Source organism: Mytilus californianus, unplaced genomic scaffold, assembly GCF_021869535.1.
Source record: "Mytilus californianus isolate M0D057914Y unplaced genomic scaffold, xbMytCali1.0.p SCAF_7, whole genome shotgun sequence".
Classification (NCBI taxonomy): Eukaryota; Metazoa; Mollusca; class Bivalvia; order Mytilida; family Mytilidae; genus Mytilus; species Mytilus californianus.
The window spans coordinates 80,501,026-80,645,204 of NW_026262723.1; the positions used below are offsets into that span (position 1 = coordinate 80,501,026).

Consider the following 144,179-nt stretch of genomic DNA (forward strand, 5'->3'; position numbering starts at 1 on the left):
AATATTTTATGCTTGTGGTGCTATAATTTCCAATCAAAAATTGGTATACCATTGAGTAAAATTTTATTTGACTTGTCAAATGTCCTTATGGTACAATGAATAAAATTCCAGTTAAAACTAATTTTAACTTAACCAGCACAATAAGTGTGATTAGGTTACTAAGGTAAATTTATTGGGATGAGTCTCGTATATATATATATATATCAAAGACCAGATACTTTGACCTTGACCCTATCATGGGCTATGATAGTTATTTGTGTTTGGGGCATAACTGTTCTCTTGAGAACTTGGCTGATGGTTAACAGAACTTTAAGTCAAAACTGATTTAATGTGCAAATGCATTTTGGGAAAGTGATGTCAACCATGTCAATTAGATGGAAATACTGGAAATTTAAAAGTTTATGTGATCTTTTTATTTATTAGTAAAAGGCAACAGGACATGCATACAACGTAGCAAATATAAAATTTATACATTTTAAATTTCTGTTATTTTTTAATTTTAGATAAAATCACATTTATTAACAGATTAAAACTCATATTTGAGACTGTCATCAAAGATTTGCAATATTTAATCATAAATGCATGCATTAATTTTGGACAATATATTTCTGTAGACCTATCACAAACCATGTGTGAACCTAATACAGACATGACCGAAGCAAATGCAATGATTTAAAAAAAAAACATAACTGAAAGCCAAATATCTCAAAAGGTTGTTGTCTCAATACTTAATTCCAAAGCAGCAACTAAAATGCATGCACAGGGGTATCATGGGTAATTTAGTCACACTATCCAGTCAGACAGCTCTAGTTATTAATGTAAGCATTAATTATCACAGCATCAATGAACATGGACAAAAACTAATGCATAATAAACATATGACATGAAGCTTTTTTTGCTACATTGTATTTGTCAAAATAAGCAATATACCTATTTTTATTTGTTTTTATTTCAGCCTGATTCCAATCTTTGGCTAATACTAGAAGAGGCAAGGCATACATGTACAATACATGACTCTCTCTAGCAGCTGGATTGACTATTCACCACAATAATTCCATAACAGCATTACAGCAATGAAACTCTACACTACTATGATGTTATGAAGATATTTACATGTACCGGTATATCTACAGATATGATCAACTTTGAAGATTATTTATGCCAGGTCATGTCGACTAGTCAGACAAATTTTGGTTCAGGTTTCTGACAGGAATTATTATAAACTTGCCAGCAGTTACAACACATGAATATTATTTGTTATTAAGTTTGCCCATCGATCTAGCAATTTTTAGAGACTTTCAGAACTATGATATGTCAGAATCTGTGTAACTGTTACTACAAAAGGAGATATATTATTGCACACTGTGAAGTATACCTAGTTATCAGAAACTTTTTGCATGAAGTTATATAAAGATAGTTGGAATTCATGATATTGATCATGTTGATGCATTGTGCAGAAACATGAAATATTTTAGTTTGTATTCTTGACAATCTAAGAGCAAGGTTAAATTGGAGAATTATTTATTACCATAATTACGCAGCACTATTTCGATTATGGATTCTTTTCAATTTTATTAATATTTACTGAATGCATATTTGTTACTTGTTTAAATACAAATGTATATCTAAGAAATGAAGAAAATAAAAATATTAAAAAAAGATGGACAAAATATTTGTATTATTTAAATTTGTTGCAATTTTTGTCTCGCCTTGACAGAGTCAAAAAGAGAGACATAGGCATGCTGTTTTCGCGGCATCAACAATGTATTAGTTTGTGATTTTGTGATTAGGTCTAGTTTATGGTAGGTCATTGATATTTGGTAAGCAGTTGTGTTAGCAGAGGCACATCTCATTACCATGGTGATTATTTGGCCCCACTCCTCTTAGTCATGGTCTATTGACTTTGAAACTTTGCATAGTTTACATGTATAAGTTTGTGATTAGGTCAGTTTAGGGGGAACCATACGGCCACTCTAGGTAGGTCAATGATATTTGATATGCAGTTGTATAAACTTTGTCATGTCTAATTTCCATTGAGATTATTTGGCCCCACCCCCTCAATCATGCTCTTTTGACTTGGAAACTTAAGTACTTTGAAATTTCATTTATTAGTTTTTGATTAGGTTAGTATTAGGGAAACCAATAGTGGTAGGTCAATGATAATTGGCATGCAGTTGTGGAAGCATTATTACATCTCATTTCCATAGAGAATATTTGGTCCTTACCCCTGAGTCATGCTCTATTGACTTTGAAACTTTTACTTAGTTTACATGTATTAGTTTGTGATTATGTCAGTTTAAGATGAACCAGTAATCTTAAGTCAAAGATATTTGGTATGCGAACATATTGGTATTTAAAAGTTTCATTTCCATGGAGATTATTTAACCCCACCCCCTCATTATGGTTCATTGACTTTGAAACTTTTACATAGTTTACAAGTGAATTTGTGTTAAGGTTTGTTTAAAGGGAACGACTTATGAAAAGTCAATGGTGTTTGGTAAGCAGTTGTATTAGCATTGGCACATCTCATTTCCATGGAGATTGTTCAGCCCTGTATCATCAGTCATGGTTCATTGTCTTTGAATATCACTAACATGTTAAAGTATTTCTATTTAATTTCAACATTTGCATTATCAAAATAACAAATAGATAAGACATGTCTCTGTGTTAACAGCTTATTATAGATTAGACAATTATTATAATAAAATGCTCCACTGTGCGCAGCTTGATACGACTGCAGAGGTCAAACACTGAACAGTTGGGGCAAGACTTAGTATGGACACAACATTCAAGCTTGATACAGCACTGAATTTGGATTGTGATTAAATATTTGACACAGCACAGGTTTCTGACACAGAATGAATGTGGTCTAAGAACTTAAAAATTTTAATTTTACCTATTCAAACCATATCATTATTATTTGCTTTTATATATAAATCAGAAATAACCAATTTAAAATGGAAAATTTTAAAGAAAAAAAAATCCCCCCCAAATTTTTTGAACCCCCTTATGATTTATCACCCCCAGACTCAATCCCAGCCTTCCCTTTGTGGTATGGTACCTGCAGTACAATTTCAGAGAGATCCATACACTTGAACACAAGTTATTGTCTGGAAACTAGAAAAATGCTTGTTTTTTGGCCCCAAATTCCTAAACGTTTAGGGCAATTACCGCCAAACTCAAACCCAGTTTTCCCTTCGTGATATGGAACCTTGTAGTACAATTTCATAAAGATCCATACACTTACACACAAGTTATTGTCCTGAAACTAGAAAAATGCTTGTTTTCTGCCCCTAATTCCTAAAACTTTGAAGCAATTACCCCCAAAATCAATCCCAGCCTTCTCTTTGTGGTATGGTATCTTGCAGTACAATTTCAGAGAGATCCATACACTTGAACACAAGTTATTGTCTGGAAACTAGAAAAATGCTTATTTTTGGCCCCTTATTCCTTAACGTTTTGGGCAATTACTCCCAAACTCAATTCCAGCTTTCCCTTTGTGATATGGAACCTTGTAGTACAATTTCAGAAAGATCCATACACTTACACACAAGTTATTGTCATGAAACTAGAAAAATGCTTGTTTTTTGCCCCTTTTTTGGCTCCTAATTCTTAATATTTTGAGGCAATTACCCCCAAAATCAATCCCAGCATTCCCTGTGTGATATGGAACCTTGTGGTACAATGTCAGAGAGATCCATACACTAACACACAAGTTATGTCTGGAAGTTACAAAAATGCTTATTTTTGGCCTCTTTTTTGGCCCCTAATTCCTTAACTGTTGGTACCATAACCCCCAAAATCAATCCCAACCTTCCTTTTGTGGTATTGAACCTTATGGTAAAATTTCATAGAGATCCATTCACTTAAACTAAAGTTAGAGTGCGAAAACCAATGTGTCTTGCGGTCGTATAAAAATAAGATGTGGTATGATTGCCAATGAGATCACCAAAATTCAAGTGAATGTAAGCAATTATAGGCAACCATACAGCCTTCAAAAATATATGTTGCATCATTGCTAGGCCATTATAACAACATCAGCATTTAGTGTAATATAATCTACAAGAAAATTACACCACTTCAGATAGTTTCAGGTATGATTTAATAATTGTGTATTGTGGCACCAGCTGATCCAACTCAAACTGCTAATATGGCATATTAAAACTCTAGTTCATAGTGGAATTAAACCATACACCACTGTTGACACCATTATTCTGATAAGAATATTCCTCCACAAGTTGAATTCAATCCTCAGTGTATGGAGAAGTTTACAGAAGTTAATTACTATAGATCTGGTATGATGATCATACAGCCTGCAACAATGAGCAAAACCTATACTGCATAGTAAGCTATAAACAACCCCGAAATGACAAATGTAAAACAGTAAAACTAGCAGCCTGATTTATTTACAAAATAATTATGGAAAATAAATATGATATACAGCAACAATCAACAATCACCAAATTACTGGGTCCTCACTATGGACAGGTACATACAGAATGTGGTGGGTTAAACATGTTAGCTGGCACAAAACTCTCCCCTAACATGGGACAGTGTATGTGCATAATCTCAGACATTGAATCTTTAAAAAATAAATTGAAAATAAATTTTGAAAATAGTAGGATTGGATAGCGGAAACATTACGGTACAAACATTATTTGATACTTGAGAAATAGCTGAGATAAATAATTACACCAATTCTTCCACAATATTCATCTTAACTTCTGCCATGTTTGCCTTGGTTTTTTTTTAATTAACTGCCTATAGCACCCTTGGTGCTTTGATTTTGTTATGCCAGGGACCTTATATAGCTTACTATATGATACAAGATTTTCTCATTGATGACTCTTATTAGAAGTCCATTGACCAAAAGAATAGTAGATCATGTTAATCTGATTGATAATCAGATTTCAGGTAAAAGTATATCCTGTTGTATTTTCAAGGTATAGGCCAAAACATGATTTGACCCCCATGTTCTAAATTTATGTCAGGATGATTGGGCTAAATTTAGTCCAAATTAGCACAGTTGTTGTTGAATAGTATAGGACAACGGACACCAAGTGATGGAAATGGCTCACATGAACCTTTGGTCTAATGTGATCTGAAAAAGGGTGCACTCAGCTTGCAAGTGTAATTAAGTTTGTCAATAACCTACCCAAGACTTGAGGTTTGTCAGTTACCTACCCAAGGCTTGAAGTTTGTCAATAACCTACCCAAGACTTGAAGTTTGTCAATAACCTACCCAAGACTTGAAGTTTGTCCATAACCTACTAAAGACTTGAAGTTTGTCGATAACCTACCCAAGACTTGAAGTTTGTCCATAACCTACTAAAGATTTGAAGTTTGTCAGTAACCTACCCAAGACTTGAAGTTTATCAATAGCCTACTAAAGACTTGAAGTTTGTCAATAACCTACTAAAGACTTGAAGTTTGTCAATAACCTACCCAAGACTTGAATTTTGTCAAAAGCCTACTAAAGACTTGAAGTTTGTAAATAACCTACCCAAGACTTGAAGTTTGTCAATAACCTACCCAAGACTTGAAGTTTGTCAATAACTTACCCAAGACTTGAAGTTTGTCCATAACCTACTAAAGACTTGAAGTTTGTCGATAACCTACCCAAGACTTGAAGTTTGTCCATAACCTACTAAAGATTTGAAGTTTGTCAGTAACCTACCCAAGACTTGAAGTTTATCAATAGCCTACTAAAGACTTGAAGTTTGTCAATAACCTACTAAAGACTTGAAGTTTGTCAATAACCTACCCAAGACTTGAAGTTTGTCAAAAGCCTACTAAAGACTTGAAGTTTGTAAATAACCTACCCAAGACTTGAAGTTTGTCAATAACCTACCCAAGACTTGAAGTTTGTCCATAACCTACTAAAGACTTGAAGTTTGTCGATAACCTACCCAAGACTTGAAGTTTGTCCATAACCTACTAAAGATTTGAAGTTTGTCAGTAACCTACCCAAGACTTGAAGTTTATCAATAGCCTACTAAAGACTTGAAGTTTGTCAATAACCTACTAAAGACTTGAAGTTTGTCAATAACCTACCCAAGACTTGAAGTTTGTCAAAAGCCTACTAAAGACTTGAAGTTTGTAAATAACCTACCCAAGACTTGAAGTTGGTCAATATCCTACAAAAATGTACCCAAGGTGATTCCCTCCGGTTTCCTCAACCACTATATATAACTGACCATTGATCTTATACTTGAAAGTGATATTAAATTACAAGTCAATCAATCATATTATAATGCCCAATTGCATTTAATCTGAATTATGAATCTCCAACCAGAATATTTTGATGCTTCAGTTAAATGACTCTGCATCAACCTATTTCAATGGAAGCTTTATTCTGCAATTAACCTACTGTGGATTAATTTATTTTCGTGGGTACCAATTTTCGTGGATTGAGGAAAACTAGCATTTTCGTGGATATTTAATTTCGTTGTTTTGGCAAAGTCTGCATACATTCCTTTAGAAAACTTGTAATTCGTTGAACATTTAAATTCGTGGTTCCACTGTACCCACGAAATCCACGAAAATTGGTATCCAACGAATATTAATGAATCCACAGTATCTGTACTTTAAATTAATTCACATGAAAAATCATTGACTAATATTTACAAATATGTTTATTCATGTAAAAACACATAAACATTAAATAAAATAAACCTGGATATAATAAAATATGCTATCACATTAATAGTGCTAGTCCAATAAATAAATACATATACATGCAATTCAATTCAATGTTCAAATGTAAATGGCTGGCCATTTATGGACGGATTGGTCTAGATGAAAAATTAACTATCAAATGCTGTTACAGCAGAATTCATTGAGTGTGTAGGTAAGATTAGAATCTTTGGTTAGCTTGCTTGTTAGCTGAACCGTGAAGTCATTATTAGGTTAGGTATACTACCCTCCTTTCGGAGTAGTCTAGTCCTACAGACAGTTAGTTTGGTTATCTGTCAGACTAGTCTACTCTTAAAGGAGGGTAGTTTACCTAACCTAATAATGACTTCACAGTTCAGCTAGCAAGCAAGCTAACGAAAGATATTACCTTTACCTTCACACTCAATGAATTCTGCTGTAAAGAATTCAACAAACTGAACATTTTATTTCTTAATTTTTTAACACGCATATAATAAAATAAAAGAAGAATGTGTCTGAGGACACGAATGCCCCCGCTCAAACTTTGCAATTTTCCAAGTTAAAAATGGGCATAACTCTAGAACGATAAGTTACTCACTGCCCGAATTCGAACTCTGTCTGCTAGTTTTTGTTCTTAGCATTGTGTATGAGTTTCATAAAAATTGCATGAGGCAAACATAAGTTAGAATGCGGAAATGAAAATGCAATGGACGGAAGGACGGTCAAGGGTAACACTAAATGCCCCCGTTGCCTACAACAGGGCATAAAAAGATTAGCACAGTATTAAATACAAACAATCTTAAACTTTAGAATCTAAAACATTGTTGAGAATGTACTACTTTTGAAACATCCTAAATAAGTCTCCATATTTTACTACACTATCTTCCTGTAAGTACATTATATAAAAGTAATTGATGCATTCAGTTGTCTTTCATGCTGAGCACAAAATACTGATAAAGATTGCACATTTTATAATTACATGTGGGAATTCTGAACATTTGTAAACATTTTTGATGTTAAGTATATACTGTTTCATAATAGACACCATGGAAAGAAACGATTATTTAGGTTTAGGTTTTTGTGCTCAATGAAAACATAATTTCTATATGTGGAATGCAGTTTAGGGATTGTTCTTCTTGCACAATGAACTTTTTAATATATATCTATGAAAGACATTTTATAAGGAGTTTGAACATATGTCTCCTTTGGTAGTGTCAGATGTTAATGTTCTATCATATCATGATTGCTCTCTCCGTCTTTTGTCTTCTGCCATCATTCTTTCTAATTCTCTTGATCTTTTCTTATCAATTATCTCCATTTCTCTTATCAACTACAAAAATCAAATAACAATAATGAATTAGAATTATGCCAAACCGAAACTTCTTTGTTGCATTACCCTTACATTTGTATACCATTAGGAATTTTGTAACTGGTTCAAGTGAAAAATTTCTTTTAATTGAAAATATTTGAAAAAAGTTTATGCAACACTGACAGAAAAACACATAAGTATTAACAAGAATGCACACCAGACAAGTCTCGCCTGCTACACTGATCTTGATTAAATTGAATTTTATAAATCTTTAAGATAAATGTTTTACTTAATATGTGATCCATGAAAATGAGCTTACAGTCATTTCAGAATGGAAAGTACTTTAATAGTTAAAGCTTGGGAATGATTTTTGAGTAATTTTGTCAATTTGTTTCACCCTTCATGACATTTCTGCATCCTTTTATTAGTTTGAGTCATAAACATGAAAGAATTTTTTGACAGTAATCATTTTGGTAAAGGTCGCCAATTTTTTTCATTGAACTGATCCCTCAATATTATTCATTAACAGGTTATAAAACACACTTGCACAATTTGAACTAGGTGATCATGTGATTGATATTGTACAGGTTAGCACAGGTAATAAACTAGCACAGATAATAATAAAATGCTTCGCTGGGGCGCAGCTTGATACGACCGCAGAGGTCGAACCCTGAACAGTTGGGGCAAGTATGGACACAACATTCAAGCTTGATACAGCACTGAATTTGGATTGTAATTAAATATTTGACACATCATAGGTTTCTGACACAGAATGAAAGTGGTCTAAGAACTTAAAAAATTTTAATTTACCTATTCAAATCATTATTATTTGCTTTTATATATAAATCAGAAATAACCAATTTAAAATGGAAAATTCTAAAGAAAAAAAAGGAAAAAAAAATCCCTCCCCCAAATTTTTTGAACCCCCTTATGATTCACCACCCCCAAACTCAATCCCAGGCTTCCCTTTGTGGTATGGTACCTTGCAGTACAATTTCAGAGAGATCCATACACTTGAACACAAGTTATTGTCTGGAAACTAGAAAAATGCTTGTTTTTTTGCCCCTTTTGGCCCCAAATTCCTAAACGTTTAGGGCAATTACCCCCAAACTCAAACCCAGCTTTCCCTTTGTGATATGGAACCTTGCAGTACAATTTCATAAAGATCCATACACTTACACACAAGTTATTGTCCTGAAACTAGAAAAATGCTTGTTTTTTTGCCCGTTTATGGCCCCTAATTCCTAAAATTTTCAGGGAATTACCCCAAAATTAACCCCAGCCTTCCCTTTGTGGTATGGTACCTTGCAGTACAATTTCAGAGAGATCCATACACTTGAACACAAATTATTGTCTGGAAACTAGAAAAATGCTTATTTTTGGCCCCTTTTTCCTCAGCTTTTAGGTCAATTACCCCCAAACTCAATTCCAGCTTTCCCTTTGTGATATGGAACCTTGTAGTACAATTTCATAAAGATCCATACTCTTACACACAAGTTATTGTCATGAAACTAGAAAAATGCTTCTTTTTGGCCCCTTTTTGGCCCCTAATTCCTTTAATGTTAATACCATAACCCCAAAAATCAATCCCCACCTTCCTTTTGTGGTATTGAACCTTATGGTAAAATTTCATTGAGATCCATTCACTTAAACTAAAGTTAGAGTGCGAAAACTAATGTGTCTTCGGACGACGACGGCGACGCCAACGTCATACCAATATACGACCACAAAAATTTTTTTGCGGTCGTATAAAAACTTGATTCCATTGCAGACAGCTGAAGGTCATATAGCACTGTGGTAAGTCTAATAGAACAGCAGTAAAATGTGATAGCACTAAATAACACAGCCTTTAAATTGACTGGGGAGAACACTGATTACAAACAGTTTAAAAACTATGGGTTTCAAAAAATAAAATAAAGAAGTAAGGAAATTGATGCTAGATTGTAACCTTATCAGTCGACACTTCTGAATTGAAAATAATGGAAGAATTATTTAAGCAATGCTTGCTTTGTACAGGAAAAGTATTTTACAGCAACTTTTTAAAAAGATTACAAAAATCCTGTATCAAATGATGTTAGTAGCTCATACCAGACCGTTGACAACTTTGGCTTTTCTGTGTAGGCAGATAACTGTAATCGGGCTTGTATAGTTCGCACTGGTACATTGTCCGCACCCCCTTCTCCCCACAAAATTTCAGGTAAAAAAACTTTTTGTAACTGTTAGAAAATGTCTAATGAAGCTCTGGTAATTTCAAATTGTGTGTGGTAGTTTGCCGTTTTCCATCATCAAACAGAAGTTGTAACTGCTTGTAAATGATTCTAGAACACTTCACGATTGTTAAAATAAGTCAAAATCACACAAAAAAAACAATTTAGAAACTTGTGTATGTTTAAACCAGAAGTTTGAATAGCACGTGTAAAAGAAAATTAAAACGGTGAGAGTCGAAATCCGTACTTAATAGATATCATTATAATACGACTTTGAAAGTAAAACAGATCATCCTTGTGTAAAAAAATGTTTAATATATCTATTACATTAATGTTTGAAGGGTCTTAAGCTAATACAAAACATATTCGTTAGTATGAAACACCAAAACGGAACGAATAATAACCGATTACGTTTTGTAGTTTATACATCGTAAGCTGGTTTATGGTTGACTTTTATACTTTTTTCGTTCCATTTCATTCAAGCAGACTCCAGTTTATTTTAAGCAATGCAGTGAAAAGAAACGAGAAATTTGTAATGAAGCATTTTTAAATTTATCAGTATTAATTTGATATTTAATAACTAGAGGCTCTAAAGAGCCTGTGTCGCTCACCTTGGTCTATGTGCATATTAAACAAAGGACACAGATGGATTCATGACAAAATTGTGTTTTGGTGATGGTGATGTGTTTTGGTGATGGTGATGTGTTTGTAGATCTTACTTTACTGAACATTCTTGCTCCTTACTATTATCTCTATCTATAATGAACTTGGCCCGGTAGATACAGTGGAAAATACTTTGTAAAAATTTACAAAAATTTACAAAATTTATGAAAATTGTAAAAAATTGACTATAAAGGGCAATAACTCCTTAAGGGGTCAATTGACAATTTTGGTCATGTTGCCTTATTTGTAGATCTAACTTTGCTGTACATTATTGCTGTTTACAGTTTATCTCTATCTATAATAATATTCAAGATAATAACCAAAAGCTGCAAAATTTTCTTAAAATTACCAATTCAGGGGCAGCAACCCAACAATGTGTTGCCTGATTGGTCTGAAAATTTCAGGGCAGATAGATCTTGACCTAATGAACAATTTTATACTGATCAGATTTGCTCTAAATGCTTTGGTTTCAGAGATATGAGCCAAAAACTGCATTTTACCCTATGTAATATTTTTTAGCCATGTCGGCCATCTTGGTTCACGGGCGGGGTCATAGGACACATTTTTTAAACAAGAAACCCTAATGATGATTGTGGACAAGTTTGGTTAAATTTGTCTTAGTAGTTTCAGAGGAGAAGATTTTTGTAAAAGATTACAAAAATTTATGAAAAATGGTTAAAAATTGACTATAAAGGGCAATAACTCCTTAAGGGGTCAACTGACCATTTTGGTCAAGTTGACTTATTTGTAGATCTTACTTTGCTGAACATTATTGCCGTTTACAGTTTATCTCTATCTATAATAATATTCAAGATGATAACCAAAAACGGCAAAATTTCCTTAAAATTACCAATTCAGGGGCAGCAACCCAACAACTGGTTGTCCGATTCATCTGAAAATTTCAGGGCAGATAGATCTTCACCTAATAAACAATTTTCCCCATGTCAGATTTGCTCTAAATGCTTTGGTTTCAGAGATATAAGCCAAAATCTACATTTTACCCCTATGTTCTATTTTTAGCCATGGCGGCCATCTTGGTTGGTTGGCCGGGTCACCGGACACATTTTTTTAACTAGATACCCCAATGATGATTGTGGCCAAGTTTGGTCAAATTTGGCCCAGTAGTTTCAGAGGAGAAGATTTTTGTAAAAGTTTACGGACGACGGACGCAAAGTGATGAGAAAAGCTCACTTGACCTTTCAGGTCAGGTGAGCTAAAAATAACTTAATATTAATTTGGTAAAATTATTAGTTTTGAAAATGAGAATCGAATGTTTCTCTTATTTCTTGCTTATTGTACGCTATAGTCCGCACCCCTTTCTGGCAGGTTCAATTTTGGAGAATAAAACTGCGGACTATACAAGCCTTTTAACGGTAATCCCAACATTTTTGTGTTTGACAATAAAAGTAATGCTGAATCCAGAAACATATTTTATTCACATCAAATTTATTATCAGCACATCTCAATTTGATTCTGGCTGATCTTTGACAAAGACTATTATTTACCCTAAATAAACACTCAGCATCATCAAGTTCTTTTTTATTTCATATGACAAAATAATTTGATCAGGAATCTGAAGATCCTTTGTACACTTGATGAGTTACCCATTCAATGTAAAAATTTTAATTACCTTCTATTCTTTTTGTAATATATTGTCTACATAGATTTTAAAGAACAATATCAAACTTTACCTGTGAGACTTCAGTTTCTATAACAGTTCTGTATTTTCCACCCTGTCCAAGGTCTTCCATCTCTCTAAGGAAACCTCTCCTTTCATCTATTTCTGCTTGCACTGAAACAGTTAACATAGTAATAAATGTTTGAATTTTTTATATATTAAAGTATTTTTCTCAAGCCATTCTTTTAAATATTCAGATATAGATTTTCATTGTAACAAAGGCGCAAAGATAACAAAGTGAAAAATATATCTGGATGTAGCATTTGTGCGATATGTGAAAAATTGTCTTAATTCAAATGGTTAAAGTTATGTAACTCTGAAACAACAAACTAGTAAATTGTAAAAATGGAAAGGGAAATTCCTTTTATCAATCAGAACAATAATGTAAAGTTTTGAGGAAATCAATCAGAGAATACTGGAGCTAGTGCACTATATGCGAAAAGTTGCCTCAATTCAAACGCTTAAAGTTCAGTTACTCTGAAACAACTTAGCCAAAATTTATTTTAATCGAAAGGGAGCTTTCTTCTGTCAATCCTAATGTTTTGTTAAAATTACATTAGAATTGGTTAAAGCAAATTTGAGTTATCATACGAAGTGTTGACAGACGGATGGACGATGGTATACCATAATATGTCCCATCTTCAAAAGGGCGTATAATAAAAATTGTCTCTTTTCTAATTTCAATTCCTGATTTTGGATAATAGATAATTATAGATAAAGTAAAACACCAAATATTTTCAGACACAAAAGAAATGGTGTAAATCAAGATGAAGACTTTGTCTATACAGTTACTCATGATTTTAAGAGCTAAAATGTTTTCCATTCTACAAATATGAAAATTTTGTCTGAACAGTTTCTCATTATTTTAAGACTAACTTTTTTCCATTATACAAATATGAAGATTTTGTCCAAACAGTTACACATTATTTTAAAAGCTTAAATGTTTTCCATTCTACAAATATAAAATTTTAACATACATTCATCAAACCTGTCTACAGGAGGCTCTTGTATTTGAACTTGAAGTTTCTTCTTCTTTTTGTCATGTGGGTCTATGTCTTCACCAAATGCCATGATGTTAGCTAATCTTTGTTTATTCTTCTCATTGTCTCTTCCCACTAAAACAAATACAATGTATTTACTTTATTTGATATTGCAAAGGGCATAAAACCTTACCCCAGAAACAAGGGGTGTTAACCTGGCTATTTTTTTTTACAAAGTGAAATGTCCCATTGAATAAATACAATAGCTATTGTTCTCTGTGAAATTTAAATTTCTCCTTGAAAAATCAATAATCTATTAATTAATTTGGCCTACAAAAAAATAAACTCCTAGTGATGAAAATACCAATACTGAATAATTACATGCTGTGTGTTATGTTGTAGTTATGCCTCAGTGGGTAAATTAAGTATTAAAAGTATTGTGAAACAGGAAGTGACTGCTGGCAGATCTGAAAATCGTTTACATTGTACATTGATACTGGGGTGAATTAAGTTTGAGGGTCTCACTTACCATCTCATTTTTACGTACAAAGTAGGATAAAATCCAGAATGATGCTATGGGCCAATTTCTTGGACTGTTTTGATCGGCCAATCGATTTTCTCAGCTGTGCTTTTGAAACACATATTTGCTGATGTTATTGAGTGCAAAATAGCATTCTTTATCTGGTCACATATCAATCTCATCAATGAAATTTCATGAATTTGTTTTAAAGAACATTTATTTGTAATATCAACATGTTTTGTCGTGAGAAATACATATGTACTTATCTGTAAAAAAGAATGCACACGCTGAAATGTCTCGCCTGCTTTACTGACCATTGACTTTATGTTGAAAGTCTAGATCTTAAAGATAAAGGTTTCACTACAAGTATCTCATAAACTTATCATTTTAAAGATCCATGACAATGAGGTCAAGGTCAGATAAATTCTGTCAGACAGACAATACACCTTACAATTATTCTGTACACCAAATATAGTTGACCTATTGCTTATGGTTATTGAAAAACAGACCAAAACACAAAAAATTAATATTGACCAATGAACCATAAAGATGAGGTCAAGGTAAGATAAATCCCGTCAGACAGACAATACAGCTTACCATTATTCCGTACACCAAATATAGTTGACCTATTGCTTATGGTAATTGAAAAACAGACCTAAACACAACAAGAGTGCACACGCTGAAATGTCTCGCCTTCTTTACTAATCATTGATATTATGTTGATAGTCCTAAATATAAAGCTTTATTACAACTGTCACATAAACTTAACATTAACCAAGTAAACTAAACATTGACCAATAAACCATGAAAATGAGGTCAAGGTCAGATGAACCCTGCTAGGCAGGCATGTACAGCTAACAATTCTTCCATACAACAAATATAGTTGACCTATTGCTTATAGTTTAAGAAAAACAGACCAAAACACAAAAACTTAACACTGAGCAATGAACCTTGAAAATGATGTCAAGGTAAAAAAAAAACCTGCGTGACTGACAAATAGATCATAAAATATTTCCATACACCAAATATAGTTGAACTATTGCATATAGTATTAGAAAAAAAGACCAAAACTCAAAAACTTAACTTTGACCACTGAACCATGAAAATGAGGTCAAGGTCAGATGACACCTGCCAGCTAGACATGTACACCTTACAATCATTCCATACACCAAATATAGTAGACCTATTGCATACAGTATAAGAAAAACAGACCAAAACACAAAAACTTAACTATAACCACTGAACCATGAAAATGAGGTCAAGGTCAGATGACACCTGCCAGTTGGACATGTACACCTTACAGTCCTTCCATACACCGAATATACTAGACCTATTGCTTATAGTATCTGAGATATGGACTTGACCACCAAAACTTAACCATGTTCACTGATCCATGAAATAAGGTCGAGGTCAAGTGAAAACTGTCTACCGGGCATGAGGACCTTGCAAGGTTCCCATATACCAAATATAGTTATCCTATTACTTATAATAAGAGAGAATTTAACATTACAAAAAATCTTAACTTTTTTTTCAAGTAGTCACTGAACCATGAAAATGAGGTCAAGGACATTGGACATGTGACTGACGGAAACTTCGTAACATGAGGCATCCATATACAAAGTATGAAGCATCCAGACCTTCAACCTTCTAAAATATATAGCTTTTAAGAAGTTAGCTAACGCCGCCGCCGTAGCCGCCGGATCACTATCCCTATGTAGAGCTTTCTGCGACAAAAGTCGCAGGCTCGACAAAAACTTAACATTGACCAATGAACCATGAAAATGAGGTCAAGATCAGATAAAACCTGCCAGACTGACATTCTAAACCTTACAATCATTCCATACACCAAATATAGCTGTCCTATTGCTCATAGTACTTGAAAAACCGACCAAAACACAAAAACTTAACATTGACCATTTAACCATGAAAATGAGGTCAAGGTCAGATGAAATCTGCCAGACTGACATGTATGCTTGTCAATCATTCCATACACCACATTTAGTTGACCTACTGTTTAAAGTATCAAGGACAATGGACACATGACAGACAGAAACTTTATAACATAAGGTATCTGCATACAAGGTATGTAGCATCCAGGTCTTCTATCTTCTGAAATATATAGCTTTATACAAATAGTTTATGCTGCTGCCAGATAGTAATCCCTATGTCTTGCATACTGCGACGAAACAAGACAAAAATAATGAATATCTGAGGATGCTGGGGAATTCCTGATTTAATGATGTATATATATCAGTCAAAGGTTAACTTTAAGGTTGAGAAGAATGGGTACAAATGTAACTTGATAACCCGAAAACAGTCTAAAACAAGCTCAAAACCCCGAAAAACAGGTTAACTCCTTGAAAACAGACCTTTTCAAGTCAAATAGGATAAAAAAAGACAATATTAATGCATGTCAATTTTACAATTTCAACTTCATAAATATGGTTTTTAGACTTGTATGCACATTCTTTGTATAACAATATGTTGGACATATTATACAGAGTTGTCATCAATTTGTTTGTGGTAAACACAAATTTTATGTTCAACACAGTACAAGTTTGTTATAGGCTTGTATGCAGACTTTGACAAAGCCACAAAATCAAATATCAACAAAGATGCAAGTTTTCCTCAATTCATGAAAATTGGATCCACCAAAATAAATGAATCATCAGGACTTGAATTGTATAATTTTTAAATGTATAAATTGAAATGGAGCTGCGTAATAGTATAAATCCTACCATGTTGTCATGAAACAATATAACTTACTGGAATTGTGTGCTGGTGTATAATCAGTTTTTTCATAAGCACCACTTGCTTCTATTTGATCTTTTGTTCTAACTGTTGGTTTATAGTTCCTACAATTTATATTTTACATTTCTTCAACAAATCTGAAACATAACACTAAACAGAGATTTAAAAAATGGTCATGTCTAATTATTCAAAAAATAAATGGGGAATGTGTCCATGGGACACAGATGATGCCCCCGTTTGCATATCATATAAAGTAATAAAGGGACATAACTGAGGAATGGTAAAAGTGACGCTACCCAAATTTGTACTTGATACGAGTTTTGTAGTAATAAGTATTGTGTATAAGTTTCATAACATTTGGTTGAGGCAAACTTAAGGCAGAGAATGGAAACGAAAAATTCAGCAATTTTTCCATTTGTAAAGGGGCATAACTCTTGAACAGTAAAAGTGACGCCACGAAAATTCAAACATGATCTGTATTTTGTGGTAATAAGCATTGTGTATAAGTTTCATAACATTTGGTTCAGATAAACTTAAGTTGGAGAACGGAAACGAAAAGTTCAGCAATTTTTCCATTTGTAAACGAGCATAACTCTGGAACTGTTAAAGTGACACCACCAAAATTCAAACTTGATTTGTATTATGTGGAAATAAGCATTGGGTATAAGTTTCATAACATTTGGTTGAGGCAAACTAAAGTTAGAGAACGGAAACTAAAAATTCAGCAATTTTTCCATTTATAAAGGGGCATTACTCTAGAACGGTTAAAGTGACGCCACCAAAATTCAAACTTGATCTGTGTTTTGTGGTAATAAGCATTGTGTATAAGTTTCATAACATTTGGTATAGGCAAACTAAAGTTAGAGAACTGAAACCAACTTTGGGACGTACAGACGGACAAGGGTAAAACTTATTGCCCCCTCCGCTACGGCGGGGTCATAAAAAAATACAAACTTGTTTTTCATTATTATGGAAGACATGGTCAAAACCTACAATAAAATTATCAAACAAATTTCCTGTCACATGTGTACCATACTTTTTTTTTAAATGGCAATAAGCAAAACAAAAACAACATTTCTGTTCCATACTAAATGATACTGTATTAACTATAACAATCAAACAACAATTCATACACATACATGCACACAAATACACACATTATATAATGCAAACCAATACATGAATTTTTGGGGACATTTCCCAGTATTTCAGACTTTTTTAACTTCTAATCAAAAGTGATATGAACTTAACCTTTATAGCTTGCTGTTCTGTGTGAGCCAAGGCTCCGTGTTGAAGGCCGTACTTTGACCTATAATGGTTTACTTTTACAAATTGTGACTTGGATGGAGAGTTGTCTCATTGGCACTCATACTACATCTTCTTATATCTATTAACATTAATAAGACAGCAATCTAGTTACACAAAATAACTAAACAGTCATGTAGAGGTCACCATTCAGGCTATATCATTGGATGAGTGTCCAAACCATAGATAAATTATAAAAAAATTCAAGATAGCCATTTATTGCTATTTTCTTAAATTTGCTTTGATCTTTTTGTGATAATTTTTCATATCATGCTACATCTCATTTCAAGGCTGTTGCCTTTCAATCAGATTGTAGCTGAGAAAAACCCACTCGTTTGAAGAACCATCGATAATCTATAAGTATCTGACACCACATATATGATCTACATATGTACATTCAACTGGTGTTCTTTTCCATTGCATACATGTATGAATAAATGCACACATTTATAAATTAATATATAACAAACAGAATGTCATATTTTACCTTGGATTTAGTACTTTACTTTGTTTCATCGGTTTTGCAACTTCTTTGTTCTTGTTTGTATGTGTTGGTGGGCACTGAAGAGGAAGTGTACCTCCACCTTAAATAAAAGATTGTTTTTGCTCAGTTGCCATGCTTATTTATCAAGCTAGAGTGATTGAGATGTCATTATTTTGTTTTTCATACAAGAAAAAGAAATTGGATTTTAAAAATCAATAAAATGTAAAACTAAAGTACTTGTAGATAATTGCTAAAAAAAATCAAACTAAGACCTTTTTTTGAGATGTTGACAAATAAATATAAAATAAGTCAAGATGTTGTTTGATTGTCAACGAAACAACTATCCACCTGCATCTAAATTACACAGAATTAAGCACATATTTCCTCTTTCATTTTTACTTTTTCTGAATGGTGCCATTTATTTCTTGCAATATGGATGAGTGCCCTCTTCCCCACTATTTAATAATGCAATAAAAGTAGAGGTTAAACAATATATAGGTGTAATGTCAGAGACCTTCCAAAAATTCAGTTTGCTTAACTATTACTGAAAAAATTTAAAACAATAAATTTTGTAGTTTATTTTAGAACTCTGACAGCAAGTATATTCTTCTGAAGCATTTTTGAGACTGATAACCTGAAATACAAAATGAAAATTGCAATATTCCATATAACATGTATGATAGGGTTATTGCATTAATATTGAGGAATATTGTCCTGAGAAGTATATCATATATCAAGAGCTTGAGGTAACCGGTAATATTAAATAACACAACTATTTATATTCCTTTTTTTTGATAATAACATTAAGGTCAAGTCAGATTTTTGTTAAATTTTGCATACAGCTGTGGTATGTTAAACTTGAACTGAAAATCAAAACAATTATGCATTTATCTCTTTTATCATGTTTATTTTCTGAAATATTACTAAATGAAATCTTTCAAAATGGTTGAACATTTGTATAGAAAGCACATACAATTGGCAAATGTAGTAGTTAGTGAAATACATAAAATTATATGAAGACGAGAAGAAATCTGCCAGTTTACTCAATTACACTGTGTATACTACCCTATGTACTGTGTACAACTTACTTCTTAGTGATTTTTCCAAGTTTCTTTGTTGCGTACTTGTAAGCCTTGATTCTTGCATCATTTCTGAAAAACATTAATGCAAAACTGACAAAAATTTTGTCTTTCCTTCATAATATTGTTCTGTACACTGCAGTTTTACAATTAATAGAGTATGTCTTTATGGTACCTTAATGACAAAGCAGTGGCTTATTACATGTACCTGCTATTGTTAGAGGAATAGACATAGAGAATATACCAGTCTATATCAGTGTTTTAGCTAGGATTTGAAAATTCGAACGTTGATGGAACGAAACACACCCTTTTAGTCTGTACGAAACAGTAAGACAATGGGATCAGCTCAAATATTTCAATTTCACAAGCTTCTAATGCAATTTAACAAATAATTTCTTTAAAATGTACAATTATTATTTAGGAATAACTTTTGATCAGTATTACTGTATCGTCAATGGCATTGTTTTATTATTGACTTTCTCGACTCTATCATAAGAAGAGTGAATTTTCTTTTGTTTTCGTTCACTAGATTTCCCACTGCCTAGTCGGGCAGATTTTGTATCCTTATCTGATGCAAGAAAAATAATTATACGTCGATGTGATATTTTCGCAGTTTAAGGTATAAATCATTGTACTTTTAATTAAATATTACTTATTATTAAAAAATAAATGGAGAATGTGTCTATGGGACACAGATGATGCCCCCACTTGCTTATAATGTTATAAAGGGCATAGCTAGCATGGCTAGAGAACTGTAAAAGTGATGCCACCAAATCTGAACTTGATCTGTGTTTTTGTGGCAATAAGCATTGTGTATAAGTTTCATAATATTTGGTCGAGGCATACTAAAGTTAAGAGAAAGGAAACTAATTTTGGGACGTATGTACGTACAGACAAGGGTAACACTTTATGCCCCCTTGGGGGCATAAAAACGTTACATTTACCTGAAAGAGATAGCGTTTCTTTGTTTACATTGAAAATGACTTCATAGATAAAATTCCTTTATTACAGGACCAACATTGGATATGTTTCCGTAATTTTATTAATTTTTCTACAGAAACAATGCTGGGAGATTTATTGTCAAGCCCTCAGTCATGAAGCCAATGATGGAAATAGAAAAAAAGTTTGACGATCTTAGTACATTTTTTGTACTTTTAATTTGCAAAAACGTTTAGTAATAAGTTTTATATTGAATTCAATTTAATATGATGTCAGAGGTCAAAGTCCTCAATAACAGTAGAAAAATCAATATACATTGTACATGTACATTGTACTAATGAACTCAAAATTGTTAACTTTTTTCAGTCTTCTGCATTTGCATAGAAATCCTTTCTGGTAAAGTTTGTCTCTTCCTGTATCGTTTGTCTCAGGATTTTGTGTAAAATATAAGGAAGATTATCACATGATTTCCCACTAATTTGTTGTTTTTGATTACCAAAAGAATATTGAGTTAAACAATGAAAATAAATTCAATATCATTTTACAGGTGGAAACCCAGTTGAAATTAAACAAAAGAAATGGAACTCTTTGTTAGAGAAGGTAAAATAGGCGAAGTTAGTAAATTTCTATATTCTCGTTTTTTATATAGATTAGACCGTTGGTTTTCCCGTTTGAATGGTTTTACACTAGTAATGTTTTGGGGCCCTTTATAGCTTACTGTTCGGTGTGAGCCAAGGCTCCGTGTTGAAGACCGTACTGTGACCTATAATGGTTTACTTTTATAAATTTTGACTTGGATGGAGAGTTGTCTCATTGGCACTCATACCACAACTCCTTATATCTATTGAATTGTTTACATCTGTTACTATGGGCTTTAAAAGTTTAATGAATGTGCATAATTTAGGATTTTATGCATCTTATGTATTTTTACTTAAATTATTGAATTGAGGTTTGAGATGCTTGTAAACTTTTAAATTATAGACAAATTTTCACAAAACAGTCGATTGAGGTAGGTGCAAATTCTCGTGGATCTTTTTTGTGCATAAGCATAAATTCCGACGAAAAAATTTAAAAGAAAGATAATAGATTTACCTTCTTAAAGCATCAATTTGCATCTCTGCCCCGGTGACAGTTTTTTGGAAAAAAAAACCCAAAATAGGCAATAATTTCATCGAAAAGAGAAAGTCGAGTACACCTTTTTATGTTCAGGCGTGTTTGAGTTGACTATTCTGTCTTGAAAACGTATAAAAGAAAAATATTTGATACATCATCTCACTTCAGATTGTATTATTTTTATATATTTAGGTTGTAGGTTGATACAAAAACATTAAAACTCTACAGTACTCAAAGATATATGGGTCAAATGATATACCTTTTGGCGTGTTCGAATAACATATTTTTTACTAAAAGTACTTGACAAACTTTACTGGTGGATCTTAAAAATGCTTAACTTCAAAAAAACTTCATTTTTTGTGTGTGTTAAATTGGGTAATTAGTCTTCAACCCCTGAAATTTTTTAGTCTGCCCTTCCACGAAATATTTAATTAGAATTTTTTAAATATTTTTGAACTTTCGAAAATTCCCCCTGACAACTGATCAGACAATAGCTTTTAAGTTGACCAAATACATAAAAGTACATTAAATGATGCTCATTAGCTAGTAGATACATTTGTCTTTTAAAATACAACTGGCATATAAGGATCGTAATGATAATATGTGGATAAATTTATCGGTTTTCAAGAGCTAAATTGACAGTGCGTCATCACTACAATGGCTTCCATTTTTACGATTATGAAAATTAGGTGGCGTAATGGGGAGATAATTTTGACGAAGTAGAATCCTGACTGTTTTAAAAGAGATTTATAGTGCTTATTAAACGTACAATTTTATACAAACAAAATTTCATGTATACACATGTACATTATTATATTTTTATTTAAATTGAATTTAAAATGTGAAAAAAACGTTACCTGAAGATAGCCTTTCTTTGTTTACATTGAAAATGATGTCATAACTAAACTACATAATATATTTAATAATAGGACCAACATTGGAAAAGTTTCCATATTTGTGCAGAAATCTCTTTCTTTCTTCCGGTCTCATTTGTCACGGGATTATCATTTTGAGTACATTATAGGAAGGAGCATCACATTGTTTCCCCAAAATTTGTTGTTTTTGATTACCGAAAGAATACTGCCAGTTAAACAATAATAAATTGCTTCGCTGAGCACAGCTGGATACGACCGCAGAGGTCCAACCCTGAACAGTTTGGGCAAAAATGGACACAATATTCGCGCTTGATACAGGTCTGAATTTGGATTGTAATTAAATATCTGACACAAAATAGGTTTCTGACACAGAATAACTGTAGTCAAAGAACTTAGAATTGGTAATATGATTTGAATTTATATTCAATTTATGCTTTTGTGCAATACACTATGCTGTTGCGTATTGACCCCCCCCCCCCCCCATCTTTTTTTTGCAAAAAAAAAAAAATATTTGAAGAAATTTTCTTTTTAATTTCTGAAATCTGAAATGAGATTGTCCCCCCCCCCCACCACAATTTCATATTTAAAATTGTCCATTATCCAGGAAACCCTTGTTTTTCCCCTTTTTTGCACCGAATTCCTAAATGGTTTGAGCCATAACCCCCCAAAGTCAATCCTAACCATCCCTTTGTGGAAACTTGTGGTATAATTTCAGAGAGATTCATACACTTAAACACAAGTTATTGTCTGGAAACTACAAAAATGCTTATTTGGGCCCCTTTTTTTGCCCCTAATTCCTAAACTGTTGGGACCATAATCCCCAAAATCAATCCCAATCTTTCTTTTGTGGTTATAAACCTTGTGTTTAAATTTCATAGATATCTATTTACTTATACTAAAGTTATTGTCCGGAAACCAACTGTCTTCGGACAACGACGACGACAACGTGATACCAATATACGACCACAAAAATTTTTTGAGGTTGTATAAAAAAAAAATTCCTTACATTTTAAAATGAGTCTGGAGCTTAGTCAGCATATGATTTTATAGCAAACAAAATGTGTTCTTTTGGGAAACTAATTTGATCAATCAGTCAGAATAACAAGCCGACTTGGTATCTTTGTCGTTTAACGATATAAATTATAACAATCTTATTTTAATAACTCTTTGATATGAAAAAAAGATGTTATCTGATGATAGTGTTTCTTTGTTTACATTGAAAATGACTAACAACTAAAATCCCTAACAAGAAGACCAACATCCGAAACGTTTCCTTATTTCTGTTTCTTTTTCAACAGATTCTGCAGTTAATATATGCTTGAATTAAAAAAAAAATATACCATCAAACGTCTCCTTTCACATGTAACACATGCCTCATATACACAACAGGCCACATGGATTTTGTTTTTTCCACTTGCCCACCGTGGGCAGAAGTATGTTGTCCACGCATTTGCCCACCGTGGGCTTGTTGCCCACTCCATTGCGTGGACGGCAGTGGACATTGGTAGCGGAAGTCCATGCAGTCTCATGGACGTCTGTGGGCACAATATCGGACACAATTATTAATGGCTATTAATTTTACGATTTTATATCTATGATAAAAGTTAACGCTACGATTACATTGAAGGCAAAATCATTCATACACCAATAAGTATCGTTGGAGGAAGGGCATGTCATAATAAACATAACTTAATAATTTTATACTAAAAATAGGATTCTTTTATTATAATAACAGGAAGTTGAGATACCCATGACAAAACATAGCTCGTTTGTTTATTCATTGGTCAAACATTGTAAAAAGCTTTATTTCTGTGTCATTTGGTGTCTTGTGAAGAGTTGTCTCATTGCCAATCATACCACATCTTCTTTTTTACATCTAAAGCTTCTTACTGAACCCTATAAAACATGTAATAGACATAGATTGATTCACTTCCGCCCACTTGTATTCCCGTGGACAGGGAATGGCCACGCCCATGGTAGGCCCATGGCCATGGAAATAGCAAAATCCACGTGAGCTGTAGTGTACATTGATATAGCTGATGACAGATGTACCAATTTAGCCAACATTGTGTACTTGGCTATTGTGCTGTTTTCTGCAGTTTAGATTTAAATGAATTCAAAATATTTGCCACTTGACGTTAAGCAAGCATTCCATTAATCAAATCATTTCTATAATCATGTTTTAATTTAATTTGTGATACAACTACAAGCCCCTGTGAATAAATAACAACGACTGAAAATTAGATTTCGAAAACTATGAAAATGTAGGCTACATGACCAATTTTACCCTTTAGCAAACTGTGTGTTTGTTTGCTGTACTGAACTTGCGGGGGATTCCAAAATCCCCCTCCCGCTACTCGGGTTTCTTTTTGTGGTGCCGCCATATTTCAACAAATTGGAATCTATGTGTAGAACGTCACTTCCGTGTGTAGATGATATAATTATAGAACACACTCCGGGTACGGGGAGAAAAATTATTTCTTCCCGCATACTAACCCGAATAATTCAGTCCCACCCCGTGATCGACTCTCCCACTTGCGAGACTTAATGTAGCCATCGTAGAGCAGTGGAATATAACGACTGAATTATTCGGGTTACCCGCATACCAAAAGAAATACTATGAATTTTTCCATCTATCAAACATCTTCCTTGACCACAATATACAAGGATTTTTAGCCAACTTTCTTACCTGCACTTATTAATACATTTATCTACTATTGAGAACATACAGAAAAATTAAATTTGATTTCGAATTTGAATCAGACTTATATCATTCCGTGAGGGGACCCTTTTGAGTGGTAGGGGTGAGCAACTGTGATATCGAGTACCCAACCCTTCTTACGGTATATATTTTGAATAACAAAAAATACATTCTCTATCATATTTTTACAAAATTATAGCTATCATGCTATAAACGCTAGTGTCATTGAGAGATACATAATATATTTGACAAATATCTGATGCATTTTTATAAATATTTGCCACTGGACGCTAAGCAACCAACAATCAATTAACCATACTGTAGTTTTAATCACATCTGATTTGTTTCAAATACTTATGATTCAACCAGCAACATTCAGTGTCATTCAGATGTTTCATCTTAAATTCTCGACTCACTTCATATAATAAAAGGTACCCCCCCTCCTCGACGAGTCCCATCCGTGACTGGTAGGGAACAAAAACGGTTATTGTCTAAATTTCATATTAGTGACCGGGCATTCATTAAAAATTGAAACAGGTATATACAATGGAGCCGGACCCCCCGAGTAGAGGCAAACAAACGTATTTGTAAGTTATGCCACAATGCTGTAGAGAACCAGGATGAAGGGGTCATGAAGTACATTTCCTCAGTTTTGAAATGTCCATCTTATGATGAAAAGCGTTACCATTACTTAAATACAATTAAATCCAAATATGAAAAAAATATTGATGAAAACAAATTCATCGGGTTATAATAAATGAGAATATAATATAGGTGTTTCATTGAGATCCCGCTTTAGCAGCTGCTTACAGAACTATCAAAAAAAGACACGAATAGAAAGATAATACATAAACAAATTCAATCATAATAATAATTCACAGATTCGCAAAATTTTGTAAATTTTGTAGATCATTGCACTATTTTATGATTTTATTTTCGACATTGTCATGATTGTATTAAACCTTATTTTGTTTAAAAACCATTCTGCCGAAATTTACCCAAAGGAAATAACCTTAAATAAATCAAATATTAACAGCAATAACTGTCCTTTACTAGAGTTAGACATTTCGGTGTTACGCCTGAAACTCTACTCAAAAATTTACGACAAAAGGGATGATTTTTCTTTCTATATATTCGGCTAATTTTCCATTTTTGGACGGTGATGTTCCTTTGGCATGCACTGTCTTACGGTGTTTATATATATAACAACTCGTTCGCTATGCCCGGCTCAGTAGTGACGTTTTAGATTTCAATGAACGTAATCTATGTATTACACGTAAACTATTGAGTCAAAGATTTCGTTACCACAATTTACTTAGTAAACTTTTACTAAATTATTCCATAGATTTTGTTTGAAAGTTTGGCTGTACATGTAGAAGACTTATCATAAACGGCATAGCACATCCTGATTTTTACGGTGTTGTTTACCGAGCCCGTAAATTTAGATACGCTCCGGGTTAACCAATCGGTCCTTTAAATAGACTTATTCTGTAATAGTTATCCCATGAGGACGCGGTGTGTCAGTGTAAGATCACCTCGATGGCCGGTGGCCAGAGGGTGATCTTACACTGACACACCAAGTCTGAATGGGATAACTATTTTACATCCCAGCTGTTCTAGATTAGATAAAAACCCATTTACTCTTCATAAAATCTAGTTAAGAACGCCACACAATCATTATAATATATTTTATATATTACTATATAGTATATACCCTTTATGAGCCCCGAACACAATGTTTAAATATGTTAAATCAACAGTCGTCCTGGTGTAGGGGTATGACTCGTGGATCTATATGCTGAAGGTCTCGAGTTCGATTCCCAGCATAGATACTGGATTTTTTCTACACAAATTTTGATAGTAAGTCTTTTCCGTATTAATATTTCTAAGTTTAATTGTGGATTTGACATTCCCGCCAAAATGTTACAGAACAAAGAAACTCAAGGTAGGTAGAACAAATTAAGGAGGTCATGAAGTACATTTCCTCAGTTTTGAAATGTCCATCTTATGATGAAAAGCGTTACCATTACTTAAATACAATTAAATCCAAATATGAAAAAAATATTGATGAAAACAAATTCATCGGGTTATAATAAATGAGAATATAATATAGGTGTTTCATTGAGATCCCGCTTTAGCAGCTGCTTACAGAACTATCAAAAAAAGACACGAATAGAAAGATAATACATAAACAAATTCAATCATAATAATAATTCACAGATTCGCAAAATTTTGTAAATTTTGTAGATCATTGCACTATTTTATGATTTTATTTTCGACATTGTCATGATTGTATTAAACCTTATTTTGTTTAAAAACCATTCTGCCGAAATTTACCCAAAGGAAATAACCTTAAATAAATCAAATATTAACAGCAATAACTGTCCTTTACTAGAGTTAGACATTTCGGTGTTACGCCTGAAACTCTACTCAAAAATTTACGACAAAAGGGATGATTTTTCTTTCTATATATTCGGCTAATTTTCCATTTTTGGACGGTGATGTTCCTTTGGCATGCACTGTCTTACGGTGTTTATATATATAACAACTCGTTCGCTATGCCCGGCTCAGTAGTGACGTTTTAGATTTCAATGAACGTAATCTATGTATTACACGTAAACTATTGAGTCAAAGATTTCGTTACCACAATTTACTTAGTAAACTTTTACTAAATTATTCCATAGATTTTGTTTGAAAGTTTGGCTGTACATGTAGAAGACTTATCATAAACGGCATAGCACATCCTGATTTTTACGGTGTTGTTTACCGAGCCCGTAAATTTAGATACGCTCCGGGTTAACCAATCGGTCCTTTAAATAGACTTATTCTGTAATAGTTATCCCATGAGGACGCGGTGTGTCAGTGTAAGATCACCTCGATGGCCGGTGGCCAGAGGGTGATCTTACACTGACACACCAAGTCTGAATGGGATAACTATTTTACATCCCAGCTGTTCTAGATTAGATAAAAACCCATTTACTCTTCATAAAATCTAGTTAAGAACGCCACACAATCATTATAATATATTTTATATATTACTATATAGTATATACCCTTTATGAGCCCCGAACACAATGTTTAAATATGTTAAATCAACAGTCGTCCTGGTGTAGGGGTATGACTCGTGGATCTATATGCTGAAGGTCTCGAGTTCGATTCCCAGCATAGATACTGGATTTTTTCTACACAAATTTTGATAGTAAGTCTTTTCCGTATTAATATTTCTAAGTTTAATTGTGGATTTGACATTCCCGCCAAAATGTTACAGAACAAAGAAACTCAAGGTAGGTAGAACAAATTAAGGAGCTGGGATGTAAAACAGGTTACCAATTCAACGCTGTAATTAGATCTTTGAATATTGATTTATTGGTATAAATTTTCATTTTGTTATCAGTAAATTAAAACCAAACAGTAAATATAATTGTTATATATATATATGTACACTTACTGTTCTAAAATCTGTCGATACCTCTATTTTGGCATTGCACAACGTCATGTTTTTCTCTGACTGTTAATGACGTCTTTACACTTAATCCATTGGATGTTAGATGTCTACTGATTGATATATTTGTCTTAGACACATGCTTTTTTATTAGTTGTTATTGGAAATTTACCAGCTTTCAGTTAACTGCGATTACTCTCAGATCTGTACTTTCTGTGTCTTTTGTGTTTGTGTAAGGGTTTTTATGTGCTTTGTATCGATCTGGTGAGTTAAGCCCATTTCACATTATTATGTATGTGCCTGTCCCAAGTCAGGAGTCTGTAATTCATTGGTTGTCGTTTGTTGCTGTATATCATGTTTGATTTTCGTTCGTTGTTTTATACATAAATCAGGCTGTTAGTTTTCTCGTTTAAATTGTTTTACATGTCATTTGTAATATCGGAGCCTTTTATAGATTACTATGCGGATTTTGCTCATTGTGAAGGCCGTACGATGATCCGCTATAGTTGTTAACTTCGATTTCATTTAGTCTCTGGTGAAGAGTTGTCTCATTGGCAATCATACCACCTCTTCTTATATATATATATATATATATCACTGAAGAGACATTAATTGTCGAAATCCGGATATGGTGTACAAAACCTTTGCACCTTTTGTTTGCGGTATATCATCTTTTCCGCAAGTCCATTTTTTTCTGTTTAGTGTTAAATTTAAAATTAAGATCCATTTATTACATCGGTGATCCGTTTATTTGGTAATCGCCAATGGCAGTCAGCAGGGTTTAAGAACATTTGTTGTTCGACCTGTTAGTCAAATGCGTTTTGTTAAAATATACTTTTTCACTTTTTTGGTCTTTTGGAAAATGTTGTTTGTGCTGTATTTAGACCCCTCTAACAAGAAATTTGTTTTGCATGCACACGTATAAAAATTGCGGTTTTTATCCAACGCAATCATAGGTTTGAACGTTGTTTTCAATTTAGACTTGTTTATATATATAATATATATATATATATATATATATATATATATATATATATTTGGTATTAAATTAATAATAAGATCTTTTTTGTTACATCTTGTGATCCGTTTATTTGGCAATCCAACTCAATCATAGGTTTGAACGTTGTTTTCAATTTAGACTTGTTTAACAACGTTAACTTTTAATTCATATTAACAAAAACGCATTTCTAATGCGAATTGGATAATGCGATTTAGCCAATTCGAATCAATTTGAATTAAAAAAGAAGAGTGTGTGAACGCGATAAGCGAATTCGATTCGCATTCGATTCGAATTAAATGTACGTGTGAACGAGGCATTAGATAATGCGATTTAGTTCATTCGAATCAATTCGAATTAAAAACGAAGAGTGTGTGAACGCGATTAGCGAATTCGATTCGCATTCGATTCGAATTCAATTCGAATTAAATGTATGTGTGAACGAGGCATTATTATGAGAAACACGCCGTTTAACTATGAACGTTAGTTAAATTTTGTATGGGGACATTCAAGTTTAAATTGTAATTAACTTAGAGTCTGATTGCTTTTTATCATTAACTATGACGTATTAAAGCTTTTCACTTGAACAAGGGAACTTATCATAATTGAGACATTCGACAGAAGGTTGTGGATGCGTACTCACTCGAGTCAAACCAATTACCTTAAAATTGCTAGGTAAATTTGCTGCTTCTGCGCTTAGCATGCGGCATTGAGGAGTAATTGCAAAACCTGATCAACTCAGTGTTGTGTAATAAGCTAAAATAGGATTGAATATCATGCACTCAACTTTTACCTTGGAAACTAGTATGAAAAATTAGACGGAGCTTATTACAAAATAAATTTTAATTCACATTCACAGATAGCGATCTAAATATAAATGCAAGATGTGCCACTAAATCCACCCAACAACTCGATTTCAATGTATAAATGAGCCCATGTAGTTGCAAGCCTTACAGGTGAATGGTTTCAACCTTTTAGGTCCTTTTTTGGTCATATAGCTCTCCAACTGATTCTGTTCTTATACATCCTTGACTTTTAAATATTCGGCTTTGAGCGTTCCGCATGCAATTTATAACGTGTTGTTGTCATTTTTTAGAACTGACTTGGTGGAAAGTTGTTTCATTGGCAATCATACTACATTTCTTCATTTTTATATTGGTGAAATTTTAACTGTTTGTATATTAAAAAATCAGATTGAATAATAAATACATATTCTAATTAGGTTCCTTGTGGTGTGTGGAAAAATTAACATTTGAAATTTAAAATGAATGTCTGTATGACTTTGAAAATACAGATTTTTAACGACTGAATTTTGAAAATCAAATAAACATTAAAATAAATATCAAACTATACATGAGGGTACATCGGATGCTAAGCTTCGGACATTGAAAAACAAAAATTCAATCAACATGATTTCCATTTGCAAACAATGGGAACAAAATTATGTATATATATGAATAAAATAATTAGAATAAAATGGTGTTAGTCATACTGACTTTATATATGTATATGTTTAAATTAGACATGCCGGAAATGGGATAGGATTGCACGAAGAATATCGTATATAAAATATACTATGTTTTGAAAGGTCACAATAAAAGAACGTAATACGTATTTACTTATATAGGGAAGCATAAGTTTCGGAGGTCCCTTTACATCTTAAATTAACAATGCCAATATTTTGCTCATAATTATATCATATATACATAACATTACCATTATTAAGAAATAGAAAAATCACTTGCCTTATAGTTTAAAGGGCTACACAAAGTTGTTTTATTCAGTTGGTGTATTTGAAGTAGGACCACTCAGTGGGAAATCTAGTGAACGACAACTATATATAAAGAAAATTTACTCTTCTTATGATAGAGTCGAGAAATTCAATAATAAAACAATGCCGGTGACGATACTGATCAAAATTTATTTCTAAATGATAATTGTACATTTTAAAGAAATTATTTGTTAAACTGTGTTATTAGAAATATACTTGCAAATACACGATGTAATATGTTCAGTATTTATCGAGATAATTGCTTTAGAAGCTTGTGAAACTGAAATCTAAAAAATGCTAATCTTCCTCTGAACTAGCTGCATATATATACGGATAATTAGCATGTTCGAGAGAGGTATACAGCCAGTAGAAAAATAAATTGAAGTTGGTACTCCAGGAATTTATTCGCATAGCAGCATTTTAAACCAATTTTATATCAAGCGTCAATAGCCTGCTGTACTCGTCGTTTGCTACTTAAAGAGGGAAATGGTAACATTAAATGGAAGTTTTGTTTTTATTTCAACTCATTTCTATTTTTATTATTTCCCAATACGTTTTACCGTGAATCCATAATTGATAGCGTCCTTGCTAAAACGGGACAAACATTGAGAAGATCTAGTGTTCAGTGTTTACAGGGGAGGTAATATTCTGTCACTAGATTTCCCACTACACTCAGCATAAATCTAATTACAACGATAAATTGGACAAATAGTTTACAGTATGCACAGGTCTTTACAGTTCTTAAAAAAAACTTCATACTAGAACAGAAAAAATACAACAATATTCTGTTGTAAAATCCAACCGTATTCAGTTAAAACTTTTACTTTTAATATTCTAAATAAATATACATAATTTTGCTAACTTTAACCACTAAGAAGACTATTCCAAAATGTCGTCATGATAAGCCAATACAAAATATCCCCAATAATTAATATATGATTTTGAATTCTTTGAATGCGACACGACATTTTTTACATAAAAATGCAAGTGTCTCGAAGAGGATCAGTCAGATAAAACATTATTAGTCGATGTAAGGGTCGGGGGCTCTTTTCATAAAAAAAATTACGATAAAAATTTATCGTAAGTTATACTGAAATGTTCACGACTTACACGAGTACTTTTTCTCGTAAGATTTTTTGTGACGATGTGGGATATATTATTTGAAGTACAAATCCTGAAAATACCCATATAAAATAAGATAAGAAGAATTTTATTCACGAAATTAGTACCAAAGGAGGGTATATAACAATACAAACGATATGATAAGAAAAAATCGCAGACCATAAATTATTAGTTACTTGGTGTGTTAGTGACCTAATACGATTCACTAGCACACCGTGTAATGAATTTATCTTACCGACTATCTTCACATGTAGTATTTAGACTAGTGGCCTACCAAAGTGATTAAGTGTTCAATACTTAGTATTAAGAACCTACTTCCATTTCTCTATACAAAAAACAAATGCCAACAATAACAACTTTATAGCTTTAAATGTGTTTTATGAATTTATTTCAATCGCTCATTATCAATTTCTTCGTCTGTTGAAACCTTTCAGATTTCTTTTTTTGTTTTGAAAGGGAAGTAACTCCTTACTCACCCCATATTTTTTAGGACACCCTATATCAAATATATGTAGTCACCACGTGTAGTCCTTTAACCAATCATATCCCCAGAAATCTATAGGAGGTAAGATAAATATATATATATATATATACACACAGAACAGAAATAACAATACTATAGACTTTTATCGTGAATGTTCAAAGAGGTTGTCAGACATAATTAAAATATTTCACTTCATTGATTGAAGGCTGATGTATTGAAAATAAAATCCAAAATTATTAATTATAACTGTTTTCGGATAGTAATTTCTTCCAGATTTAATCAATTTTTATATGTCTTATAGAAGTATTTGCATAGAAAGTATATCCATTAACTTATACATGCATATATATATATATATAGTGTCCTTTTTTTATTCAGAAGTGTTTCGGTTCGGATTAGAAATTACTTGTAGTGCATGAATTGATATGTAGATTTACAGATAGGTTTTAACCTTTCCAAAAACTTTCTGCACTATAGAGTTTGAATAGTTTTCAAAAATCAATTCAGCGTATAAAATATATTACATTTTAGGTGTCATTTGGTAAACTATATTAAAACTGGTATGCTTGGCATGCTATCCGTATCAATGACAAGGAAAGCTAAACTTAAAAAAAATAAATTGAAATTTGATTTATAAATCACTGCGTTCTTAAAGAAAACATCGCAATCAAATAATTCTTATGCAGATATATACAAAAAGAGCCATAGCACTGCTATTTCAAAATAACTCGACAGGGTGTTTTTTATGTAGTACCTGCAGTGATAAATATGCAAAAATCCCATTTTAGACTATCTACCCCATAAACCTTGAAATCTCATTGCTTGTCACAATTATGCCTTTTACCTGGATAGCTATTATTATTATTATTATTATTCGGGATTTCAATGTCTTTGATAGTCTCTGTTAAAAGAATTCCTAACTTTTTTAGACACGGGGTAATTTAGTGCATGGCATACTATGTTGACATCTAGAAGACTTTTCGTTTTTGTGTGTCGTTCGATAGCGGTCTGATTAATTGACGCGATATTACTATTAGTCTCAGCATTGACACTTAACCACATCTCCTTTTATTGAAAATTCTAACTTGTGGTTAATAAACGTGGAATAACCTTTGGCGGTTAGACCGAAAAACATTTACCAATCTGCAACAACTGTTTAATTACCTATCCGGAGCACATCAGTTCGCCTCATGTTTTTGGTTTGGGTCTATTTAAGAAGAGTCTATTTAAGAAGGGACATGACCGATGACATGATCGAAGTCGTCAATCGATCCCTTATTGAAATGATTATCGATAGATGATAATTTTACCCATTTTGCTTTTTTGCTATTATTCTGACAACTGTAGCTAAAAATATTAGATCTAAAAAACTTTTTCTCTGGTATTCTAAACAGAAGAATGACAGCATGTCAAGATCTACAAATGTATAATGTACAAACGTATGTTAAGTTAGCAACCGGTTCATTATTCGATATTCAATGTCCAACAGGCCACCAGTAGCCGGTTCGATATTAAAAAAAAAAGTAAAACATAATAAAAACTGGATATTCAAAACAATTCATATGATAACCATGTTTTAAAAAAAGTAGATATGAAGATTAAAAGCGATCGAAATCTTTTTCTGACGCCTATAGATAACCGTAAATTTCCGTTTTCCTGAAATATAACACGATTCTATATTTATAGTATATCAATCTTAAACGATAAAAATGAATCAAAAATATTATTGTATTACATGACCACGCCTGAATTTTAAGATGAAAACAGGGACAATTTATGCCAGTATCGTTTAGAAAATATATAATTATGGAAAACCATAATGGACATTTTTAAAGCGCTTTTATATCAAAACATATTGCCAAAGACTACCGGGGGCGCTTAAATGACAGTGAAAATTTACTGATCTTTCAAAAAGTCTTGAAAACCTTGGTTACAGTTAGGCTAGCTATGGTTATCATTATTATCAAAAGAATATCTGTGAAACATCTCAATTTTGATAACTGTGGGGGACTTAAAGTGTCGCTTTACTGTAAAAAAAATTAACGAAATTCAACGGAAAAGTGCCGCGTGTGTTTTAAAATAGACCTTTTCGATCTATCAATCGCCATGAAATGTAACACAGAGTACGTTAATATGTATAGACCAGGAAGTTTCCTCGAATTCCTCTTGATGTCATTTCTATCTGTGTGTTAGCTAATGTATAATATTATTAAGATTGAACGATCATGAAGGTCTAGCCGACAGCCTGGGCACTTTTTATCCGAGAATACTTTGAAAATCAGGTCAATCGAAAATTTCAATTTTTGACTTTCTGTAGTTTGGTCTATTTATATTTCCAATGTTACTAGAGCGTCCGTTTGTTTTTGTTTATTGAAATATCATGTTTTAAAAGTAAAAGTACATATGTGATTGCATCTTATTGATAAAAATCTATATATCTTGAAGAGAAAAATGCGATTTACATAAGGGTCTATATTCGAGGACAACGAGAATATATGATAATTTGAAGGGGTCACAAAACCTTACATACCTTTTCACTCCTTTTAATTATGACTATAATTTTTTGAAGTTATCGAATATTTAATTTTTATTAGTTTCACTAATGAATTTGAATATCGAACCAACTTCTAGCAGCCGGTTGCATATTGAATATTGAATAACGAACCGGCCGATAACTTCACATACATAATTCTATAGGCGATATGCTCAAAATTGTAAATTGTAAATGGACCTTTTCCTTTAACGGAAGAGGTTTGAAGGCTTGAACAAATTCAATTTATTATTTTTGATATACATAACCTGCACACGTCTAAAGGATGTTATTTAATAAAGATATTCCGAACTGGATCTTCGAATTTATAAGGGATGAAAAAGCCTAAATTATCATACCCCTTAATATGAGAGTACTATAATAACAGTCTCAGCTTTAATCTATAATAGAACTGTGGTTTTGGTTTGGCATGTTTTTCCTACCGGCATTCTTTCTTCAATGTGTCAAACCAATTATTCAATCAAATGTTTGATGGTGAAAATTTGCTTTTAAAGCTATCTCTGCCATATTGGTTGTAAGGCAGGATTCATCCGGAATGATTCAGAAAGTATACTATGTGCTATTCATCTGCCCTCATACTTTACGGTATGGGGTTACTCATTGTTGACGACCGTACGGTATTCTGCAGTTTCCGAAGAGAAGATTTTGAAAACGTGCAAGTTGGAAAATTTACATTGGCCCTGATTTGTAGGCGAGCTTATATGTTTATGAGACGGCAAATAATAAAGAAGCACCCAACTGGACAACACTCAAAAGATCGATGTAGGATAAAACCTTAATTCATAGTTTGGGTGGGTACGAGTGTGAACTGATTGACAGTTGTATCCTTCATAGATGTTTCGGGCTATTAAAAAAAATATATATCAACGTTCGGTCCTAAATGAGTTTTGACCTTTCATGATATTCAGATTATCGGGTGAAGTGTCTCATGCTATGTACGTCGTTTGAACCCTTCAATTTGTAACTTTCGATAACAGTGAAACATAATACAGATCAACACAGATTTTGTCTTGATCTGAGACTACTATAACACATGTGTTATAGTAGTCTCAGTCTTGATTAATGACAAAAACTGATACTAAATAATCTTTTTTCAAACTCATATAGTACGTGTTGGTACTGAAGAAAAATGTGATATTCAATGAAGGATCTAGAATTAAAGTTACAGAGATCACTCAACTTGCACTACTCATTATGTATTTTGCCATGGCAGTAGGCACAATTGCACGGACCATTCAATAATCACCAATTTACAATACCTTATAAAGCTACGTATTTATTTTGAACATACCAACTCTGTACCGAAACGCATAGTATGCAAGTAGGAATAAACCGAATCCACGCTGACCTGTAGTGTATGAAAAAAAAAGGTTCACAGTGCTATTCTTGATGAAGCGAAATTATTTCCTTTCGTGTATACCCAAAATCAATACTCACAGAAAACACCATACACTGTTTTATAAAATACAAAACCCATTATATCGCATGCTGAAATGCATCTAAAACATATTCTCGTCGCATATGCCTTTACCGTTCCTTGGGTACTTTTTAAATTAAGTTAAGAAAGGGGAGGGGGTGTCCAGGAAAAAAACTATGTGAATTAAGTTTTTTTTTAAATTCTACATTGAACTTTCGATGTGGTCCCTTGCCACATAGACAAAAAAAAAAATGCATCTTGGAGAATTCGATTAAAACATGATTGATAGAACACATTTTAGAAATTTTTATCAATAATTGTTTTTCTAATGTCACTTTTAAACAAGATATGATAAATTAACATAAAATATTTAACAATTTATCACTATCCATGTTAACAAAATAATACTTTTACAATTCCCATTTTTGACGTATTTGCATCTTTTAGATACTTGTTATTAAATATTAAACATAATAACAGGAAAGATTTGTTCATAAATCTCAACATCTTGGAAATAACCATCAAACACTGTTTTTAGCAATTACAGTACAATAGATAATGTTAAACACGAAAACAGACTGATAGTGTCATGATCCGTCCCCAGTTCTTGCCTTTCTCCTTTCTACTGTAGCATGAGATATCTTCCTCCTATCACTAACTTGTCCCAACAACGCAAAGAAATCAATAAAGGCTGTGGTAATATTTAAATGCCATCCAAACTCACTAGTACCATAGTCATGTGGGAATGTATGGTGATAATTGTGGAATCCCTCTCCTACAGCACTGAATGCCACACCCCTATTTTGTGCCGGGTTTATGTTTTTATCATAAGGACGATTTCCCCACATGTGGGCAGCACTATTGACTAACCACGTGGCGTTTAATGTCAGCACGTATCGGAGTATACTGGATATAAAGAATGCATTAATTAGAGATTCTCCCCATAAGTAATACGGTACTACTGTAGGTACTATGAAACACATTATAACAATACTCAGTCTGTAATACCTGCAAATAAAAGAGATCAATGGTAATTTATCACATTTATAAAATGACAATGCTAAAATGTGCATTTGCAAATGAAAAAAAAAATTGCAAGAAATATTCTTAAGATATATTACTAGTATACTTGGTAGATCTTGACGTTAGATTTACTTGGTGTATAAAGACTGCTAGCTTTGGACTAAAACTGTTTTTGTGTAGTTGACCAGTAACAGTGTTTTCTACAATTCAGATTCTTTTAAGTTGGATAGATTGTTTTCCATACCCAGAGTACACAACCGTAACTGTATTTATGATAATTTGCATAAATAGTGAACCAGTTTATTTTACCTACCACTGCAACACTGGAAACTAAATACACACAGATTAGTCTACACTTGTACAGTGTTTGTGTCCCAGTGCGAAGGAAATGTATCCGACTCCGTTATGTAGACCATCTGTTATACAAAAATCCATCATATTTGCCATATCTCTACAGCAGTCACCCTAATAGCCTAGTGTCAGAATGTTCTGCTACTTGGCACTTTATATTTCCGAACAGAAAACTAGATAGTTAGTCTGTTCACCGTATTTATGCCGGTAAAATGATTTTTACCTAAAATTATAGTTTTTAAAAAAAATGATCTTGAAATATAAACGTCACACTTAACATTAGGAAATCATTATATTGACCTATGAACATAAAAAATTCAAATAAAGATGTAATTTTTTTTTACAGATATAGTATCTATATTATATTTCACTTTGATATCAAAATATCTTAAAATCAAATGTACATTTTTTTTGTAATATTTAATCTGATATTTGTTTTGCCTCAAAAGTACAGAAATGTGTGCCAACATTAACATGTCAGACTTTACATTTTCAATCTTTCATTAAGGTTGGTTAAAGGCCGGGGGAGGGAAAAGGCGTGCGTGAATGATTAAACCTTTTTCTTCGAATCCAAATGAAGCACTACTGTTACAAAAATCATAAATGAAAATAACGCTTTAAAATTTTTTGCCACAAAAACGCTCATGCCCGAAATAATGAACGCCAAGGATGCATAACTATAAAGCAAACTGTGTAGTGAATGTCAAAAAAGTTCTGGAAATAAATTTTAAAAGCAACGTTGTAACTTACGACATTGTAGAATGTTCCGTTTTTGTTTTACCTATTTCGGATGTAGACGCTAAACACCTTCAATTCTGTGACTTTGTCAAAGGTGATCAAAGGTTTGAGCATTTAATTCTCAAGTGTTTTCATTTGCATACATTAATGAAATACCTATTGTTCATTATAAGTATACAGACAAACAACTAGGAACATTAAACGATATGATAAATAGGAACTATTTGAAAAAACTCCACCAGCAACTGATTAAAGCACAACAGTTGTACTAACCTTCGCTGTATCATAACTACTTTGTCAGCGTAGAGATCTGACAGATCTAACTGCTTGCCTTTCCTGGCTACATCTGGGTGTTTTCTAACTAACAGCCATCCAATATGAGAAAAGAAGAAACCTCGTCTTGCATTATGTGGGTCAGCATCTGTTTCAGAATACTTATGATGAACTCGATGGTCACGAGTCCACTCCAAAATGTCATTCTAATAAAAATGTATTTAGTTTATAAATTTATTTTAAAACCTCAATATTTGAAAGAAATCATAACTGTTAACAATATTACTTTTATCTACTTAATGGGGCAAACAAAATATGAAAAAAAAATTTCCATCAACTTCTGTACAAAACAATGAAGACCATTCACATATAAACACGAATTTCCACCGCCCGCAGGAACGCCGATATCACAAATGATAACGGATGGGTTACATTTGTCGTAAAACAAAATTCTGGACTCCGTTTTTTGTTAATAATTGATTGCTGAATGCAGTTTATAATTGGATTTTATTATATGAGTCACTATTGATTAAAAGCTCTAAGGCTTATGTTGTATTGTTATATGTATACCCGACTTTAAATAAATCTTTCATGCTTTATAAGTTTATGTTCATGCTAATGTAACAGGAACTTGGTTTACCCTTCCGGGGATCATCTCCTTTTTTGGTGGGTTCGTATTGCTCAATCCTAAAGTTTCCCTGCAAAGGTTTGTGAACGGCCGTTACAGCACTAAATGAATATGATAAAGCTAATTCTAAGCTTATCAAATAGTTGCTTGAAGCAAATACAAGAAGAATTACCATAAAATAACCAATAAACCCAGAGCGCAACTTCATAACATTTCGAAGTTACAAGTAAATGTACTTCTATGTCATCTGGTCTCATGTGGAGAGTTGTCTCATTAGCAATCATACCACATCTTCTTATTTTTATATTGCCAATTTGAAACTCTTAGTTTAGTTGCCATGGTTTTGTCTTTTCGAGTTTTGATTGTCTCTTTGGTATCTTCTGCCTCTTTGTAGTACGATGTAACTGTTTTGAACAATCCGATTTTCATACACAATTACCTGAAGTGCTGCAGAGTTCATCATTGCAAGCAAGATACGTAAAGGAGTCTTTGCCTTATAAGATCTATGTGACCATAGGCGATGTGCCCCAGCTGTTATCCCTACGGCTGAGAATATGTAGTAAAATATTGCTGAAAATTAGAGAAAAAAGAGTTACAGAAAGGTCATAAGCGACATCAGCAATTCATTTATCTATATAGTTCGCTAGACATTTAGCATGTTTAGTGTAATATTCGAGATTTCAATGCTTTTATTAGGATGTTAAAGCGTTGACACATTTTGCGCTTCAGGAAAGCATGTAGTTCTCAACTATCACAATGAATGTCTGGCGAACTAAAACTGACATTTTAAAGCTAAAACTATGTTATAACAAGTGAAAGAATGCTTTTCGTTTTTTTTGGGGGGGGGAGGGGGGGGGGGGGGGGGCAATTAAATACTCTTAAAGGCATTGCTGTATTAACTGTGTTATTGAGAGTAGGAACAGTCATTGATCAAGCAAGGGTTTGCTCAAGGGAGGATACAATTTTAGGTACAAACAAAATTGTATATAAGAACCAAAATGTTACCAACACTTTCCCCAGAGCTGCAAACATATACCGAAAACCTCTTTTGCGGGTATCCACTGATTCTTTGACCTTGCCAATCAGTAAGGTGTGGTTGCTCATGGCAAATAATATTGCTACAAAAAAGCATTTAAAAAACAACTTTTCCCAAAAGTTACTATTTTTAGTAAAATACCTTGAACTTTGACTGTAATGACTCAAGAATCGATATGAGCGTCCCCCTTCTTAATATATCTTCCATCTAATTTTGTTATATAAGCTTCATTCATATCAAGAAACTTAAGGTTAATTTAAGTTCCAATCCAAAAACCCTTTGTTTCGAACATACAGTCAAACTGACGTACAAAGGGATGATTATATGCTTGCAAATTTTTTTCAGGGAGCATAAAGTAATCAATTTTAGTTTAAAACACAAAATCAAAATGATAGAATCTTGATGGAACTAAAACGTTCTGTAATAAAAACATTTTTTTTTTCATTTATGTGAATATGTGGTATATTAAAGACCTGAATTCGTGTCAACGCCATTTGCTGTGCATTCTAGATATTTTCGCCTATGTACAAACATTCGACATAATTCCAGAAATTCTAAAATGACCATTCATGATCATGAATGTACACATTTCTTTTATTCTAGCTATTCTATAAATTAACTTTTGCTGGTATTAATTCGAAACAGATGGTTAGTTCTACAATTTCAATGATTCAAATCAGTATGATAGTCATGTAATCTCGAATATGTACTCATTTAGAATCCTTACAGTGAAATACTGTGAAACTACAAGTTGGGAAATTTCCTTCCGACTAATCACTATTGCATTCTTGGTGTTCAAAATCATACATTAGCCAAAAACAAAACTACCGTATACTATACTTACTCCATAGCCATGTTAAAGGATGAGACCAAGGTATTCTAATCAAACCATATAAAGCTGCTAGATGAATACCAAGTTGGATAAATACATTTTGCCATACTATCTTTAATGGTTGTTGCTTTTGTTGGTAGTTCTCTTCCGTTATAACTGGCGATACTTGATCCAAACCTAGACCGTCTCCATCATCTGAGCTGGGTATCACGTCTGTAATGGGATTTCTCGGAGCCATTCCTGATAAAACGACCATATTGCAAGTTCACATATAGTATTTATATGCCCGAGGTGTACATACTTTAAATATATATTATGAAGACTGGATGTTGTAGTATTATGAAGACTTGATGACGTTGTAGATGTCAATTATTTGTTCCGTCCGTTATATATTCAAGTCTTTGAAACTAATTCTTTTTTTCCAGAGATAGAGCAAACGTTTCTTCCGCAAGAGATTACCAGGTGTTAACTGGGATTTTCGGATTTAAATTTGATTCTGAAGAAAAAATTACTACTCCCAGACACCAAAGGAAAATAGCCTTATTTAATTCATGTTATCCACACGACTTTAAAGTTTTTGCATGCAAGACTCGATATTCATACAGGACGGCCTCATAAAACGTACAGGTGTGATGTAATTGGAGGAACTTGTAGTTTTAACAAAAATGAACTTTTATTCTTTAATACAGCCAATATGTAAAATCTTGAGATTTATATTCAAAATCCGTTTTAACATAAATGTCAACATAAGATTAGTTAATTTTTTTAAAAGAAACGATAGGTAGATCCAAAATGCCTTCTCGTCTTGCTTTTTTAAGAAATGGCTGGGGCCAGGGATTTTGCCCAAGAAAGTCTAAACAATAACCGTCAGATCAATCTGGGGCTAGGCTGTATGGTGACTTGTAGTTGTTCACATACTTAATAGTCCTTAATATCGTCATTGGTGGATAGTTCTCTCATTGGCAATGATACCACATCTTATTTTACAAATGAGAAAGGACAACATTTTCCTTTTTTCATTTACAATCTGAATCGGAGAGAGAAAATACATACAACTAATGCCTTTAGTTTTGTGGTAGCCAATTATTATTATTTTCAAGCTAATATCCATGTTGTTTTATTTTGAAGGCAATGGCTACTATAAAGAGTCGATAGTCGATTAAATCGGATTTCGGTAATGTTTACTGTTTTGTAGAAACTTTTTGTCGATAATTTTCGCAGTGTTAGTTCTATCTTCTTTCTATTATATAGTTTTTAAGATTATAGCAAAACACGCAAAATGGGTAAAAATCGGAATTACGCGGGAACATTTGCTTTATGCTATATTTTCATTTCCAAAACTATAAAATAAAAATTCATGATTATTGACTGGCTAGTGTTTATTGTCCAGCGACTAATATTTCAACTCAATGAAAAGCGCGACTTACATGTAATAATATGAAAGGCATTATTTGAGTGACATGTATGGGAAACAGGGGTAGTTAATCTAGGTTGTGATGGAAAAGGTAAGCAAGCCTTTTTAGACACACACCCCTTTTTGTGATCCGGTATTTTTTCTTGATGGAAACTGTAAAGAATCAAGTGTTAGGAAAGATGACCCTAGCTCAATACGTTGATGTCCTATGTACTGACGAAATATTGTGCAACAAGAATTATTACAGCAAGTATGATAGTGGGAATGATATATTATTCGATTATTAAAGCACTACTTTCGATTTATTAATCCCTAATTTCTTAAACTTAACTCAATCCCACATCTCCTTATTTTTATATCAATTGAAAAAATTACATTGTTTATGCACACATATTTGTAAGGTTAATATCTACAATGCATTCCTGTCTGCTTCAGACACGAGGGGGAGTGCGTGAGATATTATATAATTAGTAATTGAATCACATAATTCCTTATGAACCTTCCCCGGTAAGTCTGTAGTAGAAGGGAACCCCACCAAGGAATGATTGCCTCTAAGACAACTAACTGTCAAGAGTCCAAATCACGTGGACTTAAGCAACTATAGGTCACCCTATAGGGCCTCCAACGATGAATAAACCCTAACCGTATAAAAGTCCCTACTTGACAAAATGTGAAACAATTTAAACAAAAAAACTAACAGCCTAAACTTTTCTCTAAATATGTTCTTTTTAAGTATTGATTGATGTAAAGAATAAGAGTAAGAATATCTATTGTTTTAATTAAGGCCCATTGATGGACAGCATGGCATTTACTATAGACAAACATTGAAATGAAGTATAAAAAGTTCATATATACCTACCTATATTTCTCATATAAATCACAACCATTTTATTCAAGACAAGACCAGAACCATAAAACCAGTTTTAATATTCATTATGCTGTATAATTATTCATATTTTGTCTTACACCTAGACATTTGATAATAATAATTCTTTAAGTATTTGAGTACAGACAGATTTTCATTTGTAAATAACCAAATAAATTTTGACTCATTTAAGAGATCAGAAAAGTTAATTGTGACATACATTAATTGTTCATCTCTTTCAAAAATATCTCTCTTTCATCATGTTCATTGTATTCTGAAAAGCTTCATCTTTTTTGGGTTCTATGCATCAGACACGGAGATGTATGTGGAGCTTTTAAAACATCGTCAATTAGTGCGTGTTACAGCTAAACAACCAGATACACATAGATATATATATATATATATATCGATCCTATCACTTAATTCTACGTTGCAACTATTTATTTTTTCTGTAGCAATTATTTATTTTTCTGTAAATTATTCATATTTACTGGTCGTTGAAAGGTGTAAAAAATGGTTGTTCGTTCGTCTCTCGACATGCTCCAGAAATTATTTAAAAATCAAATCTCTATGTACAGACGATTTTGATGATGGAAATTACTATGGCATTGTTTGGTTAAACTATAATAAGGCCTCTTTATATGTATGTTGTTAAAATACAAGTTCAATGTACATATGCCCTCTCCCCTGGGAACCTAATTTGGAAATAAAATCTATATTGCATTGTATTAATATTCATGAAAAATCTGTGTATAGGTATTGACATATCCTGTGTTGTTTCCATAGGATACCTGTCCAGTCGTTAGCCAACATTCATATTTACTTTGTCCTTTAAAATATACCCATGTGGTAACAAGTTCTTTCTCCAGTGGGTATTTAAAAAAGGACTTTCATTCATTCATGGATCATGCGCCGCATTCATGATAATTCAACACCATGGCAATGGTAATGAAGTATATAAGATTTCATGAATCTCAGTGACGTGATTATTCGTCTCAAAACATCATTTAACAGTTATAAAATTAATATCATACTTATCATATCGCTTCTTTTTCTCCCGGCTGTTAATACACACACACATAGAGGAGGAAACTGCGCATCATTGCTAATTAACTATGTAAAGTAGGCAACATCCTTTCACTAAAAGCAATAAAGGAAAATATTTAATTATACTTACAATATGTATTGGAAAGCAAGGTGTTTAAGACTTTCCTTGCACCAGATTCAACGAATTTAATGTTTAATTCGATTATGAAGGGATGGCGTGATATATACCCACGTGTTTTGTTATTTTTAATCAGCTGATATTTTTTATGTTGTCATCCAATAGGAATGTAGCACTATTTATAGAAAGGAAAACCATATTTTAAAGGTCAATCTTGTTTACAGTTAAGTAAATGACCTTAAATTGAACTTTGTTCGATCGCCATCCAGTCACACTGCCATGCATCATTTTAATGCAACGTAATTTTATTTTGGTGAGTGTTTTACGTCAGTAATCAAGTATATACTATAATTAGCAAGACGCACGACCAGTCCATGGTCATGCATATGGTAACATATATTACATCATCTAGACTATAGTAAAGTTCAACAATGAAATCGATTATAAATTTATGGGCACCTTAATGAAAATTAATGTAAATCTGAGAGCTGGCTAAACAGATTTAGCCAAAAAAGCTAACAGGATTTTTATGCCTCCGCAACTAAAAGTTTGGGGAGGGGGGGGGGGGCATATTGATTTACCCCTGTCCGTCCGTCCGTCCCATAATGGGTCACGTGTTATGGGTATAAAGCTATTCCAGATAACTCCTCCTACATTTTGAATGCTAGGAAGTTTTCACTTTGCTGGCTGTTTGTACATATTTTGAAGGCGTGCTTGTGGTCAGGGTTTTGATTTTTATTGATATTTGCTCCTTAGAGAGATAGTTGAACTTTGTCATTTTTGGAGTATATACTTGCATAAGAGGTGCATAGCGTTTCCGGATAACTCCTACAGTTTGAATGCTAGGAAGTTTTCACTTTGCTGGCTGTTTGCACATATACTGAAGGTGTGCATGTGGTCAGGGTTTTGATTTTTATTAATATTTGCTCTTTTGTGAGATAGTTGAACTTTTTTTTGTAATTTTTGGAGTATTTACTTGCATAAGAGGTGCATAGCGTTTCCGGAGAACTCCTCCTACAGTGAACCATAGACCTATGTGCTCCCATGATCAACTTTGTGTATTTAAAAATAACACTTTGCATCTGCAGGGTCATCATTTGTGTCTCCCAGACACAATAATATCTCAAAGAAAGTACTACATTGACTTTGTTATGATACAGTTACTTCAGAGTGGAATGGGGGGGGGGGGGGGGCATCACTTTGTCTAGTTTTTCAATAAAATCATATGCAGCCTTTTGGGTCAATTTCCCTGTATCATGTAATCTCTGAGCCAATTTTGACATATTTTCAATAAAATCATATGCAGCCTTTTGGGTCAATTTCCCTGTATCATGTAATCTCTGAGCCAATTTTGACATAAAATCCCACAGGCACTTAATTGTTTCTGTCAATGGGGGGGGGGGGGGGGGGGGGATAGTAAACCCCCATTGACAGAAACAAGTGCCTGTGTAAAATCCTCATAATGCATAAATGGATATTATAAAGCAAAAGGCTGATTAAAATCCCAATACAAAGACATAAATACTTTAAAATTAAATACTCGGAAAGGTCCCATGGAACACCCTGACTACCTTTTATTGACGTTCATCATTATATGCAGTGGTAACATCAGGGCCTACTTCGATTCGTCCAACTCGGGTAAGTAGAGTCTGTCGAACAACCCCCCCAACCCCGAGTTTGACCTTTTGAACCTACCCGAGTTAAATCGACATCAACCCTGGGTTGGGGCAGGTTTAGTAGAGTTTCAAAATGGCGTCAAGCAGCTCCAGCAAAGAAAAGTATAATACAAAATAACTGACATTTGACAAAATATAGCTGAAGAAAGGGGCTGACAAGGGGAATTTATTTTTGTCTGTATTTTGGCATCAACAAATATTGTTCATGTGTAAATTAACTGTCGGTGATGTTTATAAATAGAACAGAAATTAATCTCGGCATGCTCAGAGTTGCACTTTTTTTATTACATAAAATACATTCACTTTACCATATCAATGTCACTTATGCATGTTAAGTAGGATTTCTGGGCGTACATGAACACGGGAGTGTTTGATACATCAGCGCATCACACTGAAGGGGATATGGTAATTTCTCCATCTGACTGTCTGTCCGTTCGTCGCTCAGTAACCAATTAATACACCTAGACCGTTTATCAGAAAGCTTTAAGGGAACCAACCATTCACATCTTTTGCTGGTGGTGGTGGGGGGGGGGGGGGGGGGGGGGGGGATAGTAAACCCCCATTGACAGAAACAAGTGCCTGTGTAAAATCCTCATAATGCATAAATGGATATTATAAAGCAAAAGGCTGATTAAAATCCCAATACAAAGACATAAATACTTTAAAATTAAATACTCGGAAAGGTCCCATGGAACACCCTGACTACCTTTTATTGACGTTCATCATTATATGCAGTGGTAACATCAGGGCCTACTTCGATTCGTCCAACTCGGGTAAGTAGAGTCTGTCGAACAACCCCCCCCCCCCCCCCAACCCCGAGTTTGACCTTTTGAACCTACCCGAGTTAAATCGACATCAACCCTGGGTTGGGGCAGGTTTAGTAGAGTTTCAAAATGGCGTCAAGCAGCTCCAGCAAAGAAAAGTATAATACAAAATAACTGACATTTGACAAAATATAGCTGAAGAAAGGGGCTGACAAGGGGAATTTATTTTTGTCTGTATTTTGGCATCAACAAATATTGTTCATGTGTAAATTAACTGTCGGTGATGTTTATAAATAGAACAGAAATTAATCTCGGCATGCTCAGAGTTGCACTTTTTTTATTACATAAAATACATTCACTTTACCATATCAATGTCACTTATGCATGTTAAGTAGGATTTCTGGGCGTACATGAACACGGGAGTGTTTGATACATCAGCGCATCACACTGAAGGGGATATGGTAATTTCTCCATCTGACTGTCTGTCCGTTCGTCGCTCAGTAACCAATTAATACACCTAGACCGTTTATCAGAAAGCTTTAAGGGAACCAACCATTCACATCTTTTGCTGGTGGTGGTTGGGGGGGAGGGGGGGTATGTTTTTTTTTTCGTAGAACGAATTTTTTTTTCACAATTTTTTTCAGAAACAAACTATTTTTTCCAATAGCATACAGGATCAGGACTTTTCTTTCTTAAACATAATGGTTTTTTTTATTCTTATGTTCAGTAGAAACAATTTTTTTTTTCACTTCCCTTATGAAACAAATTAATTTTTTTCAAGAAATTCTGAATCAAACTATTTTTTTTTCAGAAAAAAAATACCCCCTCCCTAACAGAAGAATGGTCTGTGCCTAATTCGTATATGGTTTGGAATTTTGGTAATAATATTGTCTTGACCGTACTATATAGTCAGATTCAGCTTTGATTTTTGTTTTTACAGAACTTATGGGACTATGATTTATTTTTCATTTCTTCATCCCTCCGACCTCCTACTAGGAACCATAATTTCTGCAAAGTTCTTAATTCTTGGCACCTCTTCCCTTGGTAACATTCCAGATATAACGGATATCAACTCTTTTATCATATCACAAATTTGAACACAAAGTTGTTCATTGCCATCGTCGAGAAAAACAAAATTATCAAGCCAAATGCCATTTTTAAAAAGTGGGGTCCCTGAACTCGTTTTCAAGTTAAATCAGTCTGAATGATAAAAATCAGTCGAGAAATGGATCTTTTCCCGATATATCACAGTTTGACGTCGCGAAAAATAATATTTTACGTTAGCGACGTCATTACCTCCCCTGTAACTGTATCGTAAACAAGTTTGACGACCCCCGCTTGTTTGAAACCTTTTTGATGTCTAATAATTAGCAATGCAGAAAGCTATATTCTCTAACCAGTCTGAACTGTCCAAGCGTCCCAACTCTATAGGTCTATCGTTATTCGCTTACTCGTCAAATGACCAAGCGAAAGAAGGGTGGGTAACTGGAACTGCAATGGATTAGTCAAAAAGCTGTTTTAAGTGCTCTTAAAGTTCAGAGAGCGTGTCACTCTCCAAGACGTCCCCTTTTTACAGGACGTTGATGCGTATTTTATACATTCCAAACAGACATACAGACTCTGTCTCACGTGTTTTTCTCTCTGGTCGAAAAGCGACTCACCAGTTACATATATTCATGTGTCTTTTGATGTCTTGACAACACAGAAAGGGTTTACAATTAATAATATACTTACTACACTTAGAAACTCAGCAATCGGCTACTAGTATTTGAATTCGATAATAAGGGGACCAAGTCCCCTATTACAGTAGAAAAATCAATAAAAAAAAAAAAAAAAAAATCGGGAAAATTTCCCGTTTTCCCGAAATTTTCATTGTACTAATGAACAGTTCAGTTCAGTTTCTTGTATATTCCTCCATTAATTGTGGAGCACTACCCATAGGGTATAATTGTAGCATCTATATACACCTTAGAACATAAGGAAACATTTAATTATGTACAGATGACTGAATTTAGGCAATAATAATTACTAAATAATTAATATTATAACTAATTCATAGGATTGTCATCATAAAAAAAAATAATATTCATAATGTGCTGAACTCAAAATCGTTAACTTTTTTTTAACTTTTTTTTTCAGACTTTTTTTATTTTCCCGCATCTGCGCAGAAATCTTTTCCGGTATCGTTTTGGCTCGGGATTTGAGTAAAATGTTATGGGGACGTACCTTACATCAGTAAGCAAATCAATAAAACTTCTAAAAATCAAAATAAAAAATCAATATACTAATAAAATCATAATCGTAAACGTTTTTCGAACTTTTTCAAACAGTTGCATTTTCCCCTGGCGGACGCTGCAATATATGTCATACGATTTCCCGAAAATTAATATTAATATGAGGCAGGCGTTACCTGTGAAAGGGGACGAAGTCTGTATGAATTATTTTTTTTTAATTCAAACATATTTTAACTTCAAAATCTGTTCAAAAAAGAAACGGAAATACCCTTACGTTTCCGATTTCGGTTCTGTTGTTCGGAATTTTAGTTGTGACGTTATTTATGTTATGACGTCATATTCAATGTAAACAAAGAAACGCTATCAGGTAACGTTTTTTCATATCAAGCCATTCAAGGAATTATTAAAAATGGAATTGGTATTGCGTTCCTTCCTATATTTTACTAGACTGATAAATATATATTTTACTCAAAGACTCATGCAAACGAGACCGGAAAAAGGAAGTAGATTTCTGCGCAAATGCGGGAAAATAAAAAAGTCTGAAAATAAAAAAGTTAACGGTTTTGAGTTCATTAGTACAATGAAAATTTCGGGAAATTTTCCCGATTTTTTTTATTTTTTATTTTTTTATTTTTTTATTGATTTTTTGTCGAGCCTGCGACTTTTGTCGCAGAAAGCTCGACATAGGGATAGCGATCCGGCGGCGGCGGCGGCGTTAGCTAACTTCTTAAAAGCTTTATTAAGGGGACGAAGTCCCCTATTACAGTAGAAAAATCAATAAAAAAAAAAAAAAAAAAAAAAAAAAAAAAAAAATCGGGAAAATTTCCCGAACTTTTCATTGTACTAATGAACTCAAAATCGTTAACTTTTTTTTGTAACTTTTTTTAATTCCCGCATTTGCGCAGAAATCTACTTCCTTCTTCCGGTCTCGTTTGTCATGAGACTTTGAGTGAAATATATATTTATCAGTCCAGTAAAATATAGGAAGGAACACAATAACAATTTCATGAAAAAACGTTACCTGATGATAGCGTTTCTTTGTTTACATTGAATATGAGGTCATAACTAAAATAACGTCACAACTAAAATCCCTAACAACAGAACCACAATCGGAAACGTTACGGTATTTCCGTTTCTTTTTTAACAGATTTAGAACTTAAAATATGTTTGAATTAAAAAAAAATAATTTATATAGACTTCGTCCCCTTTCACAGGTAATGCCTGCCTCATAATATGAGGCAGGCATTACCTGTGAAAGGGGACGAAGTCTATATAAATTATTTGTTTTTAATTCAAACATATTTTAAGTTCTAAATCTGTTAAAAAAGAAACGGAAATACCGTAACGTTTCCGATTTTGGTTCTGTTGTTAGGGATTTTATATGTGACGTTATTTTAATTATGACGTCATGTTCAATGTAAACAAAGAAACGCTATCATCAGGTAACGTTTTTTCATATCAAAGAATAATTAGAAATGAAATTGTTATTGTGTTCCTTCCTATATTTTACTGGACTGATAAATATATATTTCACTCAGTCTCATGACAAACGAGACCGGAAGAAGGAAGTAGATTTCTGCGCAAATGCGGGAATTAAAAAAAGTTACAAAAAAAAAGTTAACGATTTTGAGTTCATTAGTACAATGAAAATTTCGGGAAATTTTCCCGATTTTTTTTTTTTTATTGATTTTTCTACTGTAATAGGGGACTTCGTCCCCTTAATATGAGGCAGGCATTACCTGTGAAAGGGGACGAAGTCTATATAAATTATTTTTTTTTAATTCAAACATATTTTAAGTTCTAAATCTGTTAAAAAAGAAACGGAAATACCGTAACGTTTCCGATTTTGGTTCTGTTGTTAGGGATTTTAGTTGTGACGTTATTTTAGTTATGACGTCATATTCAATGTAAACAAAGAAACGCTATCATCAGGTAACGTTTTTTCATATCAAAGAATAATTAGAAATGAAATTGTTATTGTGTACCTTCCTATATTTTACTGGACTGATAAATATATATTTCACTCAGTCTCATGACAAACGAGACCGGAAGAAGGAAGTAGATTTCTGGGCAAATGCGGGAATAAAAAAAAGTTACAAAAAAAAAGTTAACGATTTTGAGTTCATTAGTACAATGAAAATTTCGGGAAATTTTCCCGATTTTTTTTTTTTTTTTTTTTTTTTTTGATTTTTCTACTGTTATAGGGGACTTCGTCCCCTTATTATTTTAGAAGATGGAAGACCTGGATGCTTCATACTTTGTATATGGATGCCTCATGTTACGAAGTTTCCGTCAGTCACATGTCCAATGTCCTTGACCTCATTTTCATGGTTCAGTGACTACTTGAAAAAAAAGTTCAGATTTTTTGTAATGTTAAATTCTCTCTTATTATAAGTAATAGGATAACTATATTTGGTATGTGCGTACCTTGCAAGGTCCTCATGCCCGTCAGACAGTTTTCACTTGACCTCGACCTCATTTCATGGATCAGTGAACAAGGTTAAGTTTTCGTGGTCAAGTCCATATCTCAGATACTATAAGCAATAGGTCTAGTATATTCGGTGTATGGAAGGACTGTAAAGTGTACATGTCCAACTGGCAGGTGTCATCTGACCTTAACCTCATTTTCATGGTTCAGTGGTTATAGTTAAGTTTTTGTGTTTTGGTCTGTTTTTCTTATACTGTATGCAATAGGTCTACTATATTTGGTGTATGGAATGATTGTAAGGTGTACATGTCTAGCTGGCAGGTGTCATCTGACCTTGACCTCATTTTCATGGTTCAGTGGTCAAGGTTAAGTTTTTGAGTTTTGGTCTTTCTTTCTAATACTGCATGCAATAGGTCAGCTATATTTGGTGTATGGAATGATTGTAAGGTGTACATGTCTAGCTGGCAGGTGTCATCTTACCTTGACCTCATTTTCATGGTTCAGTGGTCAAAGTTAAGTTTTTGCGTTTTGGTCTTTTTTTCTAATACTATATGCAATAGTTCAACTATATTTGGTGTATGGAAATATTTTATGATCTATGTCAGTCACGCAGGTTTTATTTGACCTTGATCTCATTTTCAAGGTTCATTGCTCAGTGTTAAGTTTTTGTGTTTTCGTCTGTTTTTCTTAAACTATAAGCAATAGGTCAACTATATTTGTTGTATGGAAGAATTGTTAGCTGTACATGCCTGCCTAGCATGGTTCATCTGACCTTGACCTCATTTTCATGGTTCATTGGTCAATGTTTAGTTTACTGGGTTAATGTTAAGTTTATGTGACAGTTGTAATAAAGCTTTATATTTAGGACTATCAACATAATATCAATGATTAGTAAAGAAGGCGAGACATTTCAGCGTGTGCACTCTTGTCTACTGTAATAAGGGGACGAAGTCCCCTATAACGGTAGAAAAATCAATAAAAAAAAAAAAAAAAAAAAAAAATCGGGAAAATTTCCCGAAATTTTCATTCTACTAATGAACTCAAAATCGTTAACTTTTTTATTTTCAGACTTTTTTATTTTCCCGCATTTGCGCAGAAATCTACTTCCTTCTTCCGGTCTCGTTTGCATGAGTCTTTGAGTAAAATATATATTTATCAGTCTAGTAAAATATAGGAAGGAACGCAATACCAATTCCATTTTTAATAATTCCTTGAATAGCTTGATATGAAAAAAACGTTACCTGATAGCGTTTCTTTGTTTACATTGAATATGACGTCATAACATAAATAACGTCACAACTAAAATCAATCGGAACTACTCGGCCTTTCTGGTTGCACGAAGAAATAACGTTATTGTATTGCATAGCGAGAATGGCCGAGTAGTTACGATTGAACTAAAATTCCGAACAACAGAACCGAAATCGGAAACGTAAGGATATTTCCGTTTCTTTTTTGAACAGATTTTGAAGTTAAAATATGTTTGAATTAAAAAAAAATAATTCATACAGACTTCGTCCCCTTTCACAGGTAACGCCTGCCTCATATTAGGGGACTTCGTCCCCTTATTATAACTAATTCATAGGATTGTCATCATAAAATTTTAAAAATAATATTCATAATGTGCTGAACTCAAAATCGTTAACTTTTTTTTAACTTTTTTTTTCAGACTTTTTTTATTTTCCCGCATCTGCGCAGAAATCTTTTCCGGTATCGTTTTGGCTCGGGATTTGAGTAAAATGTTATGGGGACGTACCTTACATCAGTAAGCAAATCAATAAAACTTCTAAAAATCAAAATAAAAAATCAATATACTAATAAAATCATAATCGTAAACGTTTTTCGAACTTTTTCAAACAGTTGCATTTTCCCCTGGCGGACGCTGCAATATATGTCATACGATTTCCCGAAAATTAATATGTATGATTACCGGAAAGAGTATGGACGACAACACAATAACAATAACATTTATATTCTTATAATTTCCTTTTTATAATTCATGGTTGACTTTGCTTTAATGTTGTTGTTTTTTCGTTATACTTTTAACAAAAAGACATGCAGATTCAAAGTTGTATGAAGTCATATAATGGTGATCGCTATGATTGAGGATCACTGTGACACGTTGGTTTTGGTACATATCTGTACCTTATCAACTCGATGCTTCATAGCAACACGTCTTTTCGTTTACATTTAAATAGCAGAGTTATCAGTCTTTTTAACCATTTTTTAAACAGTTGGAAAGCAGGTCACTGTTTGACCCCAAGTCTATCAGCAACAATAGAGTCACGTGACCGTGAAAATTCAGTAAAACTACGGATGAGACAAACCTCACTTTTACTCACTAAAATACCACTGTCATAGTAAAAACTTATTGATCAAAATAATCTTGAATATACATAGTTTTAACTCGTCAAAACTTACACATCAACTCAAAGTCCTTTATTCTTTATTTTATCTTCAAACTTGAAGTTTGTGTGAAAATTGTCAAGGCTCCTGATCGAAAAATCTAAATATTTTCGAGGAAACTAAAAATGATGGGCTGAATTTAAATTTAATAAAGCATCTCATTAAGACAAACACTCGATATGAGTATCTAGTCAATACAGTTTTGGATACGCAAACGTCAAGTTATGTTCAACACGAAGCGGTGGTTTTTTTGCCGATTTGTGCAAGTGGTTATCTCCCCTTGATATCACCAGTCAAAAATAAAAACCCACCAAAATGAATAAAAAGGAGTTTATTTTACAAAAAATCAAGAAGAAAATAAAAGAAAGTCGATTAACAACTATGTTATTATAATATTAAGAAGAGATACTTCTCTACTTTTCAGAGAAGGATTACAGGTAAAAATTAAAAGACAAAAAATTGGTAAAAATTAGATCCAGAAACCTAGCTGAATTGATATAAATATTAGCCCTGGCTGATGAAATTTACTTTCAGTTTGTTATTTTTATAATGGGATATGGGATCACTCCTAATGTAACTACTTCTAACAATGTTTAATTCAATAAAACATACTGTATACAATTTAAATAATCTTTCTGAAAAAAAATAATACTGACCATTTATATTTTATATTTTAATAAAGTGGGACCAAGAGTCACAATTTAGTTTCTTCAAAGTAAAAAAGCCTTTTAACTCAAGCCTATGTTTCTAAGTTGAAGAGTACAGTACTGCCTAGAAAATATCATACAGAAAAAGGATAAGTTTACCAAAAAAATGACAAAAAAATTCTGTAAAAAAATAATGCTTAAAATTATAAGTGAAAGTGACATAATTTTGAATTTTAAAATCATTATTATGTAAAATTCAACTATTAGATTAGCTAGCACAGTAGCCCTTGTCCAATTTCTCAGGGTATTTTATAGTCCAAAATAGATTATGAAAGTAAACATTTTGAAAAAAAAATTGGGGTTTCTTCTCTTCAGGTTGCTGTATCTGCTGCTTTACATATTTATAAACAAAGTATTGTATATTTTATAATTGGATATTAATCTCAGAAATGAAAGTTGGTATGACAATTCTTGTGCATTTTACTTTAATAATGATCAATGCTGATTAAATTTGACAAGATTTTGCCATTAGAATAAATTCAATTTTGTAAGCACACATCTCTATGAATTAATTTCTTGTTTGACTTGAAAAGCTAGTGTTTGCTCTTATTAATGTAGCTTACTTAGTAAAGAGATAATTGATAAGCAAGGTTTTTAACTTATAAAATATAAATATACTATTAACTGACCTTCATTTCCTTTTTTCATATGTTTTTTCCTCCACTGGCTCCAGAAATTGTCTTTGCAATGCATTTTCTATTGCTATTTTTGTGCGTTTGTTTATCCATAGGCCATCATTAATTTGTCATATTTGCTTCCAGTATAAATGAAATTTTCTTAGACCTATAGTTTCAAACGCCATAAAGAAGGACTTTGTTTGTTGTTTCACTTGTCCAATGTGTAAATTTTCACTATGCACATGACCCTGACACATATTTTGTAAACGTTATATATGACGTATGTTGAAAAAGAAAACAATGTCACCGTCAATTTGTGTAGGGGATCAAAAAGGGGTTTAATTACTTTAAAATGGAGATATCGTATGGAATTGTGAAAAACAACAATTTTTAATCACAATTTCAGTCATATCTATAATAAAATCAGTATTTTAGAGTACTTTGGAAACAGGTACATGAGAGAAGTTGAACTCTACTGTTTTGAAGTAGAAACGCAGCCAAAACCAGGTACAAAATGACATGACTGGTGGTCACCAAAATTGATGTATAATAGTAAAAAATGATGGCTTCATAATTGTGTAGAAATTTGAAATAGGTTACCCGGTTTCATTTAAGATTTTGAACGTTCTATTCAGTATTTGGATACGCAAACGTCAAGTTATATAAATTCGATGTTTTGGCGAACAAAAAAGATGGCTGATCATTTTTAGAACGGACAGGATAAAGTAATAGCAAATAAAAGTTATTTTCGACAATATTTCAATGTCGTATTGAAACTATATTGTTCACAAAATCTACAAACTTTAAAACTCAATTGTAATAAAAGCATGACAAGTTGAAAAAAATAGTTAAACGTCGATTTTTTAGCCGATTTATTTCGCGGACTTTTTGACGTCACCGACGACTGTAGCGCCACCTAATTAATTTCCCCTGCTATTGTTGCTGATAGAGCTTGACGACAACGGACTTTTCCAAGGACTTGCTTTCTAACTGTAAATATACATTCTTTTAATTCAGATTTTGATATGATAAAAAAAAAAAACGTTACCTGACAATAGCGTTTCTTTGTTTACATTGCAAATGACGTCACAACATAATGTCTTAACAATAGAACCAACATCGGAAACGTTGCGGTATTTCCGTTTCTTTTTCAACAGATTCTGAAGTTAGGTTATATATAAATACCTTTTTATAAAAAAAAAATACAAAACAACTTTCAAGGAATAAAAAATAAGCATTGTATGACATAAAAAAAATTAAACGCAGACAATTAACCAAAAAAATACATCTTTTAGTTTTAAATCATACCTTTTAATAAATAATTTCAAAAATGATTTCGCAGAACAACTCTTCTTTATCATATATTTCAATAATTTTATTAGTGACAAACTTACTGCCAAAAGAAAAAGAAGTGACACCGAAACGAAGCTGAATTTTTAATAATGACAATTGACATATATTTTTCTTATTCAAAATTATAAAATCATTCTACATAGAATGTGTCATTTACAACCGCATATCTTCATAATGATGTACCTAGATCTACATGTTACACTGAGGTATTGAGCAAAATTGACACAATTTTTGTTTTTTATATACAATAACATGCATGATGGCTTACCATCACAAAAGAGTAAAAAAAAGGAAAATGATACAATGAGAAGAAAAAAGAGAACACCAGATCTATTAGCAAGAAGTGAGAAATTTGTACATAACGCGATGCAGTAAACATGGTGAAGAAACAATGAAATATGATTATTTCTAGCAAAATTTACCTTGTCACACAAATTTAGACCAATGTTTTTATGTTATCACCTTCTACATTCACAGTAGCCACTTGCAAACCCATTAATCAAAGGTCATGCATCCCAATGAGATATGATGTATATTGAATTTTACAACCTTCAATCAGAGTTTAAAGTCTGAAGCAAGAAAATAAGACACTTTCATGACCACTGTTAGAGTGTTTCTACTCTATGTATATAGAAGCTGAAACTGTAACACTTTTATGACTCAAGCCCATTTCTATACTGTTTTATGGTGTGATGTTTTTCAGATGTTTATAAAAATTAGGAGATGTGGTGTAATTGCAAATGAGACAACTTTATGTATATGCCTGTCCCAAGTCAGGAGCCTGTAATTCAGTGGCTGTCGTTTGTTGCTGTGTTACATGATATGTGTTTTTCGTTCATTTTTTGTACATCAATTAGGCCATTAGTTTTCTCCTTTAAATTGTTTTACATTTGTAATTTTGGGGCCTTTTATAGCTGACTGTGCAGTATGGACTTTGCTCATTTTTGAAGGCCGTACGATGACATATAGCTGTTAATTTCTGTGTCATTTGATTTCTTATGGAGAGTTGTTGGATTGGCAATCATACGACATCTTATTTTAAATTTTTATCGACCAAAGATCAAATGAAGTGGATATAAACAATTATAGGCAACCGTATAGCCTTCTAAAAAGAGAAAAACCCATACAGTCATACAGTATACTTGGCTATAAAAGGCCTTGAAATTACAAATGTAAAACAATTCAAACGAGAAAACTAAAGGCCTCGACATGTTTGTTTGTTTGTGTTTTTTTTTTAGCAGTCGTCAGTTAATTTTACTTTTTTTCTGTACGTTTTAAGAAGACAACAGTTATAAGCTATTTGAGACATTGAATAGTTGCCATTCGAAAGCATAGAACTGTTCAAGTTTTTACTAGCTTCAATAGTGTTATTGTCCATTGTATTGGTGTGTCTGACATGTCTCCAAGGCATCCATATTTAATAGTATCGTATATCACCTTCCACATTTTCCATATAAATTGAGATTACTAGTGGCACTTCCTGTATACAAGGTGCTATGATGTGCCGCTGGAATGGTCGGGAAAATATCAGAAAAATATGATAAGGTCAATAAAGTTCCCGTAACTTCTTCGTCTGTCACCGTTCTTGGTGTTCCTGCTGTGTTTTAATCAACCAAGTTTTCATATTTGACATTTTGGTATTCCACTCCTACATTACACACCACATGAAACCCAAACAATATGGGAAAAGGTTACATTTTCACATACGCAATATATGAAAAGGTATCCATTTTTTAAATCAAAATCATATGAATTGAAGGTGAGGTAACTCTGAAATTTTCTGAAGGAATTTAAATTAAATTTTGCTATTTTATATTTTAGCCCGAAAAATTGTACAGTGACCCTATCTTTTCTTATAATATTATCAAAGCATTTTCCAAAAGTTGTCTTCTCGTATTTATTTTACAATTCTATCATTCAGTTTGGTATGAAATTTGAAAAAAATAGGCAGGACAGGATTTTTGAGTAAAAAAAAAGGCAGGATGAGATTATTTGCAAAAAAAAAAAGGCAGGATGATAATTTATGTAAAAAAAAAAGTCAGGATAAACTAAAAAAAAAAAAAGGCAGGACCGAATAGAGTGAAAAATAAAAAGACAGGACCGAATAGAGGGGAAAATAAATAGGCAGGACAAAATTTTTCATCCTAGCCCCCCCATAAAAATCAAATGGTAACTCCCTTAACATCGATCGAAAACTTAAAATATTATAAAAATTTGCCAAGGCTTATTTGTGACACGCTCTTCTATTAACGATCGGACTCAAAGGGTTGCCTTGAGTAAAGAAATATGGTTATCACAGGAGTTCTCCGGCCCGTACTAAATCGCTTGCTAAAGTGTGACATCCATTCTTTTGTGTGAGATGCATAAATACGCAGCCACGCTTGCTAGAGTGAGACGTCCGTTTGGAGGTGTTTATAGGGTGCATGATAAATACACAGTCACGGCTGGCTAGAGTGAGACGTCCGTTTGTTGTCTTTGGTGGTGTATATAGGGTGCATGATAAATACACAGCCACGCTTGCTGAGTGAGACGTCCGTTTGGTGGTGTATGTAGGGTGCATGATAAATACACAGCCACGTCCGGTCAGAAGGGGGACGATACATCAGAAGCTCTGTGTAAGATGATGGGCACGCTCTCAGACCTCGTCTTTTTTTGCGCAATTGTGTATGTACAATTGCAATTTTGTATCTGAAAGGAACTTCTAATTTTTGACAGACACCATTTACCTTTCAACAATCTTCTTTTTAGATAAAATCGGCGTGGCATTAATATAATAGAAAAGAAAGGATGGCATGTTTTTTCCAGGCTTGATATTTTTCTGTTTAAGACATCCGCTTCATATCTGTTCTGTTCATGCCAAACTCTGTGATCGTTTGCTTACTTCTTTAAGTTAGCTTAAAATTTTTTGGAAACTTTGATTCTCTTTCTACTAAGCTTATTAAAATCAGATATTTCACTTTGGTTCATTAGATTTGCTTGTCATTGCAGGAAAAACATAAATGGTCATGTTCACATGCAAATAAAACAATATAAAAATAAGATGATGTGGTATGATTGCCAATGACGTAGAAGCTTACACATATAGGTCACCGTACGACCTTCAACAATGAGCAAAACACATACCGCAAAGTAAGCTATAAAAGGCCCCGAAATGACAAATGTAAAACAAGACTTTTTCCAATATAGAACTTGATAGTCCTGTCATTTGATACATACCACACATTCTATAGCAAGTGCCCATCCCCCCTAAGCGAGAGAGATCACAAAGTGAACAGAGATCTTATAATCAAAATATGTGATCATATATTTTAGACTGGTTCGGATCCTATGTGAGGTCTTACAATGATAATCAAGAAACTTTTCCAATACTAATTTTTGCATATTATTAGTTAATACAATAGTGACCTTTAGACATAAAATGGATCTTCCTCTCAATTTGACCATATATCTTAGTAAGGTTGCTAACCGATATACAGTATTAAATCATGATCCAGTAAACAAAGCGTTATGGACTGACGGACGGGTCAAAATTATTCATAGCTTTCAATATTGGTTGTTTTTGTAGTCTTTCGGAATACCGGAAGTGCCTACTGTCTTTTCGGAATACATCTGTTCTTTTCAAGGGCCGCCTGCGTAATAGGTAATTAATTGATCTAATGAATATGAATTAGCGTGTAAAAGTTGCTATAGAGATAAGTGTTAATCGAGGCTGATTGATATCCTACATCAGTAGTTAAGAGCAATTCTCTGTAACCACCAACCATTTCATATAGCAGGTCGGCACGCATAGTCACTTTCCTGAAACTTACAAGACCATATAATTAGGTGAAAAAGTAAGAAAAATGCCTCCCAAAGTATTGCTAGGGCACGGTTGCCAAGGCAACCAAGTCAATGAGTTTTCCCGTACATTTTGGGGAATTTAGCATTCAAAAAACAACTACAAACTTTGCAGGCATTTTGAAGCAAAACCAGATTTTATTTAATGATATTTGTTAATATTTTTCAGAAACATGATACTAAACAAACATAACAGCAATGCCATATATAAAAAATATTTTGACTGAATATTGTTACAACCGCGGGAGCAGAGGTAATTTTTCATTGTGTTTCTGAGGCAAATTATACACATTTAGTATGAGCAAATTATACAGTTTTGCATCCACCTCCATTTGAGTTGGGGTTATAACTATAACAATCAATCTCTCTAGTCAATAATTTACCGTTAAGTTATTTGGAATTCCGGGTGCTAGGATGGTTGCTATGGAAACCAAAATGTGTCATTTTTAACCGGATTTTCGAAGGAAATATTGGTTATTAAAATGGTGATGTACGGCGGGCGGCTGCCAAACAGTGTCAAATTTAAATATGTTGTTTCCTGGGATTTAATGAAGGTCTAGTTTAATTTTAAAGATATTAGTTTATCTCCTTTGTGAGTTATCGCCATTTTTAATATCCAACAGTGGAATTTTTAAATATTTTACTCTTGTTATCTTTTTTATGACTTAGCATAATGTCTTATCTCACAATAAAAATTGGAGTGACAGATTTATTTGAAAATTATCTATTTCCTAAGTGGTAATGATTATAAGCTATATTATTAGACATTTTGAAGTTAATTACATTATTAATTATTAATTAGATCTGGGTTATATCTTAGCATATAATATCATTGGAGTGACAGATTTATTTGAAAATTTTCTGTTTTCTGATAAGATCTATAGGATTGTATATATAAAGTTTGAAATTTACTAGTAGGACTGTATAAATGAAATTTGAAATTTACTGTTCATTATTAGACATTTTGTAGATAATTAAGTCTGCCTAAACCATATATATTCTTACCCCCACCCTCTTTCAATTTGAGAATGTGCTTTTATATTGTAAACGGTTGAGATCCCCACCCCTAAACCATATATATTCTTGTATGGGACAATAAAACAAATCAAATGAAATATTTGGGGAGTCCCCGGGTTCACCCCACCCCCCTACTTTTTGAAAACTTGTAAACAGACAAGATCCCAACCCTGAAACCATATATATTCTTGTATGTGACAACAAAACAAATCAAATGATATAAAAGGCGATTCCCCTGGGGTCACCCCCACCCCCTCCTGTTTGAGAACTTGTAAACGGTCGAGATCCCAACCCCTGACAATAAAACAAATCAAATGAAATATTTGGGGAGTCCCCGGGTTCACCCCCCACCCCCTACTTTTTGAAAACTTGTAAACAGTCAGTTCCCAACCCTGAAACCATATATATTCTTGTATGTGACAACAAAACAAATCAAATGAATTAAAAGGCGAGTCCCCTGGGGTCACCCCCACCCCCTCCTGTTTGAGAACTTGTAAACGGTCGAGATCCCAACCCCTAAACCATATATATTCTTGTACGGGACAATAACACAAATCAAATGAAATATAGGGGAAGTCCATGGGGGTCACCCCCACCCCCCTTATTTTTGAAAACTTGTAAACGGTCTAGATCCACACCCCTAAACCATATATATTCTTGTATGGGACAATAAAACAAATCAAATGAAATATTTGGGGAGTCCCCGGGTTCACCCCAACCCCCTACTTTTTGAAAACTTGTAAACAGACAAGATCCCAACCCTGAAACCATATATATTCTTGTATGTGACAACAAAACAAATCAAATGATATAAAAGGCGATTCCCCTGGGGTCACCCCCACCCCCTCCTGTTTGAGAACTTGTAAACGGTCGAGATCCCAACCCCTGACAATAAAACAAATCAAATGAAATATTTGGGGAGTCCCCGGGTTCACCCCCCACCCCCTACTTTTTGAAAACTTGTAAACAGTCAAGATCCCAACCCTGAAACCATATATATTCTTGTATGTGACAACAAAACAAATCAAATGAATTAAAAGGCGAGTCCCCTGGGGTCACCCCCACCCCCTCCTGTTTGAGAACTTGTAAACGGTCGAGATCCCAACCCCTAAACCATATATATTCTTGTACAGGACAATAACACAAATCAAATGAAATATAGGGGAAGTCCATGGGGGTCACCCCCACCCCCCTTATTTTTGAAAACTTGTAAACGGTCAAGATCCACACCCTGAAACTATGTATATTCTTGTATGGGACAATAAAACAAATCAAATAAAAAATAAAAGGCGAGTCCCCTGGGGTCACCCCACCCCCTCCTGTTTGAGAACTTGTAAACGGTCCAGATCCCCACCCCTAAACCATATACATGTATATTCTTGTATGCAATAAAACAAATCAAATTAAATATAGGGGAAGTCCATGGGGGTCACCCCACCTCCCTTCTTATTGATAACTTGTAAACGGTCTAGATCCCCACCCCTAAACCATATATATTCTTGAAAGGGACAATAAAACAAATCAAATGAAATTAAGGGGAAATCCCCTGGGGTAACCCCCACCCCCTTCTTTTTGAAAACTTGTAAATGGTCAAGATCCCCATGCGGAAACCATATATATTCTTGTATTGGACCATAAATCAAATAAAATGAAATATAAGGCGAGTCCCCTGGGGTCATCCCCACCGCCTCCTGTTTAAGAACTTGTAAACGGTCAAGATCCCTACCCCTAAACCATATATATTCTTGTACAGGACAAAAAAACAAATCATATGAAATATAGGGAGAGTCCCTTGGGGATCACCCACCCCCCCTTTTGAGAACTTGTCAAGGTCTCCATCCCTAAACCATATAAATTCCTGTTTGTAATTTCAAGAAGATTTGTATGACATACAGAGTCAATCCATAGGCGTCACTAATGCATATCATAAACCAATTTGTACTGGACATTGCCCAATGTCAAGCGACAATGGGAATGACGAATTATTGGAGCTTTGTTTGGGAGACTTCGTAACAGCATTCTGTTACAATTATTTCTTGTTACTGATAAGTTTTATAGATTTGAAATGACATTGTATAAATGATAAATAAAATTTTGGATTTTTTTCTTCTTTTCTTTGGTAAATTGTTTGTAGAATTTTGTGGCAAGTTTGTTTGTTATTCTGTAAAAACTAATTTTCTGAATGCTATATATTTTTTTTTGATGAAGTAAACTCCTTTAAAAACTAAGCTTATATTGTCTATTAATAAACATATATTTAGATTTCTGATTTTGGGCCCAGTTTTCAAGTTGGTCCAAATTGAGGTCCAAAATTAAACTGTGTTTGATTTCAACATAAATTGAATATATATAGGGTTCTTTAAAATGCTTAATCTAAACCTGTATTTCTTTTCATTATTAATAAGATAATACCACATTGAGGTCCAAAGGGTCCTAAATTACACTTTTGATTAATTTCATCAAAAATTGAATTCTTTGGTTCTTTGATATGCTGATTCTAGCAATGTTTTAGTGTTAAATCATATCTAATTTTAGAGAGCTTAGTCATCACTGGTTGTTGTTATTATATTATTGATTATAATTTGAAAAATTGCACCATATCTTATTTTAGAGAACTATTTATCCAGTTTGAGTTATTTCCCTTTGCAGGGAAAATATTATGGATAAAATTAACCTGTGTTTCATTTCAACATAAATTAAATATATATAGGGTTCTTTCAAATGCTGAATTTAAACCTGTATTTAAATATTAGATTTTTGGGCCCAGTTTTCAAGTTGGTCCAAATCAGGGTCCAAAATTAAACTTTGTTTGATTCAACAAAAAAATTATTTATGGGGTTCTTTGAAATACTGAATCTAACCATGTATTGAGAGATTTTGGATTGTGGGCTCCTTTATCAAATTGGTCCACATTGAGGTCCAAAGGGTCTTAAATTAAACTTTTGTCTGATTTCATCAAAAATTGAATTCTTGGGGTTCTTTGATATGCTGATTCTAATATGTACTTAGATTTTTGATATTGGACCATAATAGGTATTTAAATGTCCAATTTCAAGTATTTCAGTTCTTAAACCACATTCATTTTGTGTCACAAACCTATGCTGTGTCAAATATTCAATCACAATCCAAATTCAGAGCTGTTTTAAGCTTAAATGTAGTGTCTATACTTGCTCAACTGTTTAGGGTTCGACCTCTGCAGGAAAATCCGGTTTGCTGTCACGCTGACAGCCTCTTGTTGTTTTTTTCTTCAGAAATTCCACTATGTTATTGAGATTACCCAAAACAGCAATTACTATTGAATGTCTATGATGTGAAAACTATTGAGCATTAAATGACCTTCATGTAATAGATGACCTTGACCTTTGACCTTTCGTATATTAATTGAATTTTGTAAGAAAAGATAATAGAACATGTAGAAAGAAGCAAACAAAGTAAGAATAAAATGTTCAGGATGATTAAAGCCACTGTTTTGTTTACAGGTCAAAAGTAAGAAGTCAAGGTTTTGTCAAAAGTGCTTTGCAACCACCCTTATTTGATACAAAAGAACCTAGTTACCATATATGTTTTGATACAGGACTGTATGAATTATTACATAGACCCTACCTAAAAGGCCAGGGGTGAATGTTATCACAATTATCCTTAGCAACCATTCATTTATAGTGTAAAAGTGCCTGCAACCATTTATTTATATTGGAAAAGTGGCTAGCAACAATATATTTTCATTTTCATTGAGACAAAAATCAGAAAAAAATTGATATCAAACATGCCGTTTTGTTTAAATTAGTGATCCCTTTGAAGAATTAACGCGCATTGTATGTACCGAATTGTTGATTTACACTGACTTGATTGTACACATGCATAATTCAGAATAGTTAATTATATGGAAAATTTAATTTCAAGGATGAAAAAAAATAAGGGTTTTATTACAAATCCAAATCCCAAAATAAGATGTGGTATGGTTGCCAATGAGACAACTCTCCACAAGAGACCAAATGTTATATTAAGAAAGGTCCTTTGAATCTACAAAAACAAGGTGAAACGAACATAAATTTATTTCTTTGGTTAGGGATGGGCTTTTTAGCAAGATGTTTTGCGTGGACAAAATAATCATTTTCACCCGTTATAGGGCTGGATTACTTATTTCATTTTTTCCCCATTGTGTACACACCCATATTTCTTTTTCAAATCGTATGTGCATCTGAATGTACAGAAAATACATTTTCAGCATGTCTTGGGCAAAATTGTTGATTTTCAGTTCTAGACACCATCACATTCATTTCATTCAGCATCCTTCATCCCCATCACAAAATATAGAATGGTCTATCCCTATAGGTAATAGAACTACTTTGAATCCGCTCAAATTTCTACTTTTGTATTCTGTGGAGAATTTTAAAAACTCCTTCTTAAAACAAATACATTGTATGTTTTGCAAAATTTACTTTTTTTCATTAGATTTATCTTGGTGTTCACATTTTCTTTCTATCTATTATAGTTTTTAAGCTAATTGTAAAATCTCAAAATTTAGCTAAAAAAAATCTTTTCGGGCAATGACTGCTAAAGAAAGTTGATTCACAATTTCAGCAATGTTAACTTATTGGTAAATCTTATCGTCAAGCTTATTTAAGCTGTATATTGCCTCTCTTTACCTATTACATGTACAATTTTCAAGAACGGCAAACAAATTAATGACAGTTTCAGTTATGCCAACATATTTAAACTCTTTTCTCGTTGGTCTGTTTTTCTGAAAATATATCTCTATCTATTAAACCCAAAACGCAGAAAGGGAGAAAAATCATTATTTAAGGACAATAAATGTTAAGGAGCTGATTTCCAATTAAGTTATTTTAACTTATTTGATGATCGTATATGGCTGATCTATTTCAGCTAACATTTTCTTCAAACCTATAATACTTTTCAAGAAAATAGCCAAAAACAATCATAATGGGTAAACATTGTTATTTTTTTTCCAGATTGGCAATCTATACAATAGCCATTATAAAGTGAAGTTTCTAAAACAATAGAAGAACCCAAACTATACGATGCCACTTCAAAATGTAGTTTCTAAAACTATAGCATAACTATTTTTTTTACAATGCCACTACAAAATGTAGTTTCTAAAACTATAGCATAACTATTTTTTTACAATGCCACTACAAAATGTAGTTTCTAAAACTATAGCATAACTAATTTTAATACGCCCATTTACGGGACGTATTATGGTATACCGTTGACCGTCTGTCCGTCCGTCCGTCCGTCTGTCCGTCATCAACATGTCGGACATTAACTAAAAAAAGCTTCAACCAATATGCATGAAACTTTGGTGAATTGTTTATATCTATTGACGTGAGCTCCCTTTCGTTTTTTTATAAATTTCAGATTTACCGTTTTCGAGGTTTGGGGTTTTATTCATTAAAAAAGGGGGGCTTTTTCAGTTTTTCGACAATAACTCAAGAATGCTTTCACCAACTTGCAAGGAATATTTGTGAATTGTTCATATCTATTGACATGAGCTCCCTTTTGATTTTTATAAAGTTAAGATTTTACAATTCGGAGTTACAGGGTTTTATTTATAAAAAAAGGGGGATTTTCCAGTTTTTGGACAATAACTAAAAAATGCTTTCAGCAGTTCTCATGAAACTTTGATGAATTGTTAGCTCACCTGGCCCGAAGGGCCAAGTGAGCTTTTCTCATCACTTGGCGTCCGTCGTCCGTCGTCGTTAGCTTTTTACAAAAATCTTCTCCTCTGAAACCATTGGGCCAAATTTAAACCAACCAAGATGGCCGCCATGGCTAAAAATAGAACATAAGGGTAAAATGTAGATTTTGGCTTATATCTCTGAAACCAAAGCATTTAGAGTAAATCTGACATGGGTAAAACTGATTATCAGGTCAAGATCTATCTGCCCTGAAATTTCAGACAAATCTGACAACCTGTTGTTGGGTTGCTGCCCCTGAATTGGTAATTTTAAGGAAATTTTGCAGTTTTTGGTTATTATCTTGAATATTATTATAGATAGAGATAAACTGTAAACAGCAACAATGTTCAGCAAAGTAAGATCTACAAATAAGTTGTCATGACCAAAATTGTCAGTCAACCCCTTTAGGAGTTATTGCCCTTAATAGTCAATTTTTAACAATTTTTTATAAAATTTTGGATTCTTTTACAAAAATCTTCTCTGAAACCACTGAGACAAATTTAACCATACTTGGCCATAATCATTATTAGGGTATCTAGTTTTAAAAATTTGTCCAATGACCCCGCCTTCCAACCATCATGGCCGACTTGGTTAAAAATAGAACATAGGGGTAAAATGCAGTTTTTGGTTTATATCTCTGAAACTAAAGCATTTAGAGCAAATCTGACAGGTAGCAAAAATGTTCATCAGATTTAGATTTATCTGCCCTGAATTTTTCAGACGAATCAGACAACCCGTTGTTGGGTTGCTGCCCCTGAGTTAGTAATTTTACAAAAATTTTGCAGTTTTTTGTTATTATCTTAGATATCTTTATAATATCTAATATCTAATACTATTAATTATGATTTTTACCTTATTTTACATGATTTCCAAAGTATCAGTAAATACAGGTGAGCGACACAGCCTCTTGAGAGCCTCTAGTTTATATCTGTTGTTGTAAGCTCCCTTTAGAATTTTATAAATTTTAGATTTTACAGTTCTGAGTTACGGGGTTTTATTCATTAAAAAAGGGGGGATTTTCCAGTTTTTGGACAATAACTCAAAATGCTTTCAGCAGTTCTCATGAAACTTTGGTGAATTATTTATAGCTATTGATGTAATCCCCCTATTGATTTTCATAAATTTCAAATATGACATTGAGAAGAAATTGAAATTCATTTGTTTATAGTCTGACAACAGATTTACTAAGTATTGCACAACAGCAAGAAATCTTTAATTGAATATGAATTCAATTCATATAACCAATTTCAAGTTCTTTGACTACATTTATTCAAAAACCTATAATATGTCAAATATTTAATTATAATCCAAATTCAGACCTGTATCAAGCTTGAATATTGTGTCCATTTTTGCCCCAACTGTTCAGGGTTAGACCTCTGCGGGCGTATCCAGCTGCGCTCAGCGAAGTAGTTTATTTACAATGCCACTACAAAATGTAGTTTCTAAAACTATAGCATAACTAATTTTTTACAATGCAACTACAAAATGTAGTTTCTAAAACTATAGCATAACTAATTTTTTACAATGCAACTACAAAATGTAGTTTCTAAAACTATAGCATAACTAATTTTTTACAATGCAACTACAAAATGTAGTTTCTAAAACTATAGCATAACTAATTTTTTACAATGCAACTACAAAATGTAGTTTCTAAAACTATAGCATAACTAATTTTTTACAATGCAACTACAAAATGTAGTTTCTAAAACTATAGCATGACTCAATCTATTCTATGCCTTTACACAGTGAAATTTCTTTTTTTTGTACAGTTTATTTATTTATTTATTTTATTTATTTATTTAATGACAATTTGTTGCACCTGGAACTTACATGAATAATACAGTCTCTTGGTCCCAGGTTGTCTACTCCTTAATTTTTGTTAAATATCAAAGACTACTAACTAATTTTATTTTTTATAGAAACCATTATTTTATTAAAATGCTTATTGTATTTCGATACTATGCGAATCAAATCAAAATGTGTTCATCAAAAGAAACATTATGTTTTATGTTGTATAACAGGAGTGATTTATATTGTACAGTGTGCAAATGATTACTTGTTTTACCTAGAAATATAATCTTCATAATATAACGATAAAATATGTATATAATTTGCACTAGAAAGGACATGTATATATACTACGGGTGCGGGATTTTCTCGCTGTGTTGAAGACCCATTGGTGGCCTTGGGCTGTTTTCTGCTCTTTGGTCGGGTTGTTGTCTCTTTGACACATTCCCCGTTTCCATTCTCAATTTTACACTATTTTTTTGTGAATATCTTTTATTTATTTCAAATTACCTTGATGCATAAACCCTGGAACGTTGGGCACGATGTTCCTACAACACGACGTTATGTACACCAAAAAATGCGACGTCAAAGAGAGTTTTCTGAATTTTGACGTCGATTAATTAAATTTGTAAGTTTCATTCGGTTTTTTATATGTTGTTGGTTGATTCTGTCTCTGTTATTTTTGTGATGTCTTTTTACCATGAATTGCCTCAAGTTGTGGAAATCGATTTAACAATGTTTACCCTTAATTCACCTTAAAATGCTGTATTGTCGAAAGTAATGTAGGAAGGAAAAATTGGACGGAAGTATACAGTTTTCCATAAATAAATTAAAACAAAATTTAAGATGTACAAAACTTTCAGCACAGGCTGCTAAAATTTCATGGTGCATATAATCTGTCATTGTAAATTTTCCATATCTTGACCAATACAAATATGTCTGACACTCTGCAAGTAAATCAAAACATTTTTACCCTTGATAAATTTGAAATGAATTGTATTTTCCTTGGCACATAATTTGTCGAAATACAATCCTTCAATTACTTGAACCCCAGCTTGAAAATTATTTCCCCAGTCATCTAAAGTTGCTTGCTTAAGTTTTCTAACGTCTGGTGTACATTTTAAAATGTAGTAATCTTCTCCTCGATCGTCCGTAAAAACGGCTTATATAATCCCGAGTTGTATTAATTCAATGAAACTTTTCCGTCGCTGTTTGCGATTAGTCTTACAGTTACCTCCGTTTCATGCACAAGTTTATATTGACGAAAAGGTCCGGCTTCGCTAGTACAGGAATTAGTTTCATCACGACAGTTATGACATGAGTAGCAGGACAAGTCGTCAACTAAACATTTCGAGGACTTGTACTTGCACCTTACTGAAGGGACGACTTTAAATGATCTACTAGTATATCTATTTCGGGGTACTTCCGCAACATAACGAAAAATTCGCCTTTTAAATAAAGAGGACTGTCTTGGTGTCTCCAAAATGACTTTGCAAAAGTTGTACATATCATTGGCATTCTGAATCAAACATTTGCCTCTAGCAACAGCAAAATCAGCTTGACTTTTTATCAAACCTCCTGCGGCATCTTGTACTCCTTTGGCATGTGATGTTTCGAAATGGTTTCTTACTATGTTGAACCCAAAATCTTGTTTTGAATAGCTCAAATCCCTGAAACAGTGCCTTGATTTAACTGCGTTGCGCAACCGCCACTAAACTCGTGCATGATTTTCACATCATAGTTAATAGTAGTTAATCCGCTATTTGCCGTTTCGCCTCATGTAAAAACAGATGATCATGAACTTGATGAGGACTTATAACAAAGAACTGTTCCTCAACTAATCCATCATTAACTCCAGGATCGGACGGACACATGTAACGTCGGAAATAAGCGTTTTTCGGATTTTTCGACGCTTTCAGACGTTTGGACAAAATGACTACCGTTTTGTAATGTTTGTGGCATTTTATTCCTTTAAGACCCAAACATGTAGTTAATAAATAAAGAATCCAGGCATTTTGTACTCTTCGTGTATCTAACTTTTGTTTTGATAAATTATAAATAACTTTTTGAAATATCAGGTAAAAAAACCCGCATTAATTGCTGACAAATGAAATATCAACTTGGACAAAATGACTACCGCTTGAAAAACGACTGTGTAGAGAAGATTTTATAGAATCTACAATTTTTGAACTCACGAACAATGAGGCAAATATTTGTACTTTTGGTAGATGTATATTATTTTCTTACCTTTTTTAGACATTTTCTGCTATGTCTACTGATAAAATTCACTTTCAGTCGTTGAGTCAACGAAAAACGTCGTTGGAAATTTTTCATATACCAACTTAATATGCAGCCACCGAGTCAAATGGACAAAATAACGGATTTAACGTCACAAAGAACCGACACACGTCGTTGTTCCCGCCAAGTTTCAAGAAGATCAGAGAATAAGAAATAGAATCACTATACATCATAAGAGTTAAAACAGTTGTTAAAAATGTAACGTTGGACATCCGTTTTTTTTCACATTGCTATGTTGTTTTTATCCTCAAATATACTAGATATTACTAAGCATATGACCAATAGCTATAAGAACATAATTGAAAACATATACTGAATTTATTTTTATAGTGGTTAGTGTTTGCTAAGTTTTTTTTGTTTTTTTTGCGGAGGAAATATCGAAGATTCTGTTTTAAATCATAGGGGTTGTAGGAACAGCGTACGTAACGTATACTAGGCAGTCCAGGGCAGCTGACACAGGTGTCCCTGCTTTTATTTTACATATCCCTTTTGCCAGGGAAAACACATATACTCAGTAATGGTTATCCCATGAGGACGCGGTGTCTCCGGCCGTCGGGGTGATCTTACACTGACACACCAAGTTCGAATGGGATACCTTTTTTACATCCCAGCTTTTCTAGATTATATAAAACCATTTACGCTTCATAACATCTAGTTTTAGAACGCCACACAATCATTGTAATATACTTTATATATTACTATATAGTATATACCTTTATGAGCCCCGGACACACTGTTTAAATATGCTAAATTAACTGAGAGTTTACATCCAGTCGTCCTGGTGTAGGGGTATGAATCGTGGGTCTATACTAAAGGTCTTGAGTTCGATTCCCAGCATAGACACTGGATTTTTTCTACATACATTTTGATAGTTAGTCTTTTCCGAATAAATATTTTTAAGTTTTATTGTGGATTTGACATTCCTGCCAAAATGTTACAGAACAAAGGAAAGCATACAGAACAAAGAAACGCAAGCTAGGGTGATCCGGCTCAGATCACCCCTGGTAGAACAAAGGAGCTGGGATGTAAATATAAAAACCAGTATCTGTTTTCAATTAGATAGTGTATTAGGCCTTGTTCACACCAAACGCTGTGTACTGTAAACCTGTTTATAATTAGTTTCATGTAGTTAACACTGGTTTCACATTAAATTTGTTCTCATCTGTACATCGGTTTTAATTACCTGTACATGAAAATTGTTCACATCAGACAACATGTACACGTAATTTACATGTACATTAAATAGAATTGAATTTAAAAGTTCTCTGTTAACTTTTGTATCAGGTAGGTGTAGACTAATTCATATTTTTTTTATTTTTCTAAAAAAAAATATTTTTTTGGGGGGGTGGGGGGGAGTGGGAGATAAATTGTTAAAATAATGGGGGTGGGGGGGGGGGGGTTACGGCCGATCGGAAGAAGATCTGAGTAACCGTATTTACTATTCCCCAGTAACACATATGGTGATTATGGAAATGAATAGTATGGACTGGTACTAACTGTAAAAATAATCTTGTCCACGACATAATGAAAATGAATATTTTGTCCTACAAAATGCAGAAAAAAATGAAAAAAAGTGAAAATAATTTTCGCGCTAAATAAATGAAAAGTGCTATCAACCGGTGCAAAATGAATATTCTATCAGAAAAAAACCTCCTCCCACTGAAAATCAAATGGCCCACTAAGGCTATTAAATTTAATCATGTTTTTAACGCAGCAATTTTTGAGTTTTTGTTATAAAAATAGGAAAATAACTTAATTAATAGAATTATTATAATAATACTACTTCAATATGTGTAACTTCCTTAAATATTCACAATAAAATCCACGCTCTTGATATTTTGTTTTATGAACACTTAACCCACACAATGCCTACATTGACTATCGACTGTATATAGTCAAAACCACGTGGTCAAAACCTGTTTCAAACTATATGTTAACATTGATTTTTAGGCAGTTAAGCTGCCTTATGCTACCACCCTAGATTTGTGTTCTTCCCACTAAATGGTGTAAAAAGTGCTATTGTTATTATCTAGCTGGCTAATATGTTATTAATAACTAATTGGGCACTTTTTTCATACTTTCAATTCTGGAATAAAAAAATATGGCCAGAAAAACCTTAAATGATCGTCGAACTACCCAAAACTTTTGAAGTTGCACATAGGAAGTAGTGCTCGATAGAAATCCATACGTAGTTTATCATCCCATGTGCTTTTGGCTAAGATGTCAAAGAACAATTGTATGAAATATTTCATCGCCGAAAATCTCTAATTACAAGTCGTTTACATTTCCTAAATGGCCAAAAGCGCAGGAATATTGTTCATGTACACCAAATTTCTATGATAGAGGAAATAAAGTTATACGTAGTAGTCTACGTTGGCGGTAATTTTAACTTACACGAAACGTAAGGCAAGTATTCTGATGTTTTGAAGTAAGTTTTGTTAATAATGATGTTCTTTTCGTTTAAGAAGATTGTGATTATTTTATTCATTTCAATTAAATGTATGCACATTTAAATTCCTTTCTTTTATTACATGTATATTATCCCGTTTATCACTGACCTTGGCAGGTGTCCACTCGGACCGTCTTAGAAGACAACTAGGACCGCTTGTCAGATTTACTTAGGGTTTCATAAAATGTTAGACGAACATGTCTAGCGGAGTTATCAATCTTTCGTTTGTGCATTGGGGTCTATTTAGGGGTATTTTTAGGGGCTAAAATAAGGGAGGGGTTTACCAAAGAACCCTTTAATGGGATTTTATTTTTTTCAATTTTCAAATGACTATTACTTGAAAACAGTAAGTGATAGACACACACGCAATCTTCAGTAATGATAACAGGACAATATAACAAATCAAATGAAATATAGGGGAGTCCCTGGGGGTCAACCCCACCCCTTCTGTTAAGAACTTGTTAACGGTTGAGATCCCCACCCCTAAACCATACATAGTCTTGTATGGTACAATAAAACAAATAAAATGAAATATAGGGGGAATCCACAGGGGTCAACCCCACCCCCTCCTGTTTGAGAACTTGCTAACGGTCGAAATCCCCACACCTAAACCATGCATATTCTTGTATGGAACAATAAAACAAATCAAATTAAATATAGGGGAGACCCTGGGGGTCACACCATCCCCTCCTGTTTGATAACTTGTAAACGGTTGAGATCCCCACCCTTTACACCATATGTATTCATGTATGGGACAATAAAAAAAATAAAATAAAATATAGGGGATTAGTCCATGGGGGTCACCCCACCCCTCTTCTTTTTGAAAATTTGCAAACGGTCGAGATCCCCACCCGGAAACCATATATATTCTTGTATGGGACATTAAAACAAATCAAATGAAATAAAGGGAGAGTCCCCTGGGGATCAACCCCAACCTTTTGAGAACTTGAAAAAGGTTGAGATCCCCACCCCTAAACCATATATATAATATTCCTGTTCGTCAACTCAAGAATGTTTGAATGACATACAGGGTCAATCTCCTAGGCGTCACATATGCATATCACTTTACTTGACCAAACCAATTTGTACTTGACTCGGCCCAATTAGGCGACGAATTATATAGGAGCTTTGTTTTGGAGACTCCGTAACAGTATCCTGTTACAATTATTTTTTGTTTATTATAGAATTTAATTGATGCAAGAAATAAGTCTAGGTTGAATTTACTTAATTATTTTTTGAGTTATATCTGGACCTATAAAAATTTTCATTTAAGGCTCATCTTAAAGGAAACATATTAAAGATAAATTAGAAATAACTTTTGAAAATGGTAGGATTGGATAGCGGAAACATTAAGGTACAAACATTTTTTTAACTTGAAATAGCTGAGATAAAAAATTAAACCAATTCTTCTACAATATTAATCTTAACTTAAGCTTCTGCCACGTTTGCCTTGGTTTTTTTTTTTAATTAACTGCCTATATAGCGCCCTTGGTGCTTTGATTATCAATGGGAACGTAATTGAGTTAAGTTTAAGCATGGAAGTAATATTCAATATTACTTCCATGGTTTAAGTGTAGAGTACACTTACACCACACCGAGTTTAGCTCAATTTGAACACGGCCTTAGTGTATTCTACACACCTTGAAATCTTGTATTTTCATATAAATTTATCCTTTTTAAATACAATTATAAAGATATATATAACTGTTATTTTTTTTTCTTCTAACCATTTGACCGCCTCGGTAGTGTCGTAGTAGCTTGTTCGCCTCGAATGCGGGAGGTCGTGGGTTCGAACCCCGGCCGGGTCAAACCAAATTCTTTAAAACTGGTATTTGCTGCTTCTCCGCTTAACACGCGGAATTAAGGAGTATGAGCAAAGACTGGTCGGCTCGGAGTTAAAATAATGTGTCCGGGTAAGGTGACATGTTTTCCTGTTAACCTATGAACTAGCACGTTAAAAATTCGGTTCAGCGTGTCAGTCTAGTACAGAGCAGGGTTAGTATTCATATTACATTAATATGTTCTCGTCCTAAATATGCATATTAATTTGCCGCTGGACGTATCCTATATCGTGCAAATAAAAGACAAACAATTATGAAATCTTTTGTTATTTAAATTGTGTTACTGGTTAAATGCCTGTTAGATATTGACATCGACAGGACACGTGCTTCAAACACTTTAGAATTTTCGATGAATGATTATTTGTGAAATAAATGTATGTGCACTTATAAAGAAACACAATCTGCGGTGAGTAAAATACTATTACAAAAAAAGTAATACAATAAGGTAGTATGCAATATAAATATGTATAAAATAAAAACTGTAAAATTAACTTATATAAATAATGGCGATTGTTGGTAAATGGTGTATAAACAAAACACCAGTTCAAAGTGTGCCTTTTGTATTCAAATGATAATTTTAACTATAATACCGAGGCACAAGTTATTTCACAAAAAATGTATATATATCTAAAAAATAAGTAAAGAATAAGCGAATTCGACTATTAATAGTAATTACAATATTTGAGATAAACGGTCAAGTCCGTCTTTTCCGAATAATTTTTGATTGTGTTTGATTTAGCGATCATTTTGATAAAATCATTCGACATATCTTTCATAAAAATACGGAGGATGGATATTTCATTAAATGCTGTTTTATTGAATTTAATGTCGTTCCGACCTTTCCAAATACTAAATTTTCCTGAAAACACTATAAAATTTCAAATATTTATTTGCGTTTTATCAGGATGTTGATTATATCCAATAATCATGTTTTGGACATCAAAGTTAAGCGTTATATCTATGCACAGAGATAGCAATCTTTTTATTTCTTCAGTGATGTTTTGAATTATAACAATGATAGAATAGATGCTCTTGGGTTTCAAAACAATTGCCACATAAGTTACTTAGTCCATCAGACTTTCGCATTTGGTACTATTTAAATTCAGTATAATGTATATTGTGTAGTGATTTCCATTGGAGTTGGAAAATATTGTTTGATACCGGCAGCTTGTGAAGCTTTTTCCAAACTGATTGCCAGTCTAGTTACGTATTAAATTATTTGATCTTATATACCAGGCAGGCATTTAGGTTCACGATTGCATTTCTTTTTTAAAGAAAGCAACTGGTCATGAATATTTTGCGTTTATATGCACAACATACACACATCGTAAATCAACTGGTCAGGAATATTTTGCGTTCATATGCACAACATACATTCATCGTAAATTTGCATAAAGTGATACAAGTAAAGTAATCTTTATTTGAAGTCGGGTTTTTCGTATATACAAATTTACATAAAACATAAGCTCTTTAGAGCTCTTTAACAGACTGAGTTTTACTGTACGTATTGCTGTGTGTTTGTTTAATCTACATTGGCTAGAGGTATAGGGGAAGGGTTGAGATCTCACTAAACATGTTTAACCCCGCCGCATTTTTGCCCCATGTCCCAAGTCAGGAGCCTCTGGCCTTTGTTAGTCTTGTATGTTTTTTAATTTTGGTTCATTTATATGTTTAGGAGTTTAGTATGACGTACATTTTCACAGAACTAGTACACAGTTTTGTTTAGGGGCCAGCTGAAGTCCGCCTCCGGGTGCGGGATTTTCACGCTGTGTTGAAGACCCATTGGAGGCCTTCGGCTGTGCTTTTTTACTCTTTGGTCGGGTTGTTGTCTCTTTGACACATTCCCCATTTCCATTCTCTATTTTATTTTATGATATGTAATAATCTCGTAGTCAGGTCAAGGTCCTCGGCTTTCGCCTCGTACCTTGACCTGTCTACTTTTGCAGAAAAAACTGTTAGGCAAAAAATTGTTTGATACAGGCAGCTTGTGAAGCTTTTTTCCAAACTGATTGCCAGTCTAGTTCCGTATTAAATAATTTGATCTTATATACCAAGCAAGCATTTAGGTTCACGATTGCATTTCTTTTTTAAAGAAAGCAACTGGTCATGAATATTTTGCGTTCATATGCACAACATACACACATCTTAAATCTTTATTTGAAGTCGGGTTATTCGTATATACAAATTTACATAAAACATAAGCTCTTTAGAGCTCTTTAACAGACTGATATGTAATAATCTCGTAGTCAGGTCAAGGTCCTCGGTTTTTGACTCGTACCTTGACCTGTCTACTTTTGCAGAAAAACTATTAGGCAACGGAGCACTCTCTTTTGTGACCTTTGTATTGTATTTAACACTTAAACGAGACTTGACACTTAACAACCTAGGTACGAACCATTTAATTCTGGGGGAAGTGAGGGATTTCTTGTTAATTCCTTTTACTTTCATCTCTTAGATTTAATTTCTTATGTTAAAAACGTCGAGGATTAAGAATCAGGTTTACGAAAAATATTAAAATAATTTTCTAAATCGAGAGAGGTTGTTTTTTGTCCGAAAAGAAAAATTTCTCCCATATGCAGATAAATTGTTGATTCCTTATCAGTTCCGTAATGTATTAAACAGATAATGAATACACAATCATTGAATTCCTTTACCTAATTTCAGTGTGACAATGTCGAGTAAAGATGCACGTATAGTAGTTGTTGGTGCGGGTGCTGCTGGTCTGTCGGCTGCTCATCACCTGGTTCAGAATGGATTTAGTAATGTTATAGTATTAGAGGCTACAAACAGGTAAAGTCATTTACTAGTATCCATACTTATTATTCTCGGCTGACTAAGCGGTATGGGTTTTGCTCATTGTTGAAGCCCGTACAGTGACCTATAGTAAACTTCAATATATCATTTAGTCTCTGGTGGATAGTTTGCTCATTGGCAATCATACCACACCTTTTTATTTTTATATTGTATAGATTTATACTTTACCAGTATGGTTTTACTTTGTAGCTTGAAGGGTAGTATACTACTGGCAGCCTGGCTTAATTTCAAGACCAAAAGAAAAATGTAACATTTCCCGACCGACATTTTAGCTTAATCCCGACCAAATTCTTTTATAGCTGAATGTAGGTTAAAAAAATCATGGCCATTTTCAACAATCCAAAATATATTTTTTGTGGTATGCAGAAAAATATCCGGACTTTTATTAACTTAAATCTGATTCGATTTCGATAATGAAAGTGGTCTATTTCAGGGAACCAAGATTAATTCAACCCCAAGGCTTGACTTTGGTGTAGACATTTAGCCCTCCTTGGACTTCTCTTGACGTCTGGTAGTTAAAGCCTCACAAAAGTAGAATGTATAAATTCACAGGCACGTCCGATCAGACTAGGGATCGAAAAACCGATGTATGGTGTACGGTAACTGCCTCTATCTTTGAAAGTCAAAGAACCCTTGCAACAACTTTGAGGGGTCCCGTAGGTGGCATGTTGCAAGGCAAAGTGTCTGCTTCTATCCGTCCTATACTCTGATTTTGCAGTGGCAATGAAAAATTAACCGTCTTGCATCCTGGTTTACCTACCTATCAGAACCTAGCTATTGCATCAGTTGTTACTTTGTTCTCGTCTGGCATGTGTATGCAATATTTGCCACTATACGTTCAAGAAGCAACACATAATAAATAAATCAATCAGATTTTATTTCAAAGATTTCGATTATAGTCTATTTTTACTTATACGATGCTTTCGACTTATTCCAGGTCAAAAATTATAAAAAAACCTATTCGTAGCTGACCAGAAATGCATTATATTTTTTCTTGGACTACATTACAATAAAATTGGTTGATTGAAGGTTGGTTGGTTAATATTGCTCACTGAAATTAATTGATGCTTAGTTTGGCAAAACCCTTCCACAAACACGCAAATATATAGAGTATATACATGTATAATTATAATATCAGCAACAACTTGTTGAGACCCGAAAAATAAAAATAGATATAAACTGAAAAAAATCATTTTTTAAATGGATTAGTATATATCGGTATTTTGATGGCTTAAATAGGCAAATGCAAAAGTTATTTTTAACTAAATTATATAACTATGCCAAAACTAAGGATGTAACTATTACAGAAAAAGTAAAAAAAACTAAAGTTTTCGACCAATTCGGGATTCCAAAGTTTCCAAGCATTTTAGATATTTTGGCCTCCCAATCTGGATCTTAGATGTCTTAAATGATAAAGGCTAATATAGAAAAAATAAGTTGTTTTTACTGTGAGTGGTATCATATGTATATTATAGTCTTCATATGAACTTGCAAACTACATCAGAAACAAAATACAAATGCAAATTCTAGCTGAGAATTACTTTTTTATATGCAAATTATAAAAATTTTGACAGGCATTTTGATTGTTGTATTTTCTGCAGAATTTAACTCACGATTGCTATCTTATATCAGACACAAACAAGTCCGTTTAAATGTGCAAGTGTGCAGATTATTTCTACACAGCCTTGAATTTTTGAATGAAGGTCAGGAGCAAAGTGCATATTGTACATTTAGCTCACACGGCACCACTTATAGGACATCACATAGAATAGACACGATAACGTAACCCTGTGACCCCTTATATCGCTCACTGTTACCGTTTCATAACTAGCCTTCACACAGTCTTTAACACCGAGACGTACACTAGTAGCAAGATTTCAGTCTGAAACGGTCATTTTGGTCTGATCAAGTCTGAATCAACTGAATTTACCGCTAGGGAAAAACGTTAAGACTTTTTTAAAGACTTTCAGACGCTGTTCAGATATGTCGTGTTCAGTCCGTTCATTCATGTCAAGATAAACAAGACAGAAGGCTCTAGCTGTTAAACAAGATATGTTAAGACGGTTTTAGACGAATTCAGACCAAACATAAAAAGTAATGTTCAAAATTTTCAGATCGGGTTAAGATCCGTTTAGTGTGTCAGAATGATATTAGGAGTTACGCCCCTTCATGTGGATGATACATTTTAATTATAAAAAAATTACAATATAAATGCTAGAATGAAAAACGTATATTTTTAATAATTAAACATAAAATCATTGGTTGACGTTTTATTTCTGTTGGTCTTTTTTTAAGAGATTAGTGATTTTGTTTTGTTGAGGAAATAACTTATTCGCCTATAACTGTTTATGATTTTATTTTATTTTTTATTTTCTGATGTTAATTTATGTATTTATCTACTTATTCTTTGAAAAGAAGTAATTGCAAATTTTAAACATAACATTATCAAAAGAGTGAAAACACCTTATAAATTTCATGCGTCTGAAGCACGTTTCTGGATTTAACTTCATCGGGAACGATAAACGTAAATACAAATATGTTTTATGTCAGATAATTTATATCGTTAATTTCGTTATCTTTCGATACTTTCCTCTAAAACTTAATAATTACTTCGTGGCATTTAGTAATCATTCCCCGTGCGTGTTATTCTTTTTATATTTGGACAACCGTCTTCTTTTTTTTTTTTTTTTTATTTCGTAGTGATGCGTAGTCACCAAGGCCGCATCAGGGAACCATGTCTCCGAGTGCAGTTAATATTCTGAAAACTGCACTTAGACCGTGACGAGACAATAAAACTATAAATAACATACCATCGGAAAGAAGAAGATGTTGATGGGAGGGGGCGGGGAGGAGGTTACAGAATAGAGAATGAGTGGCAATAAATATAAAGAATAGAGAAAATGGATAAAAAAAAATAAAGAATAGAGAATAATAAGGTGCTTGAATATGAATTGATAATAATAGACAAAAAGTTTAAAGAATAGAGAAAATCGGCATAAAAAATTAAAGAATAAAGAAAAAAAGGACCCCCTCCAGATCCTCATAGAAGTTTTCGTTAAAACAATACAACCTAATTTAAGTTCAGCATCTAGTATATATCCTTGTAAATGCGTTAATCCTTTCTTTCATTTTAATAACAATTTTATTTAATATAAAATAATTATGTATTTATTTGTTTATTCAAGTTGCACTATAGCAAATAATTCTTCTTCGCCTTTTTCTTCCTATAATAGTAATAAATGTATTCGTTATTTAATATTTTCTGTCAATAAAGATTGAATTCGATGGCACGTGCCACTAATCAAAAATGATCCTTAAACTATCAAAAACTTGGCAATTACAATGGCTATTTCACAATTACATCATATGTACACCTGTCATGGTATCATAGCTCCGTTCATGTATGTGTAATTTAAGGTTCTGACACATTTTATAATACTAGTAGCTTCTTTCTGAACATTATTGACGACATTGTTAAAACTGCACGAACATATCACAAAACCGCAAATTTAGTGGTTAAAAAATAAACGATAATGACAAAAAAATAATTAAAAACTAAAAACAAAACAAAATTCTGTTGGAAGTAGCATATATTTACATGTATAAATTGTCTAGTGCTTTTATTACAGCGGTATGCTTGTTTTATACACAGACCATATTCTGATCATATTCTATGCTAAGATATTGACAAGTCAGAAGTAAATATGTTAAAAGTCGTTTTAAATCAATTCATTTCACAGCTGAGGCAAATGTTCCTTCCCATTGTTGAATGGAGGTTAAATAAATGTGAACAATAAAAAAGATGTATATTTCTTAGGCATGGAGCTAGGCATTTCTGAAGTATCTTTGATAGCATTTTTTTCCTATCAAAAATGTATGCTGGTATATATGTAACTCTAGGTGTTTACCTAAAATGTTATGTATATGTAAAAGTTTAAGATTTTTTTTTTAATATTTGCCAAAAAAAAAACATTATCCGGAAAACCATATAATGGCGTTTTGTCCTTTAATTCTGTTTTTATGATTTTCTAACCTACCTTCTAATTGATACGTTAATCCAAACAGTGCAAGTGTGTAATGCAAACATGCAAAATTCGGCTTTGGTGTATCATGTTAAAACAATACCCATAAATTATGATAATTTTCAATAATTTTAGATAAGATTATGCAAGGAAATGTGTTATTGTTTTCTATTTATCTAGCAAAATTGTATCTTTTTTTACACAAAGATGTCGATAAATAAATTTGATACCCTGCATTTATCATGCATTTCAATAGCATATTGTCAAATTGTTAAAAGATCTCCTCCTTAACAGGGAATCCGTTAGTATTGAAAGTCCCTGTCCTAAATTATTGAATTTGTCATTCTGCATTGACAATATTCAATTTATCTTGGTGTAAGTAATACGCACTCATTCGGGCTAACGCCCTTAATGTGTATCTAATACATATTATTTTCTCCCTCGTTTCACCCCTCCGATAATAAAGTTTTTTCTTAACTAGATATCGTAGAAAAACCAAACACAGTATAGGGTTGTGCGTTCGCTACAAGATCGCCTTGAATTTAACATGTTCAACATAAATATATACAATCAGCCATGCAAAAAGGCATAACATTTGTGTCAACTAATTCTGCCTCTTTAAAGGTCAAATGAAAGTTAGTCATTTCACCCTACTATGGAATGAAATGAACGAGAGAACTTTTGACGTGGTAAAGTTATAATATAACTGTTCTTTATACTTAATATACTGAGTTTGTACTGCAAGCCGAAAAATCCACTTTGCTCTCTGGATGTCTCTTGGTTTTTGTTTTTGTTTTTGGTTTGTTTGCTATATTATTGACGTAAATAAAACCAACAACTCCTTTTATTCAGATATATAATTTGAGTTCTGTAAATTTCTAGACGTACGTAAGAATGAAAGACGAAAATGCAGGTTTCATAAATGGTCATCAAAGAGCGACACAATTAAAAACAAATAAAAATATAGTTATTACAGCTACAGTCATTTTTTTTTCTCTATTAAAACATATTTGATACTTTTTGCGCTATTGTCATATATCAAAAAAAATCTAACATTTCCATAAGCTTTCTGTGATTTCCCCGATTCACCATTATGATGTCATGCTACTTGCTATATGGATTCAGAAAACAAATTTACGAAATCTATGACCACACAATTGTAACTGTTCCTATCTTTATTAACAAAATTTAGCGTAAATATTTACAACTATAAAAATTAGTAACAGTGGTGGTCTATTCTGCCCGGAAAACAATGCGGACTAAATCTGTGTACAGTGCACGTGGCGGATCCAGTCTTTTTAAATGGGGGTTCCCAACCAAGGATAAAGGGAGGGGATCCAACCGTATGTCCTTATTAACAATAGGGGGTCCAAAATCCGCCCCCCCCCATCCGCCACTGTGTGTACCACTGACATTAAATTTTACAAATATGCAAATCGATACTTGTTCTGTTAGGACATTTTACAATTTTGTATAATAGAAGTAGGTGAATTAAACAGCAGACATATTGGTTTTCTTGGTTTATATAGAGGAATTGTCTACCCCCGATCAATAATCTCATTAAATTGTACAGATGTGCATACGTATTAGTCTAATATAATCTTTCATCTTATCAAATTTGAATCTCATGATTTTTGTAAAAAGGCGGAATTAAATTTCCAAAGTGATATTCAAACTTATTATTCAAAGACAAACTGACAACGCCATGGCAAAATAAAAAAAAGTCAAAATGACAAACTGTACAGATATGCTAACTTAGAATATATAGAACATACTTTATGACTTCATAACCATAGAAAGACAACGAAAGATCATATCATAAACAAAATTGTATTGAAAGGTCAATGATGAGAAAATTTTAACATTTGTTATACCTAGTACTTCATAATCTTTTTCTGAAAAGTTTTGTCGTCCTGAATATGCATGAAATGTTTGCCCAACAATCAATTAATCTTTTGCTCGAAAAAATTAATTAAACAATATAAGCCACAATTGTATCCATCACTTGGTGTCTGTTTAGGGGCCAGCTGAAGCACGCCTCCGGGTGCGGGATTTTCTCGCTGTGTTGAAGACCAATTGGTGGCCTTCGGCTGTTTTCTGCTCTGTGGTCGGGTTGATGTCACTTTGACACATGCATTCCCCATTTCCATTCTCAATTTTGAATAGTATAAAAAGTTGTTTTATTTAAAAGAGACTTTGAATAATAACTTTAAAACACAGTTATGTTATAATTGAACGAGTTCATAAAAACTAGAAATAAAGGACTATATATATACTGGAGTAAAACCAAAAGTTTGTTCCGACACTAGACTTGTAGGCAACGGCTCAGATGTACTTATTTATACTGGATAACCTATATGTGTGGTCATAAAAAATTACAGACTAATTTCCTCTATGTAAACACAAGGAGATGTGGTATATTAAGAATTGCTTATGAATTTACAACTATCCGTAAAGTTCAAATGAGGTGGACGAAAGCCACCAGAGACAACCGTACGGCCTTCTAAAAACCATTCCGTTAAGTTGGCTAAAAACGGTCCCAACATGAAAAATATGAAATAATCAAACTCTGAGAAAACTAACGGATTTTACTCAGATCCATCCATCTTGACACCTCAAACATTCAAACACTATATAATTTTAAACCTAACTGACTCGCTATTTTATAATAAACAATAATTATGAACTTTTTAAAATAAGTTATCCATGGGGAATACTTAAAAAATCATCTTATTCACGATGTAAAAATGAATATTTAAAACTTTTCCGTTATATGTTACCTGTGAAATGGCGCCAATGTAGTTTTATTTTTTTGGCGCAAATGAAAGATTGATTTTTTTTTCAAAATTGGCGCAAATGCAATGCACCCCCTCTTTGGAATCATTTAAAAAGGTAAAATTCATGCATATCGGTACACAGGTAACACTTATCTATAAATAGCCAAATCTCCTGAAGATTTGTAAACACACACGTGATTATTTCATGTTACGTACATTTTATACGTGAAAACATAAGAAAACTTTTAGGAAAATGCCTTTTTCTTAGGTTATATTTATTTATACTCAGTAAGATTTGATTTGATTTGATTTTTGGTGTTTTAACGCCACTTTGAAGCACCGCTTTTGGGCTATTTCGTGGCGGCCAGTTTTTATTGGTGGAGGAAGCCGGAGCGCCGGGAGAAAACCACCGACCTTCGATAGGAAAACTGACAATCCTAGTCAATTAAGATTGGAGTCGAGTGCACCCGCACGAGCGGGGTTCGAACTCACAACCTCAGTGTTGACTGGCTAGTGATTACAGTAGTAACTACTTAGACCACTCGGCCACCGAGGCCCCCTACTCAGTAAGATAATCTAAAGGCAACACAAACATTTTAAAACGGAGATATCAAATAATTTCTGTTCGATTAATATTAATTTACACAAGAATTTTTATCTCAGGGGGCGGGGGCGGCGGCGGCGGCACTTCGACCTTTCTATGGCAGAGGTGAGCAGCTGAGACATCCAATACCCCACCCTTTATATATATATATATATATATATATATATATATATATATATATATGAACAAGTCTAAATTGAAAACAACGTTCAAACCTATGATTGCGTTGGATAAAAACCGCAATTTTTATACGTGTGCATGCAAAACAAATTTCTTGGTAGAGGGGTCTAAATACAGCACAAACAACATTTTCCAAAAGACCAAATGAGTGAAAAAGTATATTTTAACAAAACGCATTTGACTAGCAGGTCGAACAACTGATGTTCTTAAACCCTGCTGACTGCCATTGGCGATTGACAAATAAACGGATCACAAGATGTAACAATTAGATCTTATCATTAATTTATTACCAAACAGAAAACAATAAACTTGCGGAAAAGATGGTATACCGCAAACATGAGGTGCAAACATTTGTACACCATATCCGGATTTCGACAATTAATGTCTCTTCAGTGATGTTAGGAATCGAAACGGTATTTGGAAGGCCATATAATTTACCTCAATTTAGGATAGACTCTTGAATTTTGAAAGAGTCAAAATAGGATGAACGGATCATATAAGTCCGAAGGCAAATATAATACAAGCCCAAACGAAAAAATATAAACAAGTCTAAATTGAAAACAACGTTCAAACCCATGATTGCGTTGGATAAAAACCGCAATTTTTATACGTGTGCATGCAAAACAAATTTCTTGGTAGAGGGGTCTAAATACAGCACAAACAACATTTTCCAAAAGACCAAATGAGTGAAAAAGTATATTATAACAAAACGCATTTGACTATATATATTGAATGATAAAAGAACATACATGCAGTTACCCTAGCTATCATATATTTTTTACAATACGTATATATATACCTGCCGTGACATAGCTATCATTGTTACGTTATTTCATGGGGAGATACTAGTAAATAGATTTGACAAATATCTTAAACATTTACGAAAGTGATTTTAGAGACATATATACACAATCTCTGGTGATTTTAATTGCATCTGTAAAAATATATCGACATCTGATTAGTTTCAGATTCAATCATCAACCTTGTCTTATATTTCACCTAAATTTCTCGACCTCATGCAATTTCATGAAGCTTCAAACAGTGACCCATCCCAGCGACTCATCCATTCCACTCATTACATAATAAGTGCCCCCACACACACCCCAAGATCGTTTGGCTGAGTTGGATGTTGTCTAGATCTACCTAGCTAGCTCTTCCTAGCAAGATATAGCAGAGGTTGAAGAACAGAAGACTAAAAATATATCTAAAAGGGAATATAAGAAGAGCAAAAAACTACTCTCAGACGATGTATGCTAACATATTTTAAGCAATGTTTAATTTCTATGAATGATTTTAAAGGAGATGTGAAGTATACATAATTAATTTAGACAGCAACCCAATTAAGCAACAAACAAAACGTGACAATTTACTTCTAAAGTTCAATCTACGGTCTTCTTCAATGGACATGTCATTACAACATTTTAAAGTTTTTTATCCTCCCAAGTCTAACTATAATATATAGAATAGTTGTGAATATGTGAGCCAAAATTAGTTCCTGTGAAAAAAGTTCCAGTGGAACAAATATCACAGGAAATATATTCTGGGAGAACTTTTTTCACAGATAATTTCTATATGATTTGTTCCATCTCTATAAAATAAGTTCAACAATTTACCTGGTGAAATAAGTTCTGGGTTTGTGAAATTTGTTCCTTACCTAGTGAAATAAGTTCCAGGTTTGTGAGATTTGTTCCTTACCTGGTGAAATAAGTTCCTTGTCTGTGAAATATGTTCCACTGGTTATACAAGTTATCTTTTATACTGAGCATTGTTATCAGTGAGCTTAAAGTTATAATTCAAGTTCATTATAAAAACATGTATTATATTGATAATGTAATAACTAAAAGGTGTAAACATCCAATATGGATTCTGTGGAGTATAGCAAAATGTTTAATTACATTATGCATACAAAAATATCCAAATGACAATAATTTAATGAGGCAGATAAGCGAAGAATAAGAAAAATCCGTCAGAAATTTTTTATAGATCAATCATTTATTTATGAATATTGCAATTCAACATATGTTACTTCATATCAGAATTTGTAGATAAACTGTTATCACAGAAATATGTCTCATCCTTGTGTAATTTTGATTATGCAAATGTTGAAATTAAAATAGCAATACTTTAACATGTTTTATAAGTTATGCAAATATTCAAAGTCAATGAACCATGACTGAGGTACATGGCTAAACAATTTCCATGTAAATGAGATGTGCCAAAGCTAATACAACTGCATACCAAATACCATTGAATTATTATAAGTCGTTCCCTTTAAACAAAACTAAACACAAACATTAACTTATAAACTATGTAAAAGTTTCAAAGTCAATGAACCATGAAGAGGGGGTGAGGCTATATAATATCCATGGAAACGATATTTGCAAATGCCAATAAATTTGCATACCAAATATCGTTTACTTAACATTAGCAGTTCATCTTAAACTGATCTAATCACAAACTAATACATGTAAACTAAGCAAAAGTTTCTTAGTCGATAGACAATGACTGAGGGGGCGGGGCCAAATATTCTCCATGGTAATGAGATGTGCTAATGCTTATACAACTGAATACCAATTAACATTTGCCTACCCTAAATTGTTCCCCTTGAACTGACCTAATCACAAACTAATACATGTTAACTTAGCAAAATTCTCAAAGTCAATAGACCATGACTAAGGGAGCCAAATAATCTCCATGGAAATAAGATATGCCAATGCTTATACAACTGCATACCAAATATCATTGACCTACCACTAGTGGTTCCCCATAAACTGACCTAATCACAAACTAATACATGTAAAGTAAGCAAAAGTTTCAAAGTCAATAGACCATGACTGAGGGGACAGGGCCAAATAATCTCCATGGAAATGAGATGTGCCAATGCTAATACAACTGCATACCAAATATGATTGCCCTACCACTTGTGGTTCGCCATAAACTAGACCTAATCACAAACTAATACATTGTTGACGACGCCGCCGCCGCCGACGCCGGAAACAGCATACCTATGTCTCGCTTTTTGACTCCGTCAAGGCGAGACAAAAAATGAAATAGTGTGTTTTAAATATTTATCGCAGTTGTTAATAATAGTTGTGCATTTGTTTTTTAATCATATTATCTACGTACAATATATATGCTGACTTAATTTGAATTTCTCAAAGATTTACCTTATTTTGAACGTTGTCGTGTTGTTTAAAGACTTCAATGTTGAATATTAAACTTGTCAGGTACAACTATAGAATGTTTTGCTTGATATAAAGTTAATGCATCATGTTAATCTATAACACCCGGAACTTATTTAACATTTAGTAAAAAAATTAGTTCCGGAACAAATTTTACAGTGCTGGAACATATTTTCTTAAAATATATATTCCGGGTAAAAATTTTCTGTGATATAAATTCCGGTGGAACATATTTCCTATGAAATAAGTTCCAGCGGAACAAATGTCACGCCGGAACATTTTTTTTGTTACAAAAAATAATCTTAATAGCAAAAAATAATTCAGATATTACTTGGAACTATGAGCAGGATCAGGAACAAACTTCTAATGTTTGTTTTGAGGTTTATTGACTATTTATACTAGACATGCTAAATGAGAGAAAGAGAAAGAAAAGAAAATTATAAATTTAAAAGACGAAAATACTGTTGGCACTTTAAAAGATTATTCTTAATTGTATGTTTTCTACAAGAATTGTAAAAACAAGTATAAACATACATATACTATGATCATAAAACAAAAAGACATTTATATGTCAACATACGAACGGTCTCCCACAAAAGATTATGTCAATCCAGTATGTCAAGCTTTTATGGGTAAGTATGATAAGGGCCTTATTCGTCACCCAACATTAAATGGTATAGTAAATAAATATGAAGATATGTACAAGTAAAACAATAACAAAAGATACAGTATCAAGCTGTATGCTTGATTAAGTTTTGGTCAAATTTGTTGATTCTCTTATGTTGATGGCCTCATAGTGAACTTAAAGTAGCTTTGCAGAACTTATCACCTTCTTTATAACCAACGACGTCTATTATGATTTGAAAAAAAATGGCGGCGAAACTACTTTGTTTTCAGGCGCTTACAATAGGTCTTATATAACAAATTACCCGTCTCACGACTCTGAGTATTTTTCATCAAAAAATAAAATCAAGAAGTCCAATAAAACCAAATAATCTGAAAAAAGAAACATTTAATTGTTAAGGATACTCATTATTCAAATATAGAAAAAGAGGCGTGGGGCATTCCACATTGCAGTCCAACTACAATGAATAGACAAAATCTTCATCGACAACAAAAATAACCATACATATATGTGAAGCTTTACATTTTAAGGATCATTTTTGAAAAGATGTGAGATACCGTTAGAAATATATTAATTGTGTTCTTATATGTTTAAATTTTACTACGTTTCACTCTCTATCAGGCATGGGGCGAATTACATTGCAATGTAATGCATTATATTACAATTACTTTGACCAAACCTTGCATTATATTACAATTACAATTACATGCATTTATCAAAGTAATGCATTATATTACAATTACTTTTGCAAAGTAATGCCTTGAATTACACATTACATTTGAAAATTTTATTAGTGAATAGAAAAATTAAACATTTTGAAAAACAACTACATTTCACTAAAGATTATAGCATATGCAGTAACTGTTCCATGAATTGAATATAAGTATACATGTAAAAAGTCTATTTAATTTGACTTTTACAATTTTTATTTATTTTAACTTAATGTTGACTTTACTTTTATAAAAATATTTTTTGTTGTTTTTCTTTAAATTTTAAACGAAATATTTAATTACTGTGAATTACTTCCCTAATTATAAAATAAACATAGACCTTAATTAAAATTAACATATTCTTAATTAATCAAGAAATCTTAAATTTGGTTTAGTTAAAACTCCAACAATATGTTAAAGATGTAGTATGTGAAAAAAGTAATGACATGTAATGCCATGTAATGCATGAAATTACACAACTTTTTGCTAAAGTAATGCATTATATTACAATTACATGTAATGCACAAATTGCTGCATTACACATTACATGCAATTACTTGGAAAAATGTAATGCATTACCATGCATTACAATTACAAATTTGCATTACCCCATGCCTGCTCTCTACACTTTTCGATGCCTATTATGAACGAAAAACTTTCAGGTGGAAGCGGCCATACTTTTCTAACACAAATAAACAAGCAAACAACCAAAGAAAAAGCCAACGAACAACTCCGATATCTGTTTGAAAAAAAATAATCGATAAAAAGACATTACCCCCAATTTCCAGTTTTAATACTTTCCCCCCAAAAAAAATGGTAAATCTAAAAAAAGGTATAAGCCTTTTATAATTTTTGTTATCTACTACAATTTACATACAATTTTGAACGAATTGAACTACAAAGAGAAAACATTTTCCACTTTCATCAGCTATGAGACGGCTAGCTTTTTAGAAAAGCTATTACTTGTTCAGTTTATAAGAATTCATAATTGAAAGTGTTATTTGCATGAGTATAGATCAATTGCTTTTCTTTCACCCAAGCCATGCATATACTCAGAGGACAAAAAGGATAAAAAAACTTGAACACAAGTACAGTATAAGTAAACTTTTTGAAAATAAAATAGTTCCCTACTTTACCATCTTACTATTTTATGACGTATTAGGACCTAAATTAAATAAATTTTTTTGCAAAGTTTTAAAATATCTAGTTACCTTTAAAGAATAATGATAAGATCCGAAATAAGGTAACTTTAAACTGTGAAGGAAAACATGTATATATGATGAATCGTTCTAAACCCCAACCCTTTTACATAAGTCTTATAAAATAACCTTCTCATTATAAATTCTGATGTACGTATAGCACCTTTAACTAACAATTATAAGAAAGTTTAATTTAAGACCACTTAAATTCTAAATTCTTATTTGTAAATATATCCAGTTCTTACTTAACTTATTCTTACACTTCAGCACATTATGAATATTATTTTTAAAATTTTATGATGAAAATCCTATGAATTAGTTATAATATTAATTATTTAGTAATTATTATTGCCTAAATTCAGTCATCTGTACATAATTAAATGTTTCCTTATGTTCTAAGGTGTATATAGTTGCTACAATTATACCCTATGGGTAATGCTCCACAATTAATGGAGGAATATACAAGAAACTGAACTGAACTGAACTGATTAATCGTAGCATGGAAGTACTATATTCAATATAGTACTTCCATGGTCTTAATATCCATCCAATGCATAGTAATATTTCTTTTTCATCACTTTTTTTATTCTTAAATATAAGCGTTGTCTATTTCTATCTGACAAGCACACACAAGGACTTTTTCATTAGTATAGAAAGTCCCTGGCCAACAATAGCAACAACGTCCTTTTGATGATCAATTCATTATAAAAAAAACTACTAAACTCTCTAAACTAAACTATGTGGACAGTGGGTCATCGCACACAGGTTTGTTTAACAAGACAGCTGATTGGATAAATGTGATAGATTGTCACGCCTACATTAAACTGTTGTCCAATCAAATGCCAGCAGAAACCTGTCAATAAAAAGGTTATTGCAAGCGTGGATAAGTTAGAGATTTGATTGTGTATTCGATATTTGAACAAAAAGTTAGATAATCACTATTCGTTTAGAATTAAATTGCGAAGAAAGTGTTCGTGTAACAACCCTCCCCTTTTCCCGTTTTCGCCTTCTAATTTTTACACTTTCTTTTTTAACAGAAAAGTATTAAATATGAGCGTACTGCAAGTTTCTGAATTTTACAAGCATTCTATATAGCGACTTGTGATTTCGGGGAACGTCATATTTTCAAGATTTCACAGACCTCTGAAAAAGTTAGAACATACAAGTTTCATCTACCATTTGCAGAAAAAACAATACCAAATTATATTTGTAAATTGGAAGAGATTAAGAATTATAGTTTAATATCCGTACTAAAAATCGTCTGAAATATAACAAAACATATTTCTCTCTGCCTGAATGCAATCGAAAGCAAATTTTCATTTTATTCTTCATCTATTTGCAAAAGACGAAGAATTCTCCTTAAAACTGTAAATTATTAAACAGGCATACTAACTTTAAAGGATAAAATACAAGTTTGTACTACCATCCAAGGAAATAAGTGTTCCATAAAGTAACTAATCCTTAATTCACAACCGTCAAAACTCAGGACTCATTTTTGATATTTACCTGAGAGATCATAAAGGACATACATCTACCAAGAACTTATTATAACCAAAATGGCAAAAATGAAACAATATCTATTTTTTTTTTGGTAGACGAGTAGCAAATTGAATAAGGAAATGTTATTGAAAGAGAATTAAGATATATGATAATTTTTCCAAGCAAAGTGGCAAAAACATGCATATATAGAGTTACGTAGGTGCAAAACAAAACTATATATTAATAGTCAATTTCGACTATTTAATAAAGGATTATAGGTCGAACACGACACACGATTCTTGATTTCCAATGTACATGATTTAAAACCGTGTTTTTTCTTCTACAGATTGCATTTTGAAGAACACATGCTTGGCCATGATCGTTGAATGTTCAGCGTACAATATTACATAATATTCAGGATGATTTCAACGAAAAGCAAACGAAAAAGATTTATTTTTTTAAATCCGAGCATTCCTTAAATTCAACATTTAAAACCGTTTTGTTTTACGCAAAACATATAAAATTGAGAATGACTGATGTACTTTTTATTCTCTCTAACAATTAGGATTGGTAGTCCCGACAGCTTTCTCTCCATTAGTAAGGGAGGTCCTATTCTTAACAGTAAGCGAACACTGAAAAGTCACAGGACAAAAAGTCACAGGACAGGAAGTGACAATTGTTTAAGTATGTAAGAGAAATATCTTGAAAAATTACTTTGTATTACATATATTCTTTTTACAGTTTATGAAATTGTTCATTAGCCTTGGTAAATGAAGATTTATTAAATTTTAATCATGCAAATGATATAATATTTCTTAGCACCATGAAGCTGTTTAGGTACCAATCCACTTTGATAGTTTGTTTACTAAACAATTATTTGTTCATTTAATACATTTGTTTACAGAGTTGGTTTATATATACAATAGTTCAAGATACATACAAAATATATTTTTTTAAATAAGTAGTTTCTCTTTTTCAAAGAAAATAGTCTCAGAAACTGAATTGTGACCTTTCGTCTGTGACCTTTTGTCCACAAGCACGCATTATTTATGAGTAAAGTTGGAACAAAGGTCAATTTGGCTCTGATTCACAACAATTGTTCTCTTGTTAACATGACCTTTTTTGTCGACACGCGCTCGCCGTACCAGGCTAGAACAAACCAATGCATATCAATGTCACATGTGTCTTTTCCTCGACTGAATGTTATAACAATATTAATATTGGATACAATTGTAACGTAATGAATTGCATTTGATCCTAGTCCTAAGTTTAATTTTTGGTTGAATCAGTTGAACATCTAAGTGATCATCGATGTGTAATATTTGACACTGGACATTATTTTAGGAGCGATGCAATACAAATAATGTATTTCTATCAATCATTTACTTCAGTTAAAGACTTTTGAATGTAACAATATGGTACAAATCGATTTGATTTACTGAATTGCATATTTCTTTTTATCGAAATGAAAATATTATAAACTGCTCCCGGTTAATATAAATAAGAAGATGTGGTATGTGTGCCAAATAATCATCTCCATCCAAGTTACAAAGTATAAAACAATTATAGATTAAAAATACGGCATCAACACGGAGCTTTGGCTCACACCGAACAGCAAGCTATAAGGGTCCCCAAAATGACTAGTGTAAAACAATTCAAAATGGAAAAACAAAGGTATAATCTATAAGTACAGTCATTTCGCTATGTTATTCTATAGCTTTTTGGTCAATTTCGAAAAAGCAAGTAAGCATCTCACTGTTTTTTAAATGAGAAGTAACGCTGGTGTTATAAAAAAAATCTGATACGAAACAGAAATATAAACCGTACACAAGATTTTATCAATCGTTGTTTGATATTTTTCTATATGATTTATTCTTGTATTAGTTCTTGCTAAAAAAAACTTGATGATGAAAAAAAAATCAAGAGAGGTATCGAAATCGGTCTTTATAGGTACCTAATGGTAAATATAAACTGTCAACTAAATTCTTAAAATATTCTTTATTCTTGTTGCATTTTTTTTGAAAAAATAATGTTTTATTTTTCAATGTAATAATTTTACCCGGTAAATCCTTATATAAGATAAAACATGGAACTTTATTCATTTTACGTCCATAGATAAAACATCATAAGCGTTGCATGGGTAATTATTTAGATAGTTTATGACAACCCGTTTCGGTTGACTGCTTAGATAATCCGTTTATTGAAATGTAAATAACTTTCACCAAGCAACTGTCATCTATATAATATTTAAAAATTTAAAGTAAATTAGATACTTAGAATATATTTTTCTTGACAAATTTTATATGGATCAGAACTATTATTTTACATTAGAAACAAAAAATGTTTAAGAAAATTTCAGAACATCTTTGGGATATATTACTTATCATTATATCTTTACGGGCGGAATGAATAAATACAGGACTACTTTATGTCAGAAAGCACGACTGCAAAGTTTTAATGACTAACACATTTCCCGGTTAAGACAATTAATCTTTTCTTATATAACCAATTAAATGTTAAAAATTCTATCGGGAAAAAATGAATTGTACGTTTGCAAACGTTATTTAATGAAATAGATATACAGTATTACATTAAAAGACCACAAAAGAATATCCTCCTAGCTATGCCGATTTTATTCATAAAGTGGAGTAACCCCTGATAAACACAGATAAAGTGTCGCTCGTTTTATTTAAAATATTTAAAATCTTAACACGACTGAACACGATCTTACAGCAACTAAACAGATTTTTTACCTTTGGTCTTATTTTATCTGAACGTGATCTAATCAAGTCTTATTTGAACGCTAGAAGAATCTGTCTTGTTTATCTTGACCCGACTGATCTGACTGAACACGATATATCGGAACAGAGTCTGAAAGTCTAAACCGGTCTTAACGTTTTTCCCTAGCAGTAAATCAAGGCGATTAAGACTTGATCAGACCAAAATGACCGTTTCAGACTTAAATCTTGCTACTAGTGGTAATGTTATCAACAGAGATGAACATATATTTGACCCCATCTTATTTTTAATGTTCATTAGACAATAGAAACAACAGAGTCAACAGAATACTACTTCCTTTGTCAGAATTCTTATGACAAGTATATAAATAGACATCATCATAAAACTCATCCTTTACACCTGTCGAGTCATTTCCTCAAACTTAGACATCACTTGGGAACTTTCAGGAAATAGACATTCCTATTAGAATTATATTACTAAACCAGTGCATACATTTCTATCAGAGCCTGTATGATTGTTCAGTGCATTATAACGTTGCAGGTTCTTTATTTTATCATGATGGAAATCATTTTTGGGGGATATTCTAATATGTATAAGAGAGAAAGGATTAGACATTCATCCCCTATTTGAAATTTTCCTAAACCAGTAAACACATTTCTATCAGAAAATCATTTTTGGAGGATTTTGTAATCTGTTAGAGAGCAGACACTAGATGTTCATCCTAGACACTCCTATCTTCGACTCTCGTCCGTGCACCCACGTGCCCAACTGTCGGTAGCACATTTCTGTTGGATTTTTTCCTCAGCAACACGCCAAGCCTGTTATACTATCAACTGTCGTTGGGTACCTCATATATTTTTATTAGAATGGTTCTGCTCTTTTACAGTACCCACAGTTCAAACATGTAGTATTTTACTTTATGTTAGGTGAAATTTTATTGAACTACTGTATACTAAGATTTTAGTAATGGCTACCTTAACAACGAAGGACATCTATAATGTATAAAATATGTATCTGATTCTGCAACGTGTTTGAATTAATATGCATCGGTTATTTATTAATTTATGACTTAATACATTCAATTCTGTCACAGTTTTTCAGGCGCACAAACCATTTTGAAATATCATCGCAAGAAATAACGAATGTTAAAAAGATGTATTTCAGCGAAACGTATTTCAGCTACATGATTTCTTTTGTCTTTGTGGCGAATTGGGGAGACATTTCACTCTGTAAATTTGTATATTGTTTCACTGGTGTTTGATAATATACATGATTATATTTAACAGAATTGGAGGAAGAATTCATACAGTAGAGTTCGGAGATGGTATTATAGAACTTGGTGCGAACTGGATACATGGGACTGGCAAAGAAAATTCCATGTATACACTTGCCAAAGAGAAAGGATTGATCATGGAACCATATGTTTTCCTTGACAGGTGAGATGTAGTTCATTAACAGATCACTGTGTTGTCACTACAGCACCACTTTATTTTATAATGTTTAGCACTTTAATAACACTGAATAACACGAGCACAATATATAATATTCTGATGTTAACTCAAACTTGCTTTAACTGCATAATTAGTTAATGCATTGTGTGTATGCATAGATTATATTCTGCAGTGCTGGTACTCTACATTTAAATTTGTAATTTGCGTAGATTAGATACTGCATTTTTCGTATTTTATTCTCTTTTTATATGGGCATGTGAAAATGTGCTATATTTTCTTATCTGTCGGTTTTTTTTCTTAGATTGTCATATGCTAGGGTAGTATTAGTATTGCGCACAATAGCAGAAGTCATTCGTAATTATGTTTCAGGATTGAAGGTCATTGGTGTACTGAAGACGGGTCAATCATTCCTAAACCATTAATAGAAAAAGCTTGGGAAATATTTTGCAATATTGAGGACATGCTGAATACATTTTTACACAAAACGGATATACAAGTTAGTCAATCTGAATTTATGGGAAGTAGTTTGGAAACCGCCCTGAATGAATTTGAACTCGAGGATCAGGATTTGGTTAAGGCGGCGTTTAACTGTATGATAAATTATTTGGGATTTCATGAAGGTGATTATTTAGAGAAAGTATCATTGAATCTAATTGGATTATTTGAAAACATTCCTGGTGGAAACGTTAAGATTCCACCTGGCTTTTGTGAAATTCTGCGAACCCTTACAGCAGATATGAAAGGCATACCAGTATATTTTGAAAAGATTGTTAAGTCAATTGACTACTGCAATTCGTCCGGTAAGGTGAAAGTTTGTTGTAATAGTAATGCAGCAGACGACAAATATTTAGCAGACCACGTGATACTTACATGTTCTCTTGGTTATCTGAAAGCCCATCTTCATGACCTGTTCACACCTTCATTGCCTGTAGAAAAAATGGAATCAGTCAACAGAATGGGATTTGGAAAAGTAAACAAAATATTTCTATTTTTTGACAAACCATTCTGGAGTAAAGGCGAAGGAGGAATAAAACTTGCCTGGAAGCAGAAGCTAGATAGTTTTGATAGTGGTCAATGGTATAGGTCAATATTTGCTTTCGATGAGGTCCTTAACAATCCAGATGTATTAGTTGCATGGATACACGGAGACGCTGCAGAATATATTGAAACGTTGTCGGATTCTATCGTATTAGAAACATGTAAATATATTCTGCACAAATTCACAAAGAAAACTAATATCAGTCCAACTGGTATCAAGAGGTCATGTTGGTGTTTAAATCCTTTTACTCTTGGGTCTTACAGTTATTTTGCTGTTCATTCACAGTCATCTAACATTAAACATATAGCTGAACCTTTATATAATGATGGGAAACCAACCGTGTGCTTTGCAGGAGAAGCAACAGATGAACGGTACTTTTCAACAACACACGGCGCAAGGTCTTCAGGAATTCGTGAGGCTGAAAGAGTTATAGATTATTATATAAAATGAACCAAATAGACGTGTATAATATTGCCAATTTCTTGCAATAGTTGTATATGAACCTATAAATGAAAAGATTTAATCAAAACTGCGATAGTAATGAAACATCTTTCTTTGTTAATTCTATATGCATATGATCATACTTAGGTGTATTACAGAAAAGACAGGATATGGAGTATCAATTTATGACACAAAAGACCTTAAAACGCTTGCTTCTTTTCCGCCTAAGCAAACTTCACTTACAAGTAAGATTTAGGACTGGTTGGCTCGGAGTCAGAATGATGATACCGGGAGAGTTGACATGCTCTCCTAAGAACTGTTACTGTGTGCATGAGCTAGCACGTTGAAAATCAGACCTAGTGTTTTCATATTATATACAAATATTATCGTCCTGATTATCTAATTATATGCATGTATTTTTTACCGCTAGACGTAAAGCATCCATTCACCATTATCTCCTATATCATCTATTTCTATTCACCATTATCTCCTATTTCCATTCACCATTATCTCCTATTTCCACTCACCATTATCTCCTATTTCCATTCACCATTATCACCTTTTTCCATTCACCATTATCTCCTATTTCCATTCACCATTATCTCCTATTCCCATTTACCATTATCTCCTATTTCCATTCACCATTATCACCTATTTACTTTTCCGTTTAAATACCCTTATATAAGAGAAAATATAATGCTTTATAATTTTTTTGTTTTTTGAAATAACTTTTTGTCAGTCCATTCATTTCGTATTTATTGTAGTCACTGTAAAGGCAAATATATCATGCATATTTAGGACGAGAACTGTTTGACACATCAACAAGAAATCCAACTGTTATGTTCGTCAAAGTGTATAAACTTGGATGAAGGGAGGACAGTTTTGACTGCCACTACAACACTTTCCTTCCACGAGGCAGCGGATTTATCGTCCCTTCTTAAGAATGTGCTTTACTATCGCATGGTATAAATTCTGTCTGTTCGATTGTTTGTCCGTTCATCTGTTCACCCTTCTATCCTTTTGTTCATTTGTTCATATTCGTATGATAACACATTTGACCTTGGCGTGGGGTATTTTCAAAATTTTAACGGATTTTGAAAGGCTAGTATGTATTCTATTCAATTATTACCCGATTCGGGTGTACGGAATGGCGATATTGACGTAAAATGCACCGCTTCGAGGTGAGTTAGTTGGCAAATATTTTCCAAAATAGACTCAATAGTGCTTGATAAGGGATTTTGAGGGCGGACTGTTGTCTTTCTCGTTTGAATTGTTTCAGATATTGTTATATGCAGGCCTTTTATGTCTATACGATATATGTGTTGCTCACTGTTGGATGCCGTACGGTGACCTATACTTGCTCTCATCTACACCATTGTGACCCTGGTGGATAGTTGTCTTTTTTAAAAATTTTCCATTGAAGGACGTTAAAAAATCAAAATTAATAAAGGAGTAGGTGCATTAAAGGCCCGGTTTTGGCCCAAGGAAATAAAATGTTTTACACCTATTTCAAATTGACACATAATGTTTGGATATGCATAGAATCAAGAAATATTAATGAAAATCATAATATTTTGTATCTAATGGCATCACAATTACGTCATAATATGTAGTGTTTTCATGAAAACAATGAAAAATACAGAATTTATGCAGTTTTCCATCGTTATTTTCATTGTGGAAACAGCGTGCACATCCAAGAAACAAAATAATTTAAAGAGAAGCTTTATCATAACTATTGACATAATCTGCCCAAACATAAAGTTGTTTCTTGGATGCGCAAATACTTTGCCAATCTAAAATATACTGAAAATTTGATGAAAAACAAGGAAAATCAAGAAATTTTACTAATATCCAAATTTTGTCATTGTTTGTTGCCATGGTAACTAATTAAATGTGAAATTTGTTTTTATTTTCTGAATACCTTGTACCTTAGTCTAGTAAGGACAAATTTAAGAATATTTATGATAACTTTTAAGTTTATTTTAATTTGAAGTAATATTATGGCCAAATAAGAGCCTTATTGTCCCTACTCCTTTGTATCCGAAAGACAATATATAACGTTACTTTTAAAGTTTAAATAGAATCTAGGTTTTGATAAGAATATCCATATTATACATTATTTGGATAACCACACATAAAGTACATACATGGAGCTGTGATACCTTGGATTTAAGTAAAAGATTGAAAGACTTTTTGAAAATTGCCCTGATGTTAAATTAAGTCGGGAGGGGGGAGGGAATTGACCCCCACCTTTTTATGTGTACATGTATAAAAACTTTCTTTTGTAACACTTGGCCGGACTTTCATACCCTCGTCAGCAGTGGTTACTTCCTCCTTTTATGACAAATTCCAACAGTTGAATAACGAAGATGTAGTATATCACAATATTTTCTAGTAACTCATTGCAGGAAGAAAGACCCTTGGCTAACGCAGTGTGGAAATAGGATAGATAGTAAGATAGTGCTACAAGCCTCGGAAATATTTGAAGATATTGAGAGAGAACTGGATGAAGAAATTAATTGCAGTAAGCAGCTATCTTGTGAAGATTACTTTAAAATACGTTTTCAGCAGAAACTTAATCAAAGAAAAGAAAATGAAAACGTACAGATACAAACTGTCCTTGATTCGTTGATGAAAGGTTTTAGTTTGTTTACAGGGGACGAGGCCAGATTTATTTCTGCCAACCTCTTGCACATAAGCAAAGAAATTGATGGCGTCGATATCACTGTTCCACAAGGTTTGTCTGGCGTTTTGCAGAGTTTAGTGAATGAGCTTCCAGTTAACACAGTCAGATACAAACGATATGTGAACCGCATTCAGTGGAATAGTGGTATTCACAACAAAGAGGTCAAAATATATTGTGATTTTGATACCTCAGGTGACGAATACGTTGCTGATCATGTGATCATTACATGTCCACTTGGTCATTTGAAGCAAAACCATGAACAACTATTTGAACCACCACTGCCAAAACTTAAAATTGAAGCTATAGAAAGATTAGAATCAGGGAAAGTTGAAGCAATTTTTCTTCATTACGAAAAACCGTTTTGGAACAAGGGGAAAGGCAGTTTCTTTATTTCACAAGAAAGCATACATAGTGGATCAACGGGAATCTGCTCTGGATACGAATCAGCATACTGGATTCGGGAAATTCCAACCTGTTCAAATGTTTTGTTAATATGGATTTATGGAAACGATACTGACCAGATTAAATCCCTTACAGATACCGCTATTGCAGAAAGATGTACAAACCTTTTACGACAATACTTGGGCGACAAAGATATCCCGGAACCAACTTCAATTAAGATAACATCTTGGTGTTCAGATCCTTTAGTTCACGGAGCATATAGTTACTTATCTACCAAATCTCATGCAACGTGTGTAACGGATATTGCCGAACCACTTTTGGTTGGTGAAAAACCAGTTGTATGCTTTGCAGGGGAAGCAACTCATGACAAGTGGTTTTCATACGCACATGGAGCAAGAAGTTCAGGAATTCGTGAGGCAGAACGCATTCAGAATTTTTACTCCCAATGAAACTCATTTTCAGGGATAAGTAATCAGAATAGTAGTAAACATAACATTTGAAAATCTCACTGATCTCTTTATTAAACGTGACCCCAAATTGTGCCATGGTTATTGAAAACAATATCAGCAAAATTATTATATTTGGGATTAATACAGAAAAAAAAGAAATTTCAATGGCCGGCACTATGTTGATATCAAACCAAAAATTTAATGAAACAGTATTAGTGGGCCAAAACTGGCAATGTAACTTATATAGCAATCAATCAACTTGTAGATGCATGAAAGCAAAGTGGAACAAAACAGATTATTTTCTATGTCTCTGTGCTTTAAAATTCAACTGGCATTTGGACATATTGTATTCATTTGGCATTTATCGTCCATCGGTATTGTGTGCGCTGCATATTGTTTGATCGTTCCTATATGAAGGGTATATCCAGAAAGGCAGTTCTTGCGCACCAAGGTTTTAGATTGATTTTTGCATATTATATAACTGATTCAACCTGAACCATTCATTGTACATCTACTTTCCAACTTACTTCCATCAAAACCAATTAACGTGACCACCATCTAAAACACGTAGTATTGCTCATTTTCTCTGAATAAATAAACTTATTGTCACATATCGCCTTACAGATGAAAAGTATCCTCACTATACCATATAGACTGGTTCAGATAATGGTCATTCAAGAGATTAATTAGGGCATGTATTATTAGTTACATAGTGTGATAGTGACCTAATACGATATATATGGGGTCAGTAAATTCCATACATACTGAACTATTAGTTCGGTCAAGAAAGACAACTCGTACTCAAAAAAGGGAGGTAACTCAATGTTCTTATAAAGGGAAACGAGTTTATCAGTATTTCCGAGGAACATGTTGATTTATGCACGCCAACTTGTACATAAATAATTAAATATCGGATCACAACAGGTTTTGAATGTTTGATGATCGATATCCACGCTTTAATCCAATAGTATAATAATTTGTAACTTAATAGGAAACCGAGTTTAGAATCAAATTAGAATTATTAGGGTTTTAATATAATAATTTTAATTAGTTTTTATTATACATTTTTATATATGCGTATCTATTGAAAAAATTTCTTTCTTAATCTTTGAACATTTTTCTAAACATGCAAATTCTGTTAAGAAAAATAGAAGTATTTGATTTTATAAGACAAAATAAAAAAAAAACAGAGAAAAGAAAAAAAAAGAAATCTGCCCACCTAAAATACTGAATTTTGCCATGTCTGGTTGAATGACTATATATATTTTGATTCTTATACAGACAATGCATTACATCGGCACAGAGAAAAATTATAAACTCATATTAACTCAATTTAACTATTAACGAACTTAGTGAAATGTTTGCTTCTTTTTTCATCTTTGAACTTCAAGATGGCGAAATGCATCTAAGTTTAAAATAGAGAACGATTTAAAACAAAATTGATTTCACTTCTTCAATACATGTGGTATACATAACTTTAGCCACTAATAATAAATAAAAAGTATTATGTAATCAAATTTGGTTAAATATCTATTTCAAGTTTATGATCTTTTATATGTAAAGGTAGTAAGATAAACATAAATAAACAGAATTAACACCTTTATGTTATTGCTTCGAAAACGAGATGATGTCCTACTGATTTTATGGCCATCATACTCATACTTATATTCCTTAGTTTTAAGAAGACACATTTAACCAATTAATTGTATGGTGTGTAATAACTTTGGATATCAAAATAAAGGTAAATACAGAAAAGCGCTTTGGACGCATCAAAATCATTAAAGAAGTGATATTGTCAATGTTAGACATGAATCCCAAAGTTTTTCATTTGGAAAAGTTTTTTTTCTAATTTCATTTTACATTTTAGCAGATATAATAAGTACAAGTTGATCCGAAAGACTGTGTCGTGACTAAACAATTGCAGAGATTTTTTAAACACTCATTTTTTTTAGTTAGGCTAAATTCCTTTATAGAAGTTAAGCGGAACTTAACCTTTTTTCGCTTATACTATTTCAATATCTCAACATCTCGGGTAACTTTTCCCGTTTGTGCATCCAGATAGTACCATTGTGTCCTATAACTATTTTCTTGACACACTCAGTATGTCCACATTCTATGACAACCACTAGCTCGTAGTCTTTATTCAATACCGTTTCAATTCAACTCTTTTTCTAACCTTCAGCGCACCCATCGCACATTCTTTGAAAGATCATGTTAAGCGTTTAGTGATGCTATTGATTTATTCAGTCGGTTGTCCATTGAATTAATACAAGCTTCCCATGAAGGGTTGAGACATAAAAAAGAATGAACAATTTTAGTGTGAATGCGCCTTGAAATACAAATGAGAAATTTTTTACATTCTACTGCAAAGTTTTCGGCATCTTAAGGTGCAAAAGATTAATTTTATATCATGCGCGGATATGATTGACGGTTTTGCTTGGCGTCGAGTGACAAATAGTTCATGCATATTCGGAACGAGAACAAATCAGCAATAATTCAATAAGCATGATAAGAGGAACGACTAGGAAGAATACGATGAAGAACAGAAATTTCGAATGCAACTCGAAAATGAATTTTTTGCCATCAAACCCCTGGAAGAGTTGTTGCAAGGGTATATATATATATATATATATGCTAACGTAAAGGAGATGTGGCATCGGACGTGGCTGCGTGTTTATACATTCAGCACAATGAAGCGAATATAAATAAGAAGACGTGGTATGAGTGCCAATGAGACAACTCTATAACCAAGTCAAAATTTGTAAAATAAAAAATTATAGATCAAAGTACGGCCTTCAACATGGAGCCTTGGCTTACACCGAACAGCAAGCTATAAAGAATACCCATTTACTGCCAGATGGAAGAAGTCCATATATGTTATACTCCATTGCTTGGGATAATTTTTATACTGGATATGATAAATTAACTAGCCACACACTGGCACAAAAGTCTTGTCCATGCAAAATCATGATTTGTAGAATATTTGTCATACAATAATGGAATTTTCCAAATGTACTTTAAAGCAATAGCTTTAAACATTAGCTTGGTTAAAAAAAGGGGACATGTCGGTGAAAAGAGAACCATAATTATTTCTAATGGGATTGCATATGGTCTCAGTTGAAAATAAAACGTCAACCTAACATAATAATAAAAAAACATTTGGTCAATAAAAAAAAATCAAACATCATGTCAGTTTCACAGTTTCAACATTTTTGTCGAATTAAGAGTTTTTTTTTAAATATGATTTGTCCGTTCCTAAAGCAAGACATTTGTTTTTACTATGGCCTCTTAAAAAAAGATGGACTAATAAGTCTACTTAGACTTTAAATTAATAATGAGGAATACGTGTGTGTATCTTTTATTTGACACAGTAGATGTAAACCTCCATGCATGTTGCGAGACTTTATGATTTCGGTCGTTGTGTAATCAAGTAACAATCCATTATGCGATTTATTTTAATTAAAACTTTTCAAAATATGTTACAGTTTCGAGTATTTTTTATTTATTTTCATATTCGTTTTAATTAATCATTTTATAATTATGTTTATTTCTAAAGGAATATATGTAACGGATCTCCGTGAACTATGACAAAGTATTAAGTAAACACGGGGTATTTTCCAAATACATGTAGCTAACTTAGCCAAATCAAAAACTCGTCAAAGATAAAACTCTGAAAGATTTCAACTTGAAATGATAAGAAAAGTGTGAGAAATTAATAATATATATACACGGTCAGATTACACGCATCACTCCGTGTGGAGAACAGTCTTAATTAGCTACTTGAATCACACAAATCAATGTTGGTATCCCGGGGTGTGTAGATTTATGCAGTACATGTAGTTGAAAAAGTTAATTCGTAAATATTTTTGTTAAAAACATATTTTAAACTTTATCATAGTATTGGGAAGTTTATGTGTTTTTCAGGGAAGATATTATTGTTAGTTAGCTTATGGTTATGGAAAAATTATGGAATAATAATTACTAGTATTGAAATTTTAATAATTAAAAAAAATCATGTCATTTGTTGTGTTAAAAATATAGCTGGTGCAACCAAAGAACCTAATCCAATTGATGTTTTGTATGGTCACGATATATGGAATAACGATGAAGATTCTTCTTTTATGTCATAAATCCGAAGGATTTTAATTTCCACATGCATCCGCTACAATAACACCAGTCTAACCTAATAATAATACGTGTGTATTTTGTCAAAGATTTTCTTTGAAGCTTTTAGCAAATTTATTTTTGTCATAATAATGAAAACTATATTAAGATTGTTAATTGTTGGAAGTTCACTTTTCAACATAATGATTCCATTGTATACTTCATCCTCTCTCATGATTGAAAAGTGGAAAACACAAAAAAAAAACAAAAACATATACCTTGTGTATTGCAAGTATTGCTACTTTAATGTAGAGTAAACATGTATACATTCGCAATTATATTGTTTATCAAAGTCTTAAAGGATATAATCATACCGATTCATAAAAGTATAAGTGTTTGCCGATGACTTCGTAACCAAGCGTGTAAAATTCTCTATTCCATGACAAATTAAAGAATTTTCAATTTTCAACCATAAAAAGACGGGAGAATTACAAAAGTTAATTTTTAGGCAAAAATATCATTTTATTTCCCTGTCTTTGGAGATTATAAAAATATCGACGACAAAATAAGAAAATAACGAATACTATTTGTTATTGAAACAAATAGATGTCAGGGGTTCGCAAAACAATGCCTTCTCTGTATACATTAAACGGGCTACTTCGCTATTTATGGTAGCAAATTTTAAATCAAAAGTGACGGATGTTTAAAACATCTTATTTTCATAAAATTTACATCATTACACAGTTTAAACCTTTAACAAACTTTATTTAACGGCGCGAAGAAGATATTCAAAAGTTAATATAAAGTAAAACGGGTATAAAAACTATTTGCCCATACAAATCTATAGTAAAATTAATCGCCGTCTGTGGACAATTACTAGCGCATGCGCATTAAAGACCGAACGAATTCTTGTACATGTGGGGTGAGAGCGAAGCTCGAATCCCCATATGGAATTTACTGACCCCATATATATCGTATTAGGTTACTAGCACACTATGTAACGAATTTATCTTACCGAATATCTTAACATGTGGTATTTAGACTAGTGGCCTATCAAAGTGATCAACTTTTCAATACCGTTAGTATTAAGAACCTACTTCCATTAGTCTATACAAAAAAATGCCAACAATAACAACTTGTAAGCTTTAAATGTGTTTTATGAATTTATTTTAATCGTTCATCATCAATTTCTTCGTCTGTTGAAACCTTTCAGATTTTATCTCAACACTGTGTTGTTTTTATAAAGGGACGTAACACCACTACTAACCGTGTATTGAAATAAGCCCCGCCTACTAACCCAATATGGAGTCGCTTCTAACCTAATATGAAATAAACACGGTCTCCACGCGGTTGCTTTTAACCAATCATATTCCTAGAAATGTAAAGGAGGTAAGATAAATTGGTAATATTAAAATTACTACAGATGAACAATTTTTCATAAAACACTTTAGAAAACATTTTTAAATCTCTTAGTTTTATATGCATACTATTTGATACATAGAATCATGTTATCAATGTATTCTATTTATGTTGACAAATCAAGCCGTTTAGAAAAAGAAGTTTTGTAAAATTTACGCAATCTTTGTAAAATAATATCTTCTTTGAAGCCATACCGGGGAGTTAAATCTAAATCATAAAATGGCTTTCACTGTAGATTGACTTGCAGATTAATAATGCAATTGATTCGTTGCTCACTTTGTTGCATATTTAGTTAGCCTGGTGAGCAGTTTAAGATTCAAGAACATGTGTAAGTGAGTAAGCTTGCAAACTATTGTTTGCTACATACGGCGTCAATGCGGAAGCCTGGTTATCTAATACATGAATAAAGAGGATAGAAGAGTTTGGATGATGACGACAGCCATTTTGTTTGCCAAAAAAACTTTTATTAAAGGCGTCGAAGAACAGCCATCATCGGTTAAAAAAAGACTACAAACGACAAACAGTTGTCCAAACCACACAGTACATACAAAGCTAAATATTCCACTAAAAAAAAAACGTTGGTGAACCCAAAAGCTCCGAAAATGTAACCAGTTCCTTTTCCACTAGTGGCATCTAGCTCTTCGTAAAAATCCGATGCTAAGTCGTATTGGGAGTTAAGTCGTCAAAAAGGAAAATAGAAAAAAAGTGGCTAAAATAAATGATTATATCCTTTGTCATCTGAGTCACAAATATTCCGTAACCATCAAAACGGTGATGCAATCCGTAATTCTTTCTTGATATATAGATGACATCAACGTTATAAAATTCTAAATATGATATACTACTGCTAAAATACGCTTATTTTCGGTTGATACATTAGTCATGTAGTTTTACTAGATTAAGTTAGGGAAAATAAGAGTCGATTTCTATCCGAGTTTAGATTTACAAGTAAATGACCGGTCCTTCATGATTTTTTATTCTAATGGAAATGGATAAATATAAGAACACTGCTCTTGTTTCATTATCTAATTTTTAATTGTCTGTTGTATACGAGTTATTGTACTTACTATTACTAATTGTGCATGACGAATTCATAGATAAAATATATTTACACTATATTTTCTTTTTATCATATTTATATTGAATTCGATTTATAAAGTTTTCCTTAACACCTCCATTTTGGAAAATATTCTTGTATGGAATGATATTACGTGTGATAAAACAAACAAACAAACAAACAAACAAAAAAATACTTTATTTGCCAATCACGATGTCCAAAACGAGCAGAATAATTACAATATAATTTTTAAACAATTTTTTTTATTTTACTTTTATATTATGTTAAATTCAATTCAAAAGAATTCAATTGAATTAAACATACTATAAAAGTAAAATAAAAATAGGTTAAGCAGAGTATAACATGATTAGTTTTGATTTAATTGATTAACATATAATATCAAAGTAAATGAGATATGTAATTTGTAATAATTAAAAATATATAGTGTGACCCATTGTTTGTTACTCTGGACCCTTTACTAGACAGCACACCTCTATCTATTATCATTATTAATTAAATGTAAATAACGCAAATGCATAGTATATGATCATATATTTCTATTACTCAATACAAAGATAACCTAATTTAAAATTTTATTTCTGTTTTCATTTAAAACATCTAATTATGGACAGATACCAATAGCAGTGTATCAGATTCACGTGCCCATCATAGGGTCAAATCGAGATCAAATTTTTGGGAGTCATAATCATATACATAAATAGTTTGGGTTCATCAAAAGCAAAAACACCTATTTAAAGTTGAAGTTGAGTGAGTTACAACCTTAAAGTTTGAGCACATCTACTTGATTTTGAATTGAAATGTACCATTGAAATGATGCCCATACAGAAACACTGGCTACTGGGCTGGTTATACTTTAGGTGACTGACAGAACACAAGTGTCTGTACCAACCCAGTTATATTTATGTATCCCAGGATACCGATTTCATGCAGTGAGTTGGCGCGGTACGTCTTTTTGAAATAATTTTTGTATCGGTATACATACGTCAATGACCCAGCAACCCAACGATAATAACCACACAAATCTAAAGATAACATACAGTTGTCAACAAAGGACAGGTATCTGTACAATATGTCAAGGTAAAAACTGTCCTGAGTCTAAAATAAGAATAAATTAAACAGAAAATATCAAAGATCTGTCACCAACACCAAATTCTTCAAATAGCAAAACACATTTAGATATATAAGACAACCACTGACGAGGCCGTTTATTTTGAAACAGATGTACCTACTGTAGAATGCATGTCCTGGAGTGTAACAGTCTCTTAAACTTTGTCTGTTAAATTTTGTCTGATGTTTTAAAATACCTTTGAATTTATTTATGCTGATATTGGAAGTTTGTCGTGGTCTACACACCGAGGTACATTGTAAATATACTTCTGCAAACAATATTTTTCATTATCAACTCCCTAATCCCTATCCTAGTTTCAAAAACATGAATTTATTTTAATATTTATGTTATTAATTTGTGTCCTTATGGTATATGGCTCTGATGTGGCAGACCACTTGGTCATTTCATGTAAAAAAACAAACCCGGTTAACACCAACAAAGTAAAGGATACTTTTGCACCAGTATGTCAAATGTGTACTGAATGACGCGTTTATAAAATCAACGAAATGTTCGAGTTTGTAAAAGATATCTCAGTGAAAGATAATTGGGCAAATGTCTAAGAGACAGCAATACAACAACAAATGTCCAAGAGACAGAATTCGTTCTCCAACTAGGACCCTCGCAAATTCTAAATTCGAAGAATCCGGACAAGTAGTGAACGAAAGTGCAGATCCTCTACACTATAAACAACACATATGAATAAGATTGCAGTAAAATCAACAAACCATCACATGAAACATCATCAAGCCCTAATCGCATTAGTTAGGGTCCCAAACGAGGGCTGACTAAGATCCCCTGAAGGTACAACTAGAATTTACCAGTTTAAAGAAATACTATATAAAAATATAATGATTTTGTGCATGTACCGATTTTGTGTCATTGATGGATATCCCTTATCCTTTGTTTTCCTATTATAATTTTTATACTGTTTGTTTAATGAAATGTGTAGGGTTATTTATCTTGCATGACAAATGTTTCGGTTATCAAATGGATAGATTGTAACGTTTCCCCCCCCCCCCCCCCCCCGCACATATTTAGACTCTTGTTAACATTGATGTGACTGTTTAACATGATCCCTTTTTTAGCTCACCTGGCCCGAAGGGCCAAGTGAGCTTTTCTCATCACTTGGCGTCCGTCGTCCGTCGTCCGTCGTCCGTCGTCCGTCGTCGTCGTCGTCGTCGTCGTCCGTCGTCGTTAGCTTTTTACAAAAATCTTCTCCTCTGAAACCACTAGGCCAAATTTAACCAAACTTGGCCACAATCATTATTAGGGTATTTAGTTTAAAAAATGTGTCCGATGACCCAGCCAACCAACTAAGATGGCCGCCATGGCTAAAAATAGAACATAGGGGTAAAATGTAGATTTTCGCTTATATCTCTGAAACCAAAGCATTTAGAGTAAATCTGACATGGGATAAAACTGATTATCAGGTTAAGATCTATCTGCCCTGAAATTTTCAGACAAATCTGACAACCTGTTGTTGGGTTGCTGCCCCTGAATTGGTAATTTTAAGGAAATTTTGCAGTTTTTGGTTATTATCTTGAATATTATTATAGATAGAGATAAACTGTAAACAGCAATAATGTTCAGCAAAGTAAGATCTACAAATAAGTTGTCATGACCAAAATTGTCAGTCGACCCCTTTAGGTATAGAACCACTAATTCAGGCCCGGTCGGAAAGAACATACAAGAAAGTAGTACATATTTTAAACAAAATAGTTCCTACGCATAGCTGTATCTTTGTCAATAGTGGGAATATTTGGGTAGTTTTAGTATCAAATGAAAGCTTGGGGACTTGGGATCACTGTAGAATCCTTGTTGAAAGTTTTATTTGAATAATAAAGAAGTATATGAAATTTTAATAGGAGGGCTCATTTGGCCTGTTGTTCAGATCAGAAGTTCCTGTTTTTGTACTATCAAACTTCCGGGAACCAGTACGCTCTAATATGCAATTAAAGGTATGTTGATTTTTTCAGCACAAGTCAGCATAAGGTACAGTTTTGACATGAAATAACTGCCACTTTATTTGAACTTCAGACAAAGTAGCCATTTATGCTTGAAATTGCAGAATTTAACATAGAAAGCAATGGGGCTATGAATTAGTGGTTTTATACCTTTAGTAGTTATTGCCCTTAATAGTCAATTTTTAACAATTTTTCGTAAATTTTTGTAATCTTTTACAAAAATCTTCTTCTCTGAAACTACTGAGCGTATTTAACCATACTTGGCCATAATCATTTTTAGGGTATCTAGTTTAAAAAATTTGTCCGATGACCCCGCCTTCCAACCATCATGGCCAACTTGGTTAAAAATAGAACATAGGGCTAAAATGCAGTTTTTGGTTTATATCTCTGAAACTAAAGCATTTAGAGCAAATCTGACAGGTGGCAAAAATGTTCATCAGATTTAGATTTTTCTGCCCTGAAATTTTCAGACGAATCAGACAACCCGTTGTTGGGTTGCTGCCCCCGAGTTAGTAATTTTACAAAATTTTTGGATTTTTTTTGTTATTATCTTAGATATCATTATAATATCTAATGTCTAATACTATTTATTATGATTTTAACCTTATTTTACATGATTTCGAAAGCATCAGTAAATACAGGTGAGCGACACAGGCTCTTGAGAGCCTCTAGTTACAATATATAGAAAAGACTGAAATAGATCTGTCATATTGATACATATTTTTCGAAAGTACGATTTAATGAGTTAAGAGTCCAGATGATTTCTGTTGGATATATCTTACATTTACCAGCTATACAAATCTATTTTAAAGACATATACAGGTCTGTCCTCTTTATTTGGTACGCATATATATATGTGCAACTCGTCTAAACATCAGCCCAACAATGTTAGATCTGTAAATTTGCTTTCGCAAATTTTTTGTTCTTCCCTCGCCGGGATTGATCCGATGGATAAATCTGTTGTAGAGTTGTCACTGGTTCAGACGTACCATATATATATATACAAGTCGAAATTGAAAACAACGTTCAAACCTATGATTGCGTTGGATAAAAACCGCAATTTTTATACGTGTGCATGCAAAACAAATTTCTTGGTAGAGGGGTATAAATACAGCACAAACAACATTTTCCAAAAGACCATAAAAAGTGAAAAAAGTATATTTTAACAAAACGCATTTGACTAGCAGGTCGAACAACGGATGTTCTTAAACCCTGCTGACTGCCATTGGCGATTGCCAAATAAACTGATCACCAGATGTAACAAAATGGATCTTAACTATTAATTTAATACCAAACAGAAAACAATAAACTTGCGGAAAAGATGGTATACCTCAAACAAACGGTGCAAAAATTAGTACACCATATCCGGATTTCGACAATTAATGTTTCTTCAGTGATGTTAGGAATCGAAACGGTATTTGGAAGGCCATATAATTTACCTCAATTTAGGATAGACTTGAATTTTGAAGAGTCGAAATAGGATGAACGGATCAAATATACCCGAAGGCAAATATAATACAAGCCCAAACGAAAAAATATAAACAAGTCTAAATTGAAAACAACGTTCAAACCTATGATTGCGTTGGATAAAAACCGCAATTTTTATACGTGTGCATGCAAAACAAATTTCTTGGTAGAGAGGTCTAAATACAGCACAAACAACATTATCCAAAAGACCAACAAGTATATATGTAGAACTCGGAGGTGCGATAGGGACGCTGAAATGCGATGGTCACGCTGAAGTGCGATGGTCTGCGCCGAAGTGAGATGGTCCTTTCGTTGGTGTGCGATGGTCTATAAGACGCATGATGGCTAGTTTAAAATTTACAGATGATCAATTATTGTAAGAGCTTCTTTTTTATAAGTTAGTATATGAATACCAAACATTCAATATGTTCTCCAGTTGCAGTAAAAAAAAATCGGTGATCTATCTTATTCTTGTTCTTATTTACAGCAGCCGTATACATTTTTCGCTAATTTTGTTTTGTTCTGACTAACCAAGAAGTATTTGCATTTCAAATAACCACCCAATTTTTTTCAGTTATTGCAATTAGTACTGATTTTTAAGAAAAATAGCTTTTGTTTATGTGTATGTAGCGTCAATTTCTGAACGATTGTATGAACGACTGCTTTTTTTTGTCTAAACTTTTTACAAAGAATAATGTACACTACAACGTTACAGTGAGGACTGGAATATTCACTGCCTGTTTAAAATTAAACGGGATAAACTCTCGATGTTTTACATAAAAAAACGAAAAGCTACTAACAAACAAATTGATTTCTCGGTCGACATGTGAACATGGAAAACATTGAAAATATGATTTATAAAATTGAGAATGGAAATGGGGAATATGTCAAAAAGACAACAACCCGACCAAAGAGCAGAAAACATGAAAATATGTATTCCATTGCACTTCAGTCAGCGTAACTATCTTCGCACTTCAGCGTAACCACCATCGCACTTCAGCGTAGCCACCATCGCACTTCAGCGTAACCACCATTGCACTTCAGCGTAACCACCATTGCACTCAAGCGTAGCCAACATCGTACTTCAGCGTAACCACCATCGCACTTCAGCGTAGCCACCATCGCACTTCAGCGTAACCACCATTGCACTTCAGCGTAACCACCATTGCACTCAAGCGTAGCCACCATCGCACTTCAGCGTAACCACCATCGCACTTCATCGTAGCTATGAACACGATAGCATCACAATGCCACCATCGCACTTCGGTGTTATCAAAAACGCACTTTAGCGTTAAACCATCACACATCAGTGTGACCATCGAGGTTCGGAGTAACATCGTGGTTCAGAATCCTACATATATATATATATATGTATATATACAAGTTTTTTAATTTCGTTCGATAATTCGTTACTTATATATTTTGTTTACTTGTTGATAATTTAGAAAAAAAATATTTTTCCCTCACCTGTCGTCGTCGTAAACTTTTTCTAAGATTTTCTACTCTGAAACTATTGAACCAATTTCAACCAAATTTGGGGTGAATGATCCGTATGGTATCTAGTATATAGTTTGTGTTTTTTATTCCTGTCAGTTAACAGACATGGCCGCTATGGCTAAAAGTAGAACATAGGGCTAAAATGCAGTTTTTGGCTTACTAGTATATCTAACAAAATAAAACAGTTGGAGCAAAACTGACATGGGGTAAAAATGATCAGCAGGTCAAGATTTAAAAGTGAGGAAATCGGTCAACCCAATTTAGAGTTAATACTCCTGAAGTTATATTTGGTATGAAATTTATCAGTGTTTGGTTGTTTTTTTAAAAACTGTTATAGATAAAGATAAATTTTAAACATGAAAAAAGTTCAGCAAAATAAGATCTACCAACAAGTTTAAGAGCGAAATTCGTCAATTCATCCCTTGTAGGAGTTATTGCCCCTGAAATAATATTTTTTATGAAATTTCTAAGTTTTTTTGTTGTCTTCTTGAAAACTGTTAGAGATAAAGATAAATTTTTATCTGGAAAAATGTTCAGCAAAATAAGATCTACCAGCAAGTTTTAGAGCGAAATTCGTCAACTGATCCCTTGTAGGAGTTATTGCCATTGAAAAACAATTTTTATTCAAACTTTAATATAAAAATAAGAAGATGTGGTATGATTGCCAATGAGACAACTCTCTACAAGAGACCAAATGGCACAGAAATTAACAAATATAGGTCACCGTACGGCCTTCAACAATTAAGATTTTTTTCAGAAAATATAATAGATAAACAGAAACTTCAGACAGCAAAACTGTTCAGCAAAGTAAAACCTACAAATAAGTCAACATGACCGAAATTGTCAATTGATGAGTTATTGCCCTTGAAAGATAATTTTTAACAATCTTTTTAGTTTTTCGCAGAAGCTATGATACATGACGATAGACAGAAACTTCAAACAGAAAAAGTTTTAGGCAAAGTAAGAGCTACAAATAAGTCAACATGACTGAAATTGTTAATTGATCCCTTATAGGAGTTATTGCCGTTGACAGATAATTTTTACCAAATTTTTTAGTGTTTCGCCGAATATGTGATAGATAGAGAGAAATTTCAAACAGCCAAAATGTTCAACAAAGTAACAAATCAACTTGACCTAAAATGTCATTTGATTCCTTATAGGAGTTATTGCCCTTGAAAGATTATTTTTATCATTTTTTTACAGTAACTATGATAGATGCAATGTTTTACATGCATGTATAAACACACATTAATATGCATTAAACAGCAAAATTATTATTGATGCAAGATTTACACAAAAAATTCCACGTGAGCGAATCGGGCTCTTATGAGCCCCTTATTTATAGTACTATTGATATTAATTCATTTCCTTATTTCTTTCTTATTTAGTGAGAAAGAAATGACGTTAACTGAAAGGGGTACCGAAATTGACAAGATCACTGTAAAAAAGGCTTGGAAAATAATTGAAAAAATCGAAGACGAACTAGAAGACGGTATCAGTTATAAAAAGGATTTAAATTGTCAAGACTACATAGAAAAACGTTTTACAGAGGAAATAGACAAAAGAAAGATGAACGAAGAGAAGAAAACACAGATACAGATGTTTTGTAAATTAATGATCGGATATTTAGGTTTATATGTAGGGGATGATTTGAAATTAGCTTCAGCAAAATGTTATGAGATGGGAGGTGAATATGACGATGATGATGACGTTATTCTGTCACATGGATACTCTCTTTTGTTAAAGGCTTTACAAGACGATCTTACAGATAGCAGAGTGAAATTTAAGAGGAATGTTGTAAGCATTCAATGGAAAAGCGAACAATCCACGGTAAAAGTCATCTGTGAATCACAAGACAAAACCATTGAAGAATATATAGCAGATCACGTGATTGTCACGTGTTCTCTTGGACATTTGAAGCAAAATCATGATAATATCTTTCATCCATCTTTGCCAGATAAGAAAATTAAGGCAATAGAAAGAATGGGATTTGGCAGCGTCGGAAAAATATTCCTTTATTATGAAATTCCATTTTGGCGGAAAGAAGATAGTGGTATTGTACTCGCATGGGACAGCTCAGATGATGATAGTACTTCATGGTATAAATCAATATTCAAATTCAGCACAATACCGACATGTGAAAATGTACTATTAGCTTGGATACATGGTAAAGCTTCAAAACATATGGAAACACTTTCTATTAATGAAGTTGCACGTACTTGTACAGAAATCCTACGAAAGTTCTGGAAAAATAAAGAAATTCCGGAGCCTACATTAACCGAAACGTCTTCCTGGAGCAGGGACCCCTCTTTTCTCGGAGCATATAGTTATTTCGCAGTCGATTCACATAAATCATGTATTTCAGATATTGCTGAACCGTTGTTTGTAGCAGATAAACCCATTGTGTGTTTCGCTGGAGAAGCAACTGACTCAAAATGGTTTTCGTACACACATGGAGCAAGATCCTCTGGAATTCGAGAGGCTAATCGAATTCTCAACCTTTCCAGTTCTTCGAAATAAATAGTAAAAAGCATGAAATACTTGTACAAGGAACCTCATGCTATATTAGATTTGAATAAAAGGAGATATGGGGTATTCTTCAATGAGACAGCAAACGACAATAAATCTATCGATATGTCCGGATCGAGTCTACTGTAGAAAAGTTGTTCATGAATTAAACAGAAGCCTAGACAAGGTTTTTTTATGTATTAAACAGAAGTCTAGTTAAGTTGTTTATGAATTAAACAGAAGTCTAGACAAGTGGTTTATGAATTAAACAGAAGTCTAGACAAGTTGTTTATTAATCAAACAGAAGTCTAGACAAGTGGTTTATGAATTAAACAGAAGTCTAGGCAAATTGTTTATGAATTAAACAGAAGTCTAGACAAGTTGTTTGTGAATTAAACAGAAGTCTAGAAATGTTGTTTATGGATTAAACAGAAGTCTTGACAAGTAGTTTATGAATTTAGGAAGAGTCTAGACAAGTGGTTTATGAATTAAACAGAAGTCTAGACAAGTTGTTTATGAATTAAACAGAAGTCTAGACATGTTGTTTATGAATTAAACAGAAGTCTTGACATGTGGTTTATGAATTAAACAGAAGTATAGACAAGTTGTTTATGAATTAAACATAGGTCTAGACAAGCTGTTTATGAATTAAACAGAAGTCTAGACAAGCTGTTTATGAATTTAACAGAATTCTAGAAAAGTTGTTTATGAATTAAAAATAGTAAATCAAAGATCTTATATCAATACCAAATTCCCATAACAACAAAACACATTTTAATTTCGATATTTTTGCTTGTTTTTCCATTTGCTTTACAATACTGTTCTCCATCTTTGTTTTTGTAAGACTCATCTCCAGTTGTCCATCGTATATGCTCACTCTAAAGAGGAAAAATCACAGACATTAATAGACGAAGGACATTCGCCTCAAATTCAGTCATTGGTTATGTGAATCCAACTTTATCAGTTTACATGACCGTAAATCGACTAAATAACATAATTGATGCTTTAAAAAGCAGATCAAGATTAGTTCGTAAAGGCACATTAACATGCAAATACAAACGACCACAACCAACTATTCTACACTATATTTTAAAAATTAGAAATAAAGAAGACATGACAACTAAACCACATATATAAAAAAATAAGGAGATGTGGTATGATTGTCAATGAGACAACTATCCACAAAACAAAAAGAACAAGAATTTCACAACCTCAGGTCACCGGACGGCCTACAACAATGAGCAAAATTCATACCGTATTGCAAGCCATTAAAGGCCCGGGATGAAACATACATGAATGAATCAACAGAGATGAGGGGTAAACGTTTATTGGACAGCAACCGGACAACATTAAGATAAAACCAGAAAAGGTATCTGTCTACTCACTGTACCTTAGATCATGTAACAAAATTGTAGTTCAATGAGTGCATGTATATATAAAAAAAAATGCTTTACAATAGTTGATGAGTCCCACTTTTCGAATATATGAGCATGCAATGATACAAGAAACATATAGTATCAGTCATAAAATGCAGGGTTTTATCATACCTTTGCGGTTTAATGTCATGTCATTTTCTCAGTTGTCATATTTTTCTGGTTAAAAAACAAATATACCCCTATTTTCAAATCATTTTATCACGGAAAAAAATGTGTGAACAAATGTCATATTTCTTACAAATTCTTGATACACATTTGTTCTCTACATATAAAATGAAGTACATGTATATGTGAAATTATGACCAATGCGTTTTTAAATACACATGCAAGAGTAGCAAATGAATGAAAATTAAAAAAAAAACCTGGCATATAGTCTTTCTACACATTTTGTCGTCAGCCGTTGACAAATATCAGTATATATGGAGACTGCAAACATACACAACCATTACCATACTGTGTAGTTGGTAGCATGCTGTCAGCCATAATTGTTTTTCTTTTATACTTTTTCAGCATAAATCAAGTTGTTGGTTGTCTTTTTTTTCCTAAAATTACAGTCCTTAGAATGTATATTTAATATGTTTATTCCCCTTTGAATGTGTGTATGTTTAAAATCTTGATCAAGGCTGTGATTTTGCCTGTATGCCTGTAGGCATTTCAATCAGCTTGTTGGTCAGTGTTAACTTCAATATTGAACGCACTATTTTTAATGATTTCCTTGTCGGCGATTATGATCTATGCTTGGAAATGATAATCGAGTTTGACGTTACAATTATGTGTTCAACAAAAATTCTACACTCTACAACAAAAAAAAGGGTTCAATTTATGGTAAGATATGACGTCGAATTTCTGATGCTAAAACTTTTGTACTTCTGCAAATTCGATCAAATTCCCCATGTGTTATATTTATCTCCTTCAGAATGTTTTGTGCGACGAGGGCATAAGAACAACATCTTTCTGTCTGCATGATTTTATCAGGATATTTTGGGAATAACCTTTTAAATACTATTTACGCACAAATCAGTTCATTCGGGAATAATTAACAGGGTATGTTGACAATTTTGTGAATTTCTCAAATATTTTGTATAAATTCTCATATGAATTGGGGTACCTTTACCGGGCCATGAGATGTGCTGAAAAAATCCATACAAAAATAAGGAGATGTGGTATGACTACCAGGTAGACATTTTTGAAATTTTCGTTCAAGAGTAAGGTGTGTCTTGAGCAAAGCTCATATTTCTTTCACTTAATCCCTTTTCTTATCAACTTAAAACACGTTAAAGGCTATTCCCCTTACTATTTAATGTCATTTTATTTGTTTGTCTTGAGTTGTAGGTCTTTAATGGTCCAAATTAGGACGCAAATATTACATTTGCTTACAGTGTAGCTGTTAAATTAAGATTTACAATATACAAATAAGGCGATGTGGTATGATTGCCAATAGAAAAGCTATATACCAGAGACCAAAGGACGAGGATGGTTACAACTATGTGCCACTGTGCGACCTTCAACAATCAACAAATCCCAGAACGTATAGTAAGTTATAAAAGGCACGACAAAATATGAAACAATTCAAAAGAGAAAATCATAGTCTTTTTGTCCGTCTCTCTGTCTACTCCCTGTCTGTCCACCTACTTGTCTGTCTGTCTGTCTTTTCTGTGGTTACTATGATATTCATGACGAAAGTAATAGTCGATCACAACACGTCTGCCATATTTCTTTTATTTTTGACAGAAATTGAAATCGAGTAAACGTTTATTTAACAATAGAGTGACTAAAGTTACCAAATGGGATCATAACTGCCATTAGAGCTAGACAATACGACAGAGGAATTTAGGGACTGCATGTAGCCATCAAAGGATTCAAACACATTTTCTGGAAATTTCAAATGGTATTGTGCAAAAAGAAATGTCTTACTTGCTTAATTTGGATACTGGAAAATCTTTTTCCCTTTTACAAAAAGTTAATATACCTAGTTTAGAAACTTAGCCCTGGAACGAGCACCTTTTTCAGCTTCAAAATGCATGCCCACTCTTATAATTTTGTGAAAGGTGCAATGACATCAATGTGGAGATAGTTTGGTTACAGGTAAATATATGAATTCAAAACCGAATATAGGCACTACAGCCGCATTAATCTTGCATTCAAAAGTTCAATCTCAAGCAAGTTTTTTGTCAACGTTGATGTCGATCCATTTAAGTGGGGTGGCTTAAAACGGGGTTTACATAATACGCCTATTTCCAGAAAAAGAAATAAACTTCAAGAACTTTCAAAGCGGTTTGTGTTTGTACCGGCCGACAAAGGAGCCAACAATGTGGTGGTGGTATGCCGTAAATACTACACGGACGTTCTTAAGAATGAAATTTTAAATTCATCTACATTCGAGTCCATGCGCCCCACAGAGAGTCATATAGTTAACAAACATATCATAACCACATCACAGCTTAAGGCTTTTTCTGAACATTTGAAGGTCCCTATTATGTATTGGTTACCTAAACTACACAAAAAAACCAGTAAAATATCGTTTCATCTCGGCCTCTAGTAAGTGTTCTACAACTAATCTTTCAGTGCTTTTAACAAGTTCCTTAACTACTATCAAAGAGCTGATCATAAACTATTGTAATAAAATATATAAAAATAGTGGAATTAACTATTTTTGGAGTGTAAAAAATTCTTTGGATGTTTTAGATAAATTACGTGCTTTTGATGGTCCTTTTGATTATGTTTGCAGTTTTGACTTTTCTACTCTTTACACTACACTTCCACACAATCTTATCAAACAAAAATTTGACTATTTAATTAAATGGTTGTTTGGTAAATCTGAATGCAAATATATTTGCTGCAACTCATTTAAAGCCTTCTTCTCTAATGAGAAAGGTAAATATGCTAGATATACTTACTGGAGGTGTGATGAGATGATTGAAGCTGTTAATTTTCTCCTTGATTATATTTATGTACGTTTCGGCAGCAAAGTTTATCGACAGGTTGTAGGTATTCCTATGGGCACTAATTGTGTCCCTTTAATAGCAGACTTGTTTTTGTACTGTTATGAATCACAGTTTATGACCAAACTTAGTAAAGACCCGTCTAAATTGCATTTAATTGATAAATTCAACAACACTTACCGTTATCTTGATGATATTTTTTCGTTAAATAATCAAGAATTTTCTCAATATACTGCCGAAATTTACCCAAAGGAACTTACTTTAAATAAATCAAATTTAAACGGTAACAACTGTCCTTTCCTAGATTTAGATATTTCGGTTTTACACGGGAAACTCCACACTAAAATTTACGACAAAAGGGACGATTTTTCGTTCCCTATTGTTAATTTTCCCTTTTTGGATAGTGATGTTCCTTTGGTACCATCTTACGGTGTTTATATTTCACAACTCGTTCGCTATGCCCGTGTCTGTTGTGACGTTTTTGATTTTAACGAACGTAATCTATGTATTACTGGTAAATTATTAAGCCAGGGATTTCGTTACCACAAATTACTTAAAATCTTTACTAAATTTTTCAACAGATATAAAGATTTGGTTTTGAAGTTTGGTTGTACCTGTAGAAAACTTATTTCAAACGGGATTGCACATCCACATTTTTACGGCAATATTGTTTACCGTGCCCGGAAACTTAGAAACGATCCTGGTAAACTTATCGATCCTTTAAATAAACTTATTTTAAAAGGTTACCAATTCAACACTGTAATTAGATCATTAAATATTGTTTTTATTGGTACTAATATTGATTTTGTTATCAGTAAATTAAAAGCAAACTAAATATTATTGTTATATACATATACACATTCATGGATCTACAATCTGTCGATACCTGTATCTTGGCATTGCACAAGGTCATGTCTTTCTCTGACTGTTTATGACGTCTTTACACAAAATCCATTGGATGTTGGATGTGTACGGATTGATAATTTAGTCTTAGATGCATGATTTGTTTTATTAGTTGTTAGTGGGTTTGAACTAGCTGTCAGTAACTACGAGTACTCTCATTATCTGTACTTAGTGTCTTTTTGTTGTTTGGATGTACAAGTACCCGGCCACGTCCACTTGTATTTGTAGTATTTGTATTTTTATCCATCTGATGAGTTAACCCTCTTTCAACATAAATTAGGCCGTTAGTTTTCTCGTTTGAATTGTTTTACATTGTCATTTCGGGGCCTTTTATAGCTGACGGTGCGGTATGGGCTTTGCTCATTGTTGAAGGCCGTACGGTGACCTATAGTTGTTAATTTCTGTGTCATTTGGTCTCTTGTGGAGAGTTGTCTCATTGGCAATCATACCACATCTTCTTTTTTATATTTAATGAAAAAAACTTGTTCATTCTGGGATATGCAATAGGAACGATACAAACCTTGTAGCAGAGAATCACATAACTTCAAGTTTTGATTCAGATGCTGCAGTTATAGAAAAATAGAAAAAAATAGATAGTGTCTGAACGCACTAGCCAACTTTTTGCGACTAGAAGAATCAGATGTTAGGGATTTGACAATTGATATGGTGGCTTTAATGCAAAATATTGAAGTTGAGGGAATTGAACTATCAACAAGTACACAAAATACCATTAATCACAATTTCGATGACACAATATCATAGGAACATGGATAACTTGACGAGGACAAGGTCTCTTACCATTTGAAGTAAATGAAAAAAATGGAGTTTGAGTGTTTGTTCTATACAGTCTATTTTATTGTTGAAAACTATCCAGTAACTTCAAAGTGAAGAACAGCATATCCGATCTTCATGTAATCATATCCATTATGTATTATGAGTGTTTAAATAAAATGTGCTACATGGATGATTACCAACACATGCTCAAAGGATGTCCAGCTCCCCGAAGTTAAATACAAAACTTGTGCAGCAACTCGTAAGTATTGTCCATATGCAATCAGTTGTAAGGCAAACTTCAACCTTACCTTCTTCTTTCGATGTTTTTTTTTATGTCAAAGCGCCCTTCTTCAGGTCGATCGAGATTTCAGAATCGATAATTTGATATAATATTAACTTATTCTTATTCCGGCTATGCATGAAATATTTGTGACTAGATAAAGTTGAATATCGTTACGGGCATACTTACAAAACATTTACCATACATCTAAATATTTCAGTTACGCGCATCCTAGCAATTTTTTTCTGATCCGATATTGTCAGGATAGATATTAAGACTTGAACACTGGTTAAATAGAAATTATGCTGCGAGTATCACTTCGCATATATAGTCTACACGAGTACTCTACATAATATTCACAAATGAGTAGGAAGATAATCTGGGGTCTTTGATGTAGACCAATCATCCACTTCAGCCAAGTGGTATCACTATTTACGGAAACTAACACATATTAAATGAAAAAGGAGAACACCCATATGTTTCTAAAGTATTCTTTGTCGGTTTAAGTTGCGAATGAGAGCATGATTCTTACCGTGGTCGAGCTAATGGTCTTGACCATTGAGTGCTTTAACAAGTATATGAGCCTGATGTCCTCGATTTTCATAAGGAAATGTTGCTGCTGCAGGATTACTATGACAGATTTCCAAAAGGATCAAGCGCAGCAGATAGAGTGACTTTAAATCATCTTAAATATATATTTAACTACAGACATGTGAAATCAGATTGGAAATTTCAGTAATCTGTTGTCGAGCCTTTGGTGGCATCATGCAGTCGAACAATTGCTCTGATTTATTTGTCTACAGGGTCCTAGGTGACCGAGTCAGAAGAAAGTTGGAAATTTCCTTCCGCATAATTATAAACAGACATATTACTATTACGAATTTTCTACACCGCAGATAGAGGAATTTAAAGTGATCTGAAACATATATATCTATAGTTCCGTCATGTTGACAAATTGTGTGAGCAACCAAAAACAGACATAATTGGTTTATGTGACAATAAATCGGATCCAGCAGCCAAAATTGTGTAAACAAACATCATAGTTTTGTAACACAACTGACTTTAAACATTCCAAAACAAACACATTAAAAAAGCTGACAGGGACGCCAATAAATTTTGTTTGTGTAGTTGATAGTAAAACATAATGGCATATACCTAAACGTCAGCACCTAGAATCTCCAACTCAAGACTATTCTATATTATCTGTGAAGTTAACACTGAACATTTATCTATTAGGTATTGGTACTTTTCGATGAACTTTTTGAGGCATGTGAAATCAGATATATCAGACAACTTCAATCATGGGAATTTATGTGCCTTGCCAAAGAGGGGTACGTTTGACTTTTGACGATGAGTAAAAGCGGGATGAAGACGCAGGTGACCGACCTAATTCTACTCAGAAATATTACGAATTATACATAACGCAGTCCCTTCATTCTGTTGTCGATAATTAATGACACATTTCAGATTTAAACCCAATTCAAAATGATGACAACTCAGTATCATATCGTTTTTGTTGAGGAGAGGAAACCGTATACAAATTGTGTTTGTCTGAAGCGTCAGATCGGGATGATTTATCAAAATAACTGTTTTCGTTTATAAATGAAGAAACCATCAAGATATCTATCCTCATTTTACATGTACGTGTCAACAAGTATAGGAAGCAACGAACCAATTATTAGATGCAGTGCTGGCTCAGATGTACTCGTCAGGAGTTGTATACATCGATATGTCTAAATATGACCGCAGACAGTTCACCGAAGGACATTGGTTTGTTTAGTCGCTTTTATGTAAAAGAACACAAAAGGGTTAGCAAAAGAGGAAATCTAAATCTTCTAACAAAGTCGACCAATCTCTTTATTTTGATTTCAAATTTAATTACGGTAGAGCTATTGTCTGGGTTGGTCTAAATCTCCGTTGCCGCCGGAATAGTGTAAGAGTTGCGGATGGAGGGGCTATGCTGCTATTGGAAATTGGATCGTTTCTTTCCAACCCAGCATTCAAAGGATGTATTCAGTTTGTTGATTTCTAGAAAGGCTGACTTCACGAAAAGCTTAAAAATGACATAATTTACAATACAACAGTAAATAAATGGCGGAAGAAAAGGTTGGAAATCTTCTAATAGACTTCCTATATGCTGCAAAAGGGAGATATACCAAAAGCACAATCAAGTGATGAGGACAAATCTAAGACCCAATCAATGAGACGCTTAACTCTGTGTTCGATTCTGGATGTGTATTAATTAAATCACGAGGGCGTCTATTTTTGATAGAATATTTACCTTTCTTTAGGAGACAATTTTGTCTTTAGAATGTATGGACGACATCAAAAAGCTTTTGATCCATTTTTTCATGATTATAGTCTAAAGTTTCAAGGAAAAATTTCAGCCACTAATGAAAAAATTATCAAATAGACCTGACGAGCAGCAAAGAATGATACTCGATGTGTAGAAGTACTTACTATCTCAAAAGTTGGGAATTTTTTGTATGACATTATAACATGTCAAACTCTAGGGGCGCATTACATTTGCGCGCATTTGGGGATTACTTTTTTTTACGTTTGCGCGCAGCTTTTGATTACATTTGCGCACATTCATTTCACAGGTAACACAGGTAAAAATAAAGATAATTCATAATAAATATGATTACAGTTATTGTGCATTTTTAACCTACTTGTAAATTTAAGTTATATGCTTTTCATATTGAATTAAAAAAAAAAATATTAAGTGATCATGAAAAATCCCGTAATAGCTGAAGACGTACATGTAATTTAATTACGAATATTTCAGAGTGAATAGTATTCTGTTTCCTAATTTTACCGAATAGTGATCGCTTTTGTGTGATTTAAGTCAGTTTGTCATCACACAAACATGGAGTTTCTTTTATCAGAAACAAGTCCGAGGAAAATATCATAAGTGTACGATGGATATACTTTCCGTATCAACAAAACACTAAAGTCTGAGAATATTTCATGGCGATGCACCGTAAATAATTACGAAAGTATTTCAGCAGACTCTCTATTCCCCCCAAGTCTTTGGGCATCACTACCGTCAGCAGCATCCAGGCGTACTACAAACGGCCCGGAATCATTCCATGCTCACTACAATGAGCTATTTTATTCAGCACATCCATGTACTAATAGTTTTTTTTGTCCTTTGTGTTTAAAGCAGTGGGCTTCATATATTCAGAACGTTACGACATGTAAAATCAGTACTTTTAATCTTTAGATTTGCTATGTTTTACATTTTTATCTGTATATATTTCCTAGGATTAAGTGATTGTGCATAATAAAACGGACTTATCCTGCTCGAAAAAAGTAGCTAAATAAATAAATAAGTATAATCTACCTTTATTTACCTGAGTTTACCCGTAAAAGAATGCGCGCAAATGTAATCAAAAGCTGCGCGCAATCGTAATGATTTTTGCGCGCAAACGTGATGGTAATGCTCGCAAGTGTAATGTACCGAAACCTAGATATTTATTGCATATACAAGTTTTTCATATTCATAATTAAAATGCTATCAACAAGTTCATAATTTATTTTAAAAGGTTTTTGAATTATTTCACATATTATGCTATAATATATACTATAATATATCTAATTTCGTCGTGAGAAATGTAGCAAACACATGGAGTAAAAAGACGGGTTCGATTGACGGATAGGCTGGTAGTTATAATTTGGCTAGGAACATGCCTCTCACATAAAATGTGAGTCCATCGATATTGTTTTAATCAATTCGTCTGAAACTAGATGATGAAATTAAGAGACTAGAATCTAAATAGTCAAAAACAATTGAGTAAAGTCGTCAGCTTTGCCGGTTATTTTTTATTTTGTCTAATTATTTCTATGAGACACTGTAATTAATACCAAAGACATGCTAATCAAGAATCGTTTGAAGACATGGCACCTAGCTTCGGGAAGTAAGTGAAAATTGGAAAACTAAATTAGATGATTTATGTTCAGATAATTCTGCACCAAGAATTTTGTAGATTTGCTTAAATCGAGAAGGGAGAAGAGCGACGAAGTCGCGACAGAAAAAATAAAATTTGAACGGGTTTGAATAATAACTTTAAAGATGTGTATGCAGATTGATTTCCTCTAATAGATATTGTAGCTGAACTTCGGCTTTGAAACTGCAAACTTTGGTGCTCAGTAAATGTTTTAACCCTTTTAGCTCACATGTACCAAAAATTCATATGTGCTAAAATCATCACTTGGTGTCCATCGTCGTAAACTTTTAAAAAAATCTTCTCTCTCTGAAAATACTGAACGGATTTGACCCAAACTTTGTGCCAATATACTGGACATGTCAGTTTAGAAATGGTATCCAATATTTCGATTTGTCAACACACTTGGTCGTCGTTGCGAAAATAGAACATAGGGTTTTAAATTGCAGTTTTTGGCTCTTATTCAAAAATGTTTGAGCAAACTGAAATCGTTTAAAACAATTACCAGATCAATGTCTACCTTTCCGAAAATTTTCAGAAAAATCAGACAACATATTTTGGAATTATCGGTGCATTACATTTGAAGGAATTATTGCCGAACTATTGTCTTTTTTTAGCAAATTTTGCTGTTTTTTGCTATTATCTTGAAAACTAATAGATAGAAACTTTAAATGGCAAAAATGATCAGCAAGACTAAATGCCTTACATTTATACAAATTTGGATTACGATTATCGTACTCAGACTCCGAAATCAATTTATCAAAATACTGGACTTGGTATTTGAACACTAATTTTGTACTCCGAGTACTGAGTAAATTTGACCGAAATCTTCATTACCAAGACTGGAAAAATTGGAGAAATAACAAACTATTTACTTATAACGGGTGCACAACTTCAATATATAAGCAATCATTCTGTGTAGTTTAAGGGATCTTGGTTGATTGATTGATGTTGTTAAACACCACTTCCAACACTATTGGTTATATAATTGCGACCAGTTTTCAATTTAAAGCTCAATTTGAACCAACTGCAACTACAAGCGGCTGTACAAGCTTGCTCATTTTCGAGACAAGTGCAGCTCTCTGAACAATTATGTTCATAAAATTCACAAACAAATTGTTCAAAAGTTCCGGTGCTGCTGCAGGTTGGCTCATCAACCTTGGCATAATAGTGTCAGTTTCAAGATCTCTTCCATATCCATACATAATAGGACCAACTTGCTCATTCATAGCAGCATTTGCATTACGCCAGATCTTCAACTGGTAGATACAGCGCAACACATGAAGTTTGAAACTGCTTTCTGTTAGGGAAATTTTTTTGGCAGGTACGTTTTTGTCAGCCTTTTCACAACGCAAACTGTACAGTGAAAAACAGTCCTTTTTACCATAAAGATCACCTACAAATGACATGCGATGCTTAAATTGATCTGAAGTTAGATCTGAGGAACCCATTGTTGCAAGACCATTATAAGAACCTATGGAACGCCGTAGCTGCCTGATGTGAACATATGTTTATATATGCACATACTTTTCAATATACTAGTATGCACATACTTTTTCTATATATGCACATACTTTTTCAATACATGCACATACTTTTCCTATATATGCACATAGTTTACTTATATGCACATACTTTTCCTATATATGCACACCAGGCAGCTACGGCGTTCCATAAGAACCGATTCTTTGTTTTAGCAGTCGAAAAGCTGACTTCTTTCCATGACCAAAATACGAGCTTGTGGTGTCACAACCAGTCAGACAGAACACTGGAAGAAAAACATGTTTTTGTGAAGGTGTTAGTTCCTTAATTATATCATCAACTGAAATGTATCTTACTAAGGTAGCATGCTTACCTACTCTACCCGTCAGAAAGTACACATTTTCAGCTACTATTGATTGTCTGTGGTGTATAAGAAGCACCAGAACATCTGTATCAGGACTCGAGATAACTAATTTGTCAGTTGGTTGATTAACTGAATAGATAGTATGCCATACAATACGGGTATCGGCTTCCTCTTGGTTTTACCTGAGCTCTGCAACATTCGTTACTGATACATGTGTGACTTTTACAGTGTTGTGTCCACTTCCACCGCTGATCAGTAAAATTTGTTCCTTTTGCAAAAGAATTTTATTATTGGAAATGTAAGTAGTATAAAATTCAGCAATGTTTGCTTTATTTTCTCCATTTCCCTAAAAATGCTTCCAATTTGAAGGAATTCTGATTTCAGGTCTTACCCGGTGTACTGAACTTACGATTCCAGCAGTTCGTTTTTCCCGTGTCTGTCCATTAATACTTTCCTCCAGATGTATCTATCACATACTATATGTATTTGCTTAACAGGACGATCATTATTGCAATGCCGACTATGAGAAAAAATATAGTCAAAAAACCGTTTAGCAATGTCTTCAAAGGTTATAGGTACCACTGTCCCTGAAGGTGGATTCAGCATCTGTATGACCTCATGCCCATTATATATCAGTGCATTACATCTATCTGTAGACGTCATCTTCTCCGACTGACAAACCCCCTCAAGACACTCCATAAATTGTGATTTAACGCATGCCATGTAACTAGTTTGAAGGCACCAACTCTCCCCCTTACCTGTGACAGTGGTGTAAAATTACAACATAAGAACAAACTGTAAAAATCAGTTGAAAAAGACTTAACTCATCAGATGCGTACAAATGAAAATAAATCTAACAAAAAAAAAACAGAGTAGACGTGGACGGATACTTATACATCCCCACAACAAAAAGACACTAAGTACAGATCTGAGAGTACTCGCAGTTACCGACAGCTAGTCCAAAGCCAATAACAACTAACAAAAAAAAAATTGCATCTAAGACTAAAATCTCAATCAGTTTACATCCAACATCCAATGGATTTTGTGTAAAGACGTCATAAACAGTCAGAGAAAAAAATGACCTTGTGCAATGCCAAGATACAGGTATCGACAGATTGTAGAGCCATGAATGTGCATATGTATATAAAAATAATATTTAGTTTGATTTTAATTAACTGATAACAAAATCAATATTAATACCAATAAAACAATATTCAAAGATCTAATTAGTGTTGAATTGGTAACCTATTAGAATAAGTTCATTTAAAGAATCGATAAGTTTACCCGGATCGTTTCTAAATTTCCGGGCTCGGTAAACAACATCTCCGTAAAAATGAGTATGTGCTATCCCGTTTGAAATAAGTTTTCTACAGGTAAAGGTTTTAAGTAATTTGTGGTAACGAAATCCCTGACTTGATAATTTACCAGTAATACATAGATTACGTTCATTGAAATCCAAAACGTCACAACAGACAGGGGCATAGCGAACGAGTTGTGATATAACATATATATGTCTTTCAATGTTGTGATGTTACACTATTGTTTCAGACAAGGGTGAAGGTTTGGTACCATTAAAATGTTTAAACCCGCTGCAATTGTTTGCACCTGTCCTAAGTCAGGAATCTGATGTTCAGTAGTTGTCGTTTGTTGATGTGGTTCATAGTTTTTCTCGTTTCTCTTTTTTTATATAGATTAGACCGTTGGTTTTTCCCGTTTGAATGGTTTTACACTTAGTAATTTTTGGGGCCCTTTATAGCTTGCTGTTCGATGTGAGCCAAGGCTCCGTGTTCAAGACCGTACTTTGACCTATAATGGTTTACTTCTATAAATTTTGACTTGGATGGAGAGTTGTCTCATTGGCACTCATACCACATCTTCTTATATCTATATAAAGCATGAGACTGAACACAAAAGCGGCCACTTACATTTTAGACAAAAGCCATCTGAAAAGTGACGTTTTAAAGCATATTTGATAGATTTTTTATATTTAAGCAAATGACAAAGGTTTATCAGAATAAAGATATATAGCGTCTTTAATGACCAAATCAGTTCAAATATTTTACACAAACTAATTGAATCGACTGAAGTAGACAATTAAGTGTTTAAAAAATGTCAAAAATCTATCATCAGATGTACTTCAAATTTTAGGCCAAATTTAGCCCTTACCGGACCTTCTGCTTTTAAAACGCGAGGCTCAACTGTCGAGCGTGGATACATATCGTATTGCAGGAGATTTAGTGGTGGAATCTGTTTCTCTAATGGTTTTAAGACGATATGCAGGCAAACTTAAGTCGATCAGGTGTCTTCCACCATCTTAGATAGTAAAATAGCAGGAAACAATCGGTCTAGATATTAAAAGAAATGTAAAAATTTTGATAGAAGAATGTAATTCATTTGTAAGACCTTTCATCTAATTGAAGATATTTTTTTATCTTATTAATTACAATGTTCTTGTAAATACAGAACATTTTTTGGAAGTTCATTTTTTTCAGCATTTACCTATTATGGTCCAATATCCAAAATCTAAAAACATGGTTGAATTCAGCATATCAAAGAACCCCAAGAATTCAATTTTTAATGAAATTAAACAAAGTTTTAATTTTTTGACCCTTTTGACCTCGATGTGGATCAATTTGATAACGGGATCCAAAATCCAAATACACAGTTAGATTCAGCATATCAAAGAACCCCAAAAATTCAATGTTTGTTGAAATTAAACAAAGTTTAATTTTGGACCCTTTGGACCTCAATGTGTACCAATTTGAAAACGGGGCACAAAATTAAAAATCTAGATACACGGTTAAATTCAGCATATCTAAGAACCCCGATAATTCAATTGTGGATGAAATCAAAGTTTAATTTTAGACCCTTTGGACATCAATATGGACCAATTAAAAAACGGGTCCCAAAATCCAAATCTAATTACATGGTTACATTCAGCATATTAAAGAACTCAAAGAATTGAATTTGGGCCCTAATTCCTTAAACAATTGGGGCATTAACCCCCAAAATTAATCCCAACCTTCCTCTCTTTGCATGGAACTTTGTAGTACAATTTCACAAAAATCCATAGACTTAAACTCAAGATATTATCCGGAAACCAGAAAATCCTTTTTTTTTGCCCCTTTTTGGCCATTAATTTCTAAACATTGTGTGCCATGAAACATACATATATATAAAGATCCATTTTGTTACATCTTGTGATCCGTTTATTTGGCAACCGCCAATTGCAGTCAGCAGGGTTTAAGAACATCAGTTGTTCGACCTGTTAGTCAAATGCGTTTTGTTAAAATATACTTTTTCACTTTTTGGTTTTTTTGAAAATGTTGTTTGTGCTGTATTTATACCACTCTACCAAGAAATTTGTTTTACATGCACACGTATAAAAATGCGGTTTTTATCCAACGCAATCATAGGTTTGAACGTTGTTTTCAATTTAGACTTGTTTATATTTTTTCGTTTGGGCTTGTATTATGTTTGCCTTCGGGTTTATATGATCCGTTCATCCTATTTCGACTCTTCAAAATTTAAGAGTCTATCCTAAATTGAGGTAAACTATATGGCCTTCCAAATACCGTTTCGATTCCTAACATCACTGAAGAGACATTAATTGTCGAAATCCGGATCTGGTGTACTAATTTTTGCACATTTTGTTTGCGGTATACCATATTTTCTGCAAGTTTATTGTTTTCTGTTTGGTATTAAATTAATAGTTAAGATCCATTTTGTTACATCTCGTAATTCGTTTATTTGGCAATCGCCAATGGCAGTCAGCAGTGTTTAAGAACATTTGTTGTTCGACCTGTTAGTCAAATGCGTTTTGTTAAAATATACTTTTTCACTATTTTGGTCTTTTGGAAAATGTTGTTTGTGCTGTATTTAGACCCCTCTAACAAGAAATTTGTTTTGCATGCACACGTATAAAAATTGCGGTCTTTATCCAACGCAATCATAGGTTTAAACGTTGTTTTCAATTTGGACTGGTTTATATTTTTTTCGTTTGGGCTTGTATTATATTTGCCTTCGGGTTTATATGATCCGTTCATCCTATTTCGACTCTTTAAAATTCAAGAGTCTATCCTAAATTGAGGTAAATTATATGGCCTTCCAAATACCGTTTCGATCCCTAACATCACTGAAGAGACATTAATTGTCGAAATCCGGATATGGTGTACAAAAACCTTTGCACCTTTTGTTTGTGGTATACCATCTTTTTTCGCAAATTTATTGTTTTCTGTTTAGTATTAAATTTATAATTAAGATCCATTTATTACATCGGTGTTCCGTTTATATGGCAATAGCCAATGGCAGTAAGCAGTGTTTAAGAACATTTGTTGTTCGACCTGTTAGTCAAATGCGTTTTGTTAAAACATACTTTTTCACTTTTTTGGTCTTTTGGAAAATGTTGTTTGTGCTGTATTTAGACCCCTCTAACAAGAAATTTGTTTTGCATGCACACGTGTAAAAATTGCGGTTTTTATCCAACGCAATCATAGGTTTGAACGTTGTTTGCAATTTAGACTTGTTTATATTTTTTTCGTTTGGGCTTGTATTATATTTGCCTTCGGGTTTATATGATCCGTTCATCCTATTTTGACTCCTCAAAATTTAAGAGTCTATTCTAAATTGAGGTAAATTGTATGGCTTTCCAAATACCGTTTCGATTCCTAACATCACTGAAGAGAACTTAATTGTCGAAATCCGGATATGGTGTACAAAAACCTTTGCACCTTTTGTTTGTGGTATACCATCTTTTTCGCAAATTTATTGTTTTCTGTTTAGTATTAAATTTATAATTAAAATCCATTTATAACATCTGTAATCCGTTTATTTGACAATCGCCAATGGCAGTCAGCAGTGTTTAAGAACATTTGTTGTTCGACCTGTTAGTCAAATGCGTTTTGTTAAAATATACTTTTTCACTATTTTGGTCTTTTGGAAAATGTTGTTTGTGCTGTATTTAGACTCCACTACCAAGAAATTTGTTTTGCATGCACACATATAAAAATTGCGGTCTTTATCCAATGCAATCATAGGTTTGAACGTTGTTTTCAATTTAGACTTGTTTATTTTTTTTCGTTTGGGCTTATATTATATATTTCTTCGAGTTTATATGATCCGTTCATTCTATTTCGACTCTTTAAAATTCAAGAGTCTATCCTAAATTGAGGTAAATTATATGGCCTTCCAAATACCGTTTCGATCCCTAACATCACTGAAGAGACATTAATTGTCGAAATCCGGATATGGTGTACACATTTTTGCACCTCATGTTTGTGGTATACTATCTTCTCCGCAAGTTTATTGTTTTCTGTTTGGTGTTAAATTAATAAATAAGATCCATGTTACATCGCGTGATCAATCTATTTGGCAATCGTCAATGGCAGTCAGCAGGGTTTAAGAACATCAGTTGTTCGACCTCTTAGTCAAATGCGATTTGTTAAAATATACTTTTCACTTTTTTTGGTCTTTTTGAAAATTTTGTTTGTGTTGTATTTAGACCCCTCTTCCAAGAAATTTGTTTTACAAGCACACGTATAAAAATTGCGGTTTTTATCCAACGCAATCATGGGTTTGAACGTTGTTTTCAATTTAGACTTGTTTATATTTTTTCGTTTGGGCTTGTATTATATTTTCCTTCGGGTTTATATGATCCGTTCATCCTATTTCGACTCTTTAAAATTCAAGAGTCTATCCTAAATTGAGGTAAATTATATGGCCTTCCAAATACCGTTTCGATCCCTAACATCACTGAAGAGACATTAATTGTCGAAATCCGGATATGGTGTACAAATTTTTGCACCTCATGTTTGCGGTATACCATCTTCTCCGCAAATTTATTGTTTTCTGTTTGGTGTTAAATTAATAAATAAGATCCATGTTACATCGCGTGATCAATCTATTTGGCAATCGTCAATGGCAGTCAGCAGGGTTTAAGAACATCAGTTGTTCGACCTGTTAGTCAAATGCGATTTGTTAAAATATACTTTTCACTTTTTTTGGTCTTTTGGAAAATTTTGTTTGTGTTGTATTTAGACCCCTCTTCCAAGAAATTTGTTTTACAAGCACCCGTATAAAAATTGCGGTTTTTATCCAACGCAATCATGGGTTTGAACGTTGTTTTCAATTTAGACTTGTTTATATTTTTTCGTTTGGGCTTGTATTATATTTTCCTTCGGGTTTATATGATCCGTTCATCCTATTTCGACTCTTTAAAAATCAAGAGTCTATCCTAAATTGAGGTAAATTATATGGCCTTCCAAATACCGTTACGATCCCTAACATCACTGAAGAGACATTAATTGTCGAAATCCGGATATGGTGTACAAATTTTTGCACCTCATGTTTGCGGTATACCATCTTCTCCGCAAATTTATTGTTTTCCGTTTGGTATTAAATTAATAATTAAGATCCATGTTACATCACGTGATCAATTCATTTGGCAATCGTCAATGGCAGTCAGCAGGGTTTAAGAACATCAGTTGTTCGACCTGTTAGTCAAATGCGATTTGTTAAAATATACTTTTCACTTTTTTGGTTTTTGGAAAATTTTGTTTGTGCTGTATTTAGACCCCTCTACCAAGAAATTTGTTTTACATGCACACGTATAAAAATTGCGGTTTTTATCCAACGCAATCATAGGTTTGAACGTTGTTTTCAATTTAGACTTGTTTATATTTTACGTTTGGGCTTGTATTATATTTTCCTTCCGGTTTATATGATCCGTTTATCCTATTTCGACTCTTTAAAATTCAAGAGTCTATCCTAAATTGAGGTAAATTGTATGGCTTTCCAAATACCGTTTCGATTCCGAACATCACCGAAGAGACATTAATTGTCGAAATCCGGATATGGTGTACAAATTTTTGCACCTCATGTTTGTGGTATACCATCTTCTCTGCAAGTTTATTGTTTTCAGTTTGGTATTAAATTAATAATTAAGATCCATGTTACATCTCGTGATCAATCTATTTGGCAATCGTCAATGGCAGTCAGCAGGGTTTAAGAACATCAGTTGTTCGACCTGTTAGTCAAATGCGATTTGTTAAAATATACTTTTCACTTTTTTGGTCTTTTGGAAAATGTTTGTGTTGTATTTAGACCCCTCTACCAAGAAATTTGTTTAACATGCACACGTATAAAAATTGCGGTTTTTATCCAACGCAATCATAGGTTTGAACGTTGTTTTTAATTTAGACTTGTTTATATTTTTTTCGTTTGGGCTTATATTATATTTTTCTTCGGGTTTATATGTTCCGTTTATTCTATTTCGACTCTTTAAAATTCAAGAGTCTATCCTAAATTGAGGTAAATTATATGGCCTTCCAAATACCGTTTTGATCCCTAAAATCACTGAAGAGACATTAATTGTCGAAATCCGGATATGGTGTACAAATTTTGGACCTCATGTTTGCGGTATACCATCTTTTTCGCAAATTTATTGTTTTTTGTTTAGTATTTAATTTATAATTAAGATCCATTTATTACATCGGTGATCCGTTCATTTGGCAATAGCCAATGGCAGTCAGCAGTGTTTAAGAACATTTGTTGTTCGACCTGTTAGTCAATTGCGATTTGTTAAAATATACTTTTCACTTTTTTGGTTTTTGGAAAATTTTGTTTGTGCTGTATTTAGACCTCTCTAACAAGAAATTTGTTTTACATGCACACGTATAAAAATTGCGGTTTTTATCCAACGCAATCATAGGTTTGAACGTTGTTTTCAATTTAGACTTGTTTATATTTTTTCGTTTGGGCTTGTATTATATTTTCCTTCGGGTTTATATATCCGTTTATTCTATTTCGACTCTTTAAAATTCAAGAGTGTATCCTAAATTGAAGTAAATTATATGGCCTTCCAAATACCGTTTCGATCCCTAACATCACTGAAGAGACATTAATTGTCGAAATCCGGATATGGTGTACAAATTTTTGCACCTCATGTTTGTGGTATACCATCTTCTCCGCAAGTTTATTGTTTTCTGTTTGGTATTAAATTAATAATTAAGATCCATATTCGACTCTTGATCAATCTTTTTGGCAATCGTCAATGGCAGTCAGCAGGGTTTAAGAACATCCGTTGTTCGACCTGTTAGTCAACTGCGATTTGTTGAAATATACTTTTCACTTTTTTGGTCTTTTGGAAAATGTTGTTTGTGCTGTAGTTAGACCCCTCTACCAAGAAATTTGTTTTACATGCACACGTATAAAAATTGCGGTTTTTATCCAACGTAATCATAGGTTTGAACGTTGTTTTCAATTTAGACTTGTTTACCTTTTTTTCGTTGGGCTTGTATTATATTTTCCTTCGGGTTTATATGATCCGTTCATCCTATTTCGACTCTTTAAAATTCAAGAGTCTATCCTAAATTGAGGTAAATTATATGGCCTTCCAAATACCGTTTCGATCCCTAACATCACGGAAGAGACATTAATTGTCGAAATCCGGATATGGTGTACAAATGTTTGCACCTCATGTTTGCGGTATAGCATCTTCTCGGCAAATTTATTGTTTTCCGTTTAGTATTAAATTAATAATTAAGATCCATGTTACATCTCGTGATCAATTCATTTGGCAATCGTCAATGGCAGTCAGCAGGGTTTAAGAACATCAGTTGTTCGACCTGTTAGTCAAATGCGATTTGTTAAAATATACTTTTCACTTTTTTGGTTTTTGGAAAATTTTGTTTGTGCTGTATTTAGACCCCTCTACCAAGAAATTTGTTTTACATGCACACATATAAAAATTGCGGTTTTTATCCAACGCAATCATAGGTTTGAACGTTGTTTTCAATTTAGACTTGTTTATAATTTTTCGTTTGGGCTTGTATTATATTTTCCTTCGGGTTTATATGATCCGTTCATCCTATTTCGACTCTTTAAAATTCAAGAGTATATCCTAAATTGAGGTAAATTGTATGGCCTTCCAAATACCGTTTCGATCCCTAACATCACTGAAGAGACATTAATTGTCGTCAAAATCCGGATATGGTGTACATTTTTTTGCACCTCATGTTTGCGGTATACCATCTTCTCCGTAAGTTTATTGTTTTCTGTTTGATATTAAATTAATAATTAAGATCCATGTTACATCTCGTGATCAATTTATTTGGCAATCGTCAATGGCAGTCAGCAGGGTTTAAGAACATCAGTTGTTCGACCTGTTAGTCAAATGCGATTTGTTAAAATATACTTTTCACTTTTTTTGGTCTTTTGAAAAAGTTTGTTTGTGTTGTATATAGACCCCTCTACCAAGAAATTTGTTTTACAAGCACACGTATAAAATTTGCGGTTTTTATCCAACGCAATCATAGGTTTGAACGTTGTTTTCAATTTAGACTTGTTTATATTTTTTCGTTTGGGCTTGTATTATATTTTCCTTCGGGTTTAAATGATCCGTTCATCCTATTTCGACTCTTTAAAATTCAAGAGTCTATCCTAAATTGAGGTAAATTATATGGCCTTCCAAATACCGTTTCGATCCCTAACATCACTGAAGAGACATTAATTGTCGAAATCCGGATATGGTGTACAATTTTTTGCACCTCATGTTTGCGGTATATCATCTTCTCCGCAAATTTATTGTTTTCCGTTTGGTATTAAATTAATAATTAAGATCCATGTTACATCTCGTGATCAATTAATTTGGCAATCGTCAATGGCAGTCAGCAGGGTTTAAGAACATCAGTTGTTCGACCTGTTAGTCAAATGCGATTTGTTAAAATATACTTTTCACTTTTTTGGTCTTTTGGAAAATTTTGTTTGTGCTGTATTTAGACCCCTCTACCAAGAAATTTGTTTTACATACACACGTATAAAAATTGCGGTTTTTATCCAACGCAATCATAGGTTTGAACGTTGTTTTCAATTTAGACTTGTATATATAATAGATATATATGCATAAGTGACTATAAATAACAACACATAACATACAAATCTATTTGAGTGTGGATTAATCAGTACAAAGATTAATACAATTACACAAATGAAATCATAAATTGCCTAACAATGTAATTTTAACAAACTATTTAGTAACAGATGTATTTATGTTACAGGCATTTTCTAAATTTAGGCATTTTGTAAAATGCCTTAAAACTTTAGGCATTTTCTAAAATTCCTTAAAGATTCAGGTATTTTACATAATGACTAATTTTTCTAGGCATTTTACAAAATGTCTGGAAAAATTAAAGGGCAAAATTAAAAGGCATTTTACAAAATGCCTGGAACTATTTTTATACAATGAAATGTTAAAAAAACAATTGAAAGCTTTGAACAACAGAGCAGTTTTATTAGTGATAGCTACTAAATGTTAAAGCTTGCAATTTAAGAGTTTAAATAATCAAAAATAAGTTTTACTGAATTGTTCCAAATTCACGCAAGCACAGAAGTCGACAATTATTTGTTTTTTTTGTTCTTTCTTTGAATGTTTTGATGACAAAACTGTTACACAATATTTGTCCTGATTTTTTGCAAATATATTGTGTGGCGTAAAATCTGGTTTAAGCACTTCGACCACATTTGGAGAAACCTGGATCATGACACATTTAGCTCTTTCGTTACCTTTCCTGATACATTCGACAACATTGGGTTTCGCAATAAGCACACACGTCAGACATTAATATCTTCTTTTTCATATGTTCCCAAAAGATTCAAAGTACATTATTATGATTAGTTGATCAGTTTGACTTGTATCTTTTGGTTTATAGCTTTTAACGAACTGAAGGAGATCTGCCCATGATGTGTGATGCATCTATAACAGGAGACGCTTACCATATCAATGCACCGTTATTTGTCTCTTCTTGGTCGATTTTCGAGATTTTAACTACAATTAACTACTGTATCACTAATTCATCAGATTGCAAAGACCCAGGTATTTCCTCGAGGCAGTGAAGTTGAAGATACTCATATCTTTGCATCACAAACAAACACGGCCTTGTATGGCGAAACCCATGCTATAGAGGGAATTTGTTTGGATGTGGATGTATATATTTTCCTTTTTTCTGAATGGGGACATTAAATTATTGCATGTTAGTAAAGTGCAACATTCTCTGCACGTTAAGAACTCTTTGGCCGTTTTTCAGGTGGAATTTTCTGTCCCTATCCAAAATACCTTCATTTCAAGCGGCAGTCGAAATTCCTGTCCTAGCGCTTTATCCAAGTTAATTCACTGCAGAAATAACCCATATGAATTATAACCGAACTGTTCTCGTCTTAAAAATGCATAAATATTTGCAATCAATCAATTAAAATAAACTTCTTTTTCTCTGCTTCACTTCACTGTTTTGAATCTGGACTTTCTAAAACATCGTTTGTAAATTTTGTTCTATTGAAAGAACAATTTGTCCTTCTGCCATTTTGACAAAATAATCATAAATTTACTATCTGAAATGCAGAGTGAGTACATACTTAACGTAGTTTCACTTAAAAGAACAAATCATATGACATACAAACTTTCCCAGCTGGTTTTTGAAGAATAAATTAATTCTACCGAACCATAATTTATTTCCTTTGCAAGATGTTGTGTTTTTGTCCACTTTTTGTTATATGCATCTCAATGATATCCCTTTTCTACAAATTGCCTGAAACTGAACAGGCAATTTGTTAAATTTTGTTTCAAAATTTCAGTCATTTTACAAAATGACTAGGTATTTTCAGTCATTTTATATAATTCCTGTCAAGGTTAGGCATTTTATAAATTGCATGAAAATTCAGTCATTTTACAAACTGTCTAAATTTAGAAAATGCCTGTAACTATAATATATATTTTTTATTAAGAAAATCCCCCTTTACGAAGGCACTTGCAGGCAAGGTACACAGAAATGTTTCTAATAGAACATTCAATAGATAATGTACAATGAAATAAAATACACACAAGACAATATCAGAGTTAAAAATTGATACCCTTTAAAACAAACCCTTTTTCATGAAAGATAACAGCATTATATAAGATAAAATCTCAACAGTAAATGTTTGCATAAATCTTATTGTACACGCAGAATGAGATCACAGTAAGCTTAAATTTCTAAGACCGAAGACCTGTTAGTGTATATTTCATTCAACAGCTTTTTACTAAAACTGTCCACAAGTTTACTAACATTTGAATCAACATGATAAAAATATTCACCTAGCAATATTTTTTTTTCGTAAGAAGCAAAAGTCGGTGAAGTTAGTTCTTATGTACTCATTGTAACACATATTTACCTTTGAGGCTATCATTTCAACCTTTAGATTCCGATAGAAAAATCAGCAGCATCAAGAACGGACATTTGCAATTGACCCGAAAATTATCTGAAAACATTTTCATAATAGGCTCTGATACCTTGAATTTCCGTCTTTAATGTTGTTCTAAAAGTGTGCCAATCAGTACTATCGTTAATTCTCCAAATGAAAGCAGACTTTTGGGGTCTATTTTTTATACTACACATATTTATGTTTATTTCAGTCCGTATTATTACATGGTCGAAAATAATATGCAAATAAGGAGTTGAGGTATAATTGCCAATAAGAAAAATATCATCAAATGCCCACCCCCCACCCCCCGCCCTCCAAAAAAAAAACAAAACAAAAAAAAACAAGGGATGTAAACAACTACATATTTTCGAAAGGCCTTCAACAATGAGCAAAACCCATTACATATACAGTCACCTGTAAAAGGCAACAGCATGAATAAATGTGAAACTTTATAAAAGAGGGACGAAAGATACCAGAGGGACAGTCAAACTCATAGATCGAAAACAAACTGACAACGCCATGGCCAAAAATAAAAAGACAAACAGACAAATAATAGTACAGATGACACAATATAGAAAACTAAAGACTAAGCAACACGAACCCCACCAAAAACTGGGGGTGATCTCAGGTGCTCCGGAAGGGTAAGCAGATCCTGCTCCACATGTGGCACCCGTCGTGTTGCTTATGTTATTACAAATCCGGTAAATAGTCTAATTCGGTAAGTCACATTCGTGAAAAGGGAACGGTATTGTAGTTACGACATAAGGAACATATCCGATATCATCTGTGAAACGGTTATTCCATAACCAACTCGTGATGGCGTCCGTAAAATTTACGAAGGGGTGATTTCCCCTGGAATATCGTATCAATTGGGAGATATATACTCCGTATGCAGGCGCTGCTGGAATGTTGCTACATAGAAATGGAAAGTTCACAATTGGGAAGCTGAAATTATCTCTTTTGTTGTAAAGTTTTGTTTTCAACCGACCCTCATTGTCAATTTCTAGATGTAAGTCAAGATATGAGGCAGATTTAACTGTATCTGTAGTATCCTTTATCTCTAGTTCGATGGGATAAATTCGTTCAACATAGTCACCAAATTTTGTATTATTTAGTGAGAGAACATCATCTATATAGCGGAACGTAGAGTTAAAGGATATTGCTAACTTCTTATCTTTCTTCCTAAGAAGTTCCTGTATGAAGTCAGCCTCATAATAATAAAGAATTATAATTGATGTGGCCTTTGTGCCACTGTTTCGTCTTATGTAGACGATACGCACGTATGTTGTACAAAATAATAAGTCTGGTATAAGTGAAAATATTTAACATCAACTAGATTTATACTGCTACTGGTTGACATTTCGCCTCATAGTATCACCAGCCCTGTAGTCAACATTTTGG

General features: G+C 33.0%; 3 protein-coding genes and 1 long non-coding RNA gene across 20 annotated transcripts; 1 reads left to right on the plus strand and 3 right to left on the minus strand.

The window, feature by feature from the left end:
* Positions 1 to 4,743: 4,743 nt before the first annotated feature.
* On the minus strand, positions 4,744 to 6,364 carry LOC127707458 (uncharacterized). 13 transcript variants are annotated; one of them, XR_007984868.1, is made up of 4 exons: positions 6,109 to 6,364; positions 5,819 to 6,050; positions 5,587 to 5,731; positions 4,744 to 5,441 (listed from the first exon to the last, which is right to left on the minus strand). It is a non-coding gene; the product is annotated as an uncharacterized LOC127707458 (long non-coding RNA). The 13 variants fall into 13 exon arrangements; XR_007984875.1 differs by lacking the exon at positions 6,109 to 6,364 and adding an exon at positions 5,500 to 5,528 and having other exon boundaries at positions 5,674 to 5,731; positions 5,819 to 6,095; XR_007984876.1 differs by lacking the exon at positions 6,109 to 6,364 and adding an exon at positions 5,500 to 5,528 and having other exon boundaries at positions 4,744 to 5,412; positions 5,616 to 5,731; positions 5,819 to 6,095.
* Positions 6,365 to 6,617: 253 nt separating this feature from the next.
* On the minus strand, positions 6,618 to 24,978 carry LOC127707457 (UPF0193 protein EVG1-like). Its single transcript, XM_052211983.1, has 7 exons — positions 24,845 to 24,978; positions 19,640 to 19,702; positions 18,555 to 18,651; positions 16,778 to 16,866; positions 13,489 to 13,626; positions 12,525 to 12,625; positions 6,618 to 7,984 (listed from the first exon to the last, which is right to left on the minus strand). The coding sequence occupies exons 1-7, from the start codon at positions 24,939 to 24,941 to the stop codon at positions 7,892 to 7,894; spliced, it is 678 nt and encodes a 225-aa protein (XP_052067943.1). The 5' UTR covers positions 24,942 to 24,978; the 3' UTR covers positions 6,618 to 7,891.
* Positions 24,979 to 37,333: 12,355 nt separating this feature from the next.
* LOC127707855 (stearoyl-CoA desaturase 5-like) lies at positions 37,334 to 88,691 on the minus strand. 2 transcript variants are annotated; one of them, XR_007985048.1, is made up of 7 exons: positions 88,568 to 88,691; positions 45,237 to 45,342; positions 41,936 to 42,163; positions 40,495 to 40,625; positions 39,428 to 39,633; positions 38,379 to 38,639; positions 37,916 to 38,050 (listed from the first exon to the last, which is right to left on the minus strand). XR_007985048.1 is itself a non-coding variant. In XM_052212609.1 (6 exons), the coding sequence occupies exons 2-6, from the start codon at positions 45,241 to 45,243 to the stop codon at positions 37,630 to 37,632; spliced, it is 993 nt and encodes a 330-aa protein (XP_052068569.1). In that variant the 5' UTR covers positions 45,244 to 45,342; positions 88,568 to 88,689; the 3' UTR covers positions 37,334 to 37,629. The 2 variants fall into 2 exon arrangements, 1 of the variants encoding a protein (XP_052068569.1); XM_052212609.1 differs by lacking the exon at positions 38,379 to 38,639 and having other exon boundaries at positions 37,334 to 38,050; positions 88,568 to 88,689.
* On the plus strand, positions 45,562 to 119,150 carry LOC127707851 (spermine oxidase-like). 4 transcript variants are annotated; one of them, XM_052212603.1, is made up of 5 exons: positions 45,562 to 45,680; positions 61,556 to 61,639; positions 79,140 to 79,265; positions 98,093 to 98,242; positions 117,300 to 119,150. In XM_052212603.1, exons 3-5 carry the CDS (start codon positions 79,147 to 79,149, stop codon positions 118,429 to 118,431), a joined length of 1,401 nt encoding a protein of 466 aa, XP_052068563.1. In that variant the 5' UTR covers positions 45,562 to 45,680; positions 61,556 to 61,639; positions 79,140 to 79,146; the 3' UTR covers positions 118,432 to 119,150. The 4 variants fall into 4 exon arrangements, with proteins under 4 accessions (XP_052068563.1, XP_052068562.1, XP_052068564.1 ...); XM_052212602.1 differs by lacking the exon at positions 61,556 to 61,639; XM_052212604.1 differs by lacking the exons at positions 61,556 to 61,639; positions 117,300 to 119,150 and adding an exon at positions 102,146 to 104,028.
* The last annotated feature ends 25,029 nt before the right edge of the window (positions 119,151 to 144,179 follow it).

Bases quoted from the DNA above. Each gene is read 5' to 3' on its own strand.
- LOC127707855 (XM_052212609.1), bottom strand. The intron at 39,634-40,494 runs GTAATTGTGTAT...CATTTTTATTAG, and splicing joins TGAACTCTGCAGCACTTCAG to AATGACATTTTGGAGTGGAC. The intron at 38,051-39,427 runs GTTAGTACAACT...TTTTATTTGCAG, and splicing joins GTAGTTATGATACAGCGAAG to GTATTACAGACTGAGTATTG.
- LOC127707851 (XM_052212603.1), top strand. From the start codon at position 79,147: ATGTCGAGTAAAGATGCACGTATAGTAGTTGTTGGTGCGGGTGCTGCT. The intron at 79,266-98,092 runs GTAAAGTCATTT...TATATTTAACAG, and splicing joins GTATTAGAGGCTACAAACAG to AATTGGAGGAAGAATTCATA. The intron at 98,243-117,299 runs GTGAGATGTAGT...TTTCTTATTTAG, and splicing joins CCATATGTTTTCCTTGACAG to TGAGAAAGAAATGACGTTAA.
- LOC127707457 (XM_052211983.1), bottom strand. From the start codon at position 24,941: ATGGCGGCACCACAAAAAGAAACCCGAGTAGCGGGAGGGGGATTTTGG. The intron at 19,703-24,844 runs GTAAAATTGGTC...AATGTTTTTCAG, and splicing joins AACACACAGTTTGCTAAAGG to AAATGATGCAAGAATCAAGG. The intron at 16,867-18,554 runs GTAAAATATGAC...TATAAATTGTAG, and splicing joins AGTAAAGTACTAAATCCAAG to GAACTATAAACCAACAGTTA.